Source organism: Rhododendron vialii, chromosome 10a (assembly GCF_030253575.1).
Source record: "Rhododendron vialii isolate Sample 1 chromosome 10a, ASM3025357v1".
Taxonomy (NCBI): domain Eukaryota; kingdom Viridiplantae; phylum Streptophyta; class Magnoliopsida; order Ericales; family Ericaceae; genus Rhododendron; species Rhododendron vialii.
In genome coordinates this window covers 24,274,743-24,418,921 of record NC_080566.1, presented here as the reverse complement: position 1 = coordinate 24,418,921, position 144,179 = coordinate 24,274,743, and the positions used below count along the sequence as shown (strand labels likewise).

The 144,179-nt window shown below is 40.4% G+C and overlaps 5 protein-coding genes and 3 long non-coding RNA genes across 15 annotated transcripts; 4 read left to right on the top strand and 4 right to left on the bottom strand.

Annotated features, from left to right (window-relative positions):
• Positions 1-1,250: 1,250 nt before the first annotated feature.
• LOC131303392 (uncharacterized) lies at positions 1,251-5,440 on the top strand. Its single transcript, XM_058330243.1, has 2 exons — positions 1,251-1,631; positions 2,207-5,440. The coding sequence occupies exon 2, from the start codon at positions 2,353-2,355 to the stop codon at positions 5,107-5,109; it is 2,757 nt and encodes a 918-aa protein (XP_058186226.1). The 5' UTR covers positions 1,251-1,631; positions 2,207-2,352; the 3' UTR covers positions 5,110-5,440.
• Positions 5,441-7,742: 2,302 nt separating this feature from the next.
• LOC131303390 (uncharacterized) lies at positions 7,743-50,512 on the bottom strand. 3 transcript variants are annotated; one of them, XM_058330239.1, is made up of 11 exons: positions 50,123-50,512; positions 49,069-49,247; positions 48,766-48,988; positions 48,520-48,661; positions 48,229-48,426; positions 47,952-48,083; positions 43,669-43,797; positions 41,731-42,143; positions 41,427-41,643; positions 40,893-41,083; positions 7,743-8,293 (listed from the first exon to the last, which is right to left on the bottom strand). In XM_058330239.1, the coding sequence occupies exons 1-11, from the start codon at positions 50,494-50,496 to the stop codon at positions 8,116-8,118; spliced, it is 2,376 nt and encodes a 791-aa protein (XP_058186222.1). In that variant the 5' UTR covers positions 50,497-50,512; the 3' UTR covers positions 7,743-8,115. The 3 variants fall into 3 exon arrangements, with proteins under 3 accessions (XP_058186222.1, XP_058186224.1, XP_058186223.1); XM_058330241.1 differs by having other exon boundaries at positions 48,766-48,995; positions 50,123-50,263; XM_058330240.1 differs by lacking the exon at positions 7,743-8,293 and adding an exon at positions 38,908-39,342.
• On the top strand, positions 29,105-29,983 carry LOC131303391 (large ribosomal subunit protein uL1-like). The gene has a single exon (XM_058330242.1). It carries the CDS (start codon positions 29,158-29,160, stop codon positions 29,806-29,808), a length of 651 nt encoding a protein of 216 aa, XP_058186225.1. The 5' UTR covers positions 29,105-29,157; the 3' UTR covers positions 29,809-29,983.
• Positions 50,513-52,966: 2,454 nt separating the features above from the next.
• On the bottom strand, positions 52,967-55,403 carry LOC131303389 (uncharacterized). Its single transcript, XR_009192008.1, has 2 exons — positions 55,071-55,403; positions 52,967-53,212 (listed from the first exon to the last, which is right to left on the bottom strand). It is a non-coding gene; the product is annotated as an uncharacterized LOC131303389 (long non-coding RNA).
• A 2,395-nt stretch (positions 55,404-57,798) lies between these two features.
• Positions 57,799-58,954, bottom strand: LOC131303388 (uncharacterized). The gene is made up of 2 exons (XR_009192007.1): positions 58,589-58,954; positions 57,799-58,545 (listed from the first exon to the last, which is right to left on the bottom strand). It is a non-coding gene; the product is annotated as an uncharacterized LOC131303388 (long non-coding RNA).
• A 14,247-nt stretch (positions 58,955-73,201) lies between these two features.
• LOC131303387 (uncharacterized) lies at positions 73,202-74,897 on the bottom strand. The gene is made up of 2 exons (XR_009192006.1): positions 74,818-74,897; positions 73,202-74,018 (listed from the first exon to the last, which is right to left on the bottom strand). It is a non-coding gene; the product is annotated as an uncharacterized LOC131303387 (long non-coding RNA).
• Positions 74,898-76,698: 1,801 nt separating this feature from the next.
• On the top strand, positions 76,699-77,956 carry LOC131303386 (uncharacterized). The gene is made up of 2 exons (XM_058330236.1): positions 76,699-77,582; positions 77,673-77,956. The coding sequence occupies exons 1-2, from the start codon at positions 77,052-77,054 to the stop codon at positions 77,895-77,897; spliced, it is 756 nt and encodes a 251-aa protein (XP_058186219.1). The 5' UTR covers positions 76,699-77,051; the 3' UTR covers positions 77,898-77,956.
• Positions 77,957-93,372: 15,416 nt separating this feature from the next.
• On the top strand, positions 93,373-112,304 carry LOC131303385 (putative B3 domain-containing protein At5g66980). 6 transcript variants are annotated; one of them, XM_058330233.1, is made up of 5 exons: positions 93,638-93,764; positions 93,861-94,008; positions 100,123-100,534; positions 103,619-103,773; positions 111,772-112,304. In XM_058330233.1, the coding sequence occupies exons 3-5, from the start codon at positions 100,216-100,218 to the stop codon at positions 112,042-112,044; spliced, it is 747 nt and encodes a 248-aa protein (XP_058186216.1). In that variant the 5' UTR covers positions 93,638-93,764; positions 93,861-94,008; positions 100,123-100,215; the 3' UTR covers positions 112,045-112,304. The 6 variants fall into 6 exon arrangements, with proteins under 6 accessions (XP_058186212.1, XP_058186213.1, XP_058186215.1 ...); XM_058330229.1 differs by lacking the exon at positions 93,861-94,008 and having other exon boundaries at positions 93,373-93,764; XM_058330230.1 differs by lacking the exon at positions 93,861-94,008 and having other exon boundaries at positions 93,376-93,764; positions 103,625-103,773.
• Positions 112,305-144,179: the final 31,875 nt, after the last annotated feature.

The window sequence follows — 144,179 nt, the reverse complement described above, 5'->3', positions numbered from 1 at the left end:
ATTATTAGTAGAGATGGAGAGATAGCCAATGATGTGACCCATAGGATCCAAGTGGGGTGGCTCAAGTGGAGGAGCGCTACTGGTATATTATGTGACAAGAGGGTACCCACAAAATTGAAGAAAATTTTCTATGGAACTGTCGTCAAACCAGCAATGCTTTATGGGACAAAACGTTGGCCTATTAAGAAATAATAGGTGAACAAGATGAGTGTAGCGGAAATAAGAATGTTGAGATGGATGCATGGTAAAACTAGACGTGACATGATTAAAAATGAAATTGTTCGTGAGATGGTAGGTGTAGAGCCTATAGAGGAGAAGTTGAGAGAAAATAGGCTAACGTGGTTGGGGCATATTTACCGTAGACCAGGAGATGCAGTAGTTAAGAGAGCGAATAGGATAGCTTTGGGTAGCAATGATACGAGGAGGGATAGATCTAAATTGACATTAGATGTTGTTATGCACAAAAATATGAGTAGAATGGGTTTGTGTGAATAAGTGGCCCTTAACAAAGCTCAATGGAGGAAAATGATTCATATAGTTGACCCCAAATGATTGGGACATAAGGCTCGGTTTGGTTAAATTGGACGATTTTTTCAAGTAAGGGGGTTTAGTGATAACATTTGGTAGATGAGGGGTATAAATGATGTATTTTATAGATGAGGGGGTGTAAATGATAAAAAATGATAGATGAGGGGGTGTAAGTAATTTTTTAATAGGCCATAAGTTATGTTATACGGAGTAGTCAGGCTGGCCCTAACATTTTGGAGGCCCTATGTGAGGTATAAAAATGGGGCCTCTCATGTTCTTTTATATAAATTTGTTGTTCAATAAGTGAAATAAGATTGCATAGCTTAGTGGCATGCTGCTTTGAGTGTGTTTACAGTGTCCTAGATCGTGGGTTTGACTCTCAAAGCTTTCACTTTGAACAATGTTTTTGCACAATTTCAAAAAACTGCTTGACAAAATGATTTCTATTGGAATCAAACATGCAACCTCAAGGGCTCAAGGCTAATAAGCATAGTTCTTACCAACACACTACACTCTTTCGTTTGGAAAATATATGATATTCATTATATATAACATATTTTCACGATTTTGGGGTTCAAAAATTTGCAATTTTGGGGTCCAAAAATTTTGTCCAAAACGGGAGTCCCTAGTCTAGGGCCGGCCCTGAGAGTAGTAGTGCTAACAAGTAGGTCCCTAAAAAAAAAAATAGTGCTAAGAAATAGGAGGGCAGCACAGCACATATTGGTTGGTTAATGAAAGTCAATGTCGTTTCTCACAGTTTGTTGAGGCAGGTCAGTGTGTAGATTGTGGAGAGACTACTGATATATTAGCCTGCTAGTGCTAGGTCAATGAGAGAGAGAGAGAGAGAGAGAGAGAGAGAGAGAAATAAAAGCACGGTGGCCCTAATGAAGAGAGGGTATGTCTGGACTCTCAACTGAAGTAAATGCGCATTTGATGCGGTGGGTCTGCTTTTAATTGGTTTGCAGACCACCACCTACACACACACAGAGAGAGAGAGAGAGAGAGAGAGAGAGCTTGGAAGGTCTATCAGGTGTTCGGGTACCACGGCTTTGCTCCGATCGCTCTTCTTGAAAGTGGAAAACCACCGCCCAGATTCATTCGCTGTGAGTGTCTCTTCTGCTGTGCTGGTTTCTTTTGCCCATCTTTTGGGGATCTGGTTTGGGGTTCTATTGTTTGAGGCCTTTGATTTGCTCTCTGTACTGGGTTTCTTCTAATTTCACCCCAATGTTGTGCCTTGTGAAATCTTGTTGAATCTTGGGTCTTGAATTTAGATGGGTTTGTAGCTTTTCTTCTATTTCGCCCAAAATATTGAAGTGGTCCACTACTTCACTTGATTTTACTGATTAAACCTGAAATCTGCTTGTGGGTTTTTTGTTTGCTTGCTTTCTTCATCCATTTCTTGGCTCTGACCGTATTACCTTGGTCTGAAAGAAGATCAAATCTAGGGCTTCCGTTTTTTGATCTGGTCAAAGATCAGTTTTTTGGTTTTGATCTGGTCAAAGATCAGCTAGAATTGAACTATTTTGACCCAGTACTTCTTTCTGTGTCTTTCACCGTTTCCTTTAAGCAAAGTCACCTGAGCTTACGCCTCCTTTCGGTTGGGTTTTGATTTTTCAAAGCAAAGCTTTGATCCTGTGTGGAACTTTTAGATTGATTCCTCTTGCTTTTCTGAATTTAGGGTCTTTGAAACTGGACCTGCTTTTGGTATTAGATGGGCTGAAAACAAAGAAAACAAAACCAAAAACCCTTCTAACCTGGAGGAGCTTAGGCTTGATATTCTTTCTGGGTGTTTCTCAAAAAACTTCTTTACCCAGATAAGATTCAATGCATCTTTCACTATGGAAGCCAATATCCTACTGTGCTGCTCTGATCATGGACAAAAAGAGCAGAAGAAGAGACGGGTCTAACCATTCGACTGAGGAAACCAAGAGAAACCCATCAGTTCTTAGGAAATTACAGGAGCACAAGCTGAGGGAAGCCCTGGAGGAAGCATCTGAAGATGGGTCCCTTGTGAAATCCCAAGACGTGGATGCTGCAAATCAAGACGATGGATTGGGGCGATCGCGATCGCTTGCAAGGCTCCACGCCCAGAAGGAGTTCCTCAGAGCCACTTCTCTTGCTGCAGAACGAACATTCGATTCAGAAGACTCCATTCCTGAACTTGAAGAGTCGTTTTCGAAATTCCTCACAATGTACCCTAAGTACCAATCATCAGAGAAGATTGATCATCTGAGGCTTGATGAGTATGCACACCTATCAGGGTCAGCCCCTAAGGTATGCCTTGACTACTGTGGATTTGGGTTGTTTTCTTTCCTTCAGACGGTTCATTATTGGGAATCCTCCACATTTAATTTATCTGAGATTACTGCAAATTTGAGCAATCATGCTTTGTATGGTGGCGCTGAGAAAGGAACTGTGGAACATGATATAAAGACTAGGATAATGGACTATTTGAACATACCTGAGAATGAATATGGGCTTGTGTTCACTGTAAGTCGTGGGTCCGCTTTTAAGCTGCTTGCCGAATCATACCCTTTTCATACGAACAAGAAGTTGTTAACCATGTTTGATCATGAGAGCCAGTCGGTGAATTGGATGGCTCAGGGTGCTAGGGAGAAAGGTGCTAAAGTTTACAGTGCTTGGTTTAAATGGCCAACCCTGAAGCTATGCTCAACTGATCTGAGAAAGCAGATTTCAAACAAAAAGAAGAGGAAAAAGGATTCAGCTGTTGGTCTTTTTGTGTTTCCCGTTCAGTCTAGGGTTACTGGAGCCAAATATTCATACCAGTGGATGGCACTGGCACAACAGAACAATTGGCATGTCTTACTTGATGCAGGGTCATTAGGTCCCAAAGACATGGATTCTCTTGGACTGTCCCTATTCCGTCCGGATTTCATCATCACCTCATTTTACAGGGTGTTTGGATACGACCCTACTGGATTTGGATGCCTTCTCATTAAAAAATCTGTTATGGGAAGCCTTCAAAATCAGTCTGGGCACACCGGTTCAGGTATGGTGAAGATCACCCCAGTTTTCCCGCTCTATTTGAGTGACTCTGTTGATGGTATACCTGGATTAGATGGAGTTGAAGATGATGAAGCTGGTGGGAATGGGGAACTATCTTCTGAAACTCGCCCAGGAACGCAGTTGCCTGCCTTTTCTGGTGCATTTACCTCTGCCCAAGTGAGGGATGTGTTTGATACAGAGATGGATCATGATAACAGCTCTGATAGAGATGGGGCAAGCACCATATTTGAAGAAACTGAGAGTATTTCTGTCGGGGAAGTGATGAAGAGTCCGGTTTTCAGTGAAGATGAGTCATCAGACAACTCAGTGTGGATTGATCTGGGTCATAGTCCTTTGGGATCAGATAACAACGGTCAGTTAAACAAACAGAAGGTAGCCTCTCCTTTACCGCCCTTCTGGTTTAGTGGAAAGAACAAGCACCTTTCTCCTAAACCATCGTTAAAGATATCAGACAACCCTATATACGACAAAGAGGTGCACCCATCTTCTCATGAGGATCACCATGTGCTATCGTTTGATGCTGCTGTTCTATCAGTTTCACAGGATCTCGACCGTTTCAAGGAGGTCCCGGAAGAAGAACAAGTGACTCATCCAAACCCCACTTACCGAGATAGCAGAAAGGGATCATGTCACCAGGAAATTCAGGAGGAACCTCCTCAAACCACCAAATATTCTGGGGTCAATGGGTCAACGTCTGAAATATGCGTGGAGACGAAAGAGAGCGCTATAAGAAGAGAGACAGAAGGGGAGTTTAGATTGTTGGGAAGGAGGGAAGGTGGCAGACTAGGTGGCAGTAGGTTTTTCGGTATAGAAGATAATGAACAACCCGGTAGCAGGGGAAGAAGGGTATCCTTTAGTATGGAAGATAAGAGTAGAGAGCATATGAGCCATACAGTAGACCCCGGAGATGTATCTGCCACAAGTTTGGACGACGAGTACATCAGTGATGGAGAATATGGGCATCGTTTGGACTCTGACAGAAGGGAACCCGAGTTAGAATGCAGGCATCTTGATCATGCAAATATGCTGGGTCTCAATAAGACCACTCTCCGACTTCGGTTCTTGACCAACTGGCTTGTGACCTCTTTACTTCAATTAAGGTTACCCGCAGGTGATGGGAATGAACCCGTGCCCCTTGTTCACATTTATGGTCCTAAGATTAAGTATGAAAGGGGTGCTGCTGTAGCTTTCAATGTGAGAGACAGAAACCGGGGGCTAATCAATCCAGAACTTGTTCAGAAACTGGGTGAGGCAAGTGGTATTTCGCTTGGAATTGGTATCCTTAGTCACATAAGGATATTAGATAGCCCAAGACAGAATCGTGGGCATTTCAATCTTGAAGATACTTCCCTTTGTAGGCCAATGGAGAACGGACGGACTGATGGGAAAAGTGGGTTCATTCGAGTTGAGGTTGTCACAGCTTCTCTAGGCTTTCTGACTAATTTTGACGATGTTTACAAGTTGTGGGCGTTTGTGGCAAGGTTTCTTAATCCAGGATTTGTCAAAGATGTCAGACTTCCAAACGTCGCGGAAGATACAGAGATGGAGGGCTAAATGGCGCCACTCCAGTTTCTGTTGTCAAAAATATGGTTTTGCATGTGAGGTTGCATACAAAGGATAAGAAACTGCTATTTGTTGCTGTGCAGGGGCACTTGGTCTATTCTTCAGGACTGCGCAGCTGCTATCGGGTGAATTTGTTCATTAATGTTTTAATTGCTTGGGTTTTTCTTTTTCACCTTGTGGGGAGTTGTGTTGTAAAACTTGTAGAGTTGTTGGCTTTAGAATTTTGTATCTGTCAGGAAGCATGAACTGATAAAAAGTAGGACCAAATGGGCACTAACCCTCTTCAAAATATGTTGGTGCTATATACCATCCTGTTTATTTCTGCTGTTGTATCACATTCAGCTTGTTTCACATGGTTTGGGCTATTATAACCTTTTGTTGGAGGTGCAATAGAAGTAACAAAAATGCTATGAACTTCTGGAGTCATGTGGAATTGTTGACAAGTTTACCATTTTGCCATTTTCTTTTCAAATAGTAGGAAGGGATGAAGTTTGTCACTCCATGGGGATGAAGATTTTTGCAGTTGGTTCAAGAATGAAGTTAACCGCCAGATTGGTATAATGCTGCTTCCAATACGATTGTAGAGATTCCATAATAAAACTGCATGGGTTTGAAGATTTTTGTACCTTAACCGATCTAGGGTTTTCATATTTCAGGTCAATCAAATAGGACAAGATAAATTTTCGGATCCATTGCATGGAGAGATTTTTTCCCCAAAAAGATACCAAGGGTTTGTTTGGAACCTATGAAAAAGAAAAGAAAGGGAAACAATTTTTCCTTGTTTGGTTTGAGAGGAAAAAAAAGAAAAAAGAAAAATAACAAAGCAAAGATAATTTTCCTCTATACTTCCCTTTCCTTTCTTCTCCCCAAATTCCGAACAGGCCCCGATGATTTGAGGGTCACTGGTGATTTTGTATGAACAGATTTCACTGGAGGCTTGGTTCTCAACTTCAGTACCAGTAAAAAATATTTTAGGTCAGTCTACAAACAAAATTAACCATCTCCAACTGAGCCTTTCAATTCAACCATTTTATTTTCTGAGTCTGTACTCTTTAGTTCAAAGATTCGGGGCATGTCAGCTACCCTTTTTTTTCATATCGAGAAAGGGTGGGAGGGGGCGATTAGCATAGCAACCCCCTTGGTCGTGACTCCCTGCTCAATAGTGGAATGTTTGGTTGAGCCATAGCTACTGTTAGAGAGAACAGGCCGTCACCACGGCACCACCTAGGTGCACGACTCGAACTCTAGTTATGCTTGCGGAAAGAGGCAGGCCTTACCAACGATGCTATTGTTAATGCTTTGTTCGGTTTGTATTTTGGAAAAAAAAAAATCTAACTTAAAAAACACTCATTACTCATACTTTCAATCATTACTCTCTCTCCACCAATTACCCTTATTTTCAATCATTACCCTAATTGTCTCATACTTCAACCACACCCCTCTCACATATATGTGAGTCACTAGCAGGTTCCTAACATTTATTGTGAAATTCCCCCACGTGCATATGAAAGAGGTGTGACACATTGATGTGTCCCTTACATTTCCCTTTCCAAAGAATGCAGACTTTGGGAAACTAACGACACACCAAAAAAACAGACGTGATGTGAACAGAAACTATTTATTCCTTGCTTTATTCACAGCACATCATTCAAACCTATTAATGGGACCCATTCTTTCTCTTGTAGCAATAATGGTTGGGCCATACCCATTGAGCTTTGTTTGCCATGGAGATAATGGTGAAAACTTTAATAAATCTACCTCTCCTTTTTTGTGTGTGTGGATTCTGCCTTATAGGAAAGCTTGGGGTGCAGACCTGGGGATGCTGCTTGGCAGCTCCCTGCCAAGCGGGTGCAGAGCAGTTGATCTAACTGTTCATCTCGGCATGAACAGCTCAGATCGAATCTGAGCACATAAAAATTTAAACCGTCCATTATTCAATTAAAATCCGCACTGTCAATTGCCCAAATGAGCGGCCTAATCGGCCGCATTGCACCGCTCTACAAAGAGATGCTTGGCAGCATCTCTCATCCCGTTGGATGGGACCTTCCCTTGAAAAGCTGGTAGAGAATGGAGATAGCACCAAGCCATTCTTTTTAGGACTTGATAATAATGATAAAAGTCTGCTTTTCCCAGTAAACAAAACCGAACAAGAAACCTTACCCATCATGATATAAGACCCTTTATATTCATCTGCAAAACTTTCTACCACTAAAAAGGTATCATAAAGCAAAAGTGAAAATGGAGCTGGGGTTTGACAAGCGGTCTCAGACCCTTAGTGGGGGAGCTGTCTTTTAAAGGGGACTTACAGTAGTGGTTAGTGACAGTGATCTGTTGACAAATTTGAACGAAATGATAGACTTCAACTGAGAGATTTCTGAGACTTTCCCTTTAAAATTATCATAGTAGGTGACAAACTCCAGAGAGAAACAAAAGCATGGAATTGAATCATGAAGCTTCACGTGTAATAAGCCAATTACCGTAATCAATAGATAAACGGGTAGGGACACCCTTTAGGCCAAAACTGCAGATAATTATACAAGCAAGTAATAGCTGTAGTAGTTTGTAGTTTGTACACATAACTAAACAAGTGCATTAAGAAAGAAATTAAACCCACAAGCACAAACTGAAGTACGCAACTAAACAAGTGCATCAAGAAAGAAATCAAACCCGCAAGCACAAACTTAAGTCTTTTTCAGATACCAATTAAAACTCTCAACCTAGTCCACATAAATGGAAAAATTTTGCTCCCGAAAAAGGCCAGGAAGTTCGAACCCACCTACTAAAGAACATTTCTCATCTAGACAACACGTTGGCACCCAAAAGAAACAAAGTAAAAAATAAATAAATTGTCCTGTGAGGGTTTTGTATATGTAGGTTGAATCAGATTTCATTGTACCTAGGTTGAATCAGATTTCATTGTACCTCCCCAATAGATGCACATTCCACTTTGTAAGCTTTGTTGTATTTCTGGGACTGGTCTGGATCCGCAAATGAACATCAGGAATTCATCATCTTTATTAGAAAGGCAGTCTCTAAAGCTGACTCCTTGCACTGCAAATATCTGTTTTCCTCCACAATGTCTACTGTTAAGTTGAGCAGTATCGGGCGTTGAGGATCATAAATGGAACGCTCACGCACTCGCGCAACCCATTTTGCTGCTTCCCAAACTCCAAATCTGGAATCACATTATATAAAAGGTGAACGCATTATTATATGTTATATAAACACCATTTTGAAAAGAAAGAGCTTTAACAGCATGGCATGTTATACACTAATAGAGTGTGTATACATAGAATGTTAGAACATTGGAAACGGACAAGTCTGAACTGTCAGAAACCCAACTTGACCTAACCTAATTAATTTGCAGGAGAGTGAGGTCTGTGTGTGTGTGTGTGTGTGTGTGAAAGAGAGAGAGAGAGAGAGAGAGAGAGAGAGAGAGTACAAGGGTACTTTAATTCTCGGAGAATACACTGTTATAAGTTTCCTTTAGTACTAATATTAGGATGGGCTACATGAATTCTAATTCTACATTCCATCCAATCATGGGCTACAAATTCATTTACAACATAGCCATTACATTGTTTGCAACAATATCCCATGTCTTAATGTGATGAAACCGTGTTAAAATCTCAAGTTCTCTTCAATTTGTGCTAAACATATCATATCAAACCAATTCTATCTTTCCTGATTCACCAAACATTCATCTAAACATACTGATCCTGTTTACACTCATTTTATTATTATGTAGTTTTTTAGCCGCTCAACTTTGTCCAACAATGCATTGTTGCCCGTATAATTATCCATTCCCATTTTGTTGGTTTCTCCCATCATGTTCAACCTCTCCATCCAAATTAGTAATAGAGCAGTAACGAAACTATAGTTTTTGGTATCGCTTAGTTTTCGATCTCCCCTACTCTGCAACTTCTACCCCTAGCCTTCAAAAGGGCATTGCATGTCTTTTGTTTGGTCCTACTTATGTTAAACCCATTCGGCCCATTTTCTTTACTCTGAATCTATATCCCTTAGTTCCCTTCCCACAAGACAATACGGAAAACTTACAGGAAAACGATTTGATTAACGCAACCAAAGATTTACCTTTTATAAGCTTATCTTATAAATTAACAGAAAGAAGAAAATATTAGTCTTTCCAAATCAGGATATAATAACACATACAAAAAAAAAAATAGCACTATGAACGTCTAACTCAACAGCCACTAAATAAAGGAACACCGACGGTGGCGGCACCAATAGTGAACCAAACGGCACGCGGGGTCCCGCACGGGATCCTGAAATCTAAATGAAAAATGAAAAGATTGGATCAAGCATCTACACTTATCCAATTGAGCTAATTTTTCTCAAGGTCACTCGATGTTTTTTTTAATTCTTGAACAGCTCGGATTTTCCATGTGGGCCCTGCGTGCAGGTCGGTTCACAATCGGTGCAGCCACCGTTGGAGGCTTTTTATTTTCGACTAAATAAGTATTCTAGCAAGCTCTTAAAAAAAAACATGTATTCAAGCACATCAGACGGATCCAGAGCATGTATGTTGAACACAGCTATGTAAGATTGCTGGATGTGTCCTTGCTTCTTAGTACATGGTCCTATATGTCACTGCAAAATTCATCTATAGCTAATGCAGTTAAACAGAGGCCGACCCTTTGTGTGATCAAAAAGTGATGGGAACTTCACTTGTTCTTATCAATTTCTAGTGGCAACCCCCTCATAAATGTCATTTATTGCATCAATAAACTGTTTCTGCCGTACCTTTCTTCAATAATATCCAAAATATTATATCTCCCAGTAACATAATAAATATTTGCCACACATCTATAAAGAAAACATACGAAGTTCTCTCTCTGTACTCTTTCCTTAGTGTCCTTAGAAATATGTAGCCTCCATGGTTCGATCTGTTAGTCATCAATCAAAACTCTTCCTTTGATATTATGATAAATTACCTTGACCTACCGTGAGGTTTTCATCAATGATAAATAATTCCCCTCAGGTTCCAGTAATAACAGGCAACAGTGACCCACTTTTTCTTTTGCTATCGGTGTCGGTGTCAAATTCCTGCTTCTGTTAGTTGACCGTTATTGGAATGACGAAAGTTAATTCTCGGGTACCTATGAAGATTAAGTAATTTTAATTTTCTTGTGCCACTGTCCTTTTAATCTCTGTAATTTTCAAATTCGGTGATTAATAAATTTTTTTGCTAATCAAAAAAAAAAAAATGACGAAAGTTTATGACATGCGATTATAATTCTACTAAGCTTCCCATTTTGCCCTTATTTTGTTTGAGGAGACACGAATACCTTTATATTCATGCTCAAACTACCAAAACAACCCTATTGTTTCATCCCCAATCTTTTCACCACCCTAGAGACTCACCACCATCACTACCATGCACCACCAGCGCCCTCTTCTAAACTCACTCCCCTACTCATCATCTGTCATCTCCGCCATGCACACCCTCCTACTATCCACCAAACACAATGACACTAACATATACATGTAAACAAAATTATATGAATAAATAGTGAAGTTGAAGCTGATGTTATATTGTTCCAAAAAATAAGTTGATCTTGTATTAGTTTTTTCCTCTAGCTGCTGATCAAAAACAACAATTTTTTTCTTCCATGGACTAAAATGGATACACAAAGTCACAAATACCTACATATATACAAAAATATGTATATACCGAGAGCGAGGGAGAGATGGGGAGGGAGCAAATGGAAAGTGAACTTGTGACTTGCAACACACACATGCACACTCACACTACCTATCCATACATATTTACGTATATGTAGGTATCAGATTACAGGCACAGCTTATTGCAATCTTTAAGGAGTGAAGCGAAATCAAAATATACAATTGACTAGATATGCACGTACACAGAGGTGGGTCTGTTTTCATGCCAAAAGTGCTCACAAAACAACCACCACTGTGAGATGCGTAGGGAAAAAAAAGAAGAAGAAAACTGATCCAATTTCTACGGTGATGGACCCAATTTCTTCTCATTTGTCCCTCTTGTTTCTCTCTTCTCCCACTTGTTTCTCTCTCTAGACACAATCAAAACCAGTGTTTCCGATTTCCCTAATTCATATCTGACTGCAGCGGAGCAATCAAAAGTTTTCCCAACCTTTAATTATCTTCTCTCCTAAAGTTTTCTTTCTCGTATTAATTTCATCAATTTAACTCTCGAATCGTACTTTCATAAATTCATTCAAACCTACATGCTGTGTGTAGGCACAAATCAAAATTAATTAAGTTTTCTGCAACTAAAAGTTTATGTAACATATCCCCTTATTTCCCCATAGCTTTTACCAGATTACATTGTCCTTAGCTACTACTATACGGACACCATTTCTCTGTATCATTTCTGGTATAGCAAATTTTACGACCAGTATTTTCATAAGACCTACTCACTCAGTTTGTTATAAGCATGCTACACTAACTTTTTCTTCTAATCATAGTATTTACTAATTCCAGAAATTTTGCTTGTTAAATGTTTCTATATTCCAAGTTGGAAAAGGGGAAAAATGCAATGCTTGGTTTAACCCAGAAACTAATTCTGAAGGGACTGGCCAAGCTGCAGGTAAGGAATGTTAGCACAACATTAGTTACCAACCCTGAATGCATGAGCATGGAGTGTTGTACCTCTTCCTAGCTAAAAAAAAATTTCTTTTAAATTGAAGTACAAATTTAACTTGGAATTTGTAGATCTATTATTCCACAACACAGCCTGGAAATCATACGGGTTGAAATCTGACAGTCAATCCAACCCTCTAATCCTGTAACTCGCATTCCTACCTTATGGGTTGAAATCTGACAGCCAATCCAACCCTCTCATCTTGTAACTTGCATTCCAACCTGTTTATACCCGATTTTGGCAAAACCATAAGGCCCTGTGTAATGTTAGAAGTTAATTTGCAATTTTCTAGAAGTTTGAAGAGTCTTGTAGAAAGGCCTAGAATTTGTTAGAGTTGATTGAGTCTTATCTAGAAGTAGGAAGACCAAGAGTTAGTCCTATCTAGATTGAGTCACTTGAAGTTTGAAGGTCAAGGGTTAATCTTATCTAGTTATACCAGCCAGTATAAATAGGAGATCCTGATGTAATCTTTTGTGGCAAGTACCCATGAGTAAAGCTTCAGAAAATACTTCTCTTTGCTGCACCAAAAATACTAGTAAATATTGGGCTAATCCATCTATAGCTTTCGTTGAGCCAAAAAAAATTGGTATCAGAGCTATCTTAGCGGCCCCTTCATTGCATCAACTCCAACCCCTATCATGTTTAAATATTCTACCAGTCCCGTCCCTATCTTCGAAGGAGAACACTATGACTAATGGAGAATTTTATCGTATACGAAGCGGCACAAAAGCAGCATAAGGAGAATAAGAAAAAGGATGCAACTGCACTCCACTACATCAAACAATTGGTAAGCAAATCAATCTATCCCGGAATTTTTAATGCAAAGACTGCAAAAGAAGCATGGTATGTGTTGAAAGATGAGTTTCATGGAAATGAAAAAATTTCTGCAATCTCTGTGGAAAGATTTTGATAACTTATCGATGAAAGAAAGTGAAAGCATTAGGGATTTTCTCTCTAGAGTTGCTGAGATTGTCAATCAAATTACAAGCCACGGTGAAGCCATTCAAGATAACAAGGTGATCAGGAAAATACACAGGAGTTTACCTCCCAAATTTGATCATTGTGTTGATGCCATAGAAGGAGCTAAGACTTGTCGAAAATGACTATGTTTGAACTAATGGGTTCACTCCAAGCACATGAGCAGAGAATTAACAGGTCTTCAACGCAACCAACTCAGCCAGTAGAACAAGAATTGCAATCCAAACTCAACATTTCAGAGGGAAAGAACAAGTCCCAACAAGAGCAAGAGCAAGAGCAAAGAAAAGGTTCACACCAAGGCAATGGTCTTCATGCAAGAAGCCATCAAAATCAGAACAATGGTAACAACAAATGGAAAGGCAGTAGAGGAAATTGGCAGCAAAATACGGGTAACTCTGATCCTCGCTGCATTATTTGCAAAAAATCAAATCATGAATCAAAGAATTGTCGTTACAGATGCACCAAAATGCCGAGTCCCTAATCATTCACAAAAAGATTGTTGGTTCCAGAAGGGAAAAGAAAGGGATGAGGTAAATTTCACAAAAGAAAGTCAAGAGGAGCAATTATTTTACCCTTGCATGGCTGCTAATCATGAATCACAGCATATATGGTACTTGGACAGTGGTTGCAGCAACCATATGACAGGAAATCGGATTTCTTCGTTGAGCTGGAAAGCAAATTCCATTCGCAAGTGAAGCTTGGTGATGGAAAAATGCGAAGTGCTGAAGGAAAGGGAGTCATAGCTATTCATTACCAAGGGAGGTAACAAAAAGCTAATCATTGATGTTCTCTATGTTCCAAACTTAACTCAAAATCTCTTAAGTGTTGGGCAATTGCTGCAAAGAGGTTTTTTGCGATTTTTTGATGAAGGAAAATGCAAAATTGTTGACAAGAAGAACAATCTCACTGTGGCAAATGTTGATATGTCACCAAACAAAGTTTTCCCCCTTATTTTTCCACTCCAAGAAGAAGCTGCTTTCATGAGTGAATGCCCAGATAAAACGTACATATGGCATTTGAGATATGGGCATTTAAATAATAGGGGTTTGCAGCTGTTACAAAAAAAAAAATGGTGATTGGACTTCCTTACATAGAGGCGCAAGAAAGAATTTATGAGGGCTGCATCTTTGGTAAGATGCATAGATTTCCTTTTCCAAAACATCTTGGCGTGCTATAGCCCCTTTAGAATTCGTGCATGCTGATACATGTGGTCCTACAAGGACTCCTTCTCTTAACATTATAAGATAATCCATTCTTTTTGTTGATGACTTTGCCAGAATGATGTGGCTGTATTTTTTGAGTGAAAAGTCAGAAGCTTTCCCGACTTTCCTCCAATTCAAAGCCTTGGTGGAGAAGCAAAGAGGATGCCAAATACAAACCCTTCGCCCATGTTGAATATAATTGATGTAAATATAGATTGTAATCAATTAGGAAGATATGCAATCAGTCAATTAGGTAGGTAGCATAATTAGAGATTCCATTAGTCAATTAGGAAGATATGTAATCAGTCAATTAGGTAGCACAATTAGAGATTCCTTTCCTTATTTTGTTCCCTTATTCACACTGTAATCAGTCTATATATTAATCCTCATTGTGAGAAGAATAAACTATCTTGATCGAATATTTCGACATGGTATCAAAGCGGGTTCTAATACCACAGTTGATTTGTCTTCTTCTTAGTAACGATCAGTAGATCGTCTTCTTCTCCTCTCTGTTAACTGAGGAACAATACCTCACACTCGCCGATCACCGGCAACAATTTCCGACTGGCGTGACTTTCTGTTTTGGTCGGAAAATCTTTGTTCTGCATTGTGTGGTGTGTTCATTGGTCAGATCTACAACTGTTACTTGTCGCTGATCTCCGGTGACACTTTGGCTCGCTGTTTGCTGATTCTTTGTTCGCTAGTCTTTGGTAATCTCTTTTTTTTTTTTTTTTCTCTTCTCATGGGTGATAAAAACAAGGAATCCAGTGCATCCAACATCAAGGAAACTGTTAGGGGTCCATTTTATCGTCGGGGTCTAACTACTATTAAATTAAATGGATCCAATTATCTGTCATGGTCACACGCCGTGACTGTCTCTCTGCGAGCAAGCAGTGAGACTTCATTTATCACTGAGGCCCCATCTACTGATCCTACTTGGGCTCAAATTGATGCTTATATAATGACTTTACTTTGGAGTAGTCTTGAACCTAATATTTTCAATACTGTTGCTTGCCAAGAGACATCCAAAGCTGTTTGGGACACTCTACGAGAGTTATACTCCTCAGATCAGAATATCTCTCGTATTTATCAAATTTACCATAATATTTTCTCTTTCCAACAAGGAGATAGATCAATTGATGACTACTTCTCCACATTCTCCACATTAAAAGGGACGTGGGATGAGTTAAATGTCTATCAACCTTTAACCACAGATCTCAAGATTCAACAAAAGTACAAAGATGAATTTCGGGTTACCAAATTTTTGTCCAGACTTCATCAGGACCTTGCTGCTCTTGGTCCTCAGATTTTATTCGGTAAGGAAGTTCCTACAATTGGTGAGGTCTTTGCTCGTATTCGAAGGGCTGCTACTCATTCTGTAACGACCCTGATTTTTGGTAAATAAAAATTTCGTTAAATATTTAAATTTTATTTTAATTACTTGGATTTGCTACAAAAAAAAATTCTTTTTTAATTTTTAATCCGTCATAATTAGACTTAAGTCCTTAAAAATATTTTTCTTGACTAAGAGTCCTACGTGGCAATTAGAGTTAGCTCCCAACCGATTAGTTGGAGGAACCGGATCACCGATTCACCTAGTTACAATTCCCTAACCCTAGATGAACCTTTTTGATCGTCTGTGAACCTTATGAAACCCTCCGAACCCTATTGAACCATTAGACCATAGGAGTAATCATTTTATTCCTATGTTTAGTCATTTCAAACCCTAATTATGACCAATATTCCTTTACCCCTTGGTCCAAAATTGTTAGGGGAATTTTTGTCCCTTGGTTAATAGACCTTTGACTTGCCAATAAGCATGACAAGACAAGTCATACAAAGAATCCCATCATCTTGCTTCCTTTGGAAGCAAGGCTAGCTTTGCCATGCATGCACACCTATGTTCTAGACTTAAACCTAATAATTCTAGACTTACTTTCCTAGACATATGTACCTAGGAGGGAGAGAGAGGCCGAGAGTGAGAGAGTGGGGTGGAGTGTGTGCATGAGTTTTGATTACTTACACAAGCAACATTTATAGCCTTAAGCCTATTTTTGATCACTTGCCAACCCATTTCTAGTCTTTCAAAGTACAAGTTAGCCAATGATTTTATTCTTTCTTACAAGCAACCTTCCCATAGACTTGACAAGTCCAAAACCCTTCATGATGGCCTAAGATTTGGCCTAAATTGGAAATGACAAGTCATGGAAGGCATGACATGATTGAAAGGCATGAAATGACCACTCAATGGAACAAATCCATGTGGGAGAGAGAGAGAGATATGGCCGGCCATATGGAGGGAGAGAGAGCCAAGACTTTTGCCTATAAATAGCAAGCTCACCTCAAGTTTCAACTCACACCTTCACTTCTTGCTCTCACTTCTCTCTAGAAACCATTTCTGTTTTTCCAGGCAGCCTACTGCCCTTTGAAAATCCTCAGTTTTCTCCCTCTTAGGTTAGTTTTTAGAGCTAACTTCCTTCGGAAAAGTTGTAGAGCATTTCGAGACCTTCAAGTTAGACCCAAGAACCACCCTAATCGGTGAAGAAATGACAAAGATACTGGCATCCGAAGTTCAGTAAAAATCCCGGATTTCCATTTCCAGACAGCATACTGTCTCTTCCTTTATCACCATTTTTCTCCTACCTAAAGTAGTTTCTAGGATCAACTTCCTTCACGAAAGTTGTAAAGCACTTCGAGAGCTTCGATTTCGACCCAAGAACGATCATATTCGGCCAAATATTGACCGAGTTACTGCCATCCAAAGTTTGGTCCAGATTTGCGAGTTTCACCGCCTGTAGAAAACTTTCAACTAGCTTATTCGGCCCCGACTAGTTTCGGATCAAGGTAGATTATTCTTACCCCTAACTCTAAGTTTATCCTTACTCACTTACGTACTTATTCCAAGTAAAACGTATGCTGTTTGATCTTTAAGAAAAAACGGTTTTCGAAAGTTAAAACGTTACCATGTGAATCGAAGTATTCGTATTTTGATATTCCAAGGAGTATGAGCTTGCATACATAAATCGAATGTGTTACTTGTGGTATATTATAGAATTGGATGATCTTGTTAGAATGTTTCATGCTTACTTTTGTCCTACCGCAGAGTCTTTGCATGTAAACGAGACACGAGAACCGAGAAAGTAGAAACATGGCACCTAGGGTGTGATTAATGAAAGGAAATGTTTTCCAAGGAAGGAAATATTTTTGAAACTACATTACGACCGGTTTTGGTGGCATAATGTGAGTTGGGTGTGTGTGTTCCAATGGGAATCCGGAAAAAGCGGAACCATTGTGAGGTTGTGTGTGTTCCAATGGGAATCCGGGAAAAGCGGAACCATTGTGAGGTTGTGTGTGTTCCAATGGAGATCCGGAATAGCGGAACCATTGTGAGGTTGTGTGCGTTCCCATGGGAACCCGGACCGGCGGAACCATGGTGAAGTAGGGCTTGGTTATCCGCGGAGAGGAGCCAATGCAAGATTTTGTGTGCCAATGGGAACCCGGTGCGGCGGAACCATTGTGAGGATACTCGGGAGACCGGAACGGCGGAACCGAGGTTGGGTGTGTTAAACAAATGGTTTTTGAAAGATGGATTGGTATGTGAAAATGTTGACACGGTCTACGACAAGTCGCGTAGGAGAAACACGGAAATCTTGGACACCAACGATAGATGATTAACGAATATGGATGTGTCATTGTTAGCTGTATATACATGTATCATGTGGAAATCGATGATTGTATAACCTGTTGTTTGTAAGTTATGGGTTAGCGGGTATGGGTTTGTTCTGCTGACCTTTTGTAGCTCATGGTGTTACCCTTGGTGACCCTGACATATTATATCGGTGGCGACGCTGGTATAATGTGTCAGACTTTGTAGATGATCAAGGTGAGCAGTACACCTTGGAGACCTTTGGAGCTGAAGAGCTGGCTCAGATGGAGGAGCAGGCGGAGCTGTAGTTTTTTTTTTTTGCTCGGCAAAAGGAATTTTTATTAAACTCGAAGGGGTACATCGAGGGGAAAATAAACATTACAAAGGACTAAAACCATAGAAGATATCCATCCAACCAAAGTTGGATAGAACACCAAACTACACCTTCACTTTTCGAATCCCATCCAAATAACCTTTGAAATCCTCCACCGTGTAAATCTTGATGTCAAACTTAACCTTTATCCACATAGCTACTCTCGTTTTAATTAAATCCGCCACTTCTGAAACTTGAGTTGTTGCCCCATTGAATATATACCCATTCCTCGTTAACCAGATAGACCAAAGTGTTGCAAAAAAACATACTTCCCAGATAGCTTTCTCCAAGTTTCAGAACCTGCTCCCAAACCACCAAGGTGCTAACTCTGCTAGAGAAGATGGACATACCCATTGAATATTCCACCACGCCAGAATTTGTGACCACACTCCCCACGAAAATCGACAATGTAAGAACAAGTGTTGAGGTGTTTCCACATGCAGATCACATAAGGGGCACATTGCCAATTGAAACTCAGAGATTAAATTTCTATCAAAAAGAACCGACCTCGTGGCAACTCTATCTTGGATGGCCATCCATGAAAAGATTTCTACTTTAGGGGGGCTTAGATTCTTCCATAAGGAACCAAGTAGAGCATTTTGTGACTGTGTCTGGGCTTCCCACTGTCTATAAACCGATTTTACAGAGAAGATTTTATCGGTTGTCCAAATCCACTGTAACAGATCAGGCTTTGAAGGATCTAGTGTCACACCATCCAGTCTACGCATCAAAGCCTCGTATTGCTGATTTTCCCGAGACCTTAGTGTGCCCCTAAACAGCAGATTCCAATCACTACTGCCCCCTAATCCACAAAAACTGCTCAGAACCTCATTTTGTTGAGTTGAACGCCTATACAGCCTGGGAAATTCATCTTTAAGCGCTATAGGACCCAGCCACACTTGTTCCCAAAATAGCGTATCTCGACCGGAGTTTACCTGCACCTTGAACCCCTCCCGGATAGAGAAACCAAGTGCCGAATCAATATTGCCAAGTGAACAAATGTCCCTCCAAACATTAGATATCGACCTAGAACCAGGCAAATACGGGAGCCAACTCCTCCGGTCTAGATTGTACTTTCCTTTAATAACCTTAACCCACAAAGAATTTTTTTCGCTGCCAAATCTCCACCACCACTTAGCGAGCAAGGCCAGATTTTGTTGTAGCAATCGCTTGATCCCTAGACCCCCATTTTCCTTCTTCATCGTGATCCTCTCCCAATTGACCATGTGCATTTTCTTCTTGTCCGGTGTGTCACCCCAAAAAAATTGCCTCTGTAATTTCTCAAAAGACTTGGCGACTTCCACGGGCATTTTGAAAAGAGATAAAATAAATCGGCAGAGTGCTAGAGTTGTGATTGATCAGTGTAAGCCTGCCCCCAGTAGATATAGTTCTCGTTCTCCACACACATAACCTCTTTTGAGCTCTTTCTAAAACTGGTTCCCATGCATAGTTGTCAAATCGAGAATCGAATCGAGAATCGAAAAGGCCCATTTGCGAATCGTGAATCGTATCGAATCGTGAATCGTTCCGATTCAGTCAAATTTTTAAAAATGCATAAAAAATATAGATTTGAAGTTTGAATAATGATCTTGTGATCTAAATATGCAATACACTAGTTAAAAAGAAGTTTATTAGACTATGTTTTGCTTTTTTTATTTTTTGATAAAGGACTTTATATACTCTGATGTTTGGACACTCCCTAGAACACATCTCCCACTGACTAATATATATATACACACCCCACTACTAAAATATATATACTATATTATATACACCCACTAACTAGAATATACTATAATAAATACACCCCACTAACTAGAAATATATATATAATATACACCCATTAACTAGTGAATGTATAAAAGACAAAGAAAAAACTCAGTACACTCACCGACAGGCGACAACAACGAGATGCAGTTCAAGCGTCGACGTCGAAGGTTTCGATGGAGCTCGAAGCTTCATCACGAGGGCTTGGGTCTTCGTTTTCGTGGATCGTTTGGATTCTCTACAGGTTAGGAAACATATTCCGACCTCTCGCCTCCCATAAAGGTAATCTATTTTCCGATTTATGCCCAGAAATCTGACCAAATCTGCCAGAAAACCCATTCATTCGAAAACAAACTGAATCGTACGATTCTCACGATTCACCTCACGATTCACCGATTCAAAGCACGATTCTGCGATTCTCACTTCGATTCTTACCTATTCACGATTCATATAATCGATCCGAATCGTTTCATACCTGAATCGAACCGAATCGTACGATTCGAATCGGGAATCGTACGATTTCGATAACTATGTTCCCATGTTTTCACCCTCCTCGGATTAGCACCAAGCGGAAGGCCGAGGTATTTAATGGGCAGAGACTCCACTTTACATCCCATCACCTTAGCAAGTGCTTCAATATCCTGCCGTTGGACTTTTACACCACAAAGTGAACTTTTAGAGTAGTTGATCTTCAGGCCGGACATCAATTGAAAAATCCTAAGGATTCGCTTGATATTCCCCATTTCCACCAAATCATTATTACAAAAAAGAATTGTATCATCAGCGAACTGAAGATGAGAGATAGTCACTCCGTTACTCCCCAATTGAACACCTTTAATGATATTTTTCGCTCGAGCTCGTTCCAGCATAATGTTAAGTGCTTCAGCCACTACGTTGAACAAAAAAGGGGATAAGGGGTCCCCTTGCCTCAGCCCTTTTTGTGTTTGAAACTCTTGTGAAGCTGCCCCATTAATCAAAACAGACATAGACACTGTGGAGCAACATTCTTTAATCCAAACACACCATTTGTCCCCAAATCCTACCTTTTTAAGCATATCCAATAAAAAACCCCAATTAACACAGTCATATGCTTTCTCAAAATCCAATTTCAGAATTAAACCACCTTGAGCAGAGTTTTTCCAGCTATGGATAGCTTCATTGGCAATTAGAACACCATCCAATATCTGTTTTCCCCCAACAAAGGCAGCTTGGGCTTCACCAATAATAGCAGGGAGAAGATCTTTAAGCCTATTAGCTAACACTTTGGATAGGATTTTGTAAATACTCCCCACCATGCTAATAGGCCTAAAATCTTTAAATGAAGTAGGACAATCAACCTTAGGAATTAAAGCAACAAAAGTAGAATTAATACCTTTTGTGAGCTTTCCATTCCGATGAAATTCCGAGAAAAATTGGATCATTAGGTCCTTCATGAACTCCCACCCCTTCTTGATAAACGAGAAGTTGAAACCATCCGGACCCGGAGCCTTTAAACTATGGCACCCTTTGATAGCAGCCACAATTTCTCTTTCCGCAAACAAGGTTTCCAATTGCAATGAAGCTTCTCTGGACAGCTGTCTTTGAAAAAAACCCCCCAACGTCAGTCGGACCAATCTTTCCTCTGTGAAATTATTCCGAAAGTGGGCAACAGCTGCTTCCTTGATTTCATTGGGCTCCTCCACTATTCTACCATTAACTTTGACTGACCCTATCATATTCCTCTTGAACCTATTATTGGCCATAACCTGAAAAAACCTTGTATTCTTGTCCCCCAATTTTAGCCACTTCACCCGTGATTTCTGTCTCCATAGTGATTCCGAAAGCTTGTAAAGCCTCCAATATTCTGCCTTTGTTCTACATCTTAAAGCCTTTTCTTCTAGATCAAGTGGTCTACCTTCCGCTACAATATCAAGCTGATGTAGTTTAGCTTCATGATCCTGTAAAGCACAATTAACGTCCCCAAACTCCTCCTTATTCCATACTTTCAGCCTATCTTTGACGGCCCTCAGTTTTTGCACTAGAATAAATCCAGCCCACCCCACCACTTGAACCTCATTCCACGTTTCCTTGGCCAAACTCATGCATTTAGGGTTAGAAAGCCAAATATCCATAAACTTAAAAGGTTTAGGACCCCAATCCCTGCTATCATCCTTAATCGTAACTGGGCAGTGATCAGCTATCGGTCTCGGTAGACCCCATTGTAGGATATTATACCTATCAAACCATTGTTGAGACAACAAGAACCTGTCCAGCCGGCTATGAACAGCATGATCTTGATAGTTAGTCCAAGTATATTTCCTACCCAGCATAGGAATATCTATCAACTCCATATTGTTGCAAAACTCTGTGAATTCCCTCATGCCCCTTTCCATACGTGAGCAGCCCACCCTCTCATTGATTACCTTGATTTCATTGAAATCCCCCCCTAAGCACCATGGGACAAGGGAACCATTCTTAAGTTCCAATAATTCCTCCCAGAGCACTCGCCTAGACGCTACTTCATTTGGAGCGTATACATTGACAACCGTACAAGGGAATTCATTGTAAAGCATACCACTCATTAAAATGAAGAATCTTCGGACTGTAGTTAGGAACCTTAGTTCCCTTCCCTTGTGTAATAAAAGTACTCTCATGAAAGTTATGTTGTAATAATGAGCCAGACTCATCTTGTTTTTGTAATAAAATGTTTTCTTTAACGTACCCAAAATTAGGGGCGTTACACATTCTTCTGGTGTAGATCATCCAACTTGGTCGGCCTTAGCTGCCCCCACTACACGCCCTATTCCATTCTCTGGGGATTCTAGTCTTCGTAATTCCCCTCACAGTCATTGTGGCTCTTCTGATCGGGGTGGTCGACGTGGCGGGCGTGGTGGTCGTGGCACCAAGAAATGTACTCATTGTAATGCAAACAATCATACTGTTGACTTTTGTTGGAAACTTCATGGCAAACTAGCTTGGGCTAATCAGGCTATATATGAGGGGGAGTCCTCTGCTGCTGCTGGTGTTTCTTCTAATCAGATTACTATCTCTAAGTCTGAGTATGATTCTATGCTACAAAAGGCTATTGCATCTTCTTCCATTGCGACCCATGTTTCATCAGGTAATACATGTCTTCAATCATCTTCCCATACTCCATGGATTCTCGACTCTGGCGCCTCTGATCATATGACAGGTGATTTGTCTCTTCTCACTAATATTGTTACACCCTCCGTTCCTCATTATGTTACCATTGTTATGGTACTAAAACTCGTGTTCATGGCACTGGAACATATTGTGCATCTGGTCTTACTTTTCCTTCTGTCTTGTACTTACCCGAATTTCCTTTTAATCTACTTTCTATTCACAAACTTACTCAAACTCTCAACTGTTCTGTCCTTTTCTATCCTTCTCATTGTGAATTTCAGGATTCAAAGACGAAGAGGATGATTGGTGGTGGTATGAGAAGAACGGTCTATATTATCTCCAACAGCCTTCAAACTATTACCAGTTATCTGCCTTACACTCTACGACCACACTGTTTTCAGTGGCATTGTCGTCTTGGACATCCAACATCTGCCAATCTTCACCGGATAGTTCCTCATTTACCTAGTTTTTCTACTTTTAATTGTGAAACTTGTGAACTCAGTAAACATCATAGGGTGTCTTTTCCTTTACGTACTGATTCTCCTAGTTTAGAACCTTTTGCTTTAGTACATTCTAATATTTGGGGACCATCTCGCACCACGAGTTTATGTGGTGCTCGATATTTTGTTACGTTTATTGATGATTTTTCTCGTTTAACTTGGGTATATCTTCTTAAAGATAGGTCTCAAGTATTTTCTGTCTTCTCATCTTTTTATTCTGAAGTTGTCAATCAATTTAATGCCAACTTACGAACTTTGCGGACTGACAAAGCACAAGAATACACTTCTCGTCCATTTCGGCACTTTCTTGAGACCCATGGCATTATCCATCAAACTTCTTGTGTTACCACCCCTCAACAAAATGGGGTTGCTGAACGAAAAAACGGGCCGGTTTTGGCAGTGGCTCGTGCACTTATGATTCACATGCACATTCCAAATTTTTTTTTGGGAGATGCTGTTCTCACTGCAAACTATCTTATCAACAGAACACCGTCTCGGGTTTTACACAAAAAATCTCCTTATCAAGTCATGTTTCCTGACAAGGATTTGTTTTCGCTTCTCCCAAAACTTTTTGGTTGTGTCTCATTTGTACATAATTTATCCCCCGGTCGTGATAAGCTTGATCCTCATTCCTATAAATGTATCTTTCTTGGTTACTCTCAGACACAAAAAGGGTACAGGTGCTACAGTCCCTCGCTGCGTAAGCACTTCACTAGTGCTGACGTGACATTTTTTAGACTGTTCCATATTATTCTCTCAAAGGTAATTAGTTACCAGCACCCACGTTGGCTGATCCTACTCGCCCACCTTCTCTTCCTCAGATTGCTACTCGACCACAAATTCAACAGGTCTATGTTTGTCACTCTTCCGCTACCAATCCAACGACCTCTCCTGCAAATACTCCTTCCTCACCCACACCATCTCCTCCATCGTCTGCAAATCCGGATGATTTGCCTATTGCCATGCAAAAGGGTAAGCATTCTTGCACTTCCCATCCTTGGGATCTTGTTCCTAAGCCCTCTGGAGGCCGTATTGTTGGTTGTCGTTGGGTTTTTACTATCAAACAAAATCCTGATGGTACAGTCAATCGATTGAAAGCTCGTCCTGTGGCCAAGGGTTTCACTCATACCTATGGGCTTGATTATATAGAAACTTTCGCCCCAGTTGCCAAGCTCAATTCGGTTCGGATTATTATCTTTCTTGCAGCAAATCTTGATTGGCCTCTCCATCAACTCGATGTCAAGAATGCCTTTCTCCATGGGGATCTGTCTGAGACTATCTATATGGTTCAACCGCCCAAGTTTGAGTACAAGGGAGAGTGTGTGTCATCTTCATAAATCTATATATGGACTCAAACAGTCTCCCTGAGCTTGGTTCGATAAGTTCAGCAAATCCGTCGTCTCTCATGGCATGACTCGAAGTCAAACTGATCATTCCGTGTTCTTTAAAAAAAACAATCGTGGTATTGTAATTCTTGTGGTTTATGTGAATGATATTGTCATCACTGGCAGTGACAGTATTGGGATTCAGACATTGATTCGACATCTTTGTTCTAGCTTTCTTACTAAGGATCTCGGCAAGCTTCGGTACTTTCTTGGCATTGAGGTTGCTCGCTCCAAAGCAGGCATCAGTTTGTCACAAAGGAAGTACACTCCCGGTATATTGAAAGAAACAAGTTATATTGGGTCAAAACCTGTAGCCGCTCCTATGGAAACTAATCTAAAGTTAATGCCTGATGATGGTGAGTTGATTGATGATCCTGAAATGTATCGAAGACTTGTGGGCAAACTTATTTATCTCACTATACTCGACCCGATATCTCCTATGCTGTTAGTATCGTCAGTCAATTTATGACTCGTCCTTGAGTTCCACATATGGAGGCAGTCATTCGTATTTTGAAGTATCTTCTAAAAATGCTCCTGGGCGTGGACTTCTCTACAAATCACTGGGACATCTTCGTATTGAGGGATATACCAATGCTGACTGTGCAGGATCTCCTGCTGACCGTCGATCTACCACTGGCTATTGTACCTTTATAGGTGGTAATCTTGTGACATGGAAAAGTAAGAAACAGTCTGTTGAGGTACCTTCTAGTGCTAAGGCCGAATATCGAGCAATGGCTCGTACTACTTGTGAGTTAATTTGGCTGCGCACACTTCTACATGAGTTTGGGATTCCAGTACATGGTCCCACTCCTCTTTATTGTGATAATCAGGCTGCTATCCACATCGCCAATAACCCAGTATTTCATGAGAGAACTAAACATATCGAAGTTGATTGTCATCTCATTCGATCGAAGGTGGAATCTAAAGCTATTACCACTCCTTTTGTCCCTTCAGGCTCTCAACTTGCAGATATTTTCACCAAAGCACTTCCCAGGATTTCCATGGACTCTATTTGTCGCAAGCTGGGGAGTACAAGATGTTTATGCTCTAGCTTGAGGGGGGTGGGGTGTTGAATATAATTGATGTAAATATAGATTGTAATCAATTAGGAAGATATGCAATCAGTCAATTAGGTAGGTAGCATAATTAGAGATTCCATCAGTCAATTAGGAAGATATGTAATCAGTCAATTAGGTAGCACAATTAGAGATTCCTTTCCTTATTTTGTTTCCTTATTCACTCTGTAATCAGTCTATGAGCCTCATTGTGAGAAGAATAAACTATCTTGATCAAATATTTCGACAGCCCAGATCATGGAGGAGAATTTATCTACACTGCATTCATGAATTATTGCAAAGAAAATGGCATTCAAAGGCAGCTTACTGTTCGGTGTACACCTCAACAAAATGGCGTCACTGAAAGAAAAAATCACACCATTGTGGAAATGGCCAGGAGCATGCTGAAAGGCCAAGGTTTGCCGAAAAAATTATAGGCTCATGCTACAGTCTACATTCTGAATCGATCTCCTACAAAGGCAGTGCTTAATAGAACTCCATTTGAGGCATGGAGCAAGAGGAAGCCATTGGTTGATCACTTCAAAGTATTTGGCAGCATTGCTTATGCTTTAAATCAAGCTCAAAACAGGGATAAGTTTGATGAGAAAAGACAGAAGTATGTCTTTCTTGGCTATAGCGATGAATTGAGAGGTTATCGTCTTCTCAGTCCTTCAACCAATCAGCTTGTGATCTCAAGAGATGTTATTTTTGATGACATGGCAGCATGGCAATGGACTCTTGAGACAACTCAATCACCTGCTACCTATGATTTTATCGAGCCACTGACAACTCCAAATGAAGTTCCTCATCAGCAAGCCAATGCAAGCGCGGGATCACCAAGTTTAAGTTCTTTAAATCCTGAAGATTATGATTCGGATTCTCCACCAAGAAAGGTACGCTCGTTGAGAGAGATAAATGAATCATGTGATGTTGCATTTTTTGCTTGTGAACCTCAGACTTTTGACGAGTCAGCTAAACAAGAGGCTTGGATACAAGCAATGAATGAAGAGATTGCGATGATAGAGAAGAACAACACTTGGGAACTTACAGATTTACAAAAAGGCAAACAAGTGGTTGGTTTGAAGTGGATATACAAAACCAAGTACAAGGAAGACGGTTCTATCCAGAAGCATAAGGCTCGATTGGTCGCAAAAGGCCATTCACAACAGCCCGGTGTCGACTACAATGAAATAGATGGAGATGATAAGGACTGTTCTTGCTCTGGCAACTAAGTTTGAACTGAATGTATTCCAACTCGACGTTAAATCTGCATTCTTGAATGGAGAATTAGAAGAAGAGGTATATGTCGAGCAACCCCCAATGATATGCAGTAAAAGGAAAAGAAGAAAAAGTCTATCGACTTCAGAAGGCATTTTACGGCTTAAAGCAGGCTCCTCGAGCATGGAACAGCAAGATTGATGGTAACTTTTGTAGAAAGGGTTTCCAAAGAAGCTCTAGTGAACCATCTCTTTATGTGAAGAAAGAATGTTATGATTTCTTGGTGGTGTGCTTATATGTTGATGAGTTGATTTACTTTGGCACAAACATGAAGCTGGTTGCAGATTTTAAAAGTCAAATGATGAAGGAATTTGAGATGACAGATTCAAGTCTTATGCGATACTTTCTGGGAATGCAAGTTAAGTAAGCCGAAGGGGAAATTTTCTTATCTCAACAAAAGTACTTCAAAGACTTGCTTAAAAAATTCCACATGGAAAACCGCAAACCAGTGGCTACACCTATGGTTCCAATTGAGAAGTTGCTGCAAAATGGAGCAAATCTGGTGGATGCAAAGACTTATAAAAGTCTGGTTGGTTCCGTAGTTTATCGAACAAATACTAGACCAGACATAATGTTTTCTGTGAGCTTGATTTTTTATGCAGATGCCTGTGAAAGTAATATGCATCGTTATCTCATCACATCTTGTATTTTAGGCATAGAATCGTATTGTGATAATATCGTAATCACATCTCTTTGCAATCTTCTATTTTAGGTATAGATTTCTAGATTTTTCTCTATTTAAGTTTGTATTAGCATTGTAACCATTTACTTTCAATTATTCAGTAATACGAAATAGTTCTCTCTCCCATATGTTATGTCACATGATATCAGAGCCTAAGATCTAGGCCTGTGGGATATTCGCTTTCCGGCTGGCGGCTTATGCCTCGCCGCTGTCCGCTGAGCACTCATCTATTTTATCATATGGTATCAGATCTGCCACCACCATAGCATTCTCTGTTATCGACCTTCCTCTTCTCTTCTCTCTGAGGCGAACTCTCTCTCTCTCTCTCCTTAATCTGTCATCGATCGTTGTTCATCTACGCACTTCTATACTTAGTCTCTGAAAACTCTAGTACTGTTGTTTATTCGCTTTTGCATTATTTCAGGCTATGTTTCTCTAATTTTGCATCTCTGTAGTTCTGTCTTTCTTATTTCGGCTCTGTTTCTCTGGTTTTGCATCTGAAATCTGAATGGCATTCTCTCTTTCTTCTCGAAAATCATCCAAATCTTCATCTTTTGAATATGCATTCGAATATGTATCTTATGAATCTGCATTTGTTCTTCCTCTACTTTACATTTGTTTGACATCTCAAAACTTTTTTGTTCTTTTAATCTGCATCTGTCTGGCATCTATTCTGATATTTGCATGTTCTGCATTTGATATCTGTTCGGCTTCTGGACACTTCGGCACTCTTATGCTTTATTCGGCAATGTTTGCATCTTCCTCTTTGCATCTCCTCCTCCTCCCACCCATTCTATCTTTTCTCACATCACACAACAGTCATCTGTTTACTGCGGCATTGCTCACAGCGATCTGTTATCATCAGCACTTACAGGTTTTCTGCAGAGTTTGGTACTGTTCGACATAGTAGCGGCTCCGTTTGGACAAGTTTCAACTTCTGTTTTGGCACTTTGGTTTGGGGCTGCAAAATCTCTTAATTTTACACGTTTTGGCACTCGGTTTTGGACCTCTGATTGGCATTTTCGCAGCACCGTTTAGCAATGTTTCAGCCCCTATTGCACTAAGACGCACACCCCTGCTCAGTTTCGTTACTTCCTTGGTAAACTCACGATGCTCTCCAGGCTCGCATCATGAGTTTGAGGGAGGGTGTAAAAGTAATATGCATTGTTATCTCCTCATATCTTGTATTTTAGGCATAGAATCGTATCGTGATAATATCGTAATCACATCTCTTTGTAATCTTCTATTTTAGATACAGATTTCTAGACTTTTCTCTATTTAAGTTTGTATTAGCATTGTAACCATTTACTTTCAATTATTCAGTAATACGGAATAGTTCTCTCTCCCATATGTTTTCTCAGACCATCGAGTAGTAGTTCCCATCGAAACCATTAATCTTTCGCCATGAGTAAGCTACAAAGCGATGCTATAAGGGAAGCCATCTCCCAGATTGTTGCAGAGGTGAAGGAAAAAAAGCGTAACTTTGTTGAGACCATTGAGCTCCAAATTGGTTTGAAGAATTATGATCTACAGAAAGATAAGCGGTTTAGTGGTTCTGTGAGGTTGCCGCACATCCCTCGTCCTAAGATGAAGGTCTGCAGTCTTGGTGATGCTCAACATGTGGAAGAGGCAGAGAAGATTGAATTGGACTACATGGATGTCGAAGGACTAAAGAAGCTTAACAAGAACAAGAAACTGGTCAAGAAGCTTGCCAAAAAGTACCATGCCTTCCTAGCATCTGAAGCTGTCATCAAGCAGATCCCTCGTCTCTTAGGCCCTGGTTTGAACAAAGTAGAAAAGTTTCCAACGTTGGTGACTCATCAAGAATCCCTAGAGTCAAAAGTTACTGAAACAAAAGCAACTGTAAAGTTTCAACTCAAGAAGGTTCTGTGTATGGGTGTTGCTGTTGGCAACTGCGATATGGAGGACAAGCAGATCTTCCAGAATGTTCAGATGAGTGTAAACTTTCTTGTGTCATTGCTGAAGAAGAATTGGCAAAATGTGAGGTGCTTGTTCCTGAAGAGTACCATGGGAAGGCCAGTCTGCATCTTTTAAGTGGTTATCTACTTGTGGAAGCCGTGTAGTGAGTGTAGCATAGTCAAGACTTCATTACAGTTTTTCGAGTTTCTCAGATAGTTTGTTTTTCGGTTTTCTTGGTTATCTTCGTTGTCTGAAAGTGGTCAATTGTATAACTTCAGTTCTAGTTGTGCTGCTTTTGGTGGTTGAGAAAGATGGAAGATTCACTTCAAAAAAAAAAATGTTAGACTTGTCCCACATCGCTCATCTAAACCAACCAAGCTTGGTTAATAAATTCTAGAGGCTACTCCACCTAAGCCAATTGGTTTTAGGTTGGAACCCTCTAAGAAATCTAACATGCTATCAGAGCTAGGTCTTGGGTGGCCTCACCTCTTGTGGAAAAGTCTCTGTCATCTTTGTCACCCGAGTCAATCAGTCAGCTCCTGGTCTGTCACCCCCACGTGCATCCGGGCTGCACGTGAGGGGAAGTGTTAGACTTGTCCCACATCGCTCATCTAAGCCACCCAAGCTTGGTTAATAAATTCTAGAGGCTACTCCACCTATTGCCAATTGGTTTTAGGTTGGAAACCTTCAAGAAATCTAACAATGCCATAGCTGAGAAGTATCTGGCATTTTAAGCCTAGGATGGCAAAACCGTAATTACGCGGCTATGGAATTATGCGACTGGCCCACTTGGGTTCGATCCAAAACGGCCCAACGGTCAAGACACATCGCCTTTCAGCCATGTGCCGTGTGTTTTTAAGCCATTTGACACCGTTTTGGCCTCCGAAAGCCCAAATTTTCCATTTTAAGGAAAGATTTGACTTGCTTATAACTTGAGCAAGGAAAATCCGAATTAAGCCGTTCTTTTGGGAGAAGTCTTGGGATTTTCTCTATTTTTCAGTTTTTCTATTATTCTGAATTTTTCCCATTTTTGGTAATTTTCATTATTAATTGACCATTTTGGGCGAATCAATTGGGTTAGGGTTTTCTACCTATTCAATAAGTTGTAAGCCTTCAAGGCAAGACAGTTACTGCTTATTATTGAATGAAAAAGAGTCTAGAGAGCGTTTCTCTAAACCTATATCGTTTGTGATCTACTTGTTGCACATTCGTTTTTGTAGTTCATACGCTTCCCTGCATCCGTTGGTACGGAGCACAAGTTCCGATCCTGACTATGGCCGCAAGACATGTTGGAGGTCGAGGGGGACGAGGTGGTCGTACAGCTTTTGTAAAAGAAATCTATGAAAGAGATGACGTAGCGTAGGAGGTGCGAACAGAGGCGGAGTTTCAACAACTAGAGCAGCGAGTGATGGATGCGATTGGTGTCCTAACCGATCAGATGGCTGCCCTGGCTGTTGGGGGAAACCCACCTCGCCATCGTGGTAGGCGCTACTGGTGCTGGCAGGATTGGTGGTGATTGTTACTATCAACCAAGGGGACGAGGCATGGAGATCATGGCTGATCACCGTGATGTTCGTCAATGGAAATCTGGTTAGAAGATCGATTTGCCTGAGTTCCAAGGAGGATCGATGCCAGAAGAGTTCCTTGATTGGGTTACAGCCATTGAAGAGATTATGGAGTTCAAAGTTCCAAAGGACCGGCGATGTCGTTAGTCTCTACAAGATTTCGGGGTAGGGCGGCGGCTTGGTGGCAGCAATTAAAACAGACTCGTGTTCGACAGGGTAAGGACAAGATCAGTTCTTTGGAGAAGTTGAAGAAAAAGATGCGGGTGGCTTTTCTTCCCAACAACTATTCTCGGCCGATGTACCAACGTTTGCAGAATCTCCGCCAGAATATGCATTCTGTGGATGATTACACCACAGAGTTCTATCAGTTGGTGTCCCGAAACGATCTTTGCAAAAACGGATGAGCAATTGGTCTCGAGGTATGTGGGAGGTTTGCGAGAACAATTTCAGCTTACTTTAAATATGTTCAACTTATATTCTGTCTCAGATGCCCATCAGAGGGCGTTACAATTGGAAAAATAGGCCAATCGCAGACCTATGTTGACTCCTTAGGTGTTATGGCCCGCCCCATGACCAATACCGCCCCAGTGAAACCAGTTGGAAATCTTCCTCCAACTATTCCACCAGCAATTCGGGCAGGAGGTATTACAAGTGCGGTGAACTTGGTCATCATGCCTTTGAATGCAGAAAGATTGATCAAGCGGGAAAGGGTTTGTTCATAGATGCTGAGGGGGTTGTCTCTGACCGGTATGAGTCTTATGAGCAAGATGCCGTATACAACGACGACTCCCACCAATTAGTTCCGCAAGAGGAAGTAGTAGAAGAGGTTGTTAGGGATACCGAACTGCTATTAGTGGTTTGTCGGCTATGTTACGCTCCTCGTGAGAACGAGGGTGACTCGTGGTTCCGTAGTAATGTCTTCCAGTCCACCTGCACCATTGGGGGCAAGGTTTGCCGATTCGTGATTGACTCAGGAAGTTGCAAAAAAGTGGTGGCAAAGGAGGCAGTCCAAAAACGTGGGTTGAAGACAGCCACACCCCAATCCTTACAAGCTGTTGTGGCTGAAGAAAGGTAACGAAGTTAAAGTTTCTAAAAGATGTTAGGTTGCCTTTTCTATTAGTTCTAAATACAGGGACGAGATTTGGTGTGATGTTGCGATGGATGCATGCCACCTTTTGCTAGGTAGACCATGGCAGTATGACCGTTGAGTTACACATGACGGTGGTGCTAATACTTATACTCTGTCATTTGGTGGTACAAAAATTGTGTTGCTGCCTGCAAAGGAGATTGGGCCTAAACCACAATCTGGGGAAGGAACCAATCTTCTGTCACAAGCGCAGTTTGAGGAAGAGGTTGCGGAAAGCAGGGTGGTGTTTGTGCTGGTTCCGCAAGCAAGTTCGCAGCTTTCAGCCGATCAGAATATTCCAACAATCATTCGGCCCCTTCTGGAAGAGTTTCAGGATGTGTTTCCAGCCGAGTTACCAGATGAGTTACCCCCGTTGCGGGACATTCAGCATCAGATTGACTTGGTATCGAATTGTAGCTTACCCAACCGGCCTCATTATTGGATGAGTCCAAAAGAGCATGAAAAGTTGCAGTGTCAAGTCAAAGAGCTGTTATCTAAGGGCTTTATCCTAGAAAGCCTTAGTCCTTGCGCCGTTCCAGCATTTTTACCCCAAAAAAAAGATGGTTCGTGGAGGATGTGCATTGACAGATGGGCCATTAACTAGATAACGGTAAAATTATCGCTTTCCCATTCCCAAATTGGATGATTTGTTAGACAATTTGGGTGGTGCACAAGTTTTTACAAAGCTGGATTTGAAGAGTGGGTACCATCAGCTTCGTATCAAGCATAAGTCTAGTGCTTTGAATAGGGTAGCTGATGCCCTCAGTCGTCACGCCAGTTTTCTGACTCTCATGCAAACCAAGGTAACGGGTTTTGATGCTTTTCGTGAATTATTGGTGGCTGATCCGTATTTTTCTACTATGTTTGCGGAAGTCGCAGGTGTTGGTGGTCATTCTGAGTTTCATGTGCAAGGGGGATTTTTATTCAAGGGGAACGAGTTATGTGTTCCGGATTCCAGCCTCCGCTTGAAAATTATTAAAGAGTTGCGTAATGAGGGCCATGTGGGCGGTGACAAGACTTGTGCACTAGTGTCAGCCTCCTATTTTTGGCCGACCATGCGGCGAGATGTTTACAAATCTGTGGGGGGTTGTCATATTTGCCAAGTTTCCAAGGGTACGGCTACTAATGCAGGTCTGTACATGTCATCGCCCATTCCGTCTCAGGCTTGGACTGATGTCAGTATGGACTTTGTGTTGTGCTTACCGTGTACCCAACGCAACAACGATTTTGTTTATGTGGTGGTCGATTGCTTCTCCAAAATGGCCCATTTTATTGCTTGCAAGAAGACTACGGATGCTGTCAGGGTGGCGTAGTTATATTTTGCAGAAGTGTATCGTCTGCACGGGTTACCCACATCTTTTGTTTCTGACCGTGATACTCGGTTCCTGAGACACTTTTGGCGTTGTTTGTGGAAGTTGGCAAAAGCTAGATTTCAGTACGGCTTACCACCCTCAAACAGACGAACAGACTGAGGTGGTAAACCGTTCTTTGGGCAATCTGCTTCGTAGTTTGGTGGAGGACCATCTCAAGAGCTGGGATCAAAAGCTGAGCCAGGCTGAATTCACATTCAATCATTCTATGAACCGCAACACCGGTTTCTCTCCTTTCCAGATTGTATATGGGTTTAATCCGCGCACACCGGTGGACTTAGCACCTATTCCTAATTTGAAGCGGATTAATGGCAAAGCTGAGGACTTTATGGCAAATGTGCAGCAAATTCATACACAGCGCTGTGTTTGCAAGCTAATACCGTGAAATATAAAGAGGCCGCGGACAAGAAGCACCGGTTGGTGGAGTTTTGAGGTCGGTGATTTTGTGTATGCAGTCCTCACTAAAGACCGTCACACCGCTCATGAGTACAACAAGTTGGCTGCCCGGAAGGTTGGACCTGTCAAAATTATTGAAAAGATCAATCCAAATGCCCACCGTTTGAAGCTTCCCAGTCATGTTCGTTCAGCTGATGTGTTCAATGTCAAGCATATGATTCCATTCCGGGGTGATAGTTCGTCTAATGATGATGCAAATTCAAGGGCGAATTTCTTTTTAGAAGAGGAGGATGATGCAAATGCCATAGCTGAGGAGTATCTTAGGCATTTTAATCCCAGGATGGCAAAACCATAACTACGCAGCTGTGGAATTATGCGACGGGCCCACCTAGGTTCGATCTTGTAACGCCCCGAATTTTGGGTACGTTAAAAGGACATTTTATTCATAAAATCAAATGGAGTCCGGCTCGTTATTACAACAAAACTCTCTCAAGAGTTCAATATTTACATAAACGGAGGGGGATTCTAGGGTTCCTAACTACAGCTCCTCAGCTCCTCTATTCTTGCCAGCTCCTCAGCTCCAAAGCCTCCACGGTGATCTGCTAACCCTGATTATCTACAAAATCTGACACATTATACCAGCGTCGCCACCGATATAATATGTCAGGATCACCAAAAAGGCAACACCGTGAGCTACAAAGCTCAGCAAAGTAATCCCATACCCGCTAACCCATACTTACAAACAACAGGAAAATAATAACACATCAATTTCCACATGATACATAAATACACAGTTAATTATTTACACATCCACATTCATTAATCATCTATCGTTGGTGTCCAAGATTTCCAGGTTTCTCCTACGCGACTCATCGTAAACTGTGTTAACATTTTCACGTACCAATTCATCTTTCAAAAATCATTTGTTTAACTCACACAATTTTGCATTGGCTCCGTACCGCGGATAACCAAGCTACACACCCAACCTCACAATGGTTCCATTTTTCCCGGATCCCATTGGAACACACACAAAACACACTCCACACAATGGGCTACCACGTCCGGCCACATTGCGGTTTCCAAAACATTCCCTTTCAAACCAAAATTTGTTTTTAACACACCCAACCTCGGTTCCGCCGCGCCGGTCTCCCGAGTATCCTCACAATGGTTCCGCCGCGCCGAGTTCCCATTGGCACACAATTGCATTGGCTCCTCTCCGCGGATAACCAAGCCATACCTCACCATGGTTCCGCCGGTCCGGGTTCCCATGGGAACGCACACAACCTCACAATGGTTCCGCTATTCCGGATCTCCATTGGAACACACACAACCTCACAATGGTTCCGCTTTTCCCGGATTCCCATTGGAACACACACAACTTCACAATAGTTCCGCTATTCCGGATCTCCATTGGAACACACACAACCTCACAATGGTTCCGCTTTTCCCGGATTCCCATTGGAACACACACAACCTCACAATGGTTCCGCTATTCCGGATCTCCATTGGAACACACACAAAACACACACCACACAATGGGCTACCACGTCCGGCCACATTGTGGTTTTCACAATCCACGCAATGGGCTACCAAGTCCGGCCACATTACGAGTTTTCATACACACAACGGGCTACCAAGTCCGGCCACGTTGCGGTTTTCAAAATCCACACGATGGGCTACCACATCCGGCCACATCGCGGTTTCCAAAACATTTCAACCTTTTCAAATGTTTCTTTTACGCACGCGCACAACTCACATAATGCCACCCAAAACCGGTCATTATGTAGTTTCAAAATATTTTCTCCTCGAAAAAACATTTCCTTTCATTAACCACACCCTAGGTGTCATGTTTCTACTTTCTCGGTTCTTTGTGTCTCGTTTACATACAAAGACTCCGCGGTAGGACAAACGTAAGCAAGAATCATCCTAACAAGATCATCCAATTCTATATTACTCATCACGCTCAATTACTACTTATAGCATAACGCCACATGTACGGACGCCTTTGGAGTGTATCACTTATGCTTTATTCAAAGCACAACGCCACATGTACGGACGTCTTTGGAGTGAAATCACTTATGCTTTATCACATACCACAAGCAATACAGGCAATTCATATATGCATACTCATAATCATCTTTAAAGATCAAAATACAAATACTTCTAAACAAACGATAAATACGTAAATAAAGATAACCTACTTTCTATCATACGGTTCTATACGTAGAGTTAGGGTCAAGGGGTTCTACCTTACTTCTTGGCGGTAGTCGGCTACGGAAAGTACGTCGGTGGTCGGACGGAGTAACTTCCTACGGTGGTCTCCGGTAGCTTCGAAAGAGAAAGGTTTCTCTCGAAACTTCTACTTGACTATTACTACTACTACTTTTGGATCGAGAGGGTGGTCGAGTGGCGGTCTAGTGGCGGCCTAGGTTGAGTTTCTTGAAGAACTCAAGAACACTCAAGAACAAAGTAAGAACAAGAAAGAGCAAAGGAATTCTAGAGAGAGAAGTTGTAGAATGGGAGGTGTGAGTTCAATGGCATGGGAATGGTTCTATTTATAGGCAAAACCTTGGCCCTCCCCTCTCTCCCAAGGCCGCCCCCCCCCCCCCCCCCCCCCTCTCTCTCTCTACCTCAAATTGACACATGGCATGCACTCATGGAAGGTCAAAGTCTAAACCTAGGCTTGCATGGCTAAATGGTAGGCTTGCATGGCTAGGATTTGTCCTTGGATGAGTTTTATGGAAGATTTGATGCAAGGAAAGGAGACAAGAGTACAAGATTTGGTTTTAAACAAAGCATGGAGGTACAAATGGGGAGTTAAGTTTGGTTAGGGGAAAGATTCTCCCATGGACTTGAAAGGATGAGGAAGATATGGAAGATCAAGAAAGTACAATCCCATCTTCCTCTTTCTTTCCTCCTCTCTCTCTCTCTCTCTCTCTCTCTCTAGTTCACACACACACACACATATATATATATACATATAAAAGTACAAGCAACAATAAACAATGGGTACCTTTGGTACTAGGGTCAAGGAAACTTAAAGGCTAAGTTTCTCCTACTAACAAATAAATAAGCACATGTGTACTAATGTACTCTAGGAAGATCAACTCCCCAATAAATTAATCCAATTGGGTATAAAACCCCAATAAATTATAATATAAGAGTACTTAGGAGAATATTAGGCCTTAAAGGCTACAAGGGCTACTAAGTACTTTTAATAATAAAATAATGTGTACTTTATCACATGGGGTTTAAGAAAAATATTATTTTAATGAACCCATGTACTTGGTGAAAGAATAACTCTTTTACCCAATGGACAATAAATCCCCTAACTTTTATTGTCCAATGGACAAAGGTTAAAAGGAAACTTTTATTTAAAATAATTAAAGTTGTCCTTTTTAAAGCACGTGACAAAAGCCCTATATTAAATATAGGTGTGGTATCAAGTACCCCAATTAAATAAAAAGGCTAGGATTCTCCCCATTAGTTCATAATAGAGTACAAGTACTAGTAAATCTAGGGTTTAGATATACCCCAATAGTTTAATGCACAAAAGTACATGGGAATCCAATTCTTGATTATTAAAATGCAACCTTGTACTTGGTAGAAAGATTTGGGCTATTACCCAATGGATAACAATTCCCCTAACGGTTATCGTCCAACGGATAATAAGGTAAGAGTACTTTAAATCATAATTTAAGTCTTTTTAAAAGACTACATGTCCTTTTGAAATTTACCCATGTGTTTATATATATGTACTTAGCCAAATATAATAAAGGAAAAGCTTTTGTCCAATGGGTAAAGATTACCCTAACAATCATTGTCCAATGGACAATAGTTACTAGGGTACTTTTTATAGTAAAATATTCAAAAAGTACTTTTAAAGTAATTATAAAAGTCTACTTCCAAAAGATTATAGTACTTTGTTCCAATCTTTCAAAATCCTTTTAATATAAAAAAAAAAATGGGTTTCTATTATCCAATGGACAAAAATTACCCTAATCATTATGGACCAATGGGTAAAGGCAAAAGGTTCAAAGGTTTCAAAAGGTCCAAAAGGTTCATCGAGTAACTAGGTGAGTGGGTTGCTCGGTTCCTCCAAGCAGCCGGTTAGAAACGAACTACATTGGTCAAGTAGGGTTTTTAGTCGAGACCAAAATCTAACTATGACGAAATTTAACAAGGAAACATATAGCCACATAAAAGAAAATAAGTAATTCAATAAAATTCAAATATTTAACGAATTTTTTATTGACCAAAATTCAGGGTCGTTACAGATCTAAAACGGCCCAACGGTCAAGACACGTCGCCTTTCAACCATGTGCCGTGTGTTTTTTAGCCGTTAAGGCCGTTTCGGCCTCCAAAAGCCCAAATTTGCCGTTTAAGGAAAGATTTGACTTGCTTATAACTTGAGCAAGGAAAATCTGAATTAAGCCAATCTTTTGGGAGAAGTCTTAAGATTTTCTCTATTTTTCAGTTTTGCTATTATTCTGAATTTTTTCCGTTTTTGGTAACTTTCGTTATTAATTGATTCGGCTTCTATTTTGTGTGAACAAGTGGGTTTGTGTGAACAAGTGGCCCTTGACAGAGCTTAATGGAGGAAACGGATTCATGTAGCCGACCCCAAGTGGTTGGGACGTAAGGCTCGGTTTGGTTTGGCTTCCGTTTTGGGCAAACCAATTAGGGTTAGGGTTTTCTACCTATTTAATAAGTTGTAAGCCTTCGGGGCAAGATAGTTACTGATTATTATAGAATAAAAAAGAGTCTAGAGAGCGTTTCTCTAAACCTATATTGTTTGTGATCTACTTGTTGCACGTTCGTTTCTGTAGTTCATACGCTTCCCTGCATCAATTTCCAGGTATATGAATCAGTCAAGTGAGAACCATAATGCAGCAGCGAAAAGGATACTACGGTATCTACAAGGAACTAAGAAGCATGGCATCCAGTTGGTGAAAGAATCACAATGTAATTTAGTTGGATACACCAACAGTGACTGGGCAAGTTATCTTGATGATCACAAGAGCACATCTGGATATGTTTTTTGCCTAGTCTCAAATGTGATTTCATGGAGTTCAAGGAAATGGAAATCTGTGGCATTGTCTTCTTCTGAAGCAGAGTATATCGCCGCAGCGGAAGCCGCTTGTGAAGCAATTTAGCTAAGAAGACTACTCAAAGATTTGAAGCTGGAGCAAAGAGAGCCGACAAGAATATTCTGCGATAACATGTCAGCAATTGGGATAAGCAAAAATCAAACACACTGAGCTTCGCCATCATTTCATTCGAGATTTGATCAGCAAAGAAGAAATTGTTATGGAGTTCATCAGCACCAATGACCAGCCAGCAGATATTCTCACCAAAGCAGCGACTTCGGAGAAGCTTGATAAATTCATGAACCAATCGAAAATTACAAATTAAGAAAGGGTGTTAAAGTTAATTTGCAATTTTCTAGAAGTTTGAAGAGTCTTGTAGAAACGCCTAGAATTTGTTAAAGTTAATTGAGTCTTATCTAGAAGTAGGAAGGTCAAGAGTTAGTTCTATCTAGAATCCTAGAATGAGTCACTTGAAGTTGGAAAGTCAAGGGTTAATCTTATCTTGTTATATCAGCCGGTATAAATAGGAGATCCTGATGTAATCTTTTGTGGCAAGTACCCAAGAGTAAAAATTCAGAAAATACTTCTCTTTGCTGCACCAAAAACTAGTAAATCTTGGGCTAATCCATCTATAGCTTTCGTTGCGCCAACATGTAATTGGGTCATTTTAAGCATCTGGGCCATTGTGGGGTAGGCCAATCTTTTTCATATTGTCATCAGGGTCATTGGGCCAGAACCATGGTGACGTGTTAGCAACAGCCGTGATACAAGACCGTTTTGGATCCCTGAGGAGGTCAACGCTGTAATGGGCACGTGGCAACTGCTAAGGGAGTTTTGGGCGAATATTCTTTATTCCAAGCAGTTTCAACAGAGTTTGATAGTGTGGGATCTCGATGGGCCCGAATTATCAGCAATCAAGGTAGTGGAGGGTGAGGTTCCTAACATGTAGGAATGGTGACCATTTGAGAGACCAAGTCAAGTACACATGGCAGCAATCAGGAGGCCTTCAAGGAAGATCAACGGCTGGTAGATCTTACTTTAGTTTCAAATAAGGAGGAGCAGTTGGCTGGGACAAGAATGTGGAGCATAATCAGGGTCATTTGGGCTATTTTCCAGGGAATTAGCTGCTACAAATAGAGGAAAACAGGGCAGGCACAAGGCTCTCGCCTTGTCAATCAAATTCCAGTCTTTAGCTTCTCAGCATTTTACCTTTTCAGCACTTTGTATATTTCCTTTCAAGAAAAACTCCTAATCCCGATATTAGAGAGTTCTTGTTCTTTCCTTTTTCCTTTCATGTACCTTGTCACTTTATTCACGGCAATACAAGTGGCTTTTGCTTCTTGTTTAGTTGTTATTCACTGAATTATTAAGTCCTTACGAGTAAGGCAATTATCGAATCACTCTCACGGCCTTTCCCGAAGGGTTGTCAAGCAATCGTTTGTATAGAAGTTAGAGAACAGACCCTACGCACAGACCTATTCACGGTTAGACCACGTCACAGTCTTGGCATGCCCACAACACTACATTTTCTCAGCGTTCCCTGTCTCCAGGACAGGTTATGTTTTCGTGTGGAACACAACCTTAGCAAAATGGTTTTGTTTTCGTCCTCCCATTACTCCACGAACTGTAATTCCAATATCAGAGAGAAAGTTGACAAAAGTGGATAAATTACCTTGTATTGAATGATGAGCTAACCATAACAGCTGGATAGAAAACATCCTTCTGAATATTATGATATGGGCAATAGTTTTGTATAGCGCGGAAATCATCAATGTCTCCAGGGTACCCAAATTCTTCATAGTCAGCAGGTGTAAGTGGTAAAATGGGATAGAGAAGGGTGTTACTTGGATCTAAAAATGGAACCTATAGCAAACAGAAACCATAAGTCACATACAAATAGTAAGATTGTAAGGATAAAGGAGAATCAAACAGGAAAGAAGTAAACAGAACAAGTTTGAGCAAAATACTCAACAATGAATCCTCACAAGTTCACAACCAAGATTCCAAGATGAATTTTCATGTGATTGTATTCATTAAATTCAGAGTATAAAGGAGACAGTAAAAGTAAAAATATGAAGGATACATCAGAGAATATTTCTTTACGATAATAACAACATAAACTCACCTCTATATGGAACACTAAAACAGGGGGAAAAAATGAAAAAAAAAAAAAACAGACATCCAAAAATGGTAAAAGTTTGTGTACCTTCAAAACTGCAGCACGGAACAAATCTGGACAAAAGTTAATGGCTGAAGCAACCAAGAGTCCGCCGGCACTGTATCCCCAGCCAGCAAGCTTATTTTCTTGCACAATGTCCTTCTCAGTTAGGAATTTAGCGCAGGAAATATAATCATTAATGGCATTATGTTTTCCTGTTCGCCTTCCATCATGATGCCACTTTTTACCACCACCACCTCCACCTCTGAGAGGAAACCATCCAAATAGATATAACTTTAGTAAATTATGCTTAGACATTTTATGACAGCGAGAGTACTGATGCTAAACAAACCTGACATCAGCGTATGCAATCACCCAGCCACGATCAAGAAGGCTTTTCAATTCACTTCTCCACCGTTTGTCATGCAGCTCTCCATAAGCTCCATGCACGTGAAGTAATCCGGGATTATGAGCCCTTTTCTTCCTTGTGCGTGAATAGATAATAGTCAAAGGAACTAGAACTCCATCACATGAAGAGACATCATAATGCTCACAGGCATAAAATTCATCAAGGTCATTCCATGAGTGGTCATATTCAAAACTGGCTTTATTTGTTAAACTTTGGGAGATCGATGAATTTTCAGCACTGCTAGCAGAAGATGTTCTTCCATACAAAACTCTTGTTCTGTCAAGCAGCATATTTTGCTGCTGAACTATGTTCCACTTGACGTTTGACAAGTCATAATCAACTACAGCATCAGGCATCTACGAAACAAAACAAAAAGATGCAAAGTTTTTCACTAGATCTACCTGTCACCGTTGCTGAAGATAATACAAACATTATCTTGCCCCTAATCATCACATTTAGAACTGATCATACACCACAAATGATAATTAATCTCACAATGACATCATAATATCATATAGCATGTTGTGTGGTATGAACACAACCAGAAGTATTGGCAACTTCAAAAGTACTTTGTAAACCAAGCTAGTCTGTCAGAATCACAATGCAGAATAAAATATGCCCAAATCTAAGTTGAAATTGTCCAAATACTTTCATTTCCATTACAGAAGATATAAATTCAGGAAAACATAAATCTAAACTCCAAAACTGACTAATTGTATCAGACTGAAACCAAACGAGATTTCGGAAAGTTGACTTAAAAACAGAAAAAATTGAAGACACAACATGTCAATAAGTCTGAACTAAGTTGAGGTGCGAAACTTCAGTTTCATCTATTACTGTGTTGTAGATTTCTAGTGGACTCGGATCCTCTCCGAATATTTTCTCTCCGAAGATCGTGTGGATCTTTTAACCTTGGGATAACACCTCATTAATGAGGCTATCTAATGGCTTAACATCTCCACATCATCACCCATCCAAGTACTTCATACAAGGACGTAACAAAGTAACATCATGATCAGTCATGCATATTCTTTCCTAAGCCAAATACTGTATAAACGAAGCCAACCAATTATATATGTGTGCTTCATAATCCTATAAAAAGCATAAATTTTGCCCAAATTGAGAAGATATTCTGCAAATGTTCCTACTCAGCAATACCGTCACTGGCCTGTAGTTATGAACCAACTTTTGTTACTTCTACTATGTCAAAGTTTGATAGCTTCAAAAAACTGATGACTTTTACATATTTCCAGTTCTCAAAGCTATGGGTGCAATCATTACCTATGACATGGCTATTGACCTGGCCTTCTACTCTTTTCCACAGCTTGAGCCTTCTTTCCCTAATATTGGCTAGCTTAGATAAGCATTCCAGTTATCACAAGAAGGCAGTTCCAAGAAGACGATCTCCCTATTCATATTAGCAATCTGGCAGGACATTCTCAACTCCCACAACAGTTATTCAACTAGGAAAAGGGCGCTTCTGTTTTCTTATAGTTTAAGAGAACTTTTCCTTCTATTTTGTGCACTTACTAACATACCAAACAAAATGTCACAGGGAAACTGAAAGAAGACAGCACTCAACCACAGAACCAAGTTTGGGCAGTCACAAAGGTCAAGATTTTTTGTTGTCTGTAATGCCTGTGCACGAGTACCTCATTTGTGAAGGTGAAAGTTCATAGTACAATAGAGACCTAACTATAATCTATTTGTAGAGAAGATTCTATTTATCCCCTCTCCACAGCCTTTTAATGTTGGTTCCAAGTTCTCTGGACAAGAATATAAAAGAAGCTATTCAAGAACACCAAATGGAGATTTATAAACTAAGTGGCACTGTACAATAAACAATCTTGGAATGGAAGAAGTCGTGTATGATTCACATACCACGGGTGATGATACTGTAAAGCGCATAGTTGACGAATAGTAATCGTAGTTTGGTCCGGGTGAGATTTGAGAAACATATTTTGGAAGAGGCAAGAATTGTGGATTGAGCTCTTTGAGATAAACTGGTCCCTGATACAGGAAAAGGAAAAGGAAAAGGATGAGAATAAGCACTAAGTAATTAAAATTTGGCAAGTCAATAGTTAGTTAACCACACATGATGACTACAAAATGAAGTTGCTTACTTGTTAGCCACTATATTTGTAAAAAAACAAAAAAAGAATGTACACATCATCATTAGATAATTAGATTCCTAAAAGCATAAGTTGCTAGGTTATTCGTCAAACATAAATATCAAACTCTAATACTACTTCCGATGTCCACTCGCCTCACATAGGTAGGGAGAGACACTCTGCTAGTGGTTACCCATGGCAAACCACGTCTGACAACCACATCCTTATTACCACAAACTCATACTAAGTTTGAGCTGCTAGAGAGACTGTGCCAACTGCTTGTGTTCTCGACCTTGAGAAACTAGACTTCCCGTCCAGACACCTTTCCATAAAATCTACAGTCTAAAAGCTTAAGTGGTCAAGGGTACCCACTTGAGTATTCCATGTCAGCCCAATCACTTGTGTCCGCGAACTGCCTGCTCTTCTCCTCGTCATCCACCATCGACTTGAGTAGAGTTTTTATTTTGACATGCAGTGGGAGGTAGAGAGGTGGGTGAGGGAAGAGGGGTGACGGGGATGGCAGGGAGGAGTGAGAGGGTGATGGCTGCTGCTCGTATCTTGCTTCTTCTTCTCCTCCCTTAGGATTAGGTTTAAGGTCACAGTTCGGGTTTTCACCAATTAGACTTTTCAAATTGTAGGGGAAGATGAAAGAAAGGGGATCGCAGGGAGAAGCGAAAGGGTTGGTGGCAGTTTTCCTCTTCCTTTACATTCTACTTTGTAGAAGTTAGGGTTAGGAGATGGATTAGGATATTCAGGGTTATAGTTTCAAAAAAATTACAGGGACATGAAAACAAGTCTCTGCGCATTTATTCTGTACAATCTTGTCTTGGGCTTTATTTCTTCCATGCAAACTTCCAAAATAGATGCATGTGGCACAAATTTCCAGTCAATTGGGATGGAAGGGAGGTAAAGCGCAAGACGGAAAAAAGGCCTAAAACCACACAGAGCAATGTGGCTATTTTAAAAATGACAATGTGGTGAAGTGATCCAGGGTGAATCCACCACATGGGGGTAAAACAAATTTTACCCAATTTTATATTTTCACCACTCCTACTATGGTTTTGCTCATCAAGAGAAGCTTTATGGCTTACATCTCTGCTAGAAGAAAAGGAAACATTACCTATTCCTTCGGAATTCTAATCAAATTGGCACTCGAGTATTTAGCCTTCAACTTAACTAGTTATGTCTCAAATATGGATTTACTGAAGCTATATTATATCGCTCTAGCTGGAAACAGCATGAAAAGTGTCACCCTCTTTTAATCAAGTTGTCGAACTCTCTACCAATTATAAAGCGTTGGTTATATGGATGAAGGAATGGTATTTGCTGGTGGCTGCCAGAAACATACCACATTGGCTAAATAGGTTTTGGAAAAACGTATTCCAAATGACATTCCTCAACGATGAAGCCATCATTTTGGAAACTAGGGTCTTTGACAAACTTCAGTAGATGCCAAAAAAGTATATGCTGCAAGTCTGAGTTTTTATAGCTATAACATTGGTGCTGATGCAATGGTTTTTGGGTGTAATAGTGGAAAAGTTGAGAGATAATTCTCCCTATTGCTAATCTGCAGAATTTCGAACTCCTCATGGTTGGGCAAGTAACAATTAATGCGAGAACAGCAAATATGAAAGCAATGGTCATCCTTTTACTCCTCCAAGCTGACAAAATAAACCATACCACATGGTCCCTCTATCAGCCAAAAAATTATAATGAACTCTTTGTTAATGGAAGTCTCCCTCCTCCTTGTTTGGTAGAAACAGGTCCCCCTTGAAGATCATAACCAATGAACACGGATCGAGCTACTTCGAAACTATCTGCACCATAGTCCATAACAATAAATTAAAAGGCACCTCTCAAAAAAAATGTGCGATCTGACGCCCCTCTTTACGCCACTTATTCGTCTCCTCTCAAAAAGCTCTTGTATGCGGCTTTGCATATGCTCTTCCTTTAGAATATAGGTAAAAGCTCTCTAATCCTAAATCTCTCCCTAAACACCATCATGAATTCCACGCTTTCATATAGTCTATAAAGCTGAAAAAAGTCATAGATATTACTTTTCTTATGCTTGTATGCTTTCACCAGTGTGCAATCACGTGGGTGAATCTTTGTATCTTTCACTTCTTACTTCTCAGTGGAAACCTCAATCTAAACGTACTTTAGCCTATCATCCCGCTCTAACCTCCATAGTCAGTGCCATATAGCATATGATCTCAAAACTTGCGCATACAATTCCCCTATCACCACCATATGTTTTGATGACGAGGAAGCCCTTAAGAGGTCTTATAGGAAACCCCTGGGGCTATGTATGCCCCAACAAACACAGACTATGTAAAGCCAAGACCCATTAGAACCATGGTTACATGGTGCAACTGGCCACTGAGAGGAGTTGAATACAAGATCTCCAGTTCTCCACTTCCTTAGAGCATCCACAGTGGATTAATCAAAACCAAAATGTTGCTAAGGTTAGTAATGTTTGCTCAAAAAGGAGGTCACATTGGAATAATCAAACTTAGCAACCTCTTAACAACTAATCAAATTTTGGCCCTTGGATAACAATTTTTTGTTAATAATCAAATTTAGTGAACCCCGCATCTTTTCAATCAAGTACACTCATCATTACTCTCTCTCTCTCTCTCTCTCTCTCTCTCTCTCTCTCTCTCTCTCACACACACACACACACAACCATACTGTCAAAAAATTAATTTAAAAAATTTACACAAAAAAAAAGTTTTCAAAAACTGTTTTCTTTTTTTGAATACTTTTTTTTCAGAAAATGATTTCAAAAAATTGTTTTGGGAAAACTACTTTGTATTTCTAACAAACAATTTTTATTAGTTTGAAAACTATCAAAATAAAAGTTTGCTATATTAATAGTTTTTAGTTTTTTGTAGTTTGAAAAGGTGATGTGGCAAATTTTGATTATATCATTGTGGACCTCTACATTGCTAACCTTAGCAACCCCTTAAATGGATAATCAAAAGATGATGTGACAACTTTTGATTATCCAATTTTGATTGGTCCACTACGGATGCTCTTAGGAAACTGATCTACATCGTGGGGTTATGACCACAATACTTTGCCTTCACACATCTCTTAGCTTTCTCATGTTTATTCCCACCGTCTAATAAAAAAAACCACTTCTAGCCCCAACTTTTTGTTACCCCTTCTTCCTTTTAGTCCAACCACCCAACCTTCCCTTTTATCTAGAGGTGGCAATCCCAACCCACATTTTTTAACCCGTCCAAGCCCACCCAGTTTTAACCCAACCCAACCCGCCCATATTGTATAATGGGTTAATATGGGTTGAACTCATATTAACCCATATTTACATGGGTATAGATGGGTAAAATGAGTTCAATATGGGCTGGAATTAAAAGACCAATTCCCTCCGCAAGAGCCTCGATAAATACATATTGTGCTACCGCTGTTGTACGTATATATGTACAGAGGTAGACAGAGAACAGGTACCTGCACCACTCCCTGAGTGCAAACCCCTCCTCCGACTCCATCTCCGCCAGCGGCGGCAAAATTGGCCCGTTCAACCCCATAAACCCACTGTCACTGTTCCTATCCTGCAAGAACACATCATTTGCAGCTGACTCGCCACCAGCAAAGTTGGAGAACGAGTCGAATCGGTGCGAGTCGACACAGCTGCTGCTGTTGTCAAACGGCAAAGTTTCCTCCAGTTGTTTGTATGTCATAGGAGACAAGTGGTCTAACGTGATTGAGAACCACTAGAAGCATCCTGTATTTGGTAAACAAAAACCAGGTCGGGCCGGTTTTGGGTATGCCTTGACCCATATTTGACCCAACCCGTTCCAACCCACCTACTATTGACCCGTATTCGACCCGCCATGTTTCAACCCACCCAAACCCGCCTATTTGCCACCTCTACTTTTATCTCATCCTCTCTTGCATGCGTTGAGTCCAAGTAACCAGCAGAGAAAGGTTCTTCAACTACGTTTGAGTGGCAAGCAAAAATAACATGATTAAGGAATTGTAAGCAATGCTATTTTTATTTTTAAGAAGTCATGTTGTTAAAATCAGAACCTTCCCATTTGGCAGGGGCAGAGCAACTGAACAAAGCTTGAACTTTCGACCTTCCCTTAAGATGAATACCAAGTGTGTGTTGCATAAATCAACATCCTCAATGACCAAGTCTTGGTCATCAATAAGTACACTCTGCAGTAGTTGAAAGAAGCAAGATAATCCACGAAAGCAATAACATGTTAAGGGATGGTAATGATTTTGAACAGAGACAAATATAAGTCCAAATAAATTCACATTTATGGACACACATATAAAGCCTCATCACTAGTGCACTGACCTCCCATTTTCTAGGTGCAGAAGTATGTACAGGACTATGAAGAAGATAATGACAATCAACAGGTTGGCCCTCCTTGGCAGCATCCGTAAAAAGGTAAAGACACCCTTGATGGTGCTCAACTATACAGTGAGCCAGCCCCTCACACTCCCATACTGAAGTTAGCCCAGACAAAGGATCAGCTGCATTTATCAAAAATACCTAAAAAAAAAAACAGCCTCAACATAATGTTGTAAAAGCCAAATAATATTAGGTAATGAAAGATTGACCATGAAAGTTCCATTAAAGTGAAACCTTGGAAGACTTAGTGGAGAACGTATTTACAGCCACAAAGCGGAAATCCTTGGTGTGTCTTATGTTTACATAAACATTTTCCGTAGGTTCGTCTAAAAGCAATACGTCTTCTTCATTTGAACCAAGCATGCTACAATATATCCTAATTCAGAAGCAAGGAAAAGCAACTTCAATATTTTTCATGCAAACAATACATAATACAAACAAGGTAATCTGTAAACCAAAAAAAAAAAACTAATTACAAACCTATATGGCCTCTTATTCTGATCAGTGACGACATAAAGCAATGCCTGACCCCCTTTTGCCCAAGCCAAATTTGAAACCCGGTCTGCTTGAGGCTTACTACATAGAGATCCAAAATTCAAGTCCCTTACAGATAACTTGAAGTAATCATTGTCCTTATCATACATTGTGTATGCAAGAAAGTGGTGATCTGGTGACACTTCTGATAATTCCTCATAAGCATAACCTAAAAACTAATATAAAATATCAGAGGTCACAAAATAAAAGTACCCCTTGAACATCAATACAAACAAGCATTGGCAGTACCTCCAAATCTTCCAGCTTCTTGATTGTAATCAAGCAACTTCTGCTCAATTCTCTTCCCTGAAGTAAAATCAAAACCAGCAGAAGGAGATTTATGTGAAATGAACTCTTCATTTAAGCTTGCCAATCTCCGACACAACACAGGATATTGCTTCCCCTCTTCAATCCGCCGATAATACAGCCTGCGGCCACAAACATGCTTTCAGGATAGTAAAAACACATTGAATATAGTTTGAAAAATTAAAAAAAAACGAAAATATTAGTTCGCACTAAGGAAGTTACTTAGCCTGCTCTTAAAAGAAAAGCATGGACTGATTACCATTCAAAATCAAACTAGTTGTTTTGCGATACTTTTCAAGTGATATATATGCTACTTGAGAGATGCAAAGTCAGAGGCGCATTTGTTCATTCACTGTCCGGCCCCCCAAGATCTACAGAATCCGGTTCTTGTTTAGCGGAGTATCTCATGGGTTTTCCTTGCGCAGGTGGTGGAGCTTCTTCAAGAATGGTATGGGCCTAGAGTGAGTAGAACAAGAAAGCTTTGGATTTTGATCCCACTGTGCTTGATGTGCTTAATTTGGAGTCAAAGGAACCGAAGATATTTCGTTGCGGAGGATAGGTCTTCGGTCAAAATTAAGAGTTTTTTTTCTTTCAACTTTGTTCGGACTCTAGGGAGTGCAACCCTACATTGGATCAATTCTTTCACATGATAGATTTATTTGTAGTTTAGAGTGGTGTATAGATACTTTTACTTTGTGGCCTTTTTTTTGGGGGGTAAATGGGTGGTATTCCTTGATGCCTTTTCACTAAAATTTATCACTTATCCAAAAATAAAAACAAAATGCCAAGGAAAGCTACAATTAAGGAATAACAACAGTAAACCAAAACCGTTTTGAGCACTAGAAATGCAGAGTATCCGATCAGGAAAAAGCACAAGCATAAGAAACCATTAACTGACGAACTGGAGTATAGAAAATGCTAATATATAAATAAATATATATATACACACACACATACATACATACATACACACACTATATGGTGTGCGTGTGTGTACCATGGGCCCCAGCGGAGAGGAGGGGTGGAGAGGTCGGAGGCGAAGCGGGAGGCCATTTCGGATTGGAGTTTGGAGACGAGGCGTTGGGAGTCGGCCATGACGGCTTCGGTGTACTTCTCTTCTTGCTCCATGTAAACGTCCATGTGGCGCATGGCCACTTTGTCGTTGAGGCTCGACATCCAGCTGTAGGGATCTTCCCATGAGACGTCGTGGAGTGTGAAGGTAGCGGATTTCTGTGGAGGTTTGGGAGGGGATGGCGGCGTCGGAGGCGGAGGTTGGGGAGGAGGTTTTTGGGGTTTGGAATGGGCGAAGGAGCGGAGGAGGAGTGGAAGGGCAATTGAGGGGTGGTGGAGGGTGGGGAGGAGGGGGCGCATAGTCAGCTGGAGGACTGGGGAGGGAAGAGCGGCGTTTGGTAATAGTTGAGTTTAAAGCCTGGGGTTTAGCGTTAATAAAAAAGGGTAAGATGAGAAAGAGAGCAATTTTCCTTTGCTCTGGGTTTAGAAAATTTTTGGATTTGGTTTTTTGTAATGAATGGAAAGAGAAAATAGAGTAATAATTGGTGATAAAGGTAATGAGTAGAGAGAGATAAAAAAAGAAATGAGATTAATGATTAGATATAGTGATAATGAGTGAAGAAAGAAATGAAAGTAATGATTGAAAATATAAGTAATGAGTAAATTTGGATACCGAACAAGAGCTAAATTGAACTTTTGTGAGATTGGGTTAAAAATGGGAACAACCAATCAAAAACTTTGATTTTTAGTACTTTTCTTTCTATTTCTCATTCAACCCAAATGAGGTAATTTGATAAGAAACCAAAGCACTTTCTTTTCTTTTCTCTTGAAACTCCACCATCCAAGGGCATCCGGTTATGGTGCTTCCAAGCGATTTTGGGAGCACCATACTCCCAATGAATATGAATTATTGGATTGTAAATAGATAAATCAGAGTCCTTGGATCAAAACCAAAAACCAAAAGTAGGATAGTTTTGTTAAAAACGAGATGGTTTTGTGAATTTTTGACAAAAAAATAAGGATTACTTACCACATAAATGGGCAACACTTACCATTGACTAAGGCAACATTTACTATCGTATAAGGCAAAACTTACCACACAAACAGGAAATACTTACGACAACCGGTTGATCAGGTAATAAGTTACCATTAATGAAAAAAAAAAAGTATCCTATTTTTTGGCAGGAGAATTTTTCATAAGTCCACTATAGCACTTTCCAAACCCATCTAGTCCACTTCTAAATTTTCTAACCCCTCTAGTCCACTAGCCTAATAAAATAATTTCAATGACAAAAATACCCATCCTATATAACCACTCATAAATAGAGAAACCCTAGAAATATTTCTAGATGTGGAGCCCCTCTCTCTCTCCGACGTCCGCAAACTCGTCGTCATCCATGGCTACCGTCGCTCTCTGTTAAGTTTTTTCTACATGCTACCGGAAATATCACTGCAAAGTTTCTATATGACCAGGTAATTGTTGGTTTGCCCGTGAAATGATTTATGTGGATTTTTTTTATATTCCCGTCAACACTTTACTTAATCTTCCACTTGGTACTTGTGGGAGCCTTCCGCAAGATCTCCAAAAAAGTTAGTTGGAATGCAAAGGAGAGGTCTACTTTTCTGTTTGTGTGCGCATGGAAGGACGGCGGCCGATCCGTCTGGATTTGATCTCCATTATTTCCAATTTAGCTTGGAAAGTAAGCGCCTCTCTCAACTCTCTATTAGGCTTGTTCAGTTTTACGGAAACGAAGAGAAATGATGGAAAAATAAATTTTCCTTGGATTATCAAAGAATTTAATTGGATCCACAATCAAAGTTTTTTTTTTGGAATTTTTTTCATGCAAAATACTCCCTTCTGCTCGATCTTTTTGGGCGCAAAAAATAATATTTAGGGTTTATATTGGTTAGGGTTATGTTTGTGTGCGAATATATGGTTATATAAGAACTGTCAACACTTTACGATTATATGGTTATATGTTCTTGACTGTATTCATTGTTTTTTTGTACTTTTGTTTAGTTGTTGTTAGGTAACATATATGATTATATGTTTAGGTCCACCGCTACACGGACCAATTCATATAGGGTTGTCTGTGGTTATATATGGTTATGGTAACATATATGGTTATATATATGGTTCTATATGGTTATGGTTGTATATTTATGCATATGTATGTTCAAGTTTGAACATGCTTTTTATTCTTTTGTAGTGTTATATGTCCAAGTTTGATAATGCTTTATTATTTTATATATATAGGGTTATATGTCCTACCTTCAACATACTTTATTATTTTGATAGATGTGGTGGAATTATATAACCATGGAATGACTGGAGTCGTTTAAAGTGGAGTTAGGTGCTTTATTAATGTCTTTCTATTTTAGTAATAGTAGTCCAATTGCACTGAAACTGTTTTTTTGCTGGCTTTGGGAATGTTTTTTATACTTTTTTTTAGCTGCTGTTAGGTAACATATATGGTTATATGTTTAGGTCTGTTAGGCCGCTGCACGGACCAATTCATATAGGGTTGTCTACTATTATATACGGTTATGGTAACATATACGGCTATATTTGAATTAAGTTAGGGATTCGATTGATAGTATATATGGTTATATCAATGTTGGTAATATACTAATTTTGTTAAAGGCTGTTATTTGTGCAGTTGTTCAAGGGGTGAAGAGTATTAAGTTACCTGTGAAGTCGACTGTGAAGAAGGCAACGGCGGCGAAGGGAAAGAAATTACGAGATCTCCTCTTTTTATTTTTTTAGAGTTAGAAATGGCAAAATCTCATGTATAACGTTTTTTTGTGTGTATTATTGTCACGGCCTCGATTTTTAACATAAATAACAATACCATTTTAAATACAAATCCTCACAATAGTACATACGGTACCCCAAATTACAACATACAGTTTCTAAATCTCACAATTTTGTCAACTGATACAGTATTCCAAATTAGAGAAAATAGTACAATACAGTTTGATTTACAAAGGAAAGACAAGTTCTTCAAAAAATAACTTTAGCCTGTGATGTCTGCATGCACTTCACAACCTCCAAGACTGTGTCCATGTAGTGTACCTGAAAATGATAGGTTGAGCTACACTAGCCCAGTAGAGAAATCTATACTCAACTATGTGAAAATGCGATGAAGTATGCACAAAGAGTGAAAGAATTCGATAAGTGAACATGAGAAACACGAGTTTATCACAACGGAAGACAGACTACGGCCAAAGAGTTCCAAACAACTTGTAAGTATTCCTAACCGTTCACATGTCATGTAGAAATATTATTAAAATCACATCAATCAAACGTACTCACAATAGGTTCGCAACCATTTCGACACTTTTCATAATCTCAACCACTCCGCATTTCCTCCCCTTGCGTTGCAGTCTGCATTTCCACCCCTTGCGTTGCAGTCAACATCACTCATTATTTGGGTCTCTGCATTACCACCCCTTGCGTTGCAGTCTGCATTTCCACCCCTTGCGTTGCAGTCACTTCCTCATTCAAATTCTCAATTACAATCATACAACTCATTCAACAAACACTTCTCTAATCTCATGACACAATAAGGCACGTCAATCAAACTGATTTATAGGTCAAACACGCATCGACAATCACATTTTAAAGTATTCCAAACGATCAATCATGACAGAACATCGACTGACAAATCAGTACACGCCTTTCCCTCTTAGTCCAGCACATTATCGTACCGACTCCATAGCGACTCTACAACATACTGCTTACAAATATTGATTACTTTGATCTCGTGGAACGAACACCAAAAGAGTTTGAAGGATAAGTGAATCATGCGGACACGCATTACTATGCTACCACTCGGATCACTAGAAAAGCTCATGTCTACCAACTATACTTCCCTCAACGTCTCACTTCGCCTTCGGTACTCATAAACAACCTTACATCACATATTCCATTTACGACAACACTAAGATTACGCTTAATGGGTATCGAAGGAATTTGAATGATCATTAACTCATAGGAACTCGAGTAATCAAGCTTAGGGATGGTTTAACAATGTTTAAAAGGTGTTAGAAGTGATTGGGAGTCAAAACAAACGAACGAGAATCAACGGACCAAAACTGTCCCAGAGAGAAGTCAGTGTTCGACAATTCATTAAAATTTCCACATTCAATACTTTTCAATGATTCTTTTGCCAAGAGATCACCAACTTACCAATCTTTAAAACCCACAATAGTTGCGCGGTTTTCACCAATAGCGTCATTTAGCTATAACAAACGATGAAAAAAACGCAGCCTTGTACGCTGCCCAAATTTCCAGATTTCAGTTCAATCTTCTAAAAATCACTATAAATCGAGTTCTTAATATTTTTGAGTGATTCTAGTCCCAATAGTTGCGCGATTGAATGAACTTTGAAAGACGCAAAGGAACCCTAGTCAAATCTGCACTCCAAGGGTGGTTAAACAGGGGTTTACCGAGGCTACACGAATCTGTCTGACAGATTGACATACCTCCACTCAATCGATCATAACTTTTTGTGTACTAAGAGTTTTAAGATGATTCTAGTGGCAAATGAAAGCTGACTTCAAGATCTTCGAACCGATATAAAGTTTGCATAAAACGGACATCGGACGAGGAAGTTATGGCAGTTCGAAGTGGGCTGAAACCCAGAAAACGAGACAGATTGCAGACCAGTATTCTAAATATCACCATAAATTCAATTCTCTAACGGTTTCGAGTGATTCCAGTGGCATTAGAACGGGCTCTAAGTCTACTCTATTTCATACGAGGGAACCAAAATTTAATTCCGAGCTTAAGAAGGCATAAAACTGCAAAAACGAAGACCCTGTTCTGCAGATTCTTGGAAAAGGAAGAAACAATCTCAAACCACGAAACAAGGCACGATCTAAGTACATAAACACCGTATAAACGCATAACGAGAGTAAAAAGTCCCTACCTCATGGGTTTTGAGCAAAACCCGAACCTTTGACTAAGTCAACCGAGCTCGCACGTGGTCCGATCGTGATTTTTCTTGGATATTCGGAAAGCCAATGCTTCATATAGCAACTTTAATTCTCAGGCCTTGTCCGGAATCACCCCCTAGGTAGATGAAATCGAAGAGAGAAGAGAGGAGGGAGTTTTTCGGAGGAGAGGAGGAGAGAGAGACTGCCGAGAGAGTGAGAGAGAAAAAAAAAAGGGAGAAATGATTCTCCTGGGAGAATTATAGAAGTGGGGAGCAATCCCCCGCTTCTCACACCACACACTCACACGTGCACCCCTTACACAATTACCCTTATATCCTCCCACGAAAATGTCACACCGAATATCCGTACCGTCTATCTCGACGGGCCGTAAGTTAACAAAAGGAAAAAAAATGGCCTAAAAAATACGGATCTCTATAATTATTGTTACTAGAAGCAAGTCATTGAGGTCGCTGCGCGGACCTATTCAATAAAGTGAAAATATAATGGAAAGAAGTTACAAGATCTCCTCTTTTTCTTTTTTTAGAGCTAGAAAGGACAAAATCTCATGTATAGCGTTATAAGGTTATATGTTTATTTTTTGTCACATGTATTACGTTTTTTTGTGTGTATTATTGTTACTAGAAGTAAGTCATTGAGGCCGCTGCGCGGACCAACTCAATAAAGTGAAAATATAATGTTATATGAGAGTTTTTATGCAGCGAAACTCAAAAAAAAATCAACAAAGCAGTTGAGATCAAGATGTAACTCTACAAAGCAGAATATACAATGTTATATAACGTTATATAAGCACAATAACGTTAGATACGAAACCGATTCAATGTAACTGTTATTTCCGGAGAATTTTGCGTGATTTCAAACGTATAAGGTATAATGGGCTAAACGGATGGAATTTGAATGGAAGGGTAAATCTGTCAGACACTATTTCATTTTTTAAATGTAGTGGACTTTATGCCTTACAAAATACATATTAGTGGACTTAGTGAGTTAGAAACTTGATCAGTGGACCTAGTGGGTTAAAAACATGTTATAGTGGCTCTTAGACTAATTTTTTAGGAAAAATTTAAAGATTTTGGGGATTTATATATTCACACCGCTTTAAACTATATACACCACATATTTTGCCTTTTTGCTAAGAATTAGGTGTGAAAAACCTAAAAAATAGTGTTTGATTATAAATCTAGTTTAAAATTTAATTTGTTATGAAGATATAATTAGAATAATTATCTAAAAACAAAAAATTTGATAAATATTTTCCATAATTTCCAAATAACATTATAAATGTATTTATTTTATTTATTTTTAAATAACCATTTATTATAGATGTATTTAAGTAACTTACTTTTAAATATTATGAAGAAAAAAAAAAGATATGCATTTAATATTATGATAGCTTACAAATTTAGTTAATATATATTATAAAATAATGCTATAAGTTGATTGTTACAACAAAATTGAACAATAAGTATATTTTTGCTTAATAGCTATTGAATAATTTTGTAGAATTCTCAATTGAATTTATGGTAGTATTTAATGAAATTAGGCTATTCAATTTCATTAATATAGTTTATAGTGATCAATATGATATAATTTGTAAATCTAACAACTAATAGTGTTGATACTAATATACTTGGCAGCGGTCAATCAACGAGGATTGATTCATTTGTAATTGATTGATCTGGTTATATGTTCAACCAATTGATCAGACGATTTGAATCAATTAAAATCATATTTGGCAGATGTGGTAGTTACAAATTCATTGATAGTGATTAGTGAAGATTAATACAATTGGCTAAAGTAGGCTGATTAATTTGTTTAATTGCTTAATCACGGACTTATCTATTTCAATCTTTCAAATTACATAACTAGAAAATTTCAAAAATGGCTGACATAAATCACTTGGCAAATAAAGGAATAACAATTTTTGTGGTTAACATTGATCACTTGGCCAATGTAGGAGTAACCACTAATGAACCAGTAAATTGAAATATCTCATTTATTTGATCCTTTTTAAAAGTAATTTTTTTATTAATATAAATGCTTTTATTTAATTTATCATAAAAGTAATACAAGTAGATCCAAATAAAATTTAATGTGGTAGGTACTATGACATTAATGATGATACATAAATGTATACCTACCTGTCATTAATGTTATACTTACTATAAAATAATGTGGAAAAGATTACCGACGGCCACCGGGCCGCCGATCCGAGCCGTCCAAAAATTTAAAAAAAAAAACCCGAGGGGTATACATATATACACGAAAAAAGAGTGTTCAGATCAAGGACCCTACACACATCGGATACCATTGATTCCCGCGTAGGCTCCCTTGGTTTTTTTTTTTTTTAAATTTTTGGACGACTCGGATCAGCCGTCCGGTGATCGGAGACGGCCACGCGTGGCCGTCGGTACGGTTTCCCTAAGGAAATCGTTGGTGCAAATAGTAGTACTCAAAATAATGCTTACTTACCACAGCATAAGGCTAGCTAGAGGTACCACAAAAGCTAAATTTTTTACGATGGACTAATATTCGTTGATAACACTTATCACGTGGTTGACAATACTTACCATGAAATAAGGGGAAAACGACTATATGCTTAAACTAGCCTTACCACGCAAATTGATCATGTCACGACCCGCCTTTTATTACAAATAAACTCCAAAATATACTACTTTTCATACACATCCAGACCCCATTCTCTCAATCTACAATTTTACATTCCCAAAATAAATCGAAGTTTACATGCCTCATGCCTCTTTACAAACAAATGTGTACAAGTATCCGATTAAGTTCTCAAATAAAAAAAAATGAACGAGAACATATCCATGATTCTTAAGCCTTCGGATCCATCTCTAAACCTGAAAAATTTGGGTTGCAACAACATGAGCCACAGCTCGAGCAGGAAATACGCTAAATGAAAAGATATGAACATGCAAAGCTTGATACACAAAATATACTCTTTTTATATATAAGTATTGAAAAGTCTTTCATGCTTTCTTCTCCTTCAACATTTACAATGAAGCTATAAAATCTCAATTCAAAGTCAAACTAACACAACAAAATAATCTATGCATTATATTAAGTGTTTTCAATTTTCCCTTCCCTTCAAATACTCAAAAGAATGCTATTAAACCACGAACTCAAATCAAGTCCCAAATAAAGGAAATTACCCATAAAAGTCGATACGGAAAATAACAAAACTCATAATGGAATAGCCAACCAAATCGAATATCAAATTTACTCAACACCGAGACATAATATTATATGAGTTGCTCACCGATGCAATCACCAACCAACCGTGCTAGACGTCTCCAGCACATGCACTTTACGGGCTACTAACCCGAAGGACGAAGCAACCTACCCCGCGTAGGTTTACGGACTTTCACCGACGGCGTCACAATTGACCCAGTAGGTTTACGGACTTTCACTGACGGCGTCACAATTGACCTGAGTAAGTTTATGGATTTTCACTGACGGCGTCACAATTGACCCGAGTTTCCCGGTGACCCAACTCAAAATCCCAAAACTATCGCATTCAAAATATCTCAAATACTTGGCCTTAAAGCCCAAATCAACTAAAGCCAATGGAAATTCCTTGAATCAATCGCCCAAATTCATCAAAGTAAACCAATACAGAATACTCAATCTAGTCTCCGAAAAGAACATTAACTATGTACAAATATTCAACAAGTATCCAAAGTCACATATCGAGAAATTATTTACACAAGCCTACTTTTACTTGGTATAGGACATAAATTCCCTACTTGCATTTCATTGAACACGTGGACTGCCTAATAATAACTAATTTTTTTCCAAACATATGGGGTACAAAATTATATACGGTTCATGTCTCATGTTCAAGTATCACTTAAATTTCATAATTTTCACTTTGAATGGAAACTCCAAACATTTAAAGATCAAGAATGCCTAAAAACGTATACTCCCTATCATAATCATGAATAACCATACAAATTTCTAACCAAAATCATGTATAGCAAATACAATCAACCACGTCAAACTAGGGCAAGGTTTAGACTATGAGTACTCTACCAAAATCTCAAAATAAGGGTACATCAAGACATATATACATCCATATGTAAACATTTAGTGTATATCCTACCTCGAAGACGAAAAGCCCCAAAATATTGAAATCCTGAAATTTGACCGATTGAAATTTTGTTCGGATAGATGCGCAGCCCTTTGTCTGTAGATCACGTTTTCTTGTTGCCTTGTTGCGAAATTCTCGAACCTTGGCTTCCGATTATGGAGTTGAGGCATGAGGGTTAGAGAGAGAGAGAGAGAGAGAGAAAAACAGAGAGAAGAGACGCAGGAAAAGGAAAAAGAAGAAATGAGGAATCGGGTCCTCTGATCCTATTTTTCGATTTTTAAGTGTAGTTATTACACTACACCCCCTCGACAACCTTAAGCACTTGCTCAAGTCCTAGAATTTAATATGTAGCTACACTAATACCCCATGAGCTATAAAAATAAATAGTAACTACTCATAAAAGTTACCCACCGCGGGTCCCCCAACACTCTCGTCCTATGGCCCACGGACTCGGGCCCACACAACCAAACATACATCTACATATATAAAATAAAATTCATTGCGTACAAAATTATCTAATTATAATTCCACATACCAACATCAATAAAAAAAAATTTTAAAATTACACACGGGTCTCTATAGATCACGTTTTGCCAATTGCTTAGTTTATCTACCACCAATTGGTATTCTAAATTAAGATAGTTTATAGTGGGTGCATATCGATCGAATTTTATAGGATGCACCGGAAGGGGAAATTTGGGTGCATGTGAATGAAGATAATAATAATAATAATAATAATAATAATAATAATAATAATCAAACACTATTATACTTTCCGAACACCATTCGACACTCAAATCCAAAATCTTCGACTTTTTCTCAACGTTCTGAGCACATCCATCAACACATCATATGCACGAGATTTTTGTGTGCTCGCATGTGCGATGCACCCAAAATTCACAACATAATAACTTATCTTTCCTGAAATCTAAACTAATCATCAATGTATAAGAAACAATTTACAATTCTTCACACACAAACGATCAAAACTAAACTCATTAAACTCAATAGACAATCTCCTAAAATTTACATGGAACACCAAAGCCTCATTCCACGACATGCTTTATGCGTACACAACTACAATTGATTTTACTAAACATCTCCCTTGGACGTTTTATCAAACAACCATGAGAAGATGAGCCTCGGTTTTCTACTTAAAAATAATAATGTTACGGGCACATCAATCGGCCACACCTCGACCACATCACTCATACATACGTGTTTGGATCTAAGGTACCTTCCGAGTGATCAATGTACCTTCCATTTCAGCAATGGAAAGAGAATGTTGTTCCTCATTCGCAATTTTATTAGGTATCCTGAGGTATATTTTTGCTCACCTGCATAGCATTGATAAGATATCTTAAGACAGTAAACCATTTGCACAAACATAGGGAAAGCACATTGCTTTCCTAAGCTTACTTTTGATCCGAAAGCTATTGCATCCCCTTGTTCAATAAATCGCTCCCTATTCTGCAAGTTGTCAAGATAATCCAGTGTTTCCAATCATTCCACTTGAATTTCATTGAATGGAAGCAAATAAGCTAATCAGAGATAGTGCAAAGTTGCCGATCATATTCCACCAAAAGTTAGTAAAAATAATCTAAGCTACACATTCCAACAGGAAACACAAGTCTGTAATAATACACAGATGACTGGTGGACATGGCATATCATGCTTGAACTGAAACTATTAACAATAAAATCATTCATTACCAAAGTATGAGTCTTGAAAATGCATAAGGCCCATCTAAACTGTAACGCCCCGAATTTTGGGTACGTTAAATAGACAATTTCATTGAAAAACTAAATAGAGTCTAGCTCAATATTACATCATAAACTTAACAAAAGTACTTTTATTCAACAAAACAAGGGGGAACTAGGGTTTCTATCTACTGCTCTGCTTGTTCCTCCATCCTGGCAAGCTCATCGGCCCCAAAAGCTTCCAAAGTGTAGATCTCACCCTGTTTGTCTATAAGATCTGACACATTATACCGGCGTCGCCACCAATATAATATGTCAGGGTCACCAAAGGTAACACCGTGAGCTACAAAAGCTCATTAGAATATCTCATACCCTCTAACCCTTAACTTACAAACATTCGATCATAAATTCAATGATTTCTGCATAGTTCATACACATTCGACAAAACAATTAACAATAACACATCCTCATTCATTATCCAAACTAACGTAGGTGTCCTTGATTTCCTGAGTTTCTCCTACGCAACATTTCGTAGACCGGGTCATTATTTTCACCTTTCATTTGCCAAATCAACATTTTCAAAATCCGTTTTTAACACACCCAACCTCGGTTCAGCCGTTTTGGTCTCCCAAGTATCCTCACAATGGTTCTACCACACCGGATTCCCATTGGCACACAAAAACATTGAATTTGGCATTGGCTTCTCTCCACGGATAACCAATCCACAATTCAAAACCCTCGGTTCCGCCGCTCCGGGTTCCCGAGTATCCTCACAATGGTTCCACCGCTCTGGGTTCCCATGTGGGTTTTTGAAAATCATTAAATCAATTGTGTTGGCTCCTCTCCACGGATAACCAAACCACAATTCATCCCTCGGTTCCGCCGCTCCGGGGTCCCGAGTATACCACAATGGTTCCGCCGCTCCGAGTTCCCATTGGTTTTTTTTGAAATACTTTACACACGCGCTCCTCACAATGGGCTACCAAGTCCTACCACATTGCAGTTTTCAAAACATTTCTCTTTTGCAAATCACATCATTCCATTAACCACACCCTAGGTGTCATGTTTCTACTTTCTCGATTTTTGTGTCTCATTTTCATGCAACGACTCCGCGGTAGGACTTTTCACATATATAATCATAAGTCATTCATTGTAATCTTGAAACTAAAATAGTAAGATCATCTAACTCTATATTACTAATCATGCTCAAATCACCACTTAAAGCATAATGCCACATGTACGAACGCCTTTGGAGTGAAAATCACTTATGCTTTACAACAAGGTAAGTAATACAAACAATTCATAATACAAGCTCATAATCATCCTAAGATCAAAATACGAATTCTTCTATCAAACGATAAAGTCTTATTTTTTGAAAAAACCATTCTTTCCTCCTTTGTGGGAAGTTCAAAACAACATATGTTTATTAGAGTAAAAGTCGATTATTCCAACATGCTCATACTTTCATAAGTTGTTAACTATCATGCATTTCAAACCTTATAGGGAATAGATAACCTTATATACTTAAAGGTGAATTTTGCTATGGGTACTACAATTTTGTACCGAAAGTGTACTACATACTTGGTGGAAGGGGGCCCACTTCAAAAATTCAAAAGAGAAGCAAAACAAAGCCCGGGAAAATTAAGAGAAAAGAAAAGGAAACTCAAAATCCAAACCCCCAATAGGAAACCCAACTTTACTCCATTGACGACACCAAACTCCATTAACTCCATTAACGTTGACCAAGAACCTTCCCAATCTCTATCCTGAAAACCCACTTCTGTCTTCCACACCCTCTCTTTTAACTTCTACCCCCCTATTCTCTCCGTCTCCAACACCATTTCCAGGGACCACCGATTTGAGGTTAGTGGTTGAAATTAACTTCTTCTTTTTGTGAAACAGCAAAAATATTATAAGGATGAAATTAACTCTTTAATGTGGTCTTGTTCATATCGTTAATGTGTTTTGTATATGTGTTGTTGACTATTAAAGGCTTTTTTTTTTTTGTCTTTTGGCAGTATAAAGAGAATATGGTCCCATGCTTGTCTTCTTTAATGAGACAGAGGCTAAGAAAGGAATTGAATAAAGAGGAAAATAGATCATTGATATCTGTAGTTGCATTGTCTATAATGAATTGTTTATTTATTCGTTCAGTGTATTATTGAGATCGGTAAAAAGAGTCTGGGCCAATGCCCTTTTTTGGCTATCCTCCTGCTCATCCTAGTGGCTTAATTATGGCTCTAACTAGCACAATCACATTTGTATTTCTACATAATAAACTAGTGACTAAGGAATACCGTATCTGAATATTTAATTAAGCATAACATTTGATATTGAGAATTGATTTTTCACACTAACATTTGATATATATGTGACATTTGGTTTTCTTTTGCAGATGTCAAGTGGATCGCATATTGGTATGTGGAGCTATGACCTTAATGAGACTCCATTTAATTTGGAAAACTGAGGTATAAGACTTGGTATTTCCCTTATATTTAGCTAAGCATAATAAATATTCTATTCAAATGATCTTAGTTAACTCCCAATGCTATATTTACTGTAATTTTATTGATTCTCTAACCCTTGTACCTTGGTGTTTCAGGTTTTCGCCATGGGTGGTTTAGGTTTTTGAAACTATCGAGTGCTACATTTGGTGTTTATTGCATCTATTTTGCTATGCTCGGAGTCTTTAATATGTGGGACATCATTCAATGGGATGCCCTGCAGATTTGTAGCGGTTGCGCTTTTTTGTGTTCTTCAATGCTGTCCATATCGTGTCCTATGTTTTGTGTCCTTAAAAACTGTCCATATAATATTGTCATTTCTGGTATTTCTATACATTGGGCTGTAATGACTCTTATTGATCTATGAAGTTCTTTGATGCCAACAAAAAAATCTAATGCATTTTGGAAAAATTTCGACAGAGTCTCCCCTATTTTTTGGTCCTAGCCCAACGTCTACCATCTCAGTCAATACAGCAATAAAAACCCCAATTGGCTTCAGTACTCAAACCAAAAAAAGAAGAGAGAAATGTGTATTGTGAATGTTGCAAGAGAGAAATGTGTACTGGGAATATTTTGTTGCTTGTTTTCCGTGGTAGACTAATAGCCTGGTATTGGTATTTTATTCATCATAACAAAACTTGGCCAAGAGTATAACCTTGAGAGCTAGCCGAAGGAAACAACGAAAAAAAAAACAAGCCAAAACTGGCCAACCTATACTACGCTCACAACCTTACAATAAAGCAAAAAAAACAACATTCCTAAAAGTGCCGGAGAAGTTGCAAAAATTAATCTTGGGAAGCTGCTGCAACTGCATAGTCCACTGATCGTAGAACTCTTTAATACTAGCTTTTCTTTCATGTAATCACATGGTAGTCTTGCCATCATCGTAAGCCTGCAAATTCCCATCATGTTACAAGGGTTCAATGCCAGCAAATAGGGAAAATTTCTAAGAAATTGGTCATTAGCATAGTGAAAGAAGGCGCATAAAAAATGTAAATGATCTTGTAAATAAGGTTTCTAGGAAATCCGAGGGCACCGACAAGGTTACAATCGGTCCATAGAACAAGAAAGAGAAAAAAGCGTGCACAAGGACTGTAAGATAATCTCATCTGAAGGCAAGCACCATCATATTCTTGTGGATAATCAGAGGGCTTGTATCTCAATTGAAAATAGCATTAAGCTATGAAAATAGAATGGATACAATCCTCTATTGCCTTTCCAAAAAATCCAAAAAAATTATCTGTGCACAGTGAATTTTCTAAAAGATTCTAGTCCAACAATCACATAAGAAACCTATGAGTACAGGGGAAGTAAATAATTTGGGAAAAACAGAGCAAGACCCAATTAATCCTCCAAATTTAAGCCCTAGTATAAGATTTGTTTTTTTAAAAAAAAAAAAAAACTAGGGCAGAGAAAGAGGAAAGTCGAACCTAGCCTGAATTACAGAGATATTCGAAAGAGTAACTAGAAGAGGTTTGCAAGTTTAACAGTGAAAAAAATTGATTCACATACAAAAGAAACCTACAGAACTGCGAAAAAAATCGAGCTCAAAGAAGGGAAAAATTGAAAGCACAAATTAGGGTTTCGTTTTGCAGCAAAATCGATCCCCAAAAAAAAAACTGCTAGAAAAGGTGAAATCGAACTCACCTTGAAGATCATCGGGAGTTCCTAGACACGTTTCTCCGGCGGGTTGGCTTGATTCGATAGCCTTGAAGATTAATGGGAGAGTTAAACCAGATTCGACATCCTTGAAGAATAATGAGAGAGCTAACTCGCCTTGAAGATTATCGAGAGTTACAACACAAGTTTCTCCGGTGGGTTGGCTTGATTCGACAGCCATCTCTCCATCATGAGAGAGAAAGTGACTGGGTACAGAAGTTTCGGGAGAGAGATTGGGAAGGTCAACTTTAATGGAGTTCGGTGTCATCAATGGAGTAAAGTTGGGTTTCCTGTTGAGGGTTTGGATTTTGGGTTCCCTTTTTCTTTTCTCTTAATTTTTCCAGGCTTTGTTTTGCTTCTCTTTTGAAATTTTTGAAGTGGGCCCCCTCCCTTCCACCTAAGCATGTAGTACAACTTCGGTACAAAATTGTAGTACCCAGAGCAAAATTGCTTAAAGGTAGGGTATAAGGAGATTCTACGTTATACTTTCCAACATACGGTTCTATGTTATACATTGAGTGAGTGGACAAGGGACTCTACCTTTCTTCTTGGCAGTAGTGACGACTACGGAAAGTAAGTTGGCTATCGGATGAAGTAACTTCCAACGGTAAGCTTCCGGTAGCTTCGAAAGAGAAGGGTTTCTCTCGATACTAAATCTTGACTAATACCACTAAAACTTTTGGATCGAGAGGGTGGTCAAGTGGTGGTTTAGTGGCGACTTTGGATGAGTTTCTTGAAGAACTTCAAGAAAAACTCAAGAACACTAAGAACAAGGAAGAACTCAAGGATTCTAGAGAGAGAAGTTGAAAGGTTGGAAGGTGTGAGTTAAATGGCAAGGATGGGTGCTATTTATAGCAAAAGTCTTAGCTATTACCCAAGGAATAAAATTTTCCCTAGCAATTATTGTCCAATGGTTAAAAGGGCAATTATGATAGGTATGGTCTTGTCTTGTCATATGAAAGCTTGCTTGCAAGAAAGGATAAAATGATATCTAGGCTAGAGAGTAGTCTTCCCATGTGTAGTCAATCCTAGGCTAGGTTGTAGTCAATTTCTAGAATGATTAAAGGCTAGGTAGTGTGCTTGAAATAGTCTAGGAATGAGTTGTCATGTAGTACTTTGGTTGAGTGTGAAGGTGGCTAAAAAGTTAGCTTGTGTAAGTACCAAAACACTAGCACACACTTCACTCCTCCCTCTCTCTCCCATTCGGCTCTCTTTCTCTCTCTCTCTCTCTCTTTTTGTACTATGTACCACTTATATATATATATATATATATATGTGTGTGTGTGTGTGTGTGTGCGTGTAGAGAAAATCTAGGAAAGTAAGTCTTAGAAGGTAATTATTAGGTTTAGGGTTATAAGTCTAAGGTTGACATGCATGACAAGGCTAAGGTTGCTTCTTTTTGGAAGCAAAATGATGGCTCCCTTTTGTCTTGTCAAATCTTTATATTCTTTGGCATGTCTAGCTTCCATTATCCAAGGGATAAAGATTTTCCTAACATTTATTAACCAATGGATAGAGAATAAAGGTGATAGGTATGGGTTTTGAATGACTAGTCATGGGGTATAATGATTACCTCTAATGGTCTAATGGTTCAATTAGGGTTGAGAGGGGTTCACAAGGCTCAAAGATGATCAAAAAGGTCCATCTAGGGTTAGGAAATTGTAACTAGGTGATTTGGTAGTTTGATTCCTCTAACTAATCGGTTGAAAACTAATTCTACTTGCCATGTAGGATCTATAGTCAAGAAATAAATTTTAAAGGGCTTAAATCTAATTATGATGGATTATAGGGATTAAAAATGAATTTTTAAAAGTAATTTCCAAGTAATTAAGAAAAATTCAAATATTTAACGAAATTTTTATTTACCGAAAATCAGGGTCGTTACATAAACTCTCCCAAAAATGGGAATTTTTACATTTAGCGTATCAATTTTGATCTATGAGCCTAAAAAGCTCTATGTGAACCTTCCGAACAATTGTCCTATTTAAAAGGTATAGAAGCATGATTAATAGGGAGAAAAGGGCATAGGCAACACTTATTTTAAGCACAGAGCTATATTGGTCTTTGTTTGAAATGCCTAAGGGGTACGGGCAAAGGCACATATCAAAGTTTAGACATCTTCAACCAAAAAGTTATGATCAAAAGCTTCACTAAAGTGAAAAACAAGCAAAAGGTGTAGACTGTTGAAGTCAGGAGGCCATTGCATATCATGGGACGGTATATTTGATGTATGCTTCATGTCTCTAGCTCTTTTTCTTGGTTGTTCCTAAAGTCATGGCTCCAGGATTTTATCAACTTTCTTAGTTATTGGTATTGCCTTAAAATTCAATTTCCTTAGTCTTACAAACAACAAGTTTTCAAAATCATTTAGTCCCTTAGCTAAAATAGAAATGAACAAAGTCAACAATTTCCTTGACTTTGTACCTTATCTTGTCCTCCTACATCCCACACTGTAAAGCTGATATTTTTGTACTCCACATGTAACGCCTCTAATTTTGGAAACGTTAAATAAACATTTTTATTGGAAACTTAAATAGAGTCTGGCTCATTATTACATCATAACTCCCATGAGAGTACTTTTATTACACAAGGGAAGGATAACTAAAGTTTCTAACTACAGCTCCGCTTGCTCTTCCATTCTTGCCAGCTTTTCGGCTCTGAAAGCCTCCGAGGTGTATAGCTCACCCTGATCATTTACAAAGTTTGACACATTATACCAGCGTCGCTCCCAATATAATATGTCAGGGTCACCAAATGTAACACCATAAGCTACAGGAGCTCAATAGAATAATCCATTCCTAATAACCCTTAACTTGTCGTAGACCGTGTCACCATTTTTCATATACTAAATCAACATTTCCAAAATCGTTTTTACACACCCAACCTTGGTTCCGCCGCTCCGGGTTCCCGAGTATCCTCATAATGGTTCCGTCGCTTCAGGTTCCCATTGGCACACAATCTGCATTGGCTCCTCTCCGCGGATAACCAAGCTACACACCCAACCTCGGTTCCGCCGCTTCGAGTTTCCGAGTATCCTCACAATGGTTCGCCGCTCCGGGTTCCCATTGACACACACACACACATACCACACAATGGGCTACCACGTCCGGCCACATTGTGGTTTTTAAACCATTTCTCTTTTTCAAATCACATCTTTTTATTAACCACACCCTAGATGTCATGTTTCTACTTTCTCGATTTCTGTTCTCGTTTTTATGCAAAGACTCCGCAGTAGGACCTTTGTACACTATAATATAAATCATTCATTGTAATCTTAAAACTAAACTAGTAAGATCATCCAATTCTATGTTACTTTTATCATGCTCATGTTCACGGAATCACATTCAAACAATTACCACACACTTAAAGCATAGTGTCACATGGACGGACATCTTTTGGAGAGGAAACCACTTATGCTTTATCACACATTAAAACAAGAAATCCTAGTAAACATGTATACATCCTCATAACCATCCTTAAGATCAAAATACGAATACTTTTATTCAAGTTTATACTTTCAAAATCCATTCTTTCTTCCTCTTAGGGAAGTTCAAAACAACATATGTTTTTCCGGAAAATAAAGTCGACATATTCAACATGGTCATATTTCTTTTCAAACCTTTAGTAAAACACTTTTTTCAAATTATCATGCATTCCAACATACCAATGATATACACATTTCTATTATACTTAGATAAAGCGGTTAGAAGTATCCTACCATTTTTCTTAGCGGTAGGGCGGCTACGAACAAGAAAGTTGGCGATCGACTGGAGTAACTTCCTATGGAAAGCTTCGGTAGCTTCGAAAGAGAAACGGTTTCTCTCGAAACTAGTTTCTTGACTACCTACCAAACTTTTTGGATTGGAAGGGTGGTCAAGTGGTGGTTTGGTGGCGGTCTTGGATGAGTTTCTTGAAGAACTCAAGAACAAGAAGAATAAAGAACAAACTCAAAAATTCTAGAGAGAGAAGTTAAAAGGCTTGAAGTTGTGTGTTGAATGGCATGGGGGGGGGGGGGGGGTCCTATTTATAGCAAAAACTTGGCTCCCTCTCCCTCTCCCTCTCCCTCTCCCTGGTCGGCCTCCTCTCTCTGTCTCTTTTCTCTCATTTTTTTGTTCCATTGTGTTGTCAAATCAAGTCTTTAATCAAGCCATAGCCTTCCCTCACTTGTCAATCCAATTCTAGGTTCAATATCTAGGTTATCATGAAGGATTTGGCCTTATCTTGTCCTAGGAGGGTTTGCTTGCAAGGAAGAAAAAAATAATAGGCTAGGATTATGTTTAAAGAAGCCTAGAAATGGGTTGTAAAGTAGTTCTAGGCTTGAGTGTAAGTTGGTTTAATAGGTAGCTTGTGGAAGTGTCCAAAACACATCACACACCTCACTCTCTCTCTCTCAGCCTCTCCTTCCCCCCCTCTCTCTCTCTCCCTAGTACAATGTGCGTGTGTGTGTGTGTATATATATATACGGGGCAGTTCCGGGGACACCCAAAAAATAGCTAAAAAAATACCTCATAGTTCCCGATCAAACTTTGATGATCCAAGCCGCTCAATGTGATCAGAACGTGATTTTAAGGGTACCTGCGAGAAATCAACAAAAAAAATGACCGGGAAGGGCTTGATCCGAACAGTTTTGAACAATTTTTTATTGAACGGTTCAAATAAAAACTACTCAAATCAAGCCTTTCCCGGTCATTTTTTTGGCTAATTTCTCATGGGCACCCTTAAAATCACATTCTGCACACATTGAATGGTTCGGATCATAAAAATTCGATCGGAAACTATGAGATTGAGATTTTGGGTATTTTTTTTAGGTGTTTTTTTGGGTGTACCTTGAACCGACCCGATATATATATATATATATATATATATATATATATATATATATATCTAGAGAAAATCTAAGAAAATAAGCCTCGGAGGATAACTATTAGGTTCAAGGCTATTAGTCCTAGGTTTGCATGCATGGCAAGGCTAAGTTTGCTTCTTTTGGAAGCAAAATGATGAAGGGTTCTAATGATTGACTTGTCAAATCCATGTACTCATTAGAAAGTCTTATTTCTATTAGAGAGAGAAGTTAAAAGGCTTGAAGGTGTGTGTTGAATGGCATGAGGGGGCGTCCTATTTATAGCAAAAACTTGGCTCCCTCTCCCTCTCCCTCTCCTTGGCCGGCCCCCTCTCTCTGTCTCTTTTCTCTCATTTTTTTGTTCCATTGTGTTGTCAAATCAAGTCTTTAATCAAGCCATAGCCTTCCCTCACTAGTCAATCCAATTCTAGGTTCAAAATCTAGGTTATCATGAAGGGTTTTGGCCTTGTCTTGTCCTAGGAGGGTTTGCTTGCAAGGAAGAACAAAATAATAGGCTAGGATTATGTTTAAAGAAGCCTATAAATGGATTGTAAAGTAGTTCTAGGCTTGAGTGTAAGTTGGTTTAATAGGTAGCTTGTGGAAGTGTCCAAAACACATCACACACCTCACTCTCTCTCTCTCTCAGCCTCTCCTTCCCCCCCTTCTCTCTCCCTAGTACAATGTGCGTGTGTGTGTGTGTATATATACGGGGCAGTTCCGGGGACACCAAAAAATATAGCTAAAAAACACCTCATAGTTCCCGATCAAACTTTGATGATCCAAGCCGCTCAATGTGATCAGAACGTGATTTTAAGGGTACCCGCGAGAAATCAGCAAAAAAAATGACCGGGAAGGGCTTGATCTGAATAGTTTCGAACAATTTTTTATTGAACGGTTCAAATAAAAACTGCTCAAATCAAGCCTTTCCCGGTCATTTTTTTGGCTAATTTCTCGTGGGCACCCTTAAAATCACATTCTGCACACATTGAACGGTTCGGATCATAAAAATTCGATCGGAAACTATGAGATTGAGATTTTGGATATTTTTTTAGGTGTTTTTTTGGGTGTACCTTGAACCGACCCGATATATATATATATATATATATATATATATATATATATCTAGAGAAAATCTAGGAAAGTAAGCCTTGGAGGATAACTATTAGGTTCAAGGCTATTAGTCCTAGGTTTGCATGGATGGCAATGCTAAGTTTGCTCCTTTTGAAAGCAAAATGATGAAGGGTTCTAATGATTGACTTGTCAAATCCATATACTCATTGGAAAGTCTTATTTCTATTAGAGAGAGAAGTTAAAAGGCTTGAAGGTGTGTGTTGAATGGCATGAGGGGGCGTCCTATTTATAGCAAAAACTTGGCTCCCTCTCCCTCTCCTTCTCCTTGGCCGGCCCCCTCTCTCTGTCTCTTTTCTGTCATTTTTTTTGTTCCATTGTGTTGTCAAATCAAGTCTTTAATCAAGCCATAGCATTCCCTCACTTGTCAATCCAATTCTAGGTTATCATGAAGGGTTTTGGCCTTGTCTTGTCCTAGGAGGGTTTACTTGCAAGGAAGAACAAAATAATAGGCTAGGATTATGCCTAAAGAAGCCTAGAAATGGGTTGTAAAGTAGTTCTAGGCTTGAGTGTAAGTTGGTTTAATAGGTAGCTTGTGGAAGTGTCCAAAACACATCACACACCTCACTCTCTCTCTCTCTCAGCCTCTCCTTCCCCCCCTCCCTCTCTCTCCCTAGTACAATGTGTGTGTGTGTGTGTGTGTATATATATACGGGGCAGTTCCGGGGACACCCAAAAAATAGCTAAAAAAATACCTCATAGTTCCCGATCAAACTTTGATGATCCAAGCCACTCAATGTGATCAGAACGTGATTTTAAGGGTACCCGCGAGAAATCAGCAAAAAAAATGACCGGGAAGGGCTTGATCCGAACAGTTTCGAACAATATTTTATTGAACGGTTCAAATAAAAACTGCTCAAATCAAGCCTTTTCTGGTCATTTTTTTGGCTAATTTCTCGTGGGCACCCTTAAAATCACATTCTGCACACATTGAACGGTTCGGATCATAAAAATTCGATCGGAAACTATGAGATTGAGATTTTGGGTATTTTTTTGGGTGTACCTTGAACCGACCCGATATATATATATATATATATATAGAGAAAATCTAGGAAAGTAAGCCTTGGAGGATAACTATTAGGTTCAAGGCTATTAGTCTTAGGTTTGCATGCATGGCAAGGCTAAGTTTGCTTCTTTTGGAAGCAAAATGATGAAGGGTTCTAATGATTGACTTGTCAAATCCATGTACTCATTGGCAAGTCTTATTTCTATTATTTAAGGGATAAAATTTTTCCTATGAACTATTATCCAATGGGTAAAGAGGTAATGATGAGAAATAAAGTCTTAATGTGACTAGACATGTAAGTACAATAATTACTACTTTAGGTAGCATAATGATGACTTCCTTTGGTCCAAAAGGTTCAAGTAGGGGTGGAAAGGTTCATAAGGCTCATCTAGGGTTAGGAGAATGTAACTAGGTTGAACAGGTACTTAGGTTTCTCTTACTAATCGGTTGGAAACTAATTCTACTTGCCAAGTAAGATTTTTAGCTAAGAAATACAATTTAAATATTTTATTTTATTCACTATGAAAATATGCAAGTGTTTCGATAAGCATACTTGTCTTTAGAAAATGACTAAATTGTCCGGGATGAAAAGATATAATTTTATAAATATCAGATCTAATTATGATGGATTATTAGAAATTAAAAAGAAATTTTAAAAGCAAATTCCAGGTAGTTAAAATAAAATTTAAATATTTAACAAAATTTTTATTTACCAAAAATTAGGGTCGTTACACCACAAGTTCTACATTAAAACCTGTGCATCAGACCCAATCGTTGTCACATGCTATAAATAACTAATTTGATATTTGAGTCAAACAAAAAGGGTCATGGAACAGATGATCTCAATACTTAAATATAATCTGTAAAATACATGCCAAATAAAGTTTGGGACCTTCTCAGAATCAGACATACATTAACTAAGCTTTTCGTAGAATAAACTCCTACAATAATTTCAATGGCAATAAACACTTGCTAACAACCAAAAAGTTGTACCAAGATAGAGATAAAAATTTCGTCCAATACCGAGTACAATTCTTCGAAACTTCAAAGGAGATTTCAGGCGGACTGCCAAAATCTGTTCCTTTGAATGGAAGAAAAGTAGACACACTTACATGTACTCGTTCTACAATGTGAACTCTGAAGCAAAAAATTTTCTGCTGAACTAACCTATGTGAGTTGCGGGTGATTGACCGTGCCTTGGTTCAAATTCATTGCATTATTTGGTTGTTGAAAAATAAAAAAGAAAGATAGGGGCATTAAATCTGAAATTTATACAAAAGCAAAATTTAATAGACAATAAACAACCAAACAATAGTGAAATCAAGTCTTCCACCCTATCCAATAGAGTAAACAAAGCATAAGTTAGATAAGTACATGCAAAAAAGACAATAAGCTTAGTCACCATGTTAAAAAAAAACAATGAATAACTCAAAAATTGAAGGTTAGGAAAAAGGGAATTAAGGAGACACTTGCAAATCTTGTTTTAACCCATGAAAAATTACACAAGACAATTCCACATGCATCCATATAATAATTGAAGTGACAGCTAGAGCTGCAATGTTGGAAAAAGTAAGTAAATATGAAAGCCAAATAGAAGGGCTACAAATAGTAAAAGCAAAGAGGGGAACATAATTAATTGGGGAAAAATACCCTTTCTTTTAAATTTAAATTCTAGATTAACCATTATCTCCAAAAGAACACAAAACCAGTCATCGGATACAAAACAAGCCATCAATAAGTATACGTCCAGTTGCCAATTGTTTCAAATCAGTTTAGCTTAACTATAAATTTGTAATAATTATATTAGTTGGTGAATCAAAAGATCAGGAAAAATTTAAAGAACAAAAGTCTTTATCTTATTTCTCAATTTGAACACAAAAAAACTCATAATGTAGCAGGATAACATACATTAGTGAAATCATACCACACTGCCAATCATATCGATCAACGTGGCACATAGCTCTCAAACATGCAACTGTGATAGAAGAAGAGAAGAGCTTTAGTTAGCTCTATCGGACGAGAGGAAATGTGGTGAAGAAAATTGCAAAATTACCCTACTGATACTATAGTTGGAAGTCTCATAAAGAAGCAAACCCAAAAAATATGACAGAAACATTACATCAAATCTTTTGAAGACAACAACTCTACCAACAACTACTCTCTTTGCAAATGCAATGTCATCATATTCTTAATTAGCTTCCCCCATTAGATATCAGTTGAAGTTCCATTGCAGTACCAATAGAAATGACAATCCATGTAGTCAACTACCTTTTAAAGAATTGTAGATGTCGCATATTAGTTAAATGGCAGAGTAACAAATTGGAACTTGAAACAACCACCAATGCGAGTGAAGCAAAGCAATAAATACATAATCACATTTTAACATAAGTTTTTTTTTTAATCATTGAAGAATAAGGCACGTCATATGTTCTTGTAAAGCAAAAAATTAGCACGAAAATTTTGACGAGCACAGAAACCAGATAAAAATAAGCATCGACAAAGAAAGTACTACACATACACGAATACTACTTGATAACACACAAGCCTGACATGAAAATTTCAATTGTAAAGCTTTGAACCCACAATGCAATAGAATCGACCCAGCCACAACCTTGCAACAAACCTAAACCTTACCTAAACCTACGTAAACATTTGATCGTTAATAATAATAAACTGCGAGAATGACTCTTACAGGTAAATCAATCAAACGAAACAACGCTCAAACCACAACGAAGAACCTAAATGGGAAAAACCCACCCAAGATAGAGCCAAACCTTGGTAGGAGGAGCATGAGCCATCGATTGTAGCGCCAGATGGAGCAACGAGCTGAGGTGAGCAACAGGGAACAAATTTGAAACATAAAAACAAATCAGAGCTTAGAAACACACACAAACAAAACGACTAGTAATCGTAGACCAACAAGAGCAAATTTGAAATTAAATCAACTCTGTGCTCAATATTAGCTAAAAAATTGTGAAACAAAGAGAAAGCGAGAGAGAAGAGATAGAGAGAGATGATGCGGATGAGGGAGAGAACCTGCACATAACGATGGTTGTGATTGTGGCCAGAGATTTGAATTGCGCTGGAACAGAGTCGTGCATCAATCCGGTGAGAGAGAGGAAGAGAGCTTCTTGATTTATTTGGGAAATTGGTAGAGAGAGACGTATCGCAAGGAGGCGAGATGAGTTAAAGGGGGAGAGAAATAACGGGCTATTTGGATGGGGGATTAGCCCCCGGATATACCAAGCGGCTGGATTACAAATCCCTCCCTTCCTTTTCTCCGGTCTTCGGCTGGCAAAAACAGAAATCGGATTAGAGGTGACTCTGGATTACATATCCACCTGTGGGGTGGATGCGGGTGGATTACCAACGACAGGGGTACCCCCCATCGTTGGCTATGTGGCGTTTCATGCCTTTTGCTCACTTTTCTTCATCCCACAAACCAGATCGAGAAGAAGAGAGAGAATAGAGGAGGAGGTCGCCGATTCAAACTCTGGTGACTCCCCCGCCGTATGTCGACGGTTCCAGCTCTCTACCTCGTCTTCCTCCTTCTTCCTCAGGTATTGTTAAGCTCCATTGTTGTAGGGTTTGAACTATTGGTGGTTTTGCGATCTGAACTCATTCTTGTTTGGCGATTTGATTTTCGATTTAGCTTCAGATTTGTGCCCTAAAATTTTAGATTTTAAAGATAAATCTCGAGTTGGTTTGCATCCTAATATAAGCCCTATTTACTCTCACTGTTCACAGAGTTGATGCTTGACCGATATTACAATCAAGAGTGTGTGTCGTCGTAGATCTATGGATCTGTAATTTATATGTAATTGGTTATCTTCTTAAAATTATGAGCATGCAAATTGATTTACTTTTTGGAAAAAAAAATTGAGCATGCAAATGGATTCTTGTTGTCTGTAGTTCCTTTCGTGAAATTTGATTGAATTTAGGTTTGGCTTTATAGTGACATTATGCTAGGATTTAGGCCTCACTGCACCTGTTCCAAAAAAAGTAATGTGATCTTTACACTTCATTGTTTCTTCCTGTAAGCTGAGATTTAGGCCTCATTGTATCTGTTTCAAAAAAGTATATAATCTTTACACTTCATTGTTTCTTTCTGTAAGTAAGTGATAGTATACAAAGCAGATATACACAAGTATAAAGTAAAGAATTATATCAAAATAGCAACAAAGTTGACCGAAGAAAAAAAGGACCACAACTGTACAAATGAAGCAAATCTAAAGGGTAGCCACAACTCCCCTTGTACTTCTTTGTTGGAACTTGCATTTATGGATCTATAAAACTGGGCGCATGTTAAGTCTTCTTGAGCTTTGCATTTCATGACCCACGGTTCGTCATTCAGATCTTTGTTCATTTTTAGTTTGATTGTAGTTAGAAGTTGATCACTACATTTTATTTACACGTCTACTCTTAAATGTGCATTGCCTTTTATTGGTGGTATGCTTTTACTTTGTTAGGACCGAGGGTCCTCACACTGTTTGGCGTTCTAAGAGTTTGGCTTAGCTGATATAGATTAGTGGACTTATTATGGCATGTTTCGGGTGATGTTTTCATGTGGGCAGTTGTTTGGGCACTTGACAGGCTATTTTATGGTCATTTTACATGCTATTTTTTGGGGTGGAATGGTTCTGTTTTTTTTTTTATTGGATGAAATGGTGGTATTTTGTTTGTAAAAGGTAGGTTATGGATGCTATGGGCAATGAGAAGCAATTCTCTCCCAAAAGAGAAAAATTAAGAGCTAATGAAGATTCACATGCAAATGGTTGATAGGTTTATTGTAAGCTTGACTGTTTGTGCAGTCCCATTATGTGCCCAAAACTAATTAGGACATGACACAGATACGGACAAATCAAGCTTATAACTAGACATGGTATATGCATGTATACATGAAGTCGTGTTGTTTTCTGGGTATTTAGTTGGCCTAATTTCAGTTTTGACTCCATATAAATTGTGACCTTATTTTATTTGGCCTAACATAAGTTGTGCCCTAAAACAGATGGCAAGAATAACAAAACGTGAACGAAGAAAGAAGGTAAACTGTGAGGCATTGTTAGCACTTCTATGTGTCATGAGAATAGTCAATAATGTTTTGAGCCTGTATATTGTAATTACGGACTTGATTGGCAAAAGGGTTCGACAAAGGCCTCGTTTGCATCTGAATCCTAATGTCTACCAACACCAAATAGATGCACTTAATAGGTTGGTACGCGGGAGTGACACAGATTGTCACAATCAATTGAGGGTAAATAGGTATACCTTCATGACTTTGTGTCATTTACTTGAGCAAAATGGACTAGAGGAGTCTAGGAATGTCACTCTTGTGGAGAGAGTTTCGATATTTTTGTGGATTCTTTCGCACCATACAAAAAATAGGCGTACGACTTTCCAATTTTGGAGATCGGGGGAAACAATTAGTAGGCATTTCATCGTTGTTTTGCTGGTGGTGTTGCACCTTCACAATGTCTTGTGGCATCATCCAGAAGCTATTCCTGCTAATGAGCCGGATGTTAGGTGGAAATGGTTTGAGGTACAGATTATCTAAAGTGTTCAATTATTGTAATGCAGTTATTCATTCTAATAATCTAGTCTAATAAAATAAATCATTGGTCTCTCGTAGAATTGTCTAGGGGCTTTAGACGGTACCTTCATACCTTTCCTCCCCCCAATCGAAATGAAGGCACGCTTCAGGTCAAGGAAGGGTGACTACGCGACAAATGTGTTAGGAGTTTGTAGTCGAAACTTACAATTCATATATGCGTTGTCTGGTTGGGAAGGCTCCGCCACAGACTCAAGAGTGCTTCGAAATGCCTTAGTGAGGCGTTACGGGTTGAAAATTCCATAGGGTATGTCACTTTACCTCCTTTCCATTAGTCAACATACGTTCACATTTGTGTAAACGTACTCACCTACACCTATGTATGTCATTTGTAGGTTGTTACTATCTCGTCAATGCCGGTTACACTAATGGACCGGGATTATTAGCACCGTTCAGGGGTCAACGATACCACATAAACATTTGGAGGCAAGGACACGTGCCCTAGAGCCGAGAAGAGTGCTTCAACATGAAGCACTTTGCCGCACGCAATGTTGTGGAGAGATGCTTTGGGGTGCTTAAGATGAGATGGGGAATCTTAAGATCCTACACTTTCTATCCCATTAGGACTCAATGTCACATCGTCACAGCATGTTGCCTCCTCCATAATCTCATTAAGCGTACAATGGTAGTGGATCCTGTTGAGGCTAAATACATGGCGTGGGAGCTGCAAAACCTACATAATGTGCCACCTGAAGAGTACATTACAACTGTTGAAACATCGAACGAATGGACCCAAATGAGGGATAATTTGGCAACCGAAATGTACAATGATTGGTTAGCTCGTCATGGGGCTGGCCAATAGAATATCTTTCAAATGTATTGTTTCTTTGTTTTAAGTGGATTTGTTTTATAGACTTGTTCAACAATTCTGGCCAATGTTGAAACATATCAACTATTTCCATGTAATAAGAAACTATTTCGTGAGTGTTTGCCCTATGTTAAATTGTTATTGTCATTGAAATCAGGTTAGCTAACATAATGGAAGGTCAAGGAACTTCCAATTCAAAATGAACCAATGCCAAGGAGGGACAAGAAAAACAATCGTGTAGGCTATGGACTCCTAAGGAAGAAGAGGCCTTACTTGCGTGCATGTTGGACGCGGTGACCGAAAAAGAAACATGGAAAGCCCATAATGATTTCAAGTTGGGCTTCTACGTTGAAATTGAGAAAGGCTTGCAAAAGCTATTGCCCGGGACCACTCTCAAAGCTCAACCAAACATAGAGTCGAAGGTCAAATATTGAAAGGAAAAATATGGTCAAATTGCCGACATGATTCAGCTAAGTGGCTTTGCGCGGAATCATGAAACTAACTCCATTGCGATGGATTCGGAAGACATGTGGAAGGATTATGAGAAGGTAACTTCTCTACTCATTGATTTAAACCCACCTTGACATTGCTGTTATCCTTCAAAATTAGTTTTAACTACCGCCCTCTCATGTAATGCATGTCATTGAACATGTGCAGTTCAATCCCAAAGTGAAAGGCATGAATGAGAAGGCTTTCCTTATGTATGAGAGTTGGCAAATTCTATTTGGGATTGATAGGGCAACGGGTGATTTCGCGGAGGATGCGGCGGAATTAGATAATTGTGACTCCGTTCAAAGCCCAAACCCCAATGAAATCCCAAACATGGATGAGTACTTGGAAGAGTGCTATACACTTAGGTTTGCAAATGGTAAGGCAATATGGACAAGTGATACTTTCGTTGAGCAATCGTATGGTTCCACAACCGCAAATTCCACAACTCCAATAAATAATGCCAACACTCCTACAAGCATTCCCAATGCCAATGCCAATGCTCGTGCCAATGCCAATCCCAATCCCAATGTGTGTGCCAATGCCATGCCAATGCCAATGCCAATGCCGCCAAAGAAGAAGGCCAAAAAAGAAGTGGTCATACCTGAGGCATTGGGAAATTACCTAAGTCAAACCGCTACGGTAATGGAGAAGATCGCGGATGTCATAGGCTATGACAGCAACTATCTTCAAGAAGGGAAATGGTGTTTGATGAGTTGCTCAAGCTTGATGAGGATGATAGGTATATCGTTAACGCCATCATTGTCCAGGAGGAAGATAGGGTGGACACGTTCTATGACATACCCGATAACCGCAAACAAAGATGGGTGGAGTTGGTATTGGCGGGGAAGTTTTATGGGAAAGACAAGTAGGGAAAGTTTATGGGCCATTTTGTGGAGGATGTCATTCCTTCTTTTTGTGAATTCTAGTAGCCCCTTTAAAACTGGATTTTGTGAAAAGATAAGGCCTTTTGAAAACTGTCTTTATGGAAGATGTAACTCCTTTTTGTACTATGATCTTTTAATTGCATGTAATTCGTACATTATAGGGCAACGATGATGATTTACGAAAAGGGCAAATGTTAGGCTAGCAATGATGATGTATTTTGTAGGGTAATGATGATGCTATAACAATTGTGACAAAACTTGTATATGTTGGTACTCTTTTTGGCAACTATGAATCTGCATCTCTTTAATTACATGCATAACATTTATTATTGTTTCAATCACAGGTGGATATGTTGGCAATGATGACATTTTTCTGAGCCAAATGGGATAAGCTTCCTCTTGATACAATATGAAATGAGGGCAACATGTCAAATATGTTTCTGCTATCCAGTGAGCAAGTTACAATCCCATTTATGGGTTTTGCCGGTCACTGAATTGTATGTGTGTGACTCTGCTGCGTGTGTGTGTGTGTGTGTGTGTGTATGTATGTTGGTCACTGGACAATTTGTGGGCTGGTTTTATGGGCTATTTTGTGCAGATTTCTGCTCGTTTTATGGCCTGTTTTCTGTTGGTTGCTGTATTGTTGCTAGGTTGTGGCTGGTTTTGTTGGCAGTTTTGGTAGTGGTTTGTGGCTGGTTTTATTGCTAGTTACTAGACAGTTTTATTGCTATTTTTGCAGGTGGCTATGATGATATTTTTCTGAGCTAAATGGCATAAGCTTCCTCTTCATACATTCTAAAATGTTGGTGTACATCTCAAATATGTTTCTGCTATCCAGTGTGTAAGTTGCAGTCCCATTTTTGGGTTTTGCCGATCACTGGATTGTGTGTGTGTGACTGTGTGTGTGTGTGTGTGCGAGCGTTGGTAACTGGAGAGTTTGTGGGCTGGTATTATGGGCAATTTTTTGCTGGTTTTATGGGCTGTTTTCTGCTGTATTGTTGCTGGGATGTGGCAGGTTTTGTTGGTAGTTTTGGTGGTGGTTCGTGGCTAATTTTACTACTGCTCATTAGACAATTTTTTGGCTGGTTTTCTGGGCTATTTTTTTGGTTTTTTGGACTGCTTTTTGATGGTTTTTTGGACAGTTTTTTTATTGGTTTTTGGTTGGCCAATAGTTGATTTTTTGTTTAAGGGCAATGATGATGAATAAGGTTGTTTTGGTGCTGTGTCTTGGCTTGTTTGTTGGCAGTTTTGCTGGTGGGTTGTGGCTGGTTTCATTGCTGGATTGGTACAGTTTTGGTGCAGGTTTTGGTTGATGGGTTGTGGCAGGTTTTGGTTGGTGGGTTGTTGGCTGATTTCTGGTTGGTTTCATTTGTTTCTTTTTAAAGGCAATGCTGATCATTTCATTGGCTATGATGATATTACAAATTTAAGGACGAAACACTCGTCTTGGCAGGACAACTTATGAGGGTCAATGGTTAATTATTATTCGGCAACATAAGTTGTAGCCAAATGAGTGTCCAATGTGCCACTTAAGAAAATATCTGAGCCAAAAAAACCAAGCATTGATGCCATGGGGCGGTTTCAATTTTATGAAAATGAAGACCATAGAATCTTTTGCTGGGCTTGCTGATTTGAATTGCAGTTCAAATCAATTGGTGTTTCTACTGATTTCAGGATTCATAGTGGATGAAGAAAAATAGAAAAGTTTAATTCTTGTATAATTCAAATTTGTAATATCAGTTAAAACCTTATTGATTGTGTACACTGTCATGGGATTTTGCATTGTAATAAAACTTGTTGAGTGTTGGTCTTGCCATTTTTTCTCTTTTTGATTTGTCTTTTTCGTTAAATATGACAAGACTAAAACTAGTCCAACATTTATTTTCAAGATTGCATTTTCAACACATGCTTATAATCTCAAATAAATCTAGACTACTTGAGATACCTTACAAGGGTAAAAAGCAACAAATTTATTTTTCAAACATTTATTCAAACTACGATCTTCTTCAATCATCCAATGTCAACCTCTGAAACGTACTAAGCAATGGCTCCATCGATTAAACATGGAGAATTGCATGTCCCTCATGTTTCTAACTTGTCGATTCACCTACAAACGTAACACATGAAAAATATGACAAATTATTCATAAATAATAGTATATAAATGTTCATTAAAAACAAAAATACTTACTTTGACAAATTCATTCCAAACCTCATTCTCCACAACCAGTCTATTTTCATTTTCATTCCAACCAAATCCGGAAATCTGAAGCATGTCTTGTAGTCGGAATTGCCTTCCAATACTTTATCTTTGCCTCGATATGAAATTTCGTAATACCATATTGGGGAAAAGAAACTTGCATTTGAGTTTCCAAAACTACGAAGGATATTGGTATGAACCATCCGTTCTCATTTTGCCAAAGTCCCGCATCTACTAGGCTCGTAAGGTTTTCTAACAACGTCTCCTCCTCCTCCTCACTCCACTCCCAGCGTGCCATTGAAATGAAAAGAAAAAAAAATTGAGAATATCAAACTAAAAATTAAAATAGAGATGATAGTTGGGATGAAATGAACAAAAATATGAAACCTATTTATAGAATTTTTTTGTATATGTTGGTTTGTTGAACCTACTACCCACATGGTTAAACTACCACTCACATGATTCAACAACCATCTACCTCCCATTCAACTATGAAGATTTAACCAAAAAAAAAAAAAAACGAAATCTGTTTTTTCATATAACTTTCATAATAATTGAATTATTTTACAAATATTTTATCTTTTAATCTGTTTTTCTTGAAAAAAAAAAATAAGGTTTAAACATGACTTACGTAAATTGATCTATTTTTATCATATTTTTTTGATAAATATGTATTTATTTTAGTTTTAATTAAATTAACCTATATTACTCATTAAATTAATAAAATGAGGACAATTAAGTCATTTCACATCTTATCCCATCATATCCACCCTCCAAATCCCTCTTCCAAAAAAATCATCCAAACATTGGATTACAAATCCACCATTCTTAGGAGGTGGGTCCACCCTCCTTACATATCCACCATTCTTACATATCCACCATCATATCCACCCTCCTTCTATATCCACCCAAAATCATATCCTCCATCCAAACGGCCCGTAACAGGTTAAAACGTGGACAACAAAAAGCCACCTAACGAATTTTGAAGTCCACGCCCAGCCAAAATTTGGAAGGCCCATTCATTGGGCAAAATTGACCCTGCCAACACACAAATCTACAAAAACAGGCCTCAATGAATGGACAAAATTGCCTCCGCGATTTACCTTTGTGGGTGGACAATCGAGGGTCACAATTGGAAAAATTGACAAGCGGTCTAATTTGCTGAAGCACCCACCATAATTAGGGGTGTCAAACGTGCCTGTCGTGCCGTGCCGTGCCATTTTTTTCCGTGCCAACCGTGCTTCGTGTCGTGCCGTACCGTGCCCGTTTACTTCATCGTGCCATGGCGTGCCGTGCCGTACCGTGCTCGTGCCCGTGCCGTGGTGGGCCATTTTGCCTTGTCGGGCCGTGTCGGGCCGTGCCTTTATAAAATCGTGTCGTGTCGTGCCGTGCCCGATTAATTAATCGTGCCGCATCGTGTCGTGCCTTTTTTTGTCGGGTCGGATCGTGCCGTGCCTTTTTTGTCAGATTGTATCGTGCCGTGCCTTTTTTTTTGTCGTGTCGTGCCGTGCCTTTTTGTCGGGTTGTGTCGTGCCATGCTTTTTTTTGTCAGGTCGGGTCGTGTTGTGCCTTTTTTGTCGATTCGTATCGTGCCGTGCCGGCCCTTAATTGTGTGTCGTGCCGTAACCGATTTTCGTCTAAAAAAAAATCTTTCCAAAAAACACACATTCCGGTACCCGGTGCCTCTAATGTTCTTAAGTTTGCATATTGCAGTATTCAATATTTCAATCCTAATGAGTAATGACTCTAATGTTCTTAAGTTTGCATATTGCGGTATTCAATATTTCAATCCTAATGAGTAATGATTATCCACAATCAAGTATTCAAGTGTCCTACGTTCAACAATGCAAGGTGCATCCCCATAGAGAATACATGCTCTCACAAATGTTATATTCAAAATTAACACAATAACATTAGTAACTAACGTTGTTGGCAATGGACAGGGTTCATGCCCGGGATGGACGTTTGGGATTCATTATGGATAGTTTTTGAAATCCATACTAACATGTTGCTAAGAGAGAGAGACAATAGCATCATTACTATCAAAGAATCACCATGAAATTCAATGTTGCTTTGGAGGTTCGGATAGGTGAGACCGTGAGACTAAGGACTAGAAAGCAGATTTTTCACATTCAGTAGAAAAGCTTGGTTCGGAATCTTCGGATGGGTGAGACTGTTAGACTTGGGACCAGAAAGCAGATTTTTCACATTCAATAGAAAAGCTTGGTTCGGAATCTTCGGATGGGTGAGACCGTGAGACTTGGGACCAGAAAGCAAAATTTTCACATTCAATAGAAAAGCTTGGTGCTCATTCTCGACCAAATCAAAAGCTATTTGAAATGCGAGCAGATCATCATCCTTATTTTCAGATTGTAGAAGTATTTTCAAGAAAGAGAGACACTAGTATAAACTATAAACCACAAAGCATACATATATCAGCCTATCAAGTTTGAATTAATCATGGAATTTAAGCATTTATGCCTCATTAACATGTTCAAACAAAAAAGGGGCCTCAATGAACCCAATAACCAAGCTGTCACAGAAACTTTGAATTCACACACTCCTGATAACTAAAGCACAGCCTCTTCAAAACAAATAATGAAGTACAAACACTTCCGCTTTAATCGCTATTACATAATTCCTTGAGTGCATTGCATAATCGCCCAACAAATAATCGCCAACAGCATCATGCACCCAATAGAAAAAGGCAGCATATCACAGATTCACAAATCACAATACCTATTAAGTTTCTGTTTTTAACATATCCAATCAATTTTGAGACAGTATAAATGGACTTCTTCGAAAGATATTTTCTTTGTTTTGTTCTCATTTTCTAGCTCAACTAAGAAAAAAGAAGCTTTACTTCATTTATTTGCTTTATTTTTTCTTCTCCCACAACCAATCCAAAACCCTAAAACCGTGGACACCGCCTAAATGAACAAAAAAAAAAGAAGAGAAGTAGATAAAACCAAAAGGTCCAAAACAGTTACTCTCTTGCTTCTATTTTTAAGCATATTCTAGTGGAAACTACAATAAACGTTGTCCAAAACAGGTACAAGTATTTTCAGAAGAAGGTATCGATGGTTGACTACCAAAAACTACAATATCAAACTCATGAACCAAAAACTACAATAAAACTCATAAAGATTAGAAGAAACGAATAGAAACGACATTGGGGTCTTCTGATAACTGATAAGCATACATCAAGTGAATATATCAGTAATTTTAATTTTATGCATATTCTTGTAGTGCAAAAAATTAATGCTCATGCAATGCAATCAAATAAACAGCTAACATACTAACAAACTAACAGACCGGAGGGGCTAGGCCGCCACCTCAACTCAGCAAACAGAATATGCGAGGGGTTATGCCACCACCTCAGCTAAGCAATGCAATCAAATAAAACTAACTATACTAACTAAAAACAAACTCAATATTTAGCCTGGCTTCGTTACACCTCAAGTTTGGCATAAAACCAGGTTAGAGGTATCCACCAAGCCAAATACGAGCTAATAACACATCAAGATCAAGAAAAAAAGTTGAAATCTCAACAAAATTTTGAAGAAAACTGAAATAGAATTCTGCTCAGATATAATCATCATAGCAGAAAATTGAAATGGATGCAACATTAAGTTGCCAATAAGGCCTTCATAAGTTGCAACACCATTTCGTAGAATTATAGTTCATAACAATACCACTACGGCACTACGGCTCAGACATTACTTCTTTTTTTTTATCATCATAGCCGGAAATTTAAATGGATGTGGCAACGTTATGTTGCCGTTAAGGCCTTCATAAGTTGCAACACAATCACACTTCGCTTAGCCAAAAACTGGGGTTGTGTCTGTGGCTTATTCATTTCAGACTAAAGGAGACACACACACACACACACACCAGTACACCACACTGCCCCACACACACACCACACTGCCCCCGCACCCCCCCCCCCCCCCCCCCCCCACACACACACACACACACCCCACAACGCATGCAGGCAACATCCATTTCAGTTAAGTGAAGCTAAACAGACCACAAGGCATGCAGCAAAACTTAGGCTCAGCATATTAGTTAAGAAAATACATCATAGCCAAAAACTAAAGCGGGGGCAACATCATGTTGCCATTTAAGGCCTTCATAAATTGCCACAACATCCACTTCAGTTCAGCCCACTTACTGAAATGAATAAGCCACAGAACACCACACTGCCACAGAACACCACACTGCCACACACACACACACACACCCCACAACGCATGCAGGCAACATCCACTTCAGTTAAGTGAAGATAAACAGACCACAAGGCATGCAGCATAAAACTGAAGTGGGGGCAACATCATGTTGCCATTTAAGGCCTTCATAAGTTGCCACACCACAATACTGAAATGAATAAGCCACAGACACAACCCCAACAGAATAAATGAATAATAGAATCAAACCAAATGCCAGCAGCCAGCAGGTGAGCAGCACAGCAGGTCCCCTAATCACTGTCTATATCAGAATCTGCAAAATAGCCTCTGAATTCATCTTTAGCTGAGCGTTTTTGAATTCCAAGGCGTGCATCCTCCCAATCTTTCAAGCATATGAGACAATCCAAAATGTCTGGAGCAAGTCTGCTCCTTCTCTCATCCAACACTCTTTTACCTGCACTAAAAGCAGATTCGGATGCCACTGTAGACACAGGAGGGGTTAGTAGATCACGTGCCATGATTGAAAGAACAGGATATTTATCTTCATTTTTTTTCCACCAAGCTAAGACATCAAAATCACGCCTGTCATTCACGTTAATAGATTCTAGGTCCAAATATTTCTCAAGTTCAATGCGTGAAGTTCCAGTAGTACTTCCTATTCCTAAATTTGAACTAACAAAATCCCAAAATTCATCATTGGTACTTGTAGAAGATGTTAAAGGAGCAGCAGTACATGCAGCATTAGAACGAAACTTAGATTCATATTTGGCATACATGATAGTCAATAAATCATTCACATTAGCTGAAGAAGGTAAAGTGGTAATCCCCAAATTCGTACCAATCTCTCTTAAGAGCAAGCTAACACCTTGTAACTTCATCCTAGGGTCCATTACTGCAGCTAACATAAATATTGGTGGCATTTCTTCATAATATTTTCTGAATTTTTCTTCCATATCTATACAAGCATGTGCAAAATTTGGATGTTCCCTATGTTTACGAAAATTGACACTGATATTGAAAAGATGATGAAGCACAATACAAGAAGTAGGGTAACGAACACCCGAACAAGCTACGGTAGCAGCATAAAACACTTTCAAAAATTTCATGAACTCAAAACCAATTTCCCAATCAGCTACAGTTAAAGGATTACCACGACACTGTCTATACCTCTGATTAACATAACCAGATATTGCATCACTATATTTTCGACAAGACTTTAACATAAGGTAGGTCGAATTCCAACGATTTTGAACATCAGAGTTCATATTTTTGGGTTTAATATTGTAAAGTGATGAGCACAATTTATCAAATTCTTGTTGCCTAGATGGGGAAGTAGCAATATAAAGAACAGCATCTCTAATTTTTTTAATTTGTGGTGCTATATGTTTCAAACCATCTTGCACAACTAAATTAATGACATGACATACGCATCGCAAATGTAATAATTCACCAAAATAAGGAGTTATCAAATTTCTTATAAACAATGGAAGTGTAGCACTATTAGCGCTATGGTTGTCAAAAGTAATGCTATAAACTTTATCAACAACTTCAAAATCCCTAAAAACACCCATAATACTTTCATAAATCTGTTCAGCATCATGAGGAAACTCCACTAAACGAAAAGCAATAATTTTTTTTTGCAAAATCCAACTAGAGTCTATATAATGAGCAGTCACACAAATATAACCACGATTGTTTATACCAGACCACATATCAGAAGTAAAACCTATTGCACCAACAGTTGCAAGTTCAGTAATCAAATCTTTTTTAACTTCATTATGAGCTTTCTTCGTATCACTACGGGTTGAATTTCTAGAAACTTTAGCAAATGAAGGATTCAGACAATTTTTGACAAAATTTTCAAATCTAATATCATCACCAAAAGTAAATGGTTGTTCTGCTGCAGCTACATAAAGGGCCAGTCCATGTCTCATTTTTTCTTTTGAATAAATAAAATTACTACTATCAGATGCATCACCAATTTTATCAGCATGTTTACTTCTTAGATGTCTACCATGTGGCCCTACACCATTATTACTTTTGCATTTATAATTTTTGTCACAATAATGGCATACAGCCCTAGCTCCTATGTCAACACCATTTTCATTTTTGAAGTGTTCATTTATAGAGAAATGATTCCATACCCATGAGTGGCGTCGTGACCTTTTTGAACCACTAAGGCCTGAATTTGCAGCTGCATGAGTAGAATCTGTCGGAGTAGCAGTAGAACCTAGAGGTCCTGTTCCACTTGGACCACTTCCACCACCTGGACCACTTCCACCACCAACAATGTTGGAAGCAGCCTCCTCACCTACAGAACCCATACGCTGTGGTCCAATAGGGTTTTGTGGTAGTTCATCAGAACCTGAGTGGCCCGAGTGGGAGTCACGATCCTCCCCACTTCCAGCATCCATCTACAAAAACAACAGGATAAAAGGGGTTATTGGGAAAAGCCCTAATTTCAGAAATTAGCATCAAGAACCCTAATTACGTAACCCTAATTTCAGAAATTAGTAACAAAAGTGAAAAACCCTAATTTCTTGTTACTAATTTCAGAAATTAGCACCAAAAACCCTAATTTCATAACCCTAATTTCAGAAATTCGTAACAAAAGAGAAAAGCCCTAATTTCTTGTTACTAATTTCAGAAATTAGCAACAAAAACCCTAATTTCGTAACCCTAATTTCAGAAATTAGTAACAAAAGTGAAAAGCCCTAATTTCTTGTTACTAATTTCAGAAATTAGCAACAAAAACCCTAATTTCGTAACCCTAATTTCAGAAATTCGCAATAAAAGTTAAAAGCCCTAATTTCTTGTTACTAATTTCAGAAATTAGCAAGAAAACCCTTAATTTCGTAAGTTCGTAACCCTAATTTCAGAAATTTGTAACAATTAACAAAAACCCTAATTTCAAAAACCAGGTTAAAACTTAAAACCCTATTTTCAGAAACCCTATTTACAGACTTACAGTAGATAAGTGGAGACTGAAGAGGGAAGTGAGAGAGGTACCTGTGCAGCAGCTGCAGCTGTGCTCAGAGAGATATGGTGATCGGTGAGTGAGTCGGTGACTCGGTGTGCTCAGTACCTGAGCCTGAGGTGATGAGACAGAGAGAGGAGCAGCGAGACAGAGAGAGGACTGAGGAGCAGCGAGAGAGAGAGAGAGAGAGTCTGTGTGTGTGTATGAGTCTGATCTGAGTCTCTGAGAGAGTGAGAGAGTGAGAGACAGAGTCACAGAGAGAGGTGAATCACTCGGTGAACGGATCCAAAGAAATAAGGCGTGCCAGAAATCCGAACGTTGAAGCTCGTCGTCAGAGGTGAGATCGTGAGTCTGTGAGAGGACAGAGAGACGTTGAGAGAGACAGAGAGACGTTGAGAACTTGAGAGTTGAGAGGAGTGAGGAGTCTGAGAGAGTGAGAGATCGAAGACTGAATGAGATGTCTGCTAGGGCAGCATCTCATTCTTTTTATATGATGTGTGTGATCATGTGCATACGATACACCATAATCCATATGCACCAACTTATCGAAAATTCTCGTAGAGTCTTATAATGCATCACTCGAGGGCCGCTTGAGCTGTTTATTGAAAATCCGAACCGTCTACCTTTTATGTGAGAGTGACTATATCATTCATGCAAAAAATGAAGCACATTGGCTATCGTTATATACTACATCACACCTGACAAAAAATTCCTATTAATGAATCTATGTTCCGATGAAAGGGCTTCCAAAGTCCGATAGACCCGATATTTGGCGAGAGTGATTAAAACACCAATAACTACGAAATGAACGGTATGGATCGTCATACTTGTGTCGCAATCATGTGGCTAGCGTACATTGAACTATAGCGGAATACATTGATTTAGAACTAAATAAGTTAGATGTATAGATTTAAACGGTAGCTGCAGACTCATTATTTCAAATATTCGATCTAAACCGTTACGATTTAAGATCTTATCAAATTTATCATCCTCCCCGAAATAGGTGATAATCGGATGTCCGAGACCATGTGATCAGAACACATTCGGTGCTTCCAACGACGTAAAAGTCCTATAATGCACCACTTTAGGGCCACCCGAGTTGTTTTTTGAAAATCTGAGCTGTCTACCTTTTTTGTGGGACTATTTATATCATTTGTGCAAAAAATAAAGTAAATTGGTTATCATTATATACTCGATCGCACATAAAAAAAATCCCCTATCAATATATCTACGTCCCGATAAAAGGGTTTCAAAAACCCGATAGACCCTAAAATGTGCGAGAGCAATTAAAACACCAAAAACAATGAAATGAACGGTATGGATCGTCATACTTGTATTGCAATCGTGTGGCTAGCGACCTAGCGTACAAGAGGCCGTTTTTTAAAAATAGAATTATATAATATTAATATATATTATCATGTTTGAATTTGATTCAAAATTTCTTAATCATATAAAATATTTTAAAAGCTTATTTTACTTAAATAAAATGAAAAGATTAATAAATTATTGGATTATCAAAAAATACACACAAATAAAGTAAACTATAATCTTAAAACTCTTGTTTATTTAATAACATATTTTTTTTGGTTTTTCTATGCCTCGTGACTCGTGTCGTGCCCGTAGCCCGTAGGGCCCGCCCTGAGGTGAAGCCGCCTTAGGCCTCCAAAATTCGGGCGAAAACTGGGCCATGTTTTTCGTAAGACGAAAATATATTATATATGTAAGTTATTCCGAATTCTAGCACGAGTAGAGTTCCAAGCTTCAAGTATCAGTGGTTTGTCCATATTGCTTAAACCGAGAGGTCCCTGTTTCGAGCCCTTGTATTAGTTATGCTTCAGTTGTTTTAAATTTTAAATGTTACTCTGAGTCAAATCTTTTTTGCACACTACTATAAATGTTTGGATAAGTTTTCTTTTTAATTTAATTTTTAAATTTTAATATCTAGTTCACAGGAAAAAAAAATACTTTTGACTATCTCTTGACGCGTGTCCCCCGTTGAGGAATCGTGGGGCTCTGATTCCTTTGGCGTATTGCGCATTCGGCGCCCGTTAGCCCAGGTTTCAATATTGTGGGGCTCTATCTCTTCCAATATTGTCCCAACTTATGTAGGTTAAGTTGGGTAAACTTTATTTGTTTTTAGCTTTACAAAATTTATTAAGTATTTATACTAATAAGTCTTTTTTAGTTTTTCTTAGATTTAATTTTTTATTTTTTACTTCCTCTCATCAAGCTAAGTAAAAAATTTAAAAGAGTACAATGCAAATTTTAAAAAGTATCAAAAAAGACTTAAAAAGCCAAAATGAACAAGTTAGATCCCTCCTGTGGGCTTTCCTTTGTTGTTTTTTTTTTTTTTCAAATTTTAAGTCAATTCAAAAAAAAATTATTCATCTTGACAAGAAGAATTTAAAAGCAAAAAAAATCATGACAAGAAATTCAAAAGAGTTCACTAAATAAAATAATAATCTAAATTTTATTGTTCGTTATATAGTTTTAATTATCCAAAATTATTTTTCTTCCTTAAACACAACTTTTATTTTTTATGCTTACAACTAGAGAGAAAAAGTCTAAACCTTTTCAAGGATCCATAAATTTTTTTCATTTTCTAGGTTATTCCCGTAGGGGAATAGTCTGAATAGATAAAAATATTTAATGCAAAATTAACAAAAGTTAAACACAATTTTTATTTTTTATGCATACAACTAGAGAGAAAATGAAAAAAATTTCCGTGCCCGTGCCGTGCCGTGCCGTGCCAAGTCAACTTTCCGTGCCCGTGCCGTGTCGCATGCCCGTGCCGTGCCGTGCCGTGCCAAGTTAACTTTCCGTGCCTGTGCCGTGCCGTGCCGTGCCAAGTCAACTTTCCATGCCCGTGCCGTGTCGCGTGCCCGTGCCGTGCCGTGCCGTGCCGTGCTAGAACCGTGTCGTGTCATATCGTGACTCGTGCCCCATCCCACTTCTGTGCCGTGCCAGTGTCGTGCCTGTCTATGACCGTGCCGTGCCGTGCCGTGCCAAGTCAACTTCCGTGCCGTGCCCGTGTCGTTCCTGCTCACTTCCGTGCCCGTGCCGTGCCGCGTGCCCATTAAGACCGTGCCGTTCCCGTGCCGTGCCAGGATTATTCCGTGCCCGTGCCCGTGCCGTGCCGCCTTTAAACGTGCCGTGCCGTGCCGTGCCCGTGCCGACCCGGCCCATATTACACCTCTAACCATAATATCTTTTGAACAAAGTCTGTTTACACATACTATTAATGTACAGATTTTGCACAAATTTTATTGTAGGATCCATCACAGGTTGCATACAAATAATTCGAGCCGTTCATTAAATATAAAACATTTTTTTGAGGGTCCACGCAAAAAAACCAGCTCAATCCAATATCTATAGATGCTCGATCCAATCGTATAACTTTTCATTCAGATTTTAAGATAATGAAGAGTTAGATGATTGGATTGAGTATCTATATGTATCGGATTGAACTGATTTTTCATAAAGACATTTGAAAATATGTTTTACATTTAATGAATGGATCGAATTATTTGTATGAAACCCGTAATGAGCCAACAATATAATATGTGCATAATCTGTGCACAGATTATCTATGTGTGTAGCAGGATTCTATCTTTGGCATCCATTCATTCCACGACAATAAAAATATCGAAGTTGTGATAATTTTTTTCGGTGGTTCCCAGAACGTCATGGCCTGTGTGATGAGAAAGTTTTTTTATACCGAGGATACCGAGACACTTGATATCTCTTACGGTTTATTTCTAATTTGTCGATCATTTTTTGATCACACTTGAATGATTGGTTCTGTTCATTTTGTAGAGTTTGATGAGAACCTATAACATACCAAAGATCATGTTCATCGGATTTTTGTAAATAAATGATCGGCACATGTGAAAATTGAAGAAAACCAAAATTGGATCCAAAACCACACTGAATCGGAACCCAATTTTATTTTTTTTGCAAATTTTCACATGTGCCGATCATGTATCTATTAAAGTTCAATGAACACGATTTTTTTAGAAGATTATCGTTCTCACCAAACACTACAAAATGTACGGAACCGATCATCCAAGTGTGGTCGGAAAATGACCAAAAAATTAAAAACGAACCGGAGGGGATACCAACCCTTGGTATCCCCGGTATACCAAAAAGTTTCTCCTTTGTGATTAGGGCTAAATTCTATTCCTCGACACACAACACTCCTCACCTGTCCCCCTCCGCCCCCTCCCTCTCTCTCTCTCTCTCTGCTCCATTAACTGAAGCTGGTTGGAGTTTCATTGACTCTATTCTTCTCAACTGCAGATTACTTGATTTTGACGAGGTTCCCCCAGCCCAAAAAATGGGTAAACAGCCAAAAGATTGTCCATATTCTTGGTAACTGATTGTAAAACAAATCAAGGTGTTTTCTCTCTTTCATTCCTATTCTCGATTAAGCCCTTGCCTTCCTCTGCCCATTGGTGTATGTGCTTTTTCGAGGAATAAAGAAAGTAAAAAATGCCACGACGTCCTAGTTTTCGAAAGAAAGAGTTCTTTAAAGTATATCTTCCTGATCAGAGCTCTCAACGGATGGTAACACACACTCTCGCTCTTTCTCATACTTCCTTCATGAATGACACCCTGCTCTTTAATCCTGCATTCTTTGTTTTGTTTTGTTTTTGGCAAAAGAATTTTATTGTCCCCTTTCCAATTAGTGCACCTCAAAACACAATTCTCAAGCAAAAAGAGCTATAGTAGCAGCTATAGTGTAAGCAACATTGCCAGAGGAAGCAGCACATCATAGAGACAAGTCCTAACATCATATATAAACTCTACTGTAAGGTGGTTTTATCTTCATGAATTGTTGAGTGTTCCTTTCTCAAAGCACACACTTCGAAGACAAATTAAGGTGGCTGTTTGTCATTGGATTAGAGAAATCCCATGTCATGGGATTTCATATCCCTTGCTCTATTAAGATGTATTAAGGTGGCTGTTTGTCCTGTCTATGTAGAGCTTATGGTTTGGCTGTGGGAAAAATTGAATAGGGATGCCACCATTCCAATCAAAACAAACATCTGAATTTGTTGTTTGAGCCATTCTTATATCTCAAGCATTCTGTATTTGATAAATATCCATGGATATTGTATTTTTTCCTTTTATCTTTGAGCAAATAAACGAGAACTTAAGGTTTTGTATTACATAAACCATGGTACATGTAAACCCTTTAGTAGGGCTGATGTTGCTTTGTTAGAGGTTCTAACAAGATAACATGGATCAAAGGCTGAAAATGTGCAAATATCAGATTTAGGACAGACTCTTGCAATCCAGCAAGCAAGGCTCGAAATCAACGAGCTTTTTGGGCCCCAAACCAAGGCTGAAAAGGCAGCACTGCAGGCTGCAATAGAACATTAAAATCTGAATTTCGGTTTGTCAAAAAACCAAAATACAAGTATTACACCCCTGTACTAGCAGGTTATAAGTAAAGGTGGTGGTGAAGTTCGATCAGGCTACTTTCCCTTGGTAGATTGCGAGGGGGACCTGGATGAAAAACACGAAACGAGGACATGACAAGTGGCGGACGTGCAGTCACTTAACATATTGAAATAGCTTATATCCATGGTTTATATACATCAAATCATAAAGTAGTTCATGAAATCGTGATAGAAATTGCTCACTCAAACATGAGAATTTTACGAGTATGATATCGACTCAAGTATATGATTCTATGAACATCTCATATGAACTTCAAAGAATGCTTGATGCATCAAATGGAGTTTAAAGATACCATGACAAATGAAGGGTAACAAGGGTAAGGATGTTATCTGGCATCTTCTGCCAGTGACTTGATCGTTTCACACCAAAGTGGGGTCTTTCCCGTTAGTCCATTTAACTGTTGGATGGTATATCATAAGGTTACACGCGAAGCCTATAAAACTGAAGATCATGAGTGTAGGGGTTCGTTTTGGAGGGACCTTGACCTGAGTTAGTATTCCTCTTCTGTTGCTCTGTTCACCTGCCTCTGAACCTGCAACAAGTCACTAGGGCTAGAATAGCTCAGTGACCCTCCGACGATCAAGTTAGATCTCAGAGGAGGATATAGATCTAGAGTTAGGGAAAGATGGCATACCACTCAAAGATGAGTATCATTTTGTATTTATAGACCTAGGTTTACTTGGCCTCCAAGCTAGCGCGTGGAGGTCACGCTCAGGTAACCGCCTCGGGTGACATCATAGATGACGCACCGGATAAGGCGGTTACGGAGCACATGGCCAGGTTAGCCCTTCGCGAGGATTCTTCTCGATGATGTGTCTCATTAGGCGTAGGAGGCTCGCTCGGGAGCCCTCGGTGCTGTGTCTCCGGGGTCGGTACAGAGCCTTAGGTGGTATGTCTCCGGGGTCGGTACGGAGCCCTCGGTAGTATGTCTCCGGGGTCGGTACAGAGCCCTTAGTAGTATGTCTCCAGGGTCGGTACGGAGCCCTCGGTAATATGCTTCCGGGGTCGGTACGGAGCTCGGTAATATGCTTCCAGGGTCGGCACGGAGCTCGGTGGTATGTCTTCGGAGTCATTACGGAGTCCCATTTATTCGGGCCACTACAATAGCCCCTCAACTTCTCTCGACCTCTTATTGGTTTGGGAGGAGTTGACGAGTAGTATGGCCGAATGTTTTAATGTGTACGAAGCCCCAGAGAGATGTGTCGAGCCTCATACTCGTTGTTCGTCGGTTCGTGGGCTCGGCTTCGGGAAACCTAGGCACGAAGTAGGCACCGGGAGGTTTCCGTTGATTCGTAGGCTCAGCTTCGGGAAACAAATGCACGAAGGAGGCACGGAAGGGTTCCGTCGGTTTGCGTGCTCGGCTTCAGGAAACCAAGCTGAGGCACGAAGGAGGCACGGAAGGATTCCGTTGCTTCGGGGGCTCGGCTTCGGAAAACTGAGGCATGGAGGAGGCACGGAAGGGTTCCGTCGCTTCGGGGGCTCGGCTTCGGGAAACCGAGGCACGAAAGAGTTTCGTCTATTCGTGGGCTCGGCTTCAGGAAACCTAGGCACGAAGTAGGCACGGAAGAGTTCCGTTGCTTCGGGGGCTCGGCTTCGGGAAACCAAGGCACGAAGGAGGCACGAAAGTGTTCCGTCGGTTCGTGTGCTCGGCTTCGGGAAACCAAGCTGAGGCACGAAGGAGGCATGGAAGGATTCCGTCGCTTCGGGGGCTCGGCTTCGGGAAACCAAGGCACGAAGGAGGCACGGAAGTGTTCCGTCGGTTCGTGGGCTCGGCTTCGGGAAACCAAGGCACGAAGGAGGCACTGAAGTGTTCCGTCGGTTCGTGCGTTCGGCTTCGGGAAACCAAGCCGAGGCATGAAAGAGGCACGGAAGGATTTCGTCGCTTCGGGGGCTCAGCTTCGGGAAACCAAGGCACGAAGGAGGCACGGAAGTGTTCCGTCGGTTTGTGTGCTCGGCTTCGGGAAACCAAGCCGAGGCATGAAGGAGGCACGGAAGGATTCCGTTGCTTCGGGGGCTCGGCTTCGGGAAACTAAGGCACGGAAGGAGGCGCGGAAGGGTTCCATCGCTTTGGGGGCTCGGCTTCGGGAAACCGAGGCACGAAGGAGGCACGGAAGGGTTCCGTCGGTTCGTGGGCTCAGCTTCGGGAAACCAAGGCACGAAGGAGGCACGGAAGTGTTCCGTCGCTTCGGGGGCTCGGCTTCGGGAAACCGAGGCACGAAGGAGGCACAGAAGTGTTCCTTTGATTCGTAGGCTCAGCTTCAGTAAACAGAGGCATAAAGGAGGCACGGAAAGGGTTCCGTCGGTTCGTGGGCTCGGCTTCGGGAAACCAAGGCACGAAGGAGGCACGGAAGTGTTTGGACGCTTCCGAGCCTATCGAAAGCTAACTTCTGCCTTGAATCTTGGTTTGATTGCTGTTCGGGGCACGGTGAACGCCTTCTGTGCTAGCCCGTTTTCTCCCAAAGAACCATTTCCCTGGAAGGGGCAAGGCGGTCTTTTTACAGACTGCCGAGGCCATGGATTCTTTTGGCGGATGCGTACGTTGTTGAGCAACGAACAGTCCTAGCCCCCGCCGGAGCAAGAGTTGGAGGACAGGTGGAAGAGCCGCTTGATCTTCACCAATTTCTCTCATTGCGTCGCCGCTTTTTGGTTCTCGGATCTCGACATTTCCGTCGTGAAGAACGCCTATAAGCGAGATGAGAGTTGTTGAAGGGGAGGAGCGAACATCAGAGAGAACAACTAATCCCCAGCAGAGTCGCCAATTGTAGGGGTTTGTTTTGGAGGGACCTTGACCTGAGTTAGTATTCCTCTTCTGTTGCTCTGTTCACCTGCCTCTGAACTTGCAACAAGTCACTAGGGCTAGAATAGCCCAGCGACCCTCCGACGATCAAGTTAGATCTCAGAGGAGGCTATAGATCTAGAGTTAGGGAAAGATGGCATACCTCTCAAAGATGAGTATCCTTTTGTATTTATAGACCTAGGTTTACTTGGCCTCCAAGCTGGCGCGTGGAGGTCACGCTTAGGTAACCGCCTCGGGTGACATCATAGATGATGCACCGGATAAGGCGGTTACGGAGCACATGGCCAGGTTAGCCCTTCGCGAGGATTCTTCTCGATGATGTGTCTCATTAGGCGTAGGAGGCTCGCTCGGGAGCCCTCGGTGCTGTGTCTCCGGGGTCTGTACAGAGCCTTAGGTGGTATGTCACCGGGGTCGGTACGGAGCCCTCAGTAGTATGTCTCTGGGGTCGGTACGGAGCCCTCGGTAATATGCTTCCGGGGTCAGTACGGAGCTCGGTAATATGCTTCCAGGGTCGGCATGGAGCTCGGTAATATGCTTCCAGGGTGGGCACGGAGCTCGGTGGTATGTCTTTGGAATCATTACGGAGCCCCATTTATTCGGGCCACTACAATGAGAATCCGTCGATCTTCCCTAGCTTTTTAGTTTTCGAATACTGTATAAGTTGACTGTGTGTATAACTGTGTATCGTGTGTGTATATATGTATGGAGTCCCAAGAAGGTAATGACTCAGACACACACACACACACAAACCTCTTCCCCTTGCCAGATCAAATAGGGCTTATTACTTAATAACCAGAAGAGAAATGCAACTACGGGATAAAAGCAGGTTAGACACACACACACACACACACACACACACACACATATATATATATATATATATATAGAGAGAGAGAGAGAGAGAGAGAGAGAGAGAGAGAGAGAGAGAGAGAGAGAGAGAGAGAGAGAGAGAGAGAGAGAGTCGTGTATAGCGTTTATGTATATGTTTTTTTAAACTAGACTAAAACCTCTAGAGTATATAACTACAATAGTTAAGCCCCTCAAATTTTCAAAATTACATATGTATTCCCCGATTGACCCCACCTAGCCACCTAATTCTGCCTAGCCGACTAATCTGCCTAGTGGCTGACTAATCGCCATATGCCTAGTCTCATGCCTAGGGACCTAGTCGCGGCACCCTGGCAGCGCCTAGTACCTAGGCGACCCATGTAGGTTGATTTTTAGAACACTGAAAGAACTGTAGAAAAGTTATGAAAGTGATTTCCATGGTAAACGTGTAATCCTGGTATTTGTATCTCATGCGAGCTGTCGGCGTATGGAAACCTATTATTTTTGTACAGGTAACGGCGAGTAGAAGCAAGAGACACGTGCTGCCTGAAACATGTAAAAATGTTGTGTACTGAACCTTTGAAAACTTTAGAAGTTGGGAATTTTCAAATTCCCTGTGGTGTAAGAATATATTATGTTTGCAAACTTGTAAAGCTTAATGGCTCTGGCGGTATTTTCTTGCTATCTATAAATGCTTTCACATTTTCTAAGATGTTATAGTCTTTCCATCTTTTAGACTAAAGTTCGAAAAGCCTTATGGTGAGATTAAGACTCACCAGCCAGTCACGATAATCCGACCAACCTCAGTACAGGGTCGTGACAGAGGTGGTATATTCCTATTTCGCCACTTGTCATATATGAGGGGACGAGCAGCTTAAGCACCTTCATTTTAAGGAGGGTACTTACCAACTAAGGAATTTGCAAAATGTCAAATAGAGAACACCTAATCATAGGCTTACATAGAGGAAGGTCCAGTACTTAATCCTTTTTCACTAAGTTTAGTGGACCACTTGTGCCGCCAGAAATAGTCGTCAATCTTCATCACATCAAGGGCTGGATACATTTTTGCAAGAAATGTACTGGTAGAAGAACTAGATAAAGGCATGTTATAAGTTGGCCTCCATGCTCTCAAACGCAATTTTGATTATACACTCAAAGGCAAATTTGATTATTTAGTACACATTATGGACCTTTTCTTTTGTGTGTAAACCTGACTTTGGGGTGGTTAGAGTTGCTGGTACACTTGTAGCTATTTGTTGTTGGTTTTCATACATACTTAATTGTGAAGGTTTAGCTTTAGCCAATTTCTTCTATTTCAGATATCTTGGCTTCATCCTAATCAAAGCCCTCCCTTTCCTTCCCATCAGTGAGATTCCCAAACTTCCTTTCAAGTGGAACTTCCATGTGTTTGGTTGTTGAAGTCATTGACTTGAAGTAAATAAATGAAGTTCGTAATTTTATTTTTTTGATAGATTATTGTTTTCGGTATTGAGAGTTGAGAACTATAGGGTAAAGTGAGTGGAAGATTATTGTTTGCGTTAGTCTCAGACTCTCAAGTTATATGCATCTCCGATTTTGAAGTTCCATTTTGTTCTCTTCCTATTTCAAAGCAACCAGTTAATCGCTAATTGGCTATACTTTGGCTGGAAGAGGAAAAGGCCCCTATTTGTTGATCATTCTCTTGCATCAAGTAAGAGAAGTTATATTGAGAAGGGTGATACTATTTCATATGTGAATAAATATCGGTAGAGATTATTCTATTGCTTAGAACTTTTTAATTTCAAAACAACATTATCTTTATATTGAATAAACATACATGTTCTATTTTTGCAGCGTGTTCCACCAGCCTTTGTCAAACTTCTCAATGGAGCTATTCCAAATAAGGCTATACTTAAAGATCTTGGTGGAAATTTTTGGCACATAGAGATGGAAGAAGCTGAAAATGGGGTATTTTTTAAGGATGGATGGCAAAGATTTGTGAGTGATCATTCTTTAGAGCTGGGGAACTTCTTAGCTTTTACATACCACGGAGATACTTCATTCGATGTGAAAATATTTGGTACCAATGGATGCATGAAAGAAGAAGCTTTAGGGGACCAATGCATCAATAAAGGACCTTCGACTGTTGAGAAGATTAAAATACATGTGAAGGTTGAGAAAGAGTCTGAAGAAGGACATCCTATGCTTAGTCGTTGCAAGCGGAAGTATGCAGAAGTAGCTATGAAAAGATCTGAAAAATGTAATGGTATGTTTTTTTTTTTGACTGAAGAGACCATCCCATATATATAAAAGAGGTTAGAGCAACATACAAATTACTTCAAGGCTCTATTATGAGCCGCCTTGACTATCTGACGCGACTCCTTCACCACCTTAACAACATTAAGAAAAGAATATAAAAAGCAAAAATCATACAAAGCCGATTGAAGAGAAGGATTAGCCTTCTCCGGCTGCAAAAGACCACGAACAAAGACTAGACAATCAGTTTTGATACAAACATTAACTAACTGCCTATTAATAGCCCATTCAAGAAGCAAAAGCCCTGCTCTAATTTCCACCATTGTTGCTGACGAAGCATCACAAATAGAAGTCTGGAACAAAGCCTCTCCTGACGCTCTGTCTTGAACCCAAGCTGCTGCTCCCCTACAAGAGTCCTTATCCCAAGCACCATCTATAGCAAAATAAGCTAAGTATGGAGCCTCCTCGCTTGTTCCAGCCCTGGTATGCAAAAAGTAATCTTCCAAAGCTTATTCAAATTTTTTTCCCCCAAAACCCGTATTATCTTTCCCCCTCCTTCCATACCAAACCATGCCCAACAGACCTGCAAATACTAGTTGTTCCTTAAAAGTGATGCAAAACTTTATCAATGGAGCCAGGAACATTATGAAAAACTGCCTCATTACGTATACACCAAATGGACCACATTAATAAAATTGAATCACGAATCACATCCTTGTCAGGAGCAGATTTGATCCACTCACAAAACCGATCGACAAAGGCCACCGGATTCCCATGATCAAAATTAAAACCGAAGTAAGAAGCCCTCCACACTCTTTTGGCAAACTCACATTCAAACAGGAGATGTTCTATTGATTCACCCATGTGACCACAATGAGGACACTCAGGATAAATAGCAACTCCAAGCCTAATAAGTGCATCCTTAACCGCAATAATTCGATGAATAACTTTACAAATAAAAAACTGAAATTTTGAAAGTAAACATAAACCCCACACCTTACCCCACAATTAGAACCGACATTGTTCCCTCCTAAAAACTTCTGAAAATTTAATTCTAAAACTGAACAAATAAGCTGATTTAACTGTAAAAAGCCCATTTTTTGAATGTTCCCAAAAAATGCAGTCATCCTGACTTTGTACAGGAAAGTACAAAGTCTTAATACTCTGCACCATTTCCTTTGGAAACGAAACAGACAGTAACGGCTCTCGCCAAACCCTTCGTTGATGATCAAACAAGTCCTTTACCTTAAAATTTGGAAAAACAGATTGCATGTTCTGTTCTGACTCGTAAAAGGATTAGCAGAATTTGGAAGCCACTCATCTTGAAACACATTAATGGTCTCCCCATTACCAATCCTCCACTTTAGACCCTTACAAAGTAACTCTTTACCCCACAGAATGCTCCTCCAATCCCAAGAGGCATACGACACCACCTTTGTATCCAAAAAACTACTATGTTGACAATATTTGCCTAATAAAACCTTAGAGAGCAGAGAACTCAGATCAGATTGAAGTCTCCAACCCACCTTTGCCAAAAGGGCTTGATTAAGACAACCCAAATCCCGAAGACCCAGACCTCCTTTGCTCTTAGGCAAACAGCAAACAACAAGCTTTTTCCACACTAAACCTTTCTCCTTCTCTCCAAACCAAAGAAAACGCAAAGCCACAGCATGCACCTTATTAAGAAAATATGTAGGGGCTCTAAAAATCAAGAGAAGATAAATAGGGATTGACAACAAAACATGATTTATCAGAATAAGACGCGATGCAAAGGATAACAAGGGAGCCTTCCACAAACCCAACCTAACCTCAATCTTGTTTAAAGCCCTCGCAAAAATACTACCCTTTTTCGCCGTGAAATCCATGTTCGTCCCCAAATAAATGCCAAGCGTATCAACACACTTAACCCCAAAAACCTTTGTTAAAATATTTTTGTCCTCTGAATCCATATTAGGGTTGACAAACAATTCAAATATGCTAAAATTAACTCTTTGCCCCTTTTGTTGGCAGTATGCATCTAAAAGCCACTTAAGACACCAAGCCTGCTCAACATTGCATTCCATAAAAATAAAATAGTCATCTACAAGCAAACAATAAATGCAAAATACGAGGCGAACAAGAACTTACCGAAATGCCTCTGCAAACATTATTGGCAGCAAACTCCTCCAATCCATCCGAAAAGGCCCGAGCTACCAAAATAAACAAATATGGTGACAAGGGATCCCCTTGTCGAAGCCCACGTGACGGAACAAATGGTTTTGACCACCTACCGTTCACCACAACTGCAAACAGAAACTCCCAATTCACACGATCATAGGCCTTGTTCATGTTTCCGAATGTACTCCAAAACCTCATGAGCAATGAGCGCATCATCCTTTATGGACCTCGATGGCACAAAACCATTCTAATGCTTAGAAATCAAGGTGCCCAAAATCGAGCTGAGTCGATTAACCATCATTTTAGAAATCACCTTATACAATACATTACACAAACTTATCGGCCTGAAATCTCCCACCCTTTGCGGATTAGGGACCTTTGGAATCAACGTAATGATGGTGTGATTCCATTCTTTGAGCAGATAGCCAGACTCAAAGAAAGCCAGGATAGCCTCTGAAACATCACGACCAATCAAATCCCAATTCCTCTGGTAAAAAGCCGCCACAAATCCATCTGGACCCGGAGCCTTAAATCCTGCCATTTGAAACACAGCCTCTCGCACATCTTCTGCTGTAAAAGCCTTGTCCAAAAAACTCCTCTGTTGATTTGTCAATCTCACTTTTATGGATTACAAAAAATTAGGCATACCTCCATCAGGTTGCTCAGAATCCAGTGGAAAGTCAAAACCCCCCCCTTGCATCCCTTTCTTGACCCTGATCACACTTAAACAACCTATGAAAATGAGCCAAAAACATATCCTCTATGGCACTCGGGTCTGTGACCAAATTACCAGACTCATCTTTTAACGCTACAACGTGATTCCGCCATGATCTGATATTAGCCATCTTATGGAAGTATTTCATATTGCGATCACCCACTTCCATCCTGTTTTGTTACACATATTTTACTTCTATATTTTAATATGCTGTGTGTACAGTAACAGGTTCCGATGAAGAAAGTCGGCGTAGATCGCCGAGAATTATTGCTTCACAAACCATTGAACAACCCAGGGCAATTGAGACATCAGATTTTTCCTTACTTAAAAATCCGCATTTTATTGCATCTGTTTGTCAATCAAGGGCATTCCGCGTGGTGAGCTTTGGTTTTTTACGTGTTATTTTTTGTTTGCTTTGTTTCTAAAATCGATCTTCTTTAATGTATAGAATAACAAAAACAAAATAAAAAGACAAAACCTTAAATATCTGATGTTATCCCAGGTGCCCAACTCCTTGTGGGAGAACCTTTTAATCTTTGCCTTAATTGCCACTCACTATGTTACATATCTTTTCAGCTAAGAGACATTCGAGCTGCTTGGTAGTCAGCATTGAACTTCATTAATAACCAAAAGCAAATTAAATGAATTTCTTCTAGCCTTTGTCCTTGTGGAAGAACCTTTTAGTCCTCACCTTAATTGCCACTTGCTATGGGACATGACTTGTCACCCAAGGGACACTCCAGCCAATAGGTTGCCTTCATGTAATAGGCTCAAGTTCGAGTCCCATCATAATACTAGTACCATAACATGCTCATTTTTCACTCTTGTTCTAGTCAGACGACTCACACCTAACTTGAGTGATTTTCTTGTCAGAATCACTTGTAGTGTAGAAAACTTTCACAAGAGTGGAAGCAAAGGGTCACACTGCTGTATTAGTTATTACCATGAAATCTCTGAACTCAACACCCATGAGGTGTGGAATAAACAAGATGAAGATCAGGTTCCTGTTCGCACGGAAGAAATGATTCTCATAAGTTCTTTTTTTCAATATTACGTGGAAACTCACTGCTTCAATCTTCGACTCATTATTCATCAAGAGTAACTCAGACCGTTGTAGCTTGATATGCCAGCTGTTCATGATTGATTCTGATTTGAAGAAACTTCCCAAGGTATTTCAATTAGGTCTGAGGTTTCCTTCCCCATTGAGTCTTCATCAATCCCTCGTAATTTCCTATCTTGAAATTCAGCACATGTCAATTTTCTTTGTCTAAGTTTGATAAATCCCTTGATGCATCTATTTTTCCATATTTATCGTATTGCCAGACAATCTTCAACCCTTTTTTTGTTTGGTTTTGTTTGGTTCACTAATAGAGGAATTCATCATTCAATGACTTCTTTTAATTTACCTTCTAGGTTAAGGAATAGAGATGTGGGATGTAGTGTAGTCTCTTGACACTCTTTTCTTTATCAAGAGGCTTTCTTTATCTTCCAATCTTCTTCTTACTGGATAGTGGACCTCCCAAAATCCTGATTTGTTGATTAAGTCACAACCTAGCTCTCTCTCTGTTGATTGAGCTGGCTCAAAAGTATTTGTTTGAGATCAAGCATCCTCGATTCCTTCATTAAGCCTTTCCAATGAATCATGCCAATAAACTAATGCTTCTGATCAAGTATGAATTCATATTTCAATTTGCTAAGTTTGTTATCATCAAAACCAATTATATCTTTAGAACCTTGGGGCTAACAGCAACAAAGCAGGATAGTCAAAGAGATTGAGTGCCTGATTACTTATGACGGCAAGAAACTGTTGGAGGAGTTAGCTCTTTGAGGGATTTTTTTCTCTTTGGTTTTCCATTTCTTGCTTCTACTTAGCTTTTCCCTTTGTTGTTCTCTCTTTTGTATGGGTGGTGGCGTGATGCCTCCTTCTAATAATGAAAACCAGGGAGAAGACAGAGGGCTAAGAGTAGACCTGAGGCGGGAATTGAGAGAGAGAGAGAGAGAGAGAGAGAGAGAGAGATTTTCCTTGTAATTATGTTTTTATATTTTCACAAACCTAGTTGGGTTAGATAGATGACAAATGCTTGACTTGTGAGAGAGAGAGAGAGAGAGAGAGAGAGAGAGAGAGAGAGAGAGAGAGAGAGAGATTTTCCTTGTAATTATGTTTTTATATTTTCACAAACCTAGTTGGGTTAGATAGATGACAAATGCTTGACTTGTGTTCCTGTTTTTACTAGCGTAGTTTCGGTGCTTTGAGAACTTCAATTGCTGACATTAGCATAATCTGTTAGTTGACCTTGTGGTTAGTTAACTCCTTAATATTCATTAAATTCTCCCTTGCTTTGGTAGCCCTTCAACTAATATGTGACTAATATTTGCTATTGATATCCTTCAGCTCTGGCTTTAACCTTCTGATAGATCAAGGCCTCAGCTTAGGATGAGCCTATGCAGCACAGACACTGGTTCATGACACAAACACTTCAATGTGGAAATTTTTGAAAGTTCAAGAATACGAGGGATGCGTTTGCATATGAACTTATTCAAGTATTTAATGATATTAAGAGAGTTAAAAATAAGGCTCTAACAATAATGAACTAGATGTGTCTTAGTTCACATTTATCAGTTCGTTGTTCACTAAGTGTTCCAGCAAAAAGTATTTTATCACCCCTATGGATCTTTATACCCAATCAACCATCGTCTATCACATGAAAGAAGACTCCTAAGGTTTAACTAGAGTAGACTATTTTGTTTTGAAATCCCTCCGATGTTTCTTGCGAGTTTGCTTAGTCCCAAGAGTGTTTTCATAGTGTTCAAATAATGTAAACAATTTACAAAAGTAGGACTCCTTTGATTCAAGTGTTGAGCACGTGTCCCTAAAGTGTTCGAAGAGTGTCATCGGTGTCTGGGAATTTCACTGGTACGTAGTAGTTGCCTAGGTGTTCATCTCCCATGAAGAAAAACATGTCACTGGAGGTCATGTAATGGTGTTGGACACTCTTGGACAGTGACACTCTCCAAACTCATGTCCAACACTCAAATTAGACGTATCCCATTTTTGTAAAAAAAAATTCACTCCAGGGACACTTCATAGAATGATGGTCGGGACCCTTGCGGTACTTATTGAGGTGTCAAATGGAATACTAGGCTCTAGTTAAAGCTTTATAGATGATGGCTGATAGATTCTAGTGACGCTTGTGGATGTTCAATACTTTTTGTTGAGCATCAGGGGTGTCAAATGGAATAGCAGGATCTAGTGAAAAAGCTTGATAGATGATGACTGCTTGATTATTTTGACACTGGTGAATGATGTAATAAGAAAATTGGTTGATGCAATGCCATAGTTGAGTGGAAGCATATAATATTCAGTGCCTCTTTTGTGTAATTTTCATAGTTTTCGTTTTGATATCCAGCATATGCTAAAAGTACCTCAGGCTTTAACATGTTTCCTACAAGTTGTGACTGTAGCATCTGCTGCCAAGGATCTCAATCAATAAAAGGGAATAGCCTTCTTATTCGAATCCTGCCTCAACTTGGATGCCTGCATAAAAGAAGGAAAAAATAAATTCTAAGACACCCTTAGCTGTCTGCTTGGAAAGAAGGCTCACCAATTTATCCAGCTGTAAGACATGCAAGGCTATATTCCCTGATGGGACAATTGAAAATGGGGCAGTCACACAATTCGTGGATGTACCCTGTCACATCCCAAAACCGGGAACATGACCGGCGGTGAACCATGTGACAATCATGGAACACGAAGCCTGGCAAAAATAATCATTTAACAAATTTAAATAAACAAGAAAATTGCTTTCGGAATTAAATAAAACATGTGAATCAAAACTAATATCTTTTTTAACAAGATGGGCACAATATTTGATATTCTCCAACTCCAAATTTATCAACAAAAAATGCTAATAACAAATGTGCGGAAGCTGTTTGGCACAAGAAAAGAAATAAAAATGCAAACGCCTTGGAGGTCCAAACAGAAGGTTCCGACAATGCCACAGAGTCCCCTCCGTGAACTAACTTGAAAATATGTGGAATAAATCCGTTAGTTGAAAGCTCAGTGAGTAGTTAAGTATGCTAGGCTAAATAATACAACGCGGTATACAAAAAAGATACTGAGGGTTCCAAAGAAATGTTTTGAAATTAATAATGGAGGTCGATGGTTCAACGAATAGTATTAAAAAATTAAGTAATGAACAATGAAGGTCAATAGCTCAACAAATAGTATAAGAGATGAATCATAACAAATTATCACAACAATAATCGAACAATGATAACAAGCATTTTATACCAACTGCTCAACATTATCGAAATGATGAACAACAATAATGAGGTAGTCCAAACCAAAGTGGGAACCATAATCATGAATTACTAAATGCCAAATTCTCAGGGCTTAGCCTGTTGGATCCAACATCATACTTAGAGTTACCACAAGATGGCGCCTGGGACCTTTCCCCTAAGTCTATCCGGAGTAGGGTCATAGGGTATTTCACAAGTCTTTTCCCTATCTGTTGTGCACTAGAGTCGCATGGTATTTCACAAGTCTTTTCCTTAGTGGCCAAAGTCACCATGATATTTCACGAGTCTTTTCCTTAGACTTTAACAAATATAAACATAATCCATGGTTCCAAACACATAAGAACAACGGCAAACCGGAGTCCCCTACTCCAGGAATATTCCCCGTACCGCTGCATAGTCTCAACAATATTATGGAGTCAACGAACACACAACAAGAGAAATAAGGGCAATCCAACAATCGAAAATACTATCAATAAACCTTGCATGCCAAAGTGACGTCAATCATCAATAAATATGAGAGCAATGAATAAGAATATCACTTATCGGATCATAGCGAATAAATGAACTGTCAAGAATAGATAGGCTCAAGAGAATTCCAAAGAAAGGGATCACATGCTTAACCACTCACCTGGGGTCCTAAGGAATGCCACCAAATGCGAAGCGTAACAATAGTCCACTAGTCTCCATAAAAAGAATATATACACATCGCCATAAAAAAACCCAAGTATATGTATGAAAATAAGACCAACTATACCTACTGAAACTCTAATGGTTTAAGCTTTACTAGTAACGTTTTAATGCCCAACTTAAAACTAAGCTCACAACCCACGCATTCAAATCACCAGCACACGTTTTCACACACTGCCACATTCCAATTATCATTCCACTACTCACATGCTCACACACCCACAAGGCACTCGGCCCCACCCCCGGCTCTCTCTCTCTCTCTCTCTCTCTCTCTCTCTCTCTCTCTCTCCATGCACACCACAAAACCCATCACTGTTACACAACCATGCAAAACTATAATACAATCAACACACACACATGCTTAGATCAACACCCTCACCACCAATTCTCTCTCTGACAACAAACCAAAACCACACTCCAATTAAATAAGTAAGCCTAAAGGGTAAAAAGCATCATTGATATCCGTGCATGTGTTAGTTCTTGGCGAGGAGTCAAGAAGTCAGCCCCTAACATGGCTCTTTGTTCTCGGTGGAATGTGCCAGCTAAAGTTTTTGATAGTATGTAATTTTTTGTTGTTGGTTCCTTTTCTTTGTTTTATAATGTTCTGTTTTCAAGCTTTGATTGATGTCCATTTGTATGGTTTTGTTTGACAAAGGGTATGCCATGTCTTGTGTAATGTGGTTTGTTTTTATAAAATTTTACCTTACCCAAAAAAAAAAAAAGCATCATTGAATGTCCAAGAGGAATGGTCAGAAGACTTACCAAGACACCAAAAATTACCAATGGTTCTCCCACCCTAGCCGCACTGTTCTACTCGTCCTCTTTACCTCTTGCAGCCCTCTCTAGAAAATAATATAACCCTAGGTTTCTCAATATTTATAAAAGCATAAGGGGCCCTCTCTTCAATAATTAAATACACCCTCACTAACTGGCCCGACCCGAGTATAGAAGTTTAGTCCAACCCAAGTAAAACTAACCGGCCCAATGATATTAAACATACTCAAGTATACACATTCAAATTAGCTTAACTTTGTCTATCGAAACAAAATATAAGTTATTCAAGTTCAAAAGAATTTTCAAAATAAATGTAGTACAAAAGCAACAATATTATTTTTTTATTAGAAAGAAATTTGAAAAAGAAGAATGAAAGAATTAATTATATGTATAAAGAATATTACTTTTTTAAAAGGAAAAAGCAGGATGTCACATACCCTCTTGTGGTGCGTGCTAGCTTGCAAATTGGAGCTTTCAAGGAAAATTCAGCTGCAATGTGGTTGCATGAATCCAGATCGCTAACTTCTGAATGGATTCCTGGCCAACGTATAAAGTAAACATCCCCCATGTGTAGTCAGTAGCGTGCGAAGGCTGTTGGTGCAGTCCTAGCAAGCTCAAAGGCACATAAATAGAGGAGTCAACAACTGCTGTTGTTACGAATCAAACTCCAGACGTGTTGGTGTTGGTTCAAAACATCTAGTGCTGGGCTGGAGTACCATTAATTGTAATATGCAGCATTATCTTTCTGTATACATACTAACAGAACCGTATTTTAAGCTTCATAATAATTTTGTGTGTGTGTGTATACGGCACTTCTAGTGAGGGATCCCACACGCTTTTTGCGTGCGGACTTCTAATCTCGACCGTCGGATCTCATCTGATGGCCGAGGTGCATTGCATCCCGGCCGTCGGATGAGATCTGACAGCCGAGATTGCATGTGGGATCCATCATCTGAAGCGGACTGTATTTAAAGTACTAGCGTATAAATTATACATTTTGTGGTGACATATATTCACATATATAAATGCACATGGATGCTCTGGAAGCTCCAGCTCTCATGATTTTTGCACAAAGGAAGCTCTCACGTTCACTCCTGCTTCCGTTCCCATTCGCTCTTGTGCACTAGGTGACTTAGGTGATGACTAATGCTTCTATTTGTTCAAAAATATACGTGCCTGAGTTGTCAGGTTCCTGTTGGTAGCTGTTAACCCTCGCGACAAATGAAGTTTTCCATTCGACCACTACCTTTGTCTCCTACCAGCAAGCGCAAAAGAGAAGAAAAAGCATAAACAGAAACTAGAAAGAAAAGAACTAAGGTAGAGGTTTCAAGTTTCATAGGCTTGACTTATAAGGCAAGGAATACCTTTCTTGAGAAATTTGTGAAAGTGAATAGACAACTTCACTCAAGTGGTATTATGTTTACATTTCTTAGCTGCTTATCAGATACGTAAAAAAGAATATTGTTTTTTTATATGATAAAAGCGAATATTGTATAGATGCATGTAAGCTCTTTCCTGTATTAACATATTTAAGTCAGCTCATTTCATAAACTTTCTTTAGGCAGGCTCATCACGAAGAACACACACCCCTGGGAAATAAAAATTACATTCCGCTGGATAGTGGAATGTTGTTCTTTGCAAAGATATTTATATTGTAGCCGTCAATTTTGCAAATTATATTTGAGTCGTTGATTCTCTATCTCACTCTTCTGGTGCTGCTGCTTGGGCAGAAACTGCATAAATCTGTTGCTTTGTTTTTATGAGACTTCAATTTAGGACCTAACGAAAGTTTAGGCCCATAGTTATTAAATGTTTTACTTGTATCCTTTATGTTGAGAGTGTATCCTCTTGTTTTTTTAAAGAAAAAATAAAAAGTGATATATATGTAAGATATTCGGAATGTAGATTTGCTTTTTTCTTTGTGGAAAGCAGAATTGTATTTCCAACTGGACGTCTTTGAATTTTTGACTGGGCCATTCATCCTTACGAAGGATCATATGGGATGCACTGATCTACATGGAAGTCACCGGTTTAGGGGTCCCCTCTGCTTTAATTAGCATGGGTTGAGGTGCACAGACAAAGTGATTTCGTGCCTTCCTGTTAGGGACTAACATTCTAGGAAGTAGATTGATATAAACTTAATTTGTGGGTACACCTGAGACCTCATCTCACTGAACTTGCTTTGATCTATATTGTGTTCACCCTCACAAGCACAATAGTCTCGACCCCACTTCACAGTTGATGATCTCAACCTGCTTATGCTGATTCCTTGCTCCCTTCCCGCCTTTTATAGAATTCTAGTGCTTGAAGTCCATAAATTACAGGATAAAGTGAATTATTGAAGCTTGTTTAGCTTGTGCCTGTGCTCTCATACCTTCCCTTTTTATTTCTTAGTAAGAAAATGAATTTTCTTCAGTTGATTTTGTTGTAAAGGGTTCCCCTTTTCTAGAAGGTAGAGTGCTTGTGATATCTCATTGTAGGACTGGTTTTTGTTATTTTTTGAAATTCTGGGTTCCATTGGCTCGAACAAGTCTTGTTTTTTCAATCATATTGTAACAGTGTTAGATTTTGTGCTGATCATAATTTCCTTCTAATTGCATTGTTGGTGGTTCCAGAGCTTTCCCAGAAAGTTTTTAGCTGAAACTGGTATCAAAATGGACCCAAAAATGTCTTTACGCGATGATCACGGGAAGTTGTGGCCTCTCAGTATTTACCGTGATAGTGATGGTCGAGTAAGTTTCGGAAAGGGTTGGGGGGATTTTCGGAACCATCACAATCTTGGTGTCCCTACCAACAACCGCTGTGCATTTGAGTTTCTCTTGTGCAGAGGAAGAAGAAGAGCGTGCAGAGAAATAGCAGTGCATATTCCCCATGCCAAGGGCAAATAAACTCCCGAAGATACAGAACTACGAGGCAACTGTACTTTACAGACTACTTGCTTCATTTTATCTGTCATCTTGAATTTTCCCAACGTGCGTAAGAGTTTGGATTGTTGAGCTGATGTGACAGAGCATTGTTGTATCCGCTCATTGAGCATGGTACCGATTGTATATACCACCTAAGATTGAGGATTTGTAAACAGTATAGTGTTGGTGGCTAGCATTACTTTTGGAGCATTTTGATTCCAGGAAAGACGAACTTTTAAGAAGTATTTTGCCTTCATTTGATGAATGAATGTTGGAAAAATTAGTAGTATAATGAACTTTTAAGGAACGCTTAGGGAGAGAAGCTCTGGGGTGGGTTAATGCCGCCCCCCCCCCCCCCCCCCCCCCCCAATTTCTCTTCTCCTCTCAATCTCCCGTCTTCAGGCTTCTCCTCTCTTCCCTATTTTCTTTTTACTCCTAAGGTGGTTGAGACTCTCCTTTAAGAGCTGAGACCTCCCACTCTCCTCATTATTTTTGGACTCAGAAGTCAGATTTAGGGTTTTAGGTCTGGTTTCTTGGAACCAGTTCACTGGCGACGAAGACGGTGTTTGCGGCGGGACGAGTTCGAGTTGGTGCGGTAGGTCATCCAGGAGGGTTTGCTTTGTGTTCATACCTGGCCTCTCAACTTTGGCTTCTCCAACCCCTCTTCACGAGTGTGTTTGATGGGTCCGGTTGACTTTTCTTTTATGGATTTGTTGTTTTTAGTTGTTTTTGTATTTTCGGACTGGTAGTGTCCTCATTTATTGTACTATTTTCTTATATATAATATCTGCATTTTCTGGCTAGTCAAAAAAACAAGAAAAAGATATCCAATAAAGTAAATCAAAGAACATTCTCACTGAGCTATAGAGCACGCCGATGACGTTGTCCTTAAAAGGTTGATTCGCACCTCCTTGGAACCAATGACTTGGTGCGTAAGGCTTGCGGTATGCAACCTCCCAAGATTTAACTATATATCCTTCTCCTCCTAGCTGGAAGAGGATTTGAACAACCTCTCTTTGATGATTCCTCTTTTTAGACAAAACATAAGAGTTTGGAAGCAAGAAATGAATGGTAAGTATTTTGGAGCAAACTGTTCTTTTTTTTTTTTTTCAGAGAGTGAGAGACTAGTTGTGTTATTTTGTAGAAGAGTGTATATTCATATATGGGCAAAGTATGGATTACTTCCCTGTGGTTTAGGCTTTTTGCACATCACCTCCTTGTGATTTTGGACTAAAGTGCTACCGTCATGTTTTCCTTCCAAACAAACGGAAGGTGCGCTACACATGCCAATTTTTAGGGTTGGAAAGAAAAAAAGGATTTAATAAAGCTGAATTTCTGTGGAAAAAGACACTAATACCCTTATTCTATCTTCCCAGACAATATTATTCTATCTTCTTGCTCCGTAGCATTATTGTATCCTCTCTCTCTCCCTCTTCCCGTTCCTGTTTTTACATTCCCATCTCTGCTTTACCCAACTTTGTTGTTTAAAGAGAGAGAGACCCACGATTCCGTCGATTCCCTTCGTCGTTGTTGTCATCGTGATTCTTTCCATCGCTGATGATGCCGGCTTAAGAACTAGTCTTTCTTCTACAGAATTGTTGGAAAAATGGAATTTACCCAAAGAGAATTTGGTGGGATCCACACCGCGCGAGGTGGGCCCAAATTCCATTGAGAGATGAATGAGAAATTGTCTCTCAAAGTGGGTTTCGGACCGACAACAGTGCACGATTGAATGGTCAAAGCTGGGTTGATTACCCAGAGTTATTACCCATGATTGTGTATTCAATTTCGAGAATAATAACTGTATCAATTTTATTTCAGAATTGAATTGCGGAATCAATTCCCCTATTGATTATTGGCTCCTCCATGAATATTTGTATTCATTGTCATATTGATGGTAGAGGCTCCCCCTTCAGCTATATAAGGGGACCTCTACCTTTGGTTTCAACACACCAAAAACAATCCAAAGCATCTCTGCAATACAATTGTTCTTTTCGAGAGAGAGAGTACAGACACAAGTTGGTTCGACGGGCAGTCTACGGCGGTGTTCCGGCAGCTGAGTGGTAACCGAGTCAACCTTGGGAGACGAACACCAACACAACCTCCAGCACCGGTGAGGTGGCGAATTTGTCTTAAGGGCACCGTTGAACAAAACGGGTCTCGGTTTGGAATTGCTAATACTTTTTTACAGTTTATGCCTACATTTCATATTCTGTAATTTTGCGATTCATGTTCATGTTGTAATTTCCAAAAATTAGTAAAATCGTTTATTGTTTTTCCGCACTATTTTCCTACAATTTTAAGACAAATTATCTTTGCAACGCTCCGAATTTTGGGTACGTTAAAAAGATATTTTATTCATAAAATCAAATGGAGTCTGGCTCGTTATTACAATAAAACTCCCACAAGAGTTCAATATTTACACAAATGGAGGGGGTTCTAGGGTTCCTAACTACAGCTCCTCCTGATCCTCCATTCTTGCCAGCTTCTCAGCTCCAAAAAGCCTCCACGGTGATCTGCTTACCCTGATCATCTACAAAATCTGACACATTATACCGGCGTTGCCACCCATATAATATGTCAGGGTCACCAAAGGGTAACACCGTGAGCTACAACAGCTCAGCAGGACAATCCCATACCCGCTAACCAATAACTTACGATAATAGGTTACAATAATACATCAATTTCCACATGATACGTATATACACAGATACAAAAGACAATGTCAAAAACACATCCGCAATCGTTATTTGAACTATCGTAGGTGTCCATGATTCTCTTTGTTTCTCCTACGCGACTCATCGTAGACCGTGTCAACATTTTTCACATTTCATAAACATATCACCTTTTCAAAAAAAACTTGTTTTTAACACACCCAACCTCGGTTCCGCCGTTCCAGGTTCCCGAGTATCCTCACAATGGTTCCGCCGTCCCGGGTTCCCATTGGCACACATTGCATTGGCTCCGTACCGCGGATAACCAAGCACACACCCAACCTCGGTTCTACCGTTCCGGTCTCCCGAGTATCCTCACAATGGTTCCGCCGTCCCGGGTTCCCATTGGCACACAATTGCATTGGCTCCGTACCGCAGATAACCAAGCTATACCTCACCATGGTTCCGCCGCTCCGGGTTCCCATGGGAACGCACACAACCTCATAATGGTTCCGCTTTTCCGGATCTCCATTGGAACAGACACAACCTCACAATGGTTCCGCTTTTCCTGGATTTCCATTGGAACGCACACAACCTCACAATGGTTCCGCTTTTCCTGGATTCCATTGGAACACACACACACACACCTCACACAATGGGCAAGTCCGGCCACATTGCGGATTCAAAAACTTTTCACCCTTTTCAAATGTTTCTTTTACACACGCACACACACAAATCACATTATGCAACCAAAACCGGTCATAATGTAGTTTCAAAATATTTCCTTCCTCGGAAAACATTTCCCTTTATTAATGTAACGCCCCGAATTTTGGGTACGTTAAAAAGACAATTTCATTAAAAATCTCAAAATAGAGTCACAATTTATTGATAACCTCAAAATAGAGTCTGGCTCTTCTTACAACAAATACTCTCACAAGAGTTCAATATTTACACAAATGAAGGGGGTTCTAAGGTTCCTAACTACAGCTCCTCCTTCTTCTCCATCTTAGCCAGCTCCTCAGCTCCAAAAGTCTCCACGGTGATCTGCTTACCCTGATTATCTACAAAATCTGACACAGTATACCGGCGTCGCCACCCATATAATATGTCAGGGTCACCAAAAAGGCAACACCGTGAGCTACAAAGCTCAGCAGAGTAATCCCATACCCGCTAACCCATACTTACAAACAACAGGAAATAACACATCGATTTCCACATGATACATATATACGCAGTTTAACAATGACACATCCACATTCGTTTAATCAACTATCGTTGGTGTCCAAGAGTCTCGTGTTTCTCCTACGCGACTCATCGTAGACCGTGTCAACATTTTCATTTACAAAACAATCTTTCAAAAACCATTTGTTTAACACAAAACATTTGCATTGGCTCCGTACCGCGGATAACCACGCTACACACCCAACCTCCGTTCCGCCGTTCCGGACTCCCGAGTATCCTCACAATGGTTCCGCCGTCCCGGGTTCCCATTGGCACACAAAAAATATTTGCATTGGCTCCGTACCGCGGATAACCAAGCCATACCTCACCATGGTTCCGCCGCTCCGGATTCCCATGGGAACGCACACAACCTCACAATGGTTTCGTTTTTCCCGGATTTCCATTGGAACACACACAAAAACACACACCACACAATGGGCTACCATGTCCGGCCACATTGCGGTTTTCAAAATATATCACCCTTTTCAAAAATCATTTTTAACACACCCGACCTTGGTTCCGCCGTTCCGGACTCTCGAGTATCCTCACAATGGTTCCGCCGTCCCGGGTTCCCATTGGCACACAAAAAATATTTGCATTGGCTCCGTACCGCGGATAACCAAGCTACACACCCAACCTCGGTTCCGCCGTTCTGGACTCCCGAGTATCCTCACAATGGTTCCGCCGTCCCGGGTTCCCATTGGCACACAAAAATATTTGCATTGGCTCCGTACCGCGGATAACCAAGCTACACACCCAACCTCGGTTCCGCCGTTCCGGACTCCCGAGTATCCTCACAATGGTTCCGCCGTCCCGGTCTCCCATTGGCACACACACACACACATAATGCCACCTAAAACTGGTCATTATGTAGTTTCAAAAATATTTTCTTCCTCGAAAAATATTTTCTTTAATCACACCCTAGATGTCATGTTTCTACTTTCTCGGTTCTCGTGTCTCGTTTACATGTAAAGACTCCGCGGTAGGACAAACGTAAGCAAGAATCATCCTAACAAGATCATCTAATTCTATATTTACTTAACACGCTCAATCATTACTTATAGCATAACGCCACATATACAGACGCCTTTGGAGTGTATCACTTATGCTTTATTCAAAGCACAACGCCACATGTACGGACGTCTTTGGAGTGAAATCACTTATGCTTTATCACATACCACAAGTAATGCAAGCAACTCATATACGCATGTTCATAACCATCCTAAAGATCAAAATACGAATACTTAAAGTAAATAGGTAAAGATACACTTCATATAATTTGTGGTTCAAAATAACAACGTTATACTTGAGTTAGTGGACACGGGACTCTACCTTACTTCTCGGCGGTAGTCGGCTACGGAAGGTTAGTCGGCTACGGAAAGTACTTCGGTGGTCGGGCGGAGTAACTTCCTACGGTGGTCTCCGGTAGCTTCGAAAGAGAAAGGTTTCTCTCGAAACTTCTACTTGACTATTACTACTACTACTTTTGGATCGAAGGGTGGTCGAGTGGCGGTCTAGTGGCGGCCTAGGTTGAGTTTCTTGAAGAACTCAAGAACAATAAAGAAGAACTAAAGAAAGAACAAAGAAAGAACACAATTTTTCTAGAGAGAGAAGTTGCTAGGTGAAGGTGTGAGTTCAATGGCATGGGATGGCTTGCTATTTATAGGCAAAACTCTTGGGCTCTCCCTCCCTCTCATGGCCGGCCCTCTCTCTCTCTAAATCCTCCATGGATTTGCTCCATTAAGTCATCACATCAACCTTTCAACCAAGTCATAGCTTGTCCAATCCAAATCTTAGGTGTAAGGCTATGTAATCAACTAAGATCTTAGGCTTTTTAGGTGAATCTAGGTAATGACAACCTAGGTTTAGCTTGTAGTCAAGGTCTAAGGCTAATAAAGGCTAGGATTATGTCATAATAGTCCATCATAGGTTGTCATTAGGCTTAAATAGACTAAGGCCTAATAAGGTAGCTTGCAAGGCTAGGTTTAGTCCTTGGATTTGATCTTTGGGAGATTTGTTGCAAGGATAGGAGACAATGGTACAAGATTTGGGTACTAATCAATGCATGGAGGTACAAATGGGGAGTTAAGTTTGGTTAGGGGAAAGATTCTCCCATGGGCTTGAAAGATGTAGGAAAGTCAAGTCAAGGTACAACCCATCTTCCTTTCTCCTTCCTCCTCTCTCTCTCTCTCTCTCTCTCTCTCTCTCTCGGCAATCTCTCTCTCCCTCTCTCTCCCCCTCCCTAGTACACTTACACGCACACACACACACACACACATATATATATATAAATGCAAGAATAAGTAAGGTACAAGTACAAAATTTTCCCAAATCTAATAACCAAATAAGAATCTTAATTAAACACATGTCTCTAATAAACTAATGGGTATTGTACTCTAGGAAGATCAACTCCCCAATAAATAAATCCAATTTGGTATAAAACCCCAATACAAAATAATAAAAGAGTACTAAGGAGAATATTAGGCCTTAAAGGCTACAAGGGCTACTAAGTACTTTCAAAATAAAATTTTGGTACTTCATCACATGGGCAATTAGAAAAAAATGACTAGTTTAATAAGCCCATGTACTTGGTGAAAGAATAACTCTATTACCCAATGGATAATAAATACCCTAACGGTTATCGTCCAATGGATAATAAGGTACGAGTACTTTAAATCATAATTTAAGTCTTTTAAAAGACTACATGTCCTTTTTGAAATTTACCCATGTGTTTATATATATGTACTTAGCCAAATATAATAAAGGAAAAGCTTTTGTCCAATGGGTAAAGATTACCCAAACAATCATTGTCCAATGGACAATAGTTACTAGGGTACTTTTTATAGTAAAATATTCAAAAAGTACTTTTAAAGTAATTATAAAAGTCTACTTCCAAAAGATTATAGTACTTTGTTCAAATCTTTCAAAAAAATCCTTTTAATATAAAGAATTGGGTTTCTATTATCTAATGGATAATAGTTCCCCTAACTTTTATTGTCCAATGGACAAAGAATAAAACCAAATTAATAATAGGAAATAAATAAGTAATTTCTAGGGTTTGAAAAAGGTTGACTAGTCACATCAACTTTATTAGAAGGTTCCCTAGTCACATCGGTACTTTATTTGGTCAAAAGACTTTATTACCCAATGGTTACTAACTTCCCTAGCGGTTATTACCCAATGGATAATAATTTCCCTTGCGGTTAATAACCATTGGACAAAAGAGTACAAGTACCTTTTATTAAAATAAAATTTTGAAAAGACTACATGTACTTTTATAATAAAAAGTTTATTATCCAATGGACAAAAATTACCCTTGTGGTTATTAACCAATGGATAATGGAGGGGTGGGAGAATCCCCAATAAACAATGCATATAAGTACTAGCACATGTTTTAATAAACCATTAAAATACTATATCTTGTACTTAACAAAATATTTTAATGGGAAGCCTATTGTCCAATGGATAAAGATTACCCTAACCATTATGGACCAATAGGTAAAGGCAAAAGGTTCAAAAGTTTCAAAAGGTTCAACTAGTAACTTGGTGAGTTGGTTGCTTGGTTTCTCCAAGTAGTCGGTTAGAAACTAACTAACTTGGTCAAGTAGGGTTTCTAGTCGAGAGTTTAACCAATATCTAACTACGACAAAAATTTTAACAAGAAATCATATAGCCACTCAAGAGAAAATAAGTAATTCAAATAAAATTCAAATACTTAACGAAATTTTTATTGACCAAAATTCAGGGTCGTTACAATTAACCACACCCTAGGTGTCATGTTTCTACTTTCTCGGTTCTTGTGTCTCGTTTACATGCAAAGTCTCCGCGGTAGGACAAAGTAAGCATGAATCATTCATTGTAATCTAACAAGATCATCCAACTCTATAATATATCACATGTAACACAATCGATTCATGTATGCAAGCTCATACTCCTTGAAATATCAAAATACGAATGGTAACGTTTTAACTTTCGAAAACCGTTCTTTCTTAAATATCAAACAACATACGTTTTACTTGGAATAAGTAAGTAAGCGAGTAAAGATAAACTGAGAGTTAGGGGTAAGAATAATCTACCTTGATCCGAAACTAGTCGGGGCCGAATAAGCTAGTTGGAAGATTCTACGGGTGGTGAAACTCGCAAATCTGGACCGAACTTTGGATGGCCGTAACTCAAATCTTTGGCCGAATATGATCGTTCTTGGGTCGAAATCGAAGCTCTAGAAGCGCTCTACAACTTTCGTGAAGGAAGTTGATCCTAGAAACTACTTTAGGTAGGAGAAAAATGGGGATAAAAGAAGAGACAGTAAGCTGTCTGGATATGGAAATCTGAGATTTTTACTGAACTTTGGATGACAATATCTTTGTCATTTCTTCACCGATTGGGGTGGTTCTTGGGTCTAACTTGAAGGTCTCGAAGTGCTCTACAACTTTCCCGAAGGGAGTTGGTTCTAAAAACTAGCCTAAGCAGGAGAAAACTGAGGATTTACGAAGGGCAGTAGGCTGCCTGGAAAAACAGAAATGGTTTCTAGAGAGAAGTGAGAGCAAGAAGTGAAGGTGTGAGTTGAAATGCTTGGAATGACTTGCTATTTATAGGCAAAACCTTGGCTCTCTCTCCTCTCTTCAAGGCTGGTCCCCCCTCTCTCTCATTCTCTCAATTTTGACATTTGTCAAGCAATCTTTGAAAGATCAATGTCTAAACCCTAGGTTTGCATGGCTAGTTTGTACCAAGGATTGGATTATGGAAGATTTAGTGGAGAGATGGATAGTTTGTACAAGATTTGGTGTTAAACAACCATAAAAGGACTATGAGATGATAGATTTTTGGATAGGAAGGAAGATACACCAGGGATTTTAAGTACAAGGGAAGATCAAGCCAAGGTACCATCTCCTTTCTCTTCTTTTTTTCTCTCTCTCTCCCCCTCCTCTCTCTCTTGGCCGATTCTCTCTCTCTCTCTCTCTCTCTCTCTCTCTCTCTCTCCTAGTACACTACATATATATACATATATAATATAAAGGTACAAAGTACAAGATTCTTCCAAATCCAAAAACCATTAAATTATCCTAATTAGACACATGTTCCCATTAAACTAATAAATAGTGTACTCTAGGAAATCTATACCCATATATAATATTGTATATGTGTACACATGCCTATTTATACCTAGGTACCAAGAATATATAGCCTAAGATTTCCCCATTAGAATATAATAAAGTACTAGTACTAATCTATTGACTAGGGTACTAAAATAATCTAGGGTTTAGATATACCCCAATATTTTAATGCATAAAAGTACATGTGAATCCAAATGTTGATTATAAAATAGAATCCTTGTACTTAGTTAGGAAGATTAAGGCTATTATCCAATGGGTAATAATTCCCCTTGCGGTTAATAACCATTGGACAATGGAGAGGTGGGAGAATCCCCAATAAACAATGCATATAAGTACTAGCATATGTTTTTATAAACCATTAAAATACTATATCTTGTACTTATCAAAATATTTTAATAGGAGGCCTATTGTCCAATAGACAAAGATTACCCTAGCAACTGTGGACCAATGGGCAAAAGAAGTACAAGTACTTTTATACTTAAAATAAGATTTCTTAAAAGACTACATGTACTTTTAGTCAAATATTATAATGAAAAGCTTATTGTCCAATGGACAAAAATTACCCTAACCATTATGGACTAATGGGTAAAGGCAAAAGGTTCAAAAGGTCCAAAAGGTTCATCTAGTGACTAGGTGAGTTGGTTGCTCGGTTCCTTCAACTAGTTGGTTAGAAACTAACTAAATTGGTCAAGTAGGGTTTCTAGTCGAGAGTTAACCAATGACCAAAATCTAACTACGACGGAAAATAACAAGAAATCATATAGCCACTCAAGAGAAAATAAGTAATTAAAATAAAATTCAAATATTTAATGAAATTTTTACTGACCAAAATTCAGGGGCGTTACAATCTTTTGGGAAAATTAGTTTCGGTTCTGCTTTGAAATTTTTTTTTTTTTCTGGTTTTGACGTTACAAACATACCTCAAGAGGAAAAGAAAACAAGTATTTTCTTCCCCACGGATTTCTCAACAGTTTTTTTTTTTTTTGGTCTAGTAGAGTACTGTTCTGAAAAACTGTTTTGAACATTTCCACAATTAGTAGCGTGGTTTTTACATAATTACAGTAGTGGGTTTACTCCTTTACGTGCTCCTATCTAAATTGTTGTGCATGCTAACATTTCCACAATTATATATATATATATATAGAGTACTGAACAGTTCCATAACAGTAGAGTATTAGTTACTGATTTGGTTTGACTTTTCATTGCTAGTGTGAATCTAAAAAAGTAAGTAGTCTTTGTTTCATATTTGCTACTGACATCTTTGAGAAGTTATTGTTTACCACTGTTATTGGTACTAGAGCAATTTGCATATTCTTAGTTGATTGCTGACTAACCCAATTCTTTCTCACAGTGGAGTACTGTTCCCTACTACTGTAGCCTTGTAAGTTTGTGCTACAAACTGTTTGTTTCTGTCAGTGCAAACTTTTTTTTAGCGTGCTTTTGCTTCTATACTGATATATTGAAAATTTGGTTCTGATTTTACTTGATTGGTGAGATACTTGTTTGACCTTTTCAAACTTCAAATTTTTTGTAACTGGAAAAGGGGTTTCGTGAATAACGGGTAAAATTTATTTTGGTCCAGAGCATTGATTTTTATAAAGTTATTATACTGTTACAGGTTTTATTTGGTTTTAAAAGCTTACTGTTATAGTCTTGATTGGGGAGTTATACGCATTTGACTTTTTCAAAACTTTCGTAACAGTAAAGAGTTTTATTGGAGTAAAGACAGAATACATTTGGTGCTTTGAATGCGTGATTCAGAAATCCTTATTTTCAAAATTCCTTCGTAAACTCTAAGTTTTGTCCATTACAGTTAGAAAAATTTTGACCTTTTATTGTGACTTTAATATTTGGTTTATTTTGACTGTGGACTAACTTGTTTCGTTCCAGCACCCTATCATATTTCGGTACACTAAAGCTACTGTTTGTTAAATAATGATCAATTGTTTCTAAATTTATTTGTTGCTCTCGGCTTTGGCAGAGAACTTTTTATATACACTTGTAGTACGATTCTATTTTCATTTTCAGTCTAGAAAGTACCAAGAGGATTGGCTATTTGTGATATTATTTCTGTTAGAGATTAAGATCTTGGTACTAATTTGTGTTAGATCTTAAATTTCAGAAAAAGATGTCGATTGAAACTGAAAATGGAAGTGGCAGCGGGGAACCCCAATGGCAACAATGGGCAACCTCCCGTGACTTTGGCACAGAATCCTTCAATCCCAACGGCGGTGCGTGCGGTTCCTGTGAACCACGGGGAGAAACCCGAGAAATTCACTGGTGTGGATTTCAAGAGGTGGTAGCAGAAGATGCTGTTTTACCTCACGACTTGCGAGGTTTTTGAGTGAGGATGCACCTGTCATTGCTGAAGATGAGCAAGACATGCAAGTCTTGAGGGACCAAATCACTTGGAAAGAGAATGACTACTTGTGCAAGAACTATGTTCTGAACTGCTTGCACGATGCACTTTACAGCGTGTACTGTGTGAAGAAGTCGGCTAGGGAACTGTGGGAGTCCCTAGACAGAAAGTACAAAACCGAGGATGCCGGATCAAAGAAATTTGTCGTCGGCCGGTTTTTGGACTACAAGATGGTGGACTCGAAAACTCTGATTAGTCAAGTCCAAGAACTCCAAGTGATCTTGCACGAAATTGCTACCGAAGGGATGTTGCTGTGTGAGCCTTTCGAAGTAGCATGCATGATAGAAAAGCAGCCCCCTGGTTGGAAAGACTTCAAGTTGTACTTGAAGCACAAGCGAAAGGCTATGACTATGGAGGATCTTATTGTTAGGCTTCGCATTGAGGAGGACAATAAGATGGCTAAAAGGAGGGTAGGGAGCACCTATGCCACTGTGGAGGCTTCGGTTATGGCCTCGGTAACCTGGGCAGACCATCGTTAGCTGAGGTCTCATGTTGGCACGATCTATAGGACTATATAGGCGGGCCACAGCCTATATCTTTCTATTACTCGCTCGGTATCGAATCTCCTGTTAACGCCTCGGCTAATTACCAAAGCAAACATTCCGTTAACGTCTCTTGAAAGAATGTAGCATAACAAGAGGGGACCAAGAGCGATACGTGGCAGATAGGATCATCTAGGCCAGGTCTGGCCATGTGCTCCGTAACTGCCTTATCCAGTGCGTCATCTATGATGTCATCCGAGACGGTTACCTGAGCGTATCCTTCACGCGCTAACTTGGAAGCCAAGCAAACCTAGGTCTATAAATACAAAGGGACTCTAACCTAAAGAGGTATGCCATCTTTCCCTAACCCTAGATCTATATCCTCCTCTGAGATCTAACTTGATTGTCGGAGGGTCACTGGGCTATTCCAGCCCTAGTGACTTGTTGCAGGTTCAGGGGCGGATGAATAGAGCAACGGAAGAGGAATATTGACTCAGGTCAAGGTCCTGCCAAATCGAACCTCGACAATTGGTGACTCTGCCGGGGATCGAACCACCTTTTCAGCTCCCACCTCCTCCCCTTTTTCTGCTCCAGTCAGCGTTCCTGAATCGAACATGGTCGAGATCGACTACGCGTATCACGGTGGTACCGCCCACGGGCTCGGTTCCCTCGTGGATCACAGCCTGGCTTCCGGCGGAGCAGCCGCCCTAGGAAAGACCCATGTATCCGTCGGAATTGGCACTGGAGCGTCAGTTCCAGACGCAGGCCCATCCTCCGAGCTCCACTCTTACATCCGCCATCTTGAGCGGAAAATCGACGATCTCACAACGGTGATGGAGCGCGACAGACATGTCCAAGATGAATTGGCGGAGATCAAACACCTCCTCCAAATCTCCCCGTCTCATTCCTCTGGGAGTCGCGGCGGAAGGAAGGGCCGTCACACCCCCCCTCGCAGTTACGAAGTCGGTCACCTGCTAGAACATAGACCCCGCCCCTCAGTCAAGGATCGTCTCGAATCACCAAGAGCAGCGGACACTCGAGCCCCAAAAGACACGTCGCATAGGGACCGCTCCCGCTCCCCCGTGCAACTTCGAAGGAGACCATCGGCCTTCGAGAGGCTCGGTGCTGGGAGCGTCTCTGCCTCCTCAACTCACTCGGTCCAAGTGGGCAAGACAGGCTGGGAATCTAACCCTAGCCTCATAAGGGCAGCCAGGGGAGATGACGGCCTTGTGGAGATCCAGACCAGGGGATACCGCGAGCGCCTGAGGGGTCCCGGAGCCAGAAGCCCCATCGTCACGAACCTCGGCGGCGCACACAGCAGGAGCCCGATCACTGAGCACCTCGAGCCTTCCGCTCGGGACAGCTACGGCCATCACCGCTAAGAGCGCTTTCCCAGGAAATCGGTTAGTGTTGATCCAAAGAGAAAGGAATATGAACGATTGGACAAACTTGTCCCCAAGAAGCGTACAACGACCGAGGGTCCAGATGGTCTCGACCGTTTGATCCGACCTCATCGCGACGCATGACTTACACGACTCACGACCTCCCCCTTTACGAGAGAGATCAACTCGGTTACCCCCCCCCCCCCCCCCCCCCCCAAGGGATTCACCCAACCCAAGTTTGCCAAATACGACGGCAAGACCGAGGCATACACTCATTTGGTTCAGTACAAGCTCGTCATGTCTTTGTTTCTTCGGAACGAACCCTCAGACGATGCCCTCTTGTGTAAAGTGTTTCCTGCAAGCCCCGGCAACTTGGGCCTCACCTGGTTCAACCAACTCCCGGCTCGGTCAATTTCCTTGTTCGATTCCCTCTGTGATGCCTTCATGGGCCGGTTCGTAACAAGCAACAAGCACGAGAAGGAGATCGACTCCCTCTTGGCTCTCCGCAAGAGGAACGACGAAACGCTCCGGCAGTACGCCGGTCATTACTGGGAACTGTTCAATGAAATCGAGGGTTGCGATGGCGTCATCTCGGCCCGAGGATTCCAGCTCGGTCTTACCTCACAGGACGAGCAAGTCTATGACGACCTCGCTCGACATAAGCCAAACTCTATGAAGGACCTTATGATTCGTATTGAGGGTTGGTGTCAGCTCATCGAGTCCAAGGCGGAGAGAGGCATCGGGAAGCCTATGAGTTCAAAGACGTTAAACACCTCGGTATCCACACCGGTCCTCGCACCTATCCCAACGCCAAAGAAACAGGTCAACACCATCAAGCAGTCGCAGAAAAGAGGCCCGAAGCCAAGTGATTTCAACGCCGAGAAAACCGTCTTCACCACCCCTATCTACAGGATCATTGATCAAGTGAAGGATCAGCCTTTTTTCTCCTTCCCAAATCAAAAGCTAAGAACCGAAAATGGAAAAATCAAGAATCCCATTGTCCGATGCAATTACCACAACGAGCAGGGTCACTTCACCACAGCATGCAAGCCCTTCAAGGCCTACTTGGAGCAGCTTGTTGCGGGTGGCCACCTCGGCAACTTCGTCGATCATGAGAAGACAATGGCTAGGGCTCAGCGAGCCGAAACTAATACCGAAGAAGAGGTCCAGACGATTCACGTCATCCATGGTCCTCTAAATTCCGAGGCCGCCTGCATCATCTGCAACGAGCTGAACGAGGCATTCTCCTCCAAGCAGGTCATGTTGGTCAGTCCCGAATTGAAACGCACCAGAATCGATGACGGTTCCAAATGGACAATAACATTCACCGAGAAGGATCTCTACCGCATCCAGCTTCCCCACAACGACGCCCTCGTAGTCACGCTACGCATCAGAACTTTCAATGTTCGTCGCGTCCTCGTGGACCAGGGCAGCTCGGCTGAAGTCATGTACTACTCTTTGTTCAAAGATCTGAAGATTTTCGACACCGACCTCCGTCCCTCCGAAGTTCCTCTTATCGGCTTCAACGGAGCACCGGTCTGGCCCATCGGCATGATCACTCTTCCAGTCCGCGCCGGCTTGGTGACCCTTGCAACGAAATTTATGGTAGTCGACATCCTTAGCCCTTACAACGCAATTGTCGGGCGCACTTGGCTGCATAAGCTTAAGGCGATTGCCTCCACCTAGCACCAAGTGGTTCGTTTCAGTGGTATTCATGGGCACCAGGAAGACTTGTATGGAGATCAAACTGCGGCAAAGAAGTGCTACGTCAACGCCGTCCGAAGTTATAAACAGACCCCCCGGGTTAATCTCATTGAAGTTCCCGAGGTCCTAGTTTTGGAAGACGTCGGTAGACCCCCCGACGACAAGACCATAGAAGACGTGGCCACCATCCCAATAATCGAAGACGGCTCCCGCTTCTTCCTTGTCAGTTCCTCACTTAGTGATACTGATCGGAATGAGATGGTAGCTTTTCTCAACCGAAACATCGAAGTGTTCGCTTGGACCCCATATGAGATGCCCGGGCTCGACCCCTTTTTCATCTGTCACGAGCTCAACATCGACCGAGCCAAATGACCGGTCGTACAGAAGGCACGACGGTCCTCTCCTATTTACTCCGAGGCCGTCATTGAAGAAGTCAACTGACTCCTGAACGCAGGGGCAATCAGAGAAGTCCAGTACCCCAAGTGGCTGGCCAATACCGTCGTAGTAAAAAAAAAGAATGGCAAATGGCGAGTCTGCGTCGATTACTCAAACCTCAACGACGCCTGCCCAAAGGACTTCTTTCCCCTTCCTCGTATTGACCAGCTCGTCGACGCCACTTTCGGGCACGAGCGACTCAGCTTCTTGGATGCCAACCGGGGCTATTACCAGATTGCCATGAGCCAAGGCGATGTAGAGAACACGGCCTTCATCACCCCCCATGGCATCTTCGGGTACCTTGTTATGCCGTTCGGTTTAAAGAATGCCGGAGCCACTTTCCAGCGAATGATAACCAAGATGTTCGAGCGGTTACTAGGCGACACTATGCTGGCTTACATTGACGACATGGTGGTCAAAAGCATGTGCGCCAGTGATCATCTAACTCACCTCACCGACGTCTTCGAGATACTCAAGAAACACAAGCTCCGCCTCAATGTTGAGAAGTGTGTCTTCGGTGTCAGCTCCGGCAAATTTCTTGGCCATCTTGTTTCTCGATGCGGTATAGAAGCCGATCCTTCCCAGATTCTCGCTATTGATCAGCTCTCGGCTCCCCACAACAAGCGCGATGTTCAGCGTTTGACTGGCATGGCCGCAGCCCTGAATCGGTTTATAAGTCGTTCTTCGGACAAATGCCAGCCATTCTTCGCACTCCTAAAGGGCAGCCGACGAAGCTTCAATTGGACAGAAGACTGTGACTGAGCCTTCCAACGACTTAAGGAGTATCTTTCCAAGGCTCCACTCCTCGTCACCCCTCGGAACCAGGAAGACCTGTTCCTCTACCTAGCTGTCTCTCCGCACGCTGTAAGCTCGGTGCTCGTCCTCCAGGAGGACCGGGAGCACCAGCCAATCTATTACTCCAGCAAAACCATGACTCCCGCCGAGACACGTTACCTCCCCCTGGAAAAGCTCGTGCTCGCCCTCATCTCAGCCTCCCGAAAGCTTACCCCGTACTTCCAGTCGCATCGTATCATCATCTTGACTGAGTACCCCCTCAAATCTCTTCTCCGGAAGGCCGACCTCTCCAACCGAATCTCACAATGGGCCGTTGAGCTTGGCACTTTTGAAATCTATTTTCAGCCCCGGACAGCAATAAAAGCCCAGGTGCTTGCCGACTTCGTCGCCGAGCTTACGCCGCCCAACACAACCGCTTCGGCTCCCACCCCGAACACCGAGGCAGTACTCCAGGCCAACCCTAGCATAGCCTGACAGCTTTTTCACGGCGACATTTGGAAAATGTACGTCGATGGAGCCTCCAACAGCCGAGGCGCAGGTGCAGGCGTCGTTCTCCTCTCGCCCTCCGGTGTCCTGCACGAAAGCTCACTATCCATCAACTTCCCAGCCTCTAACAACGAAGCCGAATATGAAGCACTCATCTCGGGACTCAAGACTGCCGAAGCAATTGGCATCGAAGAACTCGTGGTTTACAGCGATTCCCAATTGGTGGTTGACCAACTCTCCGAGGAATATGAAGCTCGGGATGACCGCATGCGTACCTACCTCAGCGCCGCAGTCCAGCTCATTAAATGCTTCAAAGCAATTAGAGTCGAGCACATCTCCAGGGAACAAAACACCCACGCCGACGCCCTTGCCGGGCTCGCTTCGGCATGCTCATTTACAGGTCACCGTTCCATCTCCTTCAACTCCATTGACAAGCCCAGTTTTGAGCTTGAAGTACTAGATAAGGAGGTACTCAACATAGAGCTTGGCGCGAGCTGGATGGACGAAATTGTCCTTTACCTGCGAGATGACTCCCTTCCCACTGATAAAAAAGAAGCTCACCGACTCCGAAACAAGGCCGCTCTTTTCTGGCTCAGTCCAAACGGGAAGCTTTACCGAAGATCATTTACCGGTTCATATCTACAGGTTGCACACCCACACCAAGTACAGGGCATCATTGAAGAGCTCCACTCCAGCGACAGCGGCTGCCACTCCGGCAGTCGGTCCCTCGCTCACCGAGCCATTTCCCAAGGATATTGGTGGTCGACAATGAAGAAGGGTTCTAAAGAGTTCGTCAAACGCTGCAAGAAATGTCAAATGTTCGCCCCGATCATCCACCAGCCAGCTCGAGATCTTAGTCCCCTCACAAGCCCTTGGCCATTCTCCCAATGGGGCATGGATATCATCGGTAAGCTCCCCGTTGCCCCAGGAGGATTTAAGTTCCTCTTAACCGCCATAGACTATTTCTCAAAGTGGGTCGAGGCCGAACCTTTGGTAACTATTGAAGAAACAGACATCATTCGTTTCGTTTGGCGAAATATCATTTAACGCTTCGGTGTCCCTTTTGCCATTATTACAGACAACGGAAGGCAGTTTATTGGATAGAAATACCGAGCCCTATTAGATGAGTACGGCATCATATGGGACACATCCACTCCGGCTTACCCCCAGGGTAACGGACAGGCCGAGGCTGCAAACAAGGCAATTTCATCTGGACTTAAGTGACGACTCGAGTCATGCCGAGGAAAGTGGGCCGAAGAGCTACCCAGGGTACTCTGGGGCTACCGTATTACACCCTGGCGATCCACTGGTCACACTCCTTTCTCCTTGGCATTCAGAATGGAGGCGGTCATCCCTCTCCAAGTCGGACTCCCAACAATGCGTACAGAAAACTTTGATGAGTCGGTCAACAACAATAGCATTGCTTCGGACCTCGACTTAGCCGAAGAAGAATGTGACAATGCAAGGATCAAGCTCGCATCGTACCAACAGGAGGTTGCAAAAGGTTACAACCGAAGCGTCCGCCTTAGGTCGTTCAAGCCTGACGATCTCGTCTGGAAAAAAGTGGTGGTGAAATCCAAAAAGTGAAAGCTAATGCCCAATTGGGAGGGCCCCTATCGAGTTGTCAAGCACCTCGGATCAGGAAACTACAAATTGGAGAAGCTGGATGGTTCCCCCATTCCTAAAACATGGAATGCAAACAACTTGAAGAAGTTCTATGGATAGTACTCGGTTACCGAAGCCCAATTCATCTCTTTTATGTTACATTTTCTTTTAAAAAGTTTCAAAGGCAACTTGCTTATGTAATGACACCACTCCAACAAGTTTGAATGAGAATTCTCTCCTTGGCACTACTTGTACCCTTTGCTGTTTAAATTATTTACACTCGGTCCGTTCTTGCCCGGACCGTTTTACACCGACTTCAGGGATATTGTTCTCCATGGGTAATACCCTTGGACAATTCCCACTAAGTCACCACGGCCTCTTCGGTCGTTTGGACTTCTGGTCACTTGCTTTAAGGATACTCGGCTTCGCCCCGAGCCCCTTATACCCACTCACCAAAAGTCTCTCACTGCTCGGACTCGCTGCATCCCGAACCTTTGGCCGAGGCCATATCCCTTCGCGACTTCGGCCTACGTCCTTAAGCGGTACCACCATCTCACACGTCTACTCCTCGCTAGGCTTATTTCCGTTAACAAACAAAAGCGTGAAAATTCAAAATTCAATCGATGCTTACTTCTGATTCCATAATTCGATTTCTGCCGACCCTCCTAAAGCAGGGGCTCCGGATCAGGTCACTTTTCCCTGAATAAACATCTTTTCTATGCTTGGCAAAATTCTTCGGTTAATGCTTCGGTTAAACTTGTTTTACAAATCTTCAAATCCCACCGAAGCAGGGGCATCATCACCCAAACAGTAAACCAGACAAGCATTTTAAAGAAAACATTCAGGAAAAGAAAGCATTCATTCACAAGGCATCGCAAATTCTAAGCGCCAAATCATAAACAAAAAAGGTACAGCTTCGGTATCAAATATTTACAAGCCCTGGAACGGCAAACTCCAAATGTCCGGAGCCGTCCAGTCAAAGCTACAGAAACAAAAGACATGAAATTTCAAAAAATAAGGGGAAAGGACACTATCCTAAGCAGAAGCATTGGGGTCGAGCTGGTCCTCAGGCGCAGGGGCATTTGGATCGGCTTGGTTCCCGAGGTTTTGGTCCTCGGGCTCCACCACCTCCTCCTCTTCCTCTGGCAGGACAAGTTCTTAGGGAGGCGCCTCGGGAAGTGTTCGGAGATCGGAGTCTTTAGGGAGGTTGAGCTTCCCCACCAAGGCTTCATGGCCATACCGAAGACCGTCCAAGAAACGGTCCCGATGCAGCTTGGCCTTGATCTTCCGAACCTGCTTCTTATATTCTACTCTGGCTGCGTCCCAACCTTCATCGTAGCCTCTCTTCCTCGCAAAGTCAACCTCTGTGGCCCGGGTGACTCGCAGGGTGCTGGCATCCTCCTCGGCCTTGGCGGCCCTGCCCTCTGCCTACACCCTCTCCCTATTACACCTTTGGAAGTCTGCCAGGTAGAGCTCGCAAGTCTCCCGAGCCAGCTTGAGGTCTTCCTCCTTCCGGGCTAACTCCCGATTTAGCTTCTCGGTCTCCTTCTCCTGCGCTTTACACTGGTCATTGATAGCCATTGCCCGAGCTCCCGCCTGCAAACAAAGAACAAAAGAGATTCACCAAGTGCAAACATTCAGGTTGAAAAGAGCAGGACACAAACCATTAACTTACATTGAAAAGGTCTGAGCTATCTCGGCCGTGATGTCCTCGGTCAAGCCAGTTACAGCCCGGGCATCCCTTGGAAGAATGCTTCCCCGAAGCATCCCGAAGGCTACCCCGAGGTTCTTGACGCTGTCGGCGTGATGGATCTGGCGACCGACGAAGTGGCGGAACTCCGGAGCCCAAGGGAGTTCCCTCGGATTGACCCAGGAACCTTCCTCCGTTCCACCGATCCCCCCTCCGGGCTCTCCCGGCTCCTCCTCGATCAGGATCGTCTCCTGATCTCCCCCTTCTTCGTCCCCCCCTCACTCCGAGCCCTCTTTTCCGGGGGCTCCTTTGGTGAAACAGGAGTCACCCTCGAAGTCCCGGCGCCTGGCGTACCGGGGACTGTTCCCCAGCCCCGACCCGCCGACCTCCGGCGCCTGAGATTCAGCACCTCGCGAGTTTCGGGACCCGCCATCTTTTCACTCAGCCCGGTTCTCTCGGGAGTATCTCGGTCAATCTCCTCGCGAAGGATTCCCCGAGGTTCGGAGTTACTCCCCTCGGTCTCAACCGCAGCCTCTCCTCTCCCCCTCTCCCCTCGTCCTCGTCCCCTCCCCCTGCCTCGGTTTCTTCTTCAAAAAGCCCGTGTAAGTTGGGATGTACCCGAGCAGCTCTGGTGCGTACCGACTTGTTATGGGAATGGCGTAGGCCGCTGTAATCCGGGCCCGGTTAGCTCTTTCCCGATTCCCTCAGCTGCAAGACAACCAAAACAAGGAATCAATATAAGTATGCCGGGCATAACAAAAACATACAAAGCATCTACCGAAGAGTAATTTCTACCAACCAGGAGCCCCGATCCCAAACTGCACTCGGGTAGTGGTATCCGCTTTCTCCCCGGGTCCGAACATAAAATTTCCGGTTACCGAGATGTAAATGTTCACCCACTCCTCGGAGTCGGGGAGACGGTCGACAAGGAACGTGTCATATCCCGTCCTGCATGAGAGGTAGTATCGGTTGCTCTCTCGGTTGACTCCCACGAGATATACGCCGAAGAGCTCCTCGACCCCAATAGTCAAGTTAAACTGCCTCCTCAGCTCGATGACGCTGCTGATGATTCGGTAAGAGTTTACCGTGAGCTGGGAGGAGGTAAGAGAAAGGGTCCGGAGTACTCGTCGTACGAATTGATGAAGGGGGAATCTAACCCCTCCCTCAGTGATTGACATCAAGGGAAAGATCAATTCCCCTGGTCGGTGAAGAAAGGTCTTGGGGTTGTTGTCAGGAAGCAGCCGAACCTCTACGTCCGGAGGGATGCTGTAAACTCTTTTGAACTCGACGTAGGCAGCCGGGGTCCCATTGAAATACTGGTTCAGATAGTGACACGGCCTCATCGGCCTCCTTCGTCCCCGAACCTCTTCGGGGGCATCGGCAAATGGGCCCGGTTCGTGGCCCGATGTACTGGGGATCTCCATCTCCCAAAGAACGAAGGCTGTGATGGGACGTGAAGCTCTAAGAGGGTCCGAGGGTTCAATAGCGTCCAATGGGATTTGGTAAAAAGCCTGGGCACGACACTCCTCAAAGATCTCCTCAAGATTAGCAGAAGAAGAGCTGCTGGAACTGTCCGAGGAGACTTCAACAACCATTCGCCCCTACCTAGCAAAAAAAAAAATGTGTGCAAAAGCCCGTTAGCTATATGCCCAGGGAAAGCAACATGACCTAGCAAATGGGACGGAATGGTCATCACTCCTGGGTAGATTTTCGGGGACCCTTCTCTGGGAGGGGTCTCCGAGGCCAGTGGTTACATCTATGGACTCGGGTCGAAGATTGGCCTCGGGATGAATATGGCCCTTGGGTTGAATTTAGACCTCGGGAAGGTTAAGAGCAAGACGCTGGAGACGCCCAGCGCCGCCGTAGGATAGACAGCGGCGAACGGCAGCACAGCCATAACGCATAAAAATGGGGATTAAAGGGCAGAGAACTTGAAGAAAATGATCGAAACATGGGAACCAGCAACTAAAGATCGTCATACCTGGGTTTCGTGTCAAGATCCGCGTCCAAAACGCTCAAAATCTCGATCAAAAGGCAGAAGGCAACGGCGGCGGCAGTTCGACTTCGAAATCGGGAGAGCTTTATCATCCTCTCTTTCCATTCTCTCTTATATACTCGGGTAATTTGAGGGGGCGCGCGGGAAACGAAGCGTCGTGCACCGAGCCGTTGGATCTCTGACGCGTGGCACCATCTGACGGATAAGGTCAAAAGTTCTGCACCAAGGTCAGAACGTCGAATCACCGAGCCATTGGGTTATTGACGCGTGTCACCGAAAGGACGGTCTGTACCAATCAACTGGTGCTGCACATGCCAAAACAGCTGTTGACTCATGTACCTCGGCGATGATTAACACGTGGCATCAAAAGTTGGGAATGGCGATCCGATAGTCTCCGATGTCGCTTTTCTCTTCGGCGATTTGGGTATTGAGAGTCGAAAGCATAATGGATCACGAAAAAGATTAACCCCCTGAAGCAAAAAGCCGATGCATCAGGGAGTTAAGGGGCTATTGCGGAGGCTTCGGTTATGGCCTCGGTAACCTAGGCAGACCATCGTTAGCCGAGGTCTCATGTTGGCACGATCTATAGGACTATACAGGCAGGCCACAGCCTATATCCTTCTATTACTCGCTCGGTATTGAATCTCCTGTTAACGCCTCGGTTGATTACCAAAGCAAACATTCCGTTAAGGTCTCTTGAAAGAATGTAGCATAACAAGAGGGGACCAAGAGCGATACGTGGCAGATAGGATCATCTAGGCCCGGTCTGGCCATGTGCTCCGTAACCGCCTTATCCAGTGCGTCATCTATGATGTCATCCGAGACGGTTACCTGAGCGTATCCTTCACGCGCTAACTTGGAGGCCAAGCAAACCTAGGTCTATAAATACAAAGGGACTCTAACCTAAAGAGGTATGCCATCTTTCCCTAACCCTAGATCTATATCCTCCTCTGAGATCTAACTTGATCGTCGGAGGGTCACTGGGCTATTCCAGCCCTAGTGACTTGTTGCAGGTTCAGGGGCGGATGAACAGAGCAACGGAAGAGGAATATTGACTTAGGTCAAGGTCCCACCAAATCGAACCCCGACAGCCGCCAAGGCTAATGTTGTGGAACATGGCCAGTCTTTGGGAACGAAGAAGCATCAGTCTGGAAAGCAGTCTGACAAGCAGAAAGGCAAAGAGGTCAAGCTGGGACCTAAAGGAAGCATTGCCAAGAAAAAGTTTCAATTTCAAGGCAAGTGCTTGAATTGTGACAAGGTTGGGCACCGTGCTTCAGAGTGCACCAAGCCTCCGAACCCAAGGGCGCGCGCGCATTTGGCAGAATTGGAGGATGGCTCTGATGTCAACCTGTTAGCGGTGGTCTCTGAGGTGAACTTGGTGGGGTCAAACCCTCAAGAGTGGTGGATTGATACTGGAGCTACCCGCCACATTTGTTGTGATAAGAAGCTGTTCACCTCTTTCGAGCCGGTTACAAACGGCGAGAAGCTGTTTATGGGGAACTCTGCAACCTCTGAGGTGGAGGGTCAAGGCAAGGAGATCTTGAAGATGACATCTGGCAAGGAGTTGACTCTCAATAATGTCCTGTTCGTGCCGAACATTCTCAAGAACCGGAAGAACCTGGTGTCCGATTCTCTGCTGAGCAAGCATGGCTTCCGCATGGTGTTTGAAGAGGATAGGGTGACTGTCACCAAGGCTGGGGTATATGTGGGAAAGGGCTATATGACTGGTGGTCTATTTAAGTTCAATGTAATGACTGTAATTCCATGTATTAATAAAATGAAATCCCCAGTTGCTTACTTGCTTGAGTCTTCTAATTTGTGGCATGGTAGACTAGGTCATGTTAATTATGATGCTTTGCGAAGGTTAATTAACTTGGACCACATTCCAGCTTTCCAAATTGATAAAAAACACAAGTGTGAGACTTGTGTTGAAGCCAAATTGACCAGGTCTTCTTTTCAAATGGTTGAAAGAAGCACCGAGCCATTGGATTTAGTTCACACTGATGTGTGTGATCTAAAGTATGTCCAAACGCGAACTGGTGGAAAGTATTTTATTACTTTCATTGATGATAGCACCAGATATGGCTATGTATACTTGCTTAATAGCAGGGATGAAGTGTTGGAGAAATTCATTCTTTATAAGACTGAAGTTGATAATCAACTTAGCAAAAAGATTAAGGTGGTGAGAAGTGACCGAGGTGGTGAGTATGAATCACCGTTTGGAGAATTCTTTGCACAACACGGAATAATCTACCAAACCACCGCACCTTATTCCCCTCAGGAAAATGGAATTGCTGAACGAAAAAATCGTACCTTGAAAGAGATGATGAATGCTATGTTGATAAGTTCTGGGTTGCCACAGAACTTATAGGGGGATGCTATCCTCTCCGCAAATTATATACTTAACAAGGTACCTCGCAAGAAAGTCAATAAGATTCCTTACGAGATGTGGAAAGGCAGGAAGCCTACCTACAGTTACCTTCGAATGTGGGGGTGTCTCGCAAAGGTAGCTGTACCTCCACCTAAAAAGGAGAAGATAGGGCCAAGGACTGTTGATTGTGTGTTTATTGGTTACGCACATAACAGTACAGCCTATCGATTTTTTGTGTATGAATCTGAGATACTAGATATTCACAAGAACACTATCATGGAATCTAGGAATGTGACGTTCTTTGAACACATATTTCCTTATAGATCCATAAAAGAGTCAATTTTCGTGAAGCGGACTTTGGAGACTGCATATGAAAGCAGTCAAGACCAAGAGGAAGAAGTTGAGGTTGAGCCAAGACGTAGCAAACGGGCTAGAACATCAACATCCTTTGGTCCAGACTTCCTAACATATCTGTTAGAAAGTGAGCCTCGGACATTCAAGGAAGCTGTGAGCTCTCCTGAGGGTCCTTTGTGGAAAGAGGCTATTAAGAGTGAAATTGATTCCATTCTGCAAAACCATACGTGGGAATTGGTGGATCTTCCTCCTGGTAGTAAGCCTTTGGGCTACAAGTGGATTTTCAAGAGGAAGATGAAGGCAGATGGATCAATAGATAAGTACAAAGCTAGGCTGGTCATAAAAGGTTATAGACAAAAAGAAGGCCTAGACTACTTTGATACTTATTCTCCTGTCACTAGGATCACATCCGTTCGAATGATACTCGCAATTGCAGCTTTGCGAAATCTTGAGATACATCAAATGGATGTGAAGACAACTTTCCAAAACAGCGATTTAGATGAGGAAATCTACATGGAACAACCCGAAGGTTTTTCTGCGCCAGGTCAAAAAGGGAAAGTCTGCAGACTTGTTAGATCTTTGTATGGTCTAAAATAAGCACCGAAACAATGGCATGAGAAATTTGACGATGCTATGAAGTCAAATGGTTTCACAGTCAACGAGTGTGACAAATGTGTATATGTTAAAGACACAGACGAAGGGTACGTCATTCTGTGCCTCTACGTTGATGACATGCTCATTGTTGGTAGTAATGATAAGATTATCAAATCTACGAAGAAGATGTTGAACTCGAAGTTTGACATGAAAGATATGGGTCTTGCAGATGTAATACTAGGTGTTAAAATCACTAGAACATCTGATGGACTTGCACTATCTCAGTCTCATTATGTTGATAAGATTCTTGAGAAGTTCAACAAGTCTGATACGAGTATAGCAAGGACTCCTGTGGATGTGAATCTCCACTTATCCAAGAATGTGGGGGTAGGGGTATCCCAATTGGAGTATTCTCGGATAATTGGGAGTCTGATGTACTTGATGAGCTGTACAAGGCCCGACATAGCCTATTCAGTTAACAAACTGAGTAGATACACGAGTAATCCAGGGCATGACCACTGGAAGGCGATAGTAAGAGTACTACGCTATTTAAGGCATACCGTGATTTGGGACTGCACTACACCAGATATCCAGTAGTACTAGAAGGGTACTATGATGCAAACTGGATATCAGATATGAAAGATTTGAAATCCATGAGTGGATATGTCTTTACATTTGGCGGTGTATTTGTCTCTTGGAAATCTTCAAAACAGACGTGTATAGCACGTTCTATGATGGAATCTGAATTCATTGCTTTAGATAAAGCAACTGAAGAGGTGGAATGGCTACGCCATTTTCTAGAAGATATTCCAAGATGGTTAAAACCTGTGCCAACAATTTGCGTCCATTGCGATAGTCAATCAGCAATAGGAAGGACACAAAGTAATATGTATAATGGCAAGTCTAGGCATATCCGTCGTAGACACAATACCATTAAACAATTACTCTCAACTGGGGTTGTTACGATTGACTATGTGAAGTTAAAGGACAACATTGCGGATCCGCTAACCAAAGGGTTAAACAAAGAGCTAGTTGAGAAAGCATCGAAGGGAATGGGGCTAAAACCTACTACGCTCGTGTTACCGTGAAGGAAACCCAACCTAGCTGACTGGAGATCCCAAGATCTAGGTTCAATGGGACAACCTACTTGTGAGTAACGGAGAACGATCACTGTGGAGACACGCTCTCTCGCTCATTCATATAGTGCGAAACAGTGATACCTGCAAATGGAAACATGTTAAGCGTTGGCTTTTAATGACTCTTATGCGTTGGAATGCCAGGTGGGGTATAGCAGGATACCCTTTATAAGAAGGTCACCTATGTGAGTATGAAGTGGGGCCGCTTCTTTGAGAATTTAGGAAGGCGAAATTCTCGAGAAAATACTTGCAGAACCAGGAAGGGGTGTCACGGCCAAAACGAACCCAACAGTGAGAACTAAACTGTGTTAGGAGAAGTTTCGTGTGATGCCTGTTGTCTCAGTTTACACAAACGGCAGAACAGTTCAAGACAACATGTTCACTTGTTAGCCAGTAAATCCGATAGGTATTCACAAGGGAAGGTTCAAGGCCAAAAGCTACCTATCCTATGCAGAATTTTTCCATTGTACTCTCTCTCGTATCAGCTTTGTCTCCCGAGTCGGATTCAGTCAATTTCATTAATGTGGGGGATTGTTGAAAAAATGGAATTTTAACCAAAGAGAATTTGGTGGGACCCACACCGCGCGAGGTGGGCCCAAATTTCATTAAGAGATGAATGAGAAATTGTCTCTCAAAGTGGGTTTCAGACTGACAACAATGCACGGTTGAATGGTCAAAGCTGGGTTGATTACCCAGAGTTATTACCCATGATTGTGTATTCAATTTCGAGAATAATAACTGTATCAGTTTTATTTCAGAATTGAATTGCGGAATCAATTCCCCTATTGATTATTGGCTCCTCCATGAATATTCGTATTCATTGTCATATTGATGGTAGAAGCTCCCCCTTCAGCTATATAAGGGGACCTCTACCTTTGGTTTCAACACACCAAAAACAATCCAAAGCATCTCTGCAATACAATTGTTCTTTTCGAGAGAGAGTACAGACACAAGTTGGTTCGACGGGCAGTCTACGGCGGTGCTCCGGTGGCTGAGTGGTAACCGAGTCAACCCTGGGAGACGAACACCGACACAACCTCCAGCACCGGTGAGGCGGCGAATTTGTCTTAAGGGCACCGTTGAACAAAACGGGTCTCGGTTTGGAATTGCTAATACTTTTTTATAGTTTATGCCTACATTTCATATTCTGTAATTTTGCGATTCATGTTCATGTTGTAATTTCTAGAAATTAGTAAAATCGTTTATTGTTTTTCCGCACTATTTTCCTACAAGAATTTGAAAATTTTCAGAATGATTTTTGTTAGTGTTTAAGTGATATTGAAGCATACTGAAATTGTTTTGGGTTTATTTATGGAATGTCTCAAAATTCTAGTTGGGTTCTGTAAATTGTAACCCATTAAATGCCAGAATTTGTATTAGTGTACATGGGTTTCAGCTAGTGTTGAGATTCATGAAATGAATACGTATGGGCACCAAGTGTTTGACGTTATTGCTCGAAGGACCTGGATTTCACTTTTGTTCTTGTTTCTGCGTTTATGGTCTTATATGGATTGGATAAATTGGCTACAAAAACAGAGAGAACCACTAGAAGTGCAGACGGTTGCCGAAGGGTGGTGAGAGAGAGAGAGAGAGAGAGAGAGAGAGAGAAGTGGGTTGCTGGGTGAACTTGGGTTTTCAATTTGTTCTCTCTTTTCTTTTCGATCATGGGTTTTCCATTTGTTCGAAAAGTACTTGGGGCATGAGAAACTGATGTAATATTGGGTAGACTCATTTTTTGCGTTGCGGCCCTTGGGGCATTTTTGTCGGACCAATTGGGTGCATGGTGGGTACTGTCAATCTAGACAAAATTGGGTTTTGCCATTGAACGTGTTGGTGGTGTTTGGTCTGTTACCTATTTCTCTCTAAAAAGGACAGAGGGTATTATAGTCATTTGAGCGATATCCGTTAACGGTGTTAGCTTGGTACATTAGTCCGAATCCACGAGGAGGTGAACTGATCATTTCGAAAACTCAGGGATGTGATGTGCAAAGAGTCTAAACCATAAGGAGGTAATCCGTACTTTGCCATATATATAAGAGAGAGGGATAACGGCATACAAAGGAGTAAATGGGGCTTCACCAAGTCAGCCCCTTTATAGTTGGCAATTAACTGGCCCTCAACGGGTAAACGGCAACGGTAAAAGCAATGGGCAAATGCCCAACGGTTACGAACAGTAAATAAGGGCGCCGCTATTCGCAGCCCTTTATTTTCTCCCATAGCCCATTACATTTCGGTAAATGGTTGTTGAAAATCATAAATAACATTTTGGTAAATTGCTGTTGAAAACAAGATTATATTTCGGTAACTACATGTCGAAAATATGTTCAACTTTCGGTAAACAACTGCCGAACATACATTTTCGGTAAATAGCTGTTGAAAAAATATTATATTTCGGTAATTGGATGCTGAAAATATATCTCAATTTCGGTAAATAACTGTCGAGTATAATTGGAAATTTTTAACGGGCTATGGGAGAAAATAGAGGGCTTCGAATAGCAGTGCCCGTAAATAATTGTTGACTGTCAAAATAAATAGTTTGTTATAAATAGCGACGAGTCCATGAAAATTCTATTTGTTATGGGTTATAACATTTTTTTTTTGACATGGTTCATTCATATGCCTTTGGCCCCTCTATTATAACCTACTATAATATTCTGCTACAAACCTTTTTTTTTGTGTGTGTAATACAAGTATGATTGTACAATAAGCTTATTCTTTTTTCTTGATCTATGAAATAGGCTTATGTCCTTCTACACAATCTGTCTCTGAAATCATCCTCACCCATGAACAAAGCTCTTTCCAAGAACTCTAGCACAACATCTTATCCATTTTCCATTAATGAGATTTGTAGTGATGCTTAGCTAGGGTCTTGCTATTAAATCTTTTACTGCCCAACTTCAATCTTTGTTCATGCAATTCATTAATTCTAGAAGAGTTCTAATTTTGGTTTGGTTTTTGATTTTTCAGGTGTGATCGATTTGAAGACCATAATAGCTGTGATGGGATTGTTAGTAAATATTTTTTTTTGAGTGGCGGTAGTTAGTTAAAGTTGATGGTAGATTGTATGGATAAATGCCTTTAGGCATGCATAAAACAATGAAACTCTATTTTAACAACTCACTATGTAATTCTATGCTCAAAAAATGTTGTTTAATTGGTGTGTCTATTGTGAGAAACTGATTGTTTTAGCATCGAAGTAGTTAATTGATGAAAATACTTATGAATTGTTGCAAACTTATCGTTATGTTGCGTCATGCCTTTAGGCACGGACAATTGCTATAAGCGTCAGTTTATTAAGGAAGACTCAATCTTTCTCACCGTTTAGTTTATTTAGCGGATTTTTCTGTTTGGGTACTTCTATTATGCTTTCATTTTTTCCGAGTTGTCATAAATATGTGCAAAGATTAGTTGGACTATTTTTACTTACATGAAAGATATTTTTTCATTCTTTTGGGGTACTTCTATTATTCTAAGGATATACTTGGGTTATTGCTTTTTGCATAGTTGCATTTGTTGAATAGGGGGTTGATATATTGCACGCGAGTTCAATATTTATTTGCGTGTGCTGAATGTTCGAGTGGGCATGCGCTAGTTCATATATATGTATGAGAGGGATAACGGCATAAGAGCATCTCTAGTGGTGGTGTTAAAAATTGTGTGTTATATGACATAAAGGGCCTGATTAAATGGTGTATACGATGGGTGTATTACACAATACACCCAGATGAGAGGTGAATACACCGTTTGGCAACCATTTTTTTCCTTGTATTAACTAATCCTCGTATTCACTAATACACCGTTCACAGCCATAAATTATTGCTACCCTCCCAGGTAGCAATAGCTAATCCGGGTGTATACATCTGATTTTTGACCAAAACACCCCTCCTCATCCCCCTCCCCCAACAGCTCTCCCTTTCTCTATTTGCTACAGAGAAACAAGAAGAAGAAGAACAACACCAATAACAATAGATCACCACCAATAGATCACCACCAGCACCACCACATAAACACACACACAGAAAGCATATATGTATACGTGGAGAGAGATGTACCTGTTCTTGGGGGTGGGTTGTGTAAAAATCGGAAAGAGAGACAAGACAACTCATCGATTGGAGAGAGAGAGACGATTACCAGATTGGGGATGGGTTGTGTACAGATCGGAAGAAAGACAATCGGGGGGCCACTCCTCCTCCTCCTCCTTCTTCTTCTACGCTTCTGTCTTCTCTTTCTTTCTCTCTCTCTCTCTCTCTCTCTCTCTCTCTCTCTCTCTCTCTCTCTCTCTCCCTCTGTATACATGTAATTGGAAAAATGTGAAAGGCAGTCGATTCGCAATCCAATGGTCACAAATAATTTTGAAAAACACATGTGTGACTATGTGTATTACAAGTTCTCCTACTTTAAAAAAAATGAAATTTATATTTTACAAATTTGTTAAATTATTTAATTAGTTAATGAAGTAAATTATTATAATTTAGAATTGTCGAAAAACAATTAAATAGCTTAAGTTTTGCAATTATATAATTAATGTTAGGCATAATAAAGTTTAGAACTGCACAAGGGCAAAAGAGTCATTGACAGTTTTTTACAACGTACACCTTTCCTTCTAATACATCATCCAAACCATCTATTTTTTAATCCCCCCTCTATAAATGTCACATCAATGTGGACCCTCCCTTCTTAATTAATACCCCCGACTATCTTATCCCCCCTCATAAGTAATACACCCAAAACTCATACCGCATCCAATCGGGCCCAAAGTGTATAAAGTGGGTTCCTATTTTTGTTTGTTAAGAGTATATAAATTTATGATGTGACTGTGTGTTGTAGTTAAAAAATGCAAAGTTAAGTTAAACTACTAAAAATATCTAGCAAACTTGTTCTACTAAAACTTCTAAATGAAATATGATCATATAGAATATTCTTACTCCTATCTTTAAGTATAAGTAAAAATGTGTATATCGTTTGTATTGTTTGAAATGCATGAGAACTTGAAAAGTGTTTAACTAAAGGTTTGAAAAGAAATATGACTATATTGAATAACTCAACTTTATTTTCTGGAAAAACATATGTTGTTTTGAACTTCCCAAAAAGGAAGAGAGAACGGATTTTGGAAACATAAAATTGAATGAAAGTATTTGTATTTTGATCTTAAGGATGGTTATGAGCATGTATATGTGATTACTTGGATTACTTGTTTGATGTATGATAAAGCATAAGTGGTATCCACTCTAAAGGTGTCCGTCCATGTGACACTATGTTTTAAGTTGTGTGCTAAATATTTGAGCATGATTGCGTGAACTTAGGGATAATATGAGCATGATAAGTAATATATAGTTGGATGATCTTGCTAGTTTAGTTTCAAGATTATAATAAATGATTTATGATTACTTACGTGAAAAGTCTTGCCGCAGAGTCTTTACATGAAAACTAGACATAGAAATTGAGAAAGTAGAAATATGACACTTAGGGTGTTGTTAATGAAAGGTGTGTTTTGAAAAAGAAAATGTTTTGAAAAACTGCAATGTGGCCGGACGTGATAGCCAATTGTGTGGTGTGTGGCTTGGTTATCCGTGGAGAGGAGCTAATGCTAAATTTTGTGTGCCAATGAGAACCCGGAACAGCGGAACCATTGTGAGAGTATTCGGGAACCCGGAGCGGCGGAACCATTGTGGGGATACT

Bases quoted from the DNA above. Each gene is read 5' to 3' on its own strand.
- LOC131303386 (XM_058330236.1), top strand. From the start codon at position 77,052: ATGGCAAGAATAACAAAACGTGAACGAAGAAAGAAGGTAAACTGTGAG. The intron at 77,583-77,672 runs GTACAGATTATC...GGTCTCTCGTAG, and splicing joins TTAGGTGGAAATGGTTTGAG to AATTGTCTAGGGGCTTTAGA.
- LOC131303390 (XM_058330239.1), bottom strand. From the start codon at position 50,496: ATGCGCCCCCTCCTCCCCACCCTCCACCACCCCTCAATTGCCCTTCCA. The intron at 48,084-48,228 runs GTCAGTGCACTA...CAACTACTGCAG, and splicing joins CTGCACCTAGAAAATGGGAG to AGTGTACTTATTGATGACCA. The intron at 41,084-41,426 runs GTACACAAACTT...TGTTTGCTATAG, and splicing joins TCCGTGCTGCAGTTTTGAAG to GTTCCATTTTTAGATCCAAG.
- LOC131303392 (XM_058330243.1), top strand. From the start codon at position 2,353: ATGCATCTTTCACTATGGAAGCCAATATCCTACTGTGCTGCTCTGATC.
- LOC131303385 (XM_058330229.1), top strand. From the start codon at position 93,690: ATGCCACGACGTCCTAGTTTTCGAAAGAAAGAGTTCTTTAAAGTATAT. The intron at 93,765-100,122 runs GTAACACACACT...CTATTTTTGCAG, and splicing joins ATCAGAGCTCTCAACGGATG to CGTGTTCCACCAGCCTTTGT. The intron at 100,535-103,618 runs GTATGTTTTTTT...CTGTGTGTACAG, and splicing joins AAGATCTGAAAAATGTAATG to TAACAGGTTCCGATGAAGAA.
- LOC131303391 (XM_058330242.1), top strand. From the start codon at position 29,158: ATGAGTAAGCTACAAAGCGATGCTATAAGGGAAGCCATCTCCCAGATT.